The sequence below is a fragment of the Odocoileus virginianus genome, chromosome 33 (assembly GCF_023699985.2).
Source record: "Odocoileus virginianus isolate 20LAN1187 ecotype Illinois chromosome 33, Ovbor_1.2, whole genome shotgun sequence".
Classification (NCBI taxonomy): domain Eukaryota; kingdom Metazoa; phylum Chordata; class Mammalia; order Artiodactyla; family Cervidae; genus Odocoileus; species Odocoileus virginianus.
In genome coordinates this window covers 19911652-20033547 of record NC_069706.1, presented here as the reverse complement: position 1 = coordinate 20033547, position 121896 = coordinate 19911652, and the positions used below count along the sequence as shown (strand labels likewise).

The following is a 121896-nucleotide window of genomic DNA, read 5'->3' as shown; positions in this document are numbered from 1 at the left end:
TGGAACATATTTGGGTTTGAAATGGGTTAAGACTCTACCAAACTCAACGGGGACAACAGAGGATGAGACGGTTGGATGGCAACACCATCCAATCAATGGACATGAATTTGAGCAACTTCGGGAGATAGTGAAGGACAGGGAAATCTGGCCCCTGTTGCAGTCCATGGGGTCACACAGAGTCAGTCACGACTTACTGACTGAACAACAACAACAATCTCAAAGCAACTGAATGGAAGATTGAAGGAGATACTGCACTGCTTAGCACAATGCTTGTAACAGCAGCTACTCTCAGCATCCTCTAGTAAGAGAGCAGGAAGAAACCCTGTTAGCTTCACACATCGTACTTCCAGTGTCTAGCACGGTGCCTGGCATATAGAGCTCAAAGGGGTCTGAGAAGAAAGGTAAGTGGCGCCGGAAGACATGCCTGCCGAAAGGTGTCAGGCTCTGCGATGGCGTTCGAGGGGCACGCAGACGGTCGGGGTCCCTCGGGAGCCGGGCGGGGCTGGCTTGCCCAGGATCTGTCAGGACCACGTCCATCAGCTCTTCCAGGATCTAGTTAAGAAGCGGCATTCTCATTCATGCACTTTCCCAAGGCCTTCACCATCAAAACAGCCAAGACCGAGACCCGCCCCGGGGGTCCACCACCCTGCGCGAGCCGAGAGCTCCCCGGCGGCGCCTGGACCTTGCCCACACTAGACATGGCTTCTCTCGGGCTTCACGCAGCAGGACCTCGCCCGGAGCCGCCAGTCATCGCGTTTGACTGAGGAGGCAGCTACGTTCCCGCAGTCAACATGGCGGCCGCGGCGGCTTCAGCGCAGGGTGGGCAGCGCTGGAGGCGGGTCACGTGAGCGACCCAGCTGGGCGGATCTCGCGCGCACCCGCCCGCCCCGCCAGCCGCGGCTGGCTCGCTAGCTTGCTGGCTCGCTCGGCGGCGCTCTGAGGTGTGGGGCGTCTAGCCCCCCGGCCCGGTGAGGCGCGGCGCGGCGGGATGCGGCGGCGGCCGTGGCGGGGCCGCGGGCCGGGAGGGCGGGCGCGGTGATGAGCGTCGGCGGCCACCGCCATGTCCCAGGTAACGGCACCCGGGCCCGGGCCGCCGCCGGCGGCGGGCGGGAAGGAGAAGCGGTCCTTCAGCAAGCGGCTGTTCCGGAGCGGCCGCGCGGGCGGCAGCGGCGGCGGCGCCGGGGGCCCCGGGCCGGCCGCGCCCTCCTCGCCCTCGTCGGCGCGCTCGGTGGGCAGCTTCATGAGCCGCGTCCTCAAGACGCTGTCCACGCTCTCGCACCTTAGCTCCGAGGGCGCCGCCCCAGACCGCGGCGGCCTCCGCAGCTGCTTCCCGCCCGGGCCGGCCGCCGCGCCCACGCCGCCACCGCCGTGCCCGCCGCCGCCCGCCTCGCCCGCTCCGCCCGCCTGCGCCGCGGAGCCGGTGCCCGGGGTGGCGGGGCTCCGGAACCACGGCAACACGTGCTTCATGAACGCCACGCTGCAGTGTCTCAGCAACACGGAGCTCTTCGCCGAGTACCTGGCGCTCGGCCAGTACCGGGCGGGGCGGCCCGAGCCCTCGCCTGACCCGGAGCAGCCCGCGGGCCGCGGCGCGCAGGGCCAGGGCGAGGTCACCGAGCAGCTGGCCCACCTGGTGCGGGCCCTCTGGACCTTGGAGTACACTCCGCAGCACAGCCGCGACTTCAAGGTGAGCCTTTGGGCAGCCGCCTGCCCAGGGCTTCCTTCCCCGCTTCCGTCGCGGCCCGAAGGACTGATACTCTGGGTGCCTAAAGAGAGGGGAGTGGGCGCCGAGTCCGAGCATATGGTGCAGATTGCAAGGAGAGTCGTTCCCTCATTGATTGATCGCGCGTTAAGGGCTTGCTGAGTGCGGTGGGCACAGGGGAAGGATGGAACAATGGGCAAGACCGTCCGCTTTCCTGGAACTTACATTCTTGGGGATGGGAGTGTTGAGCTTGGGTTCGGATCCTTGTTTTGCCACTTAACAAGTGGTGTGACCTCGGGCAGGTTTCTCAGCCTCTCTGTGCCAGTTTTCTGCTTTGGTACCTACTTCATAGGTGGTCGTGAGCTGCTTACAAGTTGATGTGTTGGGTTGTGAGCTGCTTACAAGTTGATATGTTGGGTTGTGAGCTGCTTACAAGTTGATATGTTGGGTTGTGAGCTGCTTACAAGTTGATATGTTGGGTTGAACCCTATGAAGTTGCCCATTGTTGACCGTTCTGTCTTACACATTGGCAGTTTTATAGGGTTCAACCTGGTACGTAAAGTGTTTCCATTGTGTGTAGTACTATGAGTGTTTGCTGCCGTTATTATTTTTATTATTAAAAACTTCAATAAGTTAACGAGGTAATGTCACGTAGTGGTTTGAAGGAGGTACAAGCTGGCGATGTGACTCATGTGCTGGCGGGGTACATTACATGGGAAGGGGAAAGGATTAGGGCGACTTCTAGGAGGAAGTGACTTTCTGAGACTTGAGTAACCACAGGGAGAGCCCTCCTTGAGGAGCTCCGGGGGGAGTGGTTCCCAGGAGTAAGGAAAGTGCGGACGCCCTGAGATGGGAAAGAACTTGGTGCACTTGATCAGGGTAGCTCTGGGATGGGCGCACTGTTTCTGTAAAGGGCTGCATAGCAAATGTTTTAGGCTCTGCTGGTCAAAATGCAAACTCGGGGATAGAAGGTAGTTAATTATATAACAACAGATAACACAGTTCTTCTCCTTTTTTTTTTACTGCCTAAAATAAAAATGTGATAATTGAATACAGTATTTTGTGATACAGCTCTACCAAGGAGAAGAATGGGACTTTCTTTTTTTTCCGGAGAAGACAATGATTAGCTTAACTGGAGTTCAAAATTAATGTTCCCTGTCATCAAATTGATTGCAAGTATTCATCTCTACAAACTATTCTTCGCTGGTGGGCTGTACAGAAACAGGCAGTGGGCTCCATGTGGCCCTTGGATCCTTGTTGTGGGTGTGTGAGAGGCGAGAGCAGAGTGAGTGGAGGGCTGGGGCCAGATGGTGTAGGATCATTTAGGCTGTAATAGGAAATGGGCTCTTATTCTAATCAAAAGGGAAAGATGATTTGGGATTGTTGGGATGATTTGGGATTCAGGTGGGAAGTGGATATAAATAGAAGGAAAGCACACAGTTAAGAAAGTTAATTCCTTTTCTGTTGTTTCTCTTTTTTGATCATGCCGAAGAGAAAGTCTCAGCTTGGTGATAGCATGTCTTTAACAGTTCTTGCTCACTCCCCCATCATTTTTTTTTTTTAATAACAGAGAGAACAAGCTTCCAGTTTAGAGACTTGAGTAGGCAACAGTAGCTAGAATTTAATATGTTTTCATTGGATTTGTTTTTACATTTGTCTTCTATTTATGGCAGATGGTACTGGCTTTCCGTTGGTCCTATGAAGTGTCTTTCTAAAATACATCTATTTAAGCAAATGATTTGATTAAAATATAAAAGGGTCAGCTATCTAAGGAATCAGTCTTGGATGAGGACCTACTTTCTTGCTTTGGAACAACAGTCTCCTCTTTTAATACATTTTACTTACATTTTATTTACGTTGCTCTACCCTGTTTTTCTTAAAAAGAAAAAAGTGGTCACTATTTAATCTTGGAAATTTGAATGGAAATAGTTGACAGGGATAGGGACTGGAAAAAAAAAAAAGATTCATGTCAGAGATCTCAAAATAAGAGAGTAGGAGAGAATGCCAGCCCACCAACTACTATCAGTCTTTTTGCATGTGCCTGAAAGTAGCCACAGCAGTTGCCAGCTTTGCAAGGTCACAGCCCAGTGTTTTAAATTTAGTTTTCTATTCCAAAATGTGAAAATCAATTTCTACAGCGTTTTTGTATGTGAACATTTTCATTGCTTTTTAAGAGGTTGTGTTCACTTTTTTATCCATTAAAAAGCTGTCACAGAAATGGGTCAATAATTCTAGAAAAGTATGCTTTGGCAAAGTTGAACAGATTCTTAGAGGCCCTGTTTTTAAAAAAAATGTAATCTTCCGAACCCTTAGTAGATTTCACTTTGCATTCGTTCACTCTCCTCCGTCTTTTGCAGGTTTGTTCAGTGAGTTAGGAATGCATTTGGCCTGGAAGGAGCGAACCCCAGTAGGGTTCCTTAAGCATTGTGTGCTGTGCTTAGTTGCCCCGTCCTATTTGATTCTCTGCTGCCCCGTGGACTGTCGCCCGCCAGGCTTCCTGGTCCATCAGCAGCTCCTGGAGCTTGCACAAACTCCTGTCCATGGGGATTCTCCAGACAAGAATACCGGAGTGGGTTGCCATGCCCATGTCTAGGGGATCTTCCCAACCCAGGGATCGAACTCAGGTCTCCTGCATTGCAGGCGAATTCTTCACCATGAGTCACCAGGCAAGCCAGACTACTGGAGTGGGTAGCCTATCCCTTCACAAGGGGATCTTCCCAACCTACAAATCAAACCAGGGTCTCCAGACCATTTCTGTGTTTCCATTCTGTTGTTCTTAGCTATTACTGGCTGTTTTTCCATAATGTTTGTACCTCAGGGCATTCTACCCAGGCAAGGCAGGAAGTCATTAGGGAAATAAAAGTTCCCCCAGAAGCCCCCTCCACAGGCTTCTGCTGACATCTCATTAACTGGAATCCTGTTGCTGGACTGCCCCTGACTGCCATGGAGGCAGGAAGGTGGAATGTGATTTTCTTGCCTTAATAGAAGAGATAGTAAAGGAGGGGGTTGCCTCGTAGGAGGCCCACCAAAGTGCCTCACCTGCCTTGTGCTAGGCACTCACTTGGGGAAGACACTGCGCCTGTGAAAAACAATGCTGAACGGGAAGCCAGTGGATGCTGACACTGGTCACCACACCCCCCTCACCTGTTGGTTGCAGACAGTGCTATTTGAGGCAGATATGTTTCTCTTGAGCTCACATTCAGAATCCTGTTGAATTCTGGGCTCCAGGCAGCCACTACCAGTTGGCAGAGGAGATAAAAAACAATTTATCACCTTAGGGTAATTTGCCTTGCGATCAAAAAAAAAAAAAAAAAGCTTAGTATGTCTTTGAATGTATTTTCATTGACTTATGACTTCTAGTTACTAACAATTTTGTTTGTAAGATTTTCAGTTAGGAGTCTAACTCCATTGATTTCAGCCTTAGGAGCTGGCCAGGAAAACAGATTTTTGGTTTTGGGTAAGCTGGATGGTTGTTAAAGTTGGATTTTCGTTTTCCAGAATAAAAGAAGTTGAGTGGTCCAATCTTGGTAAGCTTTAAGACATTTCTCTAGCGGCCACTTATATCTTTTTCTCTTTTTGCTCAGACAGTTTTCTCCTGCTCTTAGAGTAGTGGTTCTCAACCAGGGCACTTCTGCCTCCCCTATCCCCCCAGTCCTGGGGACATTTGGTGATGTCTGGAGACCCATACTTGGGTGTCACAGCTGGAGTTGGGCTGCTGCTGGCAACTAATGGAGTGATTCCAGGTTTGGGGCTGTCATACTACATGGGTTTCCCAGGTCGCTCAGTGGTAAAGAATCCGCCTGCCAGTACAGGAGACGCGAGAGACACAGGTTCAGTCCACGGGTCAGAAGGAGCCCCTGGAGTAGGAAGCAGCAACCACTCCGGTATTCTTGCTTGAGAAATTCTGTGGATAGAGGAGTCTGGCGGGCTACAGTCCATGGGATGGCAAAAAGTTAGACATGACTAAGCACGCACACACACATCATACAGCATGCAGGACAGCATCCTTCAAAAGGATTGTCCAACTCCAAATGTTAATAGTGCTGAGGTTAAGAAACTGTTGGAGGAATGTTTTGAATTTCCCTAGTGCAAGTTTTCCTTCCTTTCCCAGCCTTTGATGTTGTCTTGTTACTTTTTCTTCTGTTTGCTGCAGCTCTAGAGTAAAAGTTACACTTCACTGGCAGGATCCTTGAATCACTGTCTTATTAGTAAAACTGTGAGGGTAGGTAAATCATTTTGAAATTTAAGTGCTCAGTGTTCTAAGAGAAAATAAGTGTATTGTCCTGACTTTCATAGGATGCTCACTTGAGTGTTCCAGGTTTATACAGATGCTCTCTGATTTCTAGTACTCATTGCCCTTTTGCAGTAAGTGAAAGGCTGATGGTCATCTTTCAAGTAACAAAGATAGGTTTTATAGTAGCAGTTTTCAAACTGTGCTTCCAGAGAACAACTGGAACAGAGTGATCTACTGATAAAAGAACTATGGGGACTCCTTCCAAATCTGCTGTAAAACAAAAAGTAATTGATGAATCGAATTTTCTCTCCTACATTTTTTTCCTTGAACTTTGGTGCCTGGTGGTGCTTATTTATTAGTGAGAGTTCTTGGATTACAAAGGGGGTATATGTGTATAAATGGTTACAAAGGGAGTATATGTGTATAAATGAGTGGTGGCAGACAAGCTAGCAATCAGGCTTCCACTGGCTCAGATTCACAACTTACTTTGTCATGGACTTATACTGGGGAGCTCTGATTTTATGCTACAGCCCCATGGTGGAAGTTTTCCGGGTTTGTATGAAGCGGTTTAGTACCTTGACATCTCACAGTGGTTCCTAAGAAGTAATCTGACTTCAGGGTGTCCCTCAAATTGATTTGAAAAGTAGGAAACAAAATGAAATTGTGTTGATCGCCTTCCGATTTATGACAGTATTAAATAGAAGGACTGTCTCTTCCTGGTCTGTTTCCTTGTCTGTCAAACGTGGTCACTTCTGTTTATAAGTTCCAAACCTTTTGAGGAGAAAGGCAGTGAGAATGTCATCAAATTGTAGACTTGGAAGAAGACTGGGGTGAGCTGTGAGGGATCCTCAGCCTTTCTGGGTGAGGAAACTGAGGTTCACCTGCTGGCTGGAGGCTGAGGGAGGGTTCTGACTGCGTGTTTGTCACCAGCGCCCCCGATGGCAGTGCACACACGGAGCTCTGGTTCTGTGGTCTCCTTATCAGCAGGGCCACTGAAACAACAGGTCTCAACGTAAAATGTATCAACAGGCTGGGTGGACGTGCTGACACATGTAGCATTTTTTCCCTCTCAGTTTGCAGTGCCAAATCATAGTGAAAATAAGGTCAGCTGCAGCTAGCTTCATGCATGTGCTGTTGCTCCTGAGGCTTAGGTACTGCTGGAAGTCTTCCTTAAAAAATCATCCTTTCAGACCTTTTAAATGCATGTAACAGGCACGTCTTCTGCATTGATGGGCTCTACTCCCCATAGAGCCCTGCAACTTGCTTTCCTCTATGTCCCTATCCTGGACTTGAAATTATATCACAGTTAGCATAGCTTTCATTGTTTTTTGTTAATAACGTCCAGGTCCTTGTCATTCTTTTTAACGGTTGTATAGATGCCCTGGTGGCTCAGATAGTAAAAAATCTGCCTGCAGTGCGGGAGACCTGAGTTCAGTCCCTGGGTCAGGAAGATCCCCTGGAGGAGGGCACGGCAATCCACTCCAGTATTCTTGCCTGGAGAATTCCACGGACAGGAGCCTGGCCTGCTACAGTCCATGGGGGTTGAAAAGAGCCGGACATGACTTCGTGGCTGGCACACACAATAGGCACACACCACTCACGGTGTTTTGGTTGTATAGTTTTTAACCGGTCTAGCCAATTCTTCACCATGTATCTAGTCTCCTTTTCTAAGGAGGAAGTCTTGGCTGTGGTGCTGCTGAGTCAGAGGGGACGTGTTTACACTGTTGGTGGGCCTCTCCAGACTGCCCAGCCAGAGCCTGTGTAGGACAAGACCCTGACCCATCCACGCTGCGTGCTAGGGCCTCGCCCCTGACGTGTGCTTCCTCTTACAAGTGGCTGCCCTGTTCATCAGTTTTCAAACTTGTTTTCTTTCACTGGGTCAGGCTTGTTCCTCTCGGTATGCCTGTGCTCCACGCTTCTGCAGCATGTGGCTCTCTGTCCAGTGCATGCCCAGCTGATGTGTGCAGCTTCATGAGAAAGTGCAAGAAAAGCGTAAAGAAGACTAGCTGGGGAACAGAGATACACAGGGCAGTTGTGGAATCGCATGTTTGCTGACTTACACCACGTTTACTGAGCAGTTATTGTGTACAAAGGGACTGGTTTAGGGGAGGGGTTGGAATAGAGGATTAAGGGTGGGGATTCTGGGACAGAGATCTAGCCATCAGAGAACTTACCAGTTTTATAGGGAAATTTTTAAAAAACTGTATTGACTGGTAAAGTTTGGGGCCGGGGGAGGTGGTGGTTCAGAGAATGGTGAAATTGTGATGAGCCGAAGTGTAAGTAGAAGACTCATTCATTCATTGTTGACCGTTAAGCTTCTACAAAGGTATGAATTTATGGAGCTCCTAACTCCATATCACATGCTGTGCTAGTCATTGGGTACATGTGCATGTTCAGTTGTGTCTGACTCTTTGTGACTCCATGGACTATAGCCAGGCTCCTCTGTCCATGGGATTACCCAGGCAAGAATACTGGTGTGGGTTGCCGTTTCTTTCTTCAGGGGATCTTCCTGCCCCAGGGATGGAACCCTCGTATCCTGCATTAGCAGGCAGATTCTTTACCACTGAGCCACCTGGGAGGCCCCGGTCATTGGGTATGTAGGGGTAAACCAGGCGGCATGGTGATGTAAAAAACAGTGCCGGATTCCACGGTCCGTTCCTTCCTGAAACTTTTATTGTTACAGGGGAGGCAGATGTATTCGTCAACACACACTGGTAAATGTGAAATTTAAAATTTATTAGAGGACTTCCCTGGTGGTTCATTGGTTAAGAGTCCGCCTGTCAATGCAGAGGTTACAGGTTTGATCCCTGTTCCAGGAAGATCCCACATGCAGCGGAGCACCTGTGCCTTTTCGGCCTGACTGTTGAGTCTTTGCTCTGGAGCCTGGGAGCCGCAGGTCCAGAAACCTTGTGCTCTAGAGCCTGTGCTCTGCAACGGGAGAGGCAGCCCAGTGAGTGCATCTAGAGGGTGACCCCTGCGCACTGCAGCTAGAGAGAGCTCTCACGCAACAGCATGGACCAAGCACAACCAAAAATAAATACAGAAATAAGATAATTAGAGCGAAGAAGAAAAAGCTAAGGTGTATAAGAGAGAATAATGACCAGGTAGGTAGATTAAAATGTATTCAAAAGGCTCTGCAGGGGCAGGGCTGGGGTACCTTTGAAAGTCTTGACAGGCCTTTTTCATGGCTTAGAGAGCTTGGTGGGGCATCTGATAGATGAAGCTGGAAAAGGGGGCTGGGTGTGCAGAGGTGGGGCCTATAGGACCCCCTTGTAGGCAAGATGAGGGGATGAGATTTGATCCTAAGAGCAGTGGGGAGCTATTGCAGATTTTAAGCAGAGTTCCGGCATGATCTTGAAACATGAAGTGATCGCGTTCTGAGTCTGAATAGCGAACACAGACTGGGAGCAGGGAGGCTAGTTAGGAGGCTTTGCAAAGGTGAAGCTACCTACAGGTGGTGCACGGGATGGAGAAGCAGATGGATTTGAGATATATCTGGAGGTAGACTCGACAGGACTTGCTTAAGGATTGATTCCGGGGAAGGCACTGAGGCAGAGGGGAGCAGTCAGAGTAAGTCCCCGGTGTTTTGAGCAGCAGGGTGATTACTGGTGCTGTGCAGTTGCTTGAGGAGCAGCAGCATTGGAGTTCCGTTTCAGATGTGTTAAATGGGACACTCGAGAGGTGTCTAGTTGGCAGGTGGATAATGGAGTCTGGCGTTCAGAAAATCGGAACTGGCTCGAGTTAAAGATTTGGGACTCATTGGTCTACAGGTGATATTTAAAACTGTGGGAAGTAGCTTAGAAATGGGATTTGAAGATAAATAAGGCTTGGGCCATTAAAGGAGAGAGAGATGCCATTTCAGACTGTTGGGGAATGATCTGAGTAAAGGCACAGCGTCTGGGGTCAGGAGGCCCTGGGCTCTCTGCTGAGGGGGTCTGGGATTTGGAGCAGTTTTTCCAGCCTTGGCCCTTTTGACATACCTGGTGTTATTGGCTGGGCGAGTCTTTGCTGTGGGGGCTGCCCTGGTGGTGTAGGACGCTGAGCAGCGCCCCTGTCCTCTCCCCGCTAGGTGCAGGTGGTACTCTCCTGCCCCCACCCCAGTCATGACAATCTAAACTGTCTCCAGACTTTGCCAGATGTCCCCTGGGGGGCAAAATTGCCCCTGGTTGAGAACCACAGATTTGGTGAGAAGGGGAATTCAATGTAGATGGCTGAGGGGGTGAAAGGGGACAGATTAGGTGTGGCCGTGAAAGCCTGCCACAACTATTTAGCCTTGAGGCAGTAGTCAGCAGTGATTTAGTGGAGGCTGCTTGAGCTGGGCAGACTCTGGTTTGATGAAAAAAGATGTTTCAGAAAAATGGGTCTGATGGTGAGCAAAAACGAGTCTGATGGAGGAGAAGGTAAGGGTTTGGAAAGGGCGGTCACAGGAGTGACAGGAGGAGGAGGAAAGGGTGACTCCAGAGACATTTTGGAGGATGTCGCGACATTATTAAGGAGACTCCATTAGGGCTTCCCTGGGGCTCAAATGGTAAAGAATCCACCTGCGATGCAGCAGACCTGGGTTTGATCCCTGGGTCCAGAAGATCCCCTGGAGGAGGGACTGGCTGCCCTCTCCAGTATTCTTGCCTAGAGAATTCCATGGACAGAGGAGCCTGGCGGGCTCCAGTGCTTGGGAACGCAGAGTCTGACATGACTGAGCGATTAACAGCAGCTCAGAGATGGAGAGGTAAAGGAAACAGCAGGGTCAGCCATGGGTGACGGAGACCGTAAATTAGGGGAGAGCTGACTGAGATGGAGCAGTCCAGAAAGGGGCACTGAGGGCAGAGAAGATCATGGCTGTAATTTGAACATGTGGGATCAGGGGTTATGGGATATCTAAGAAGAAATTTTAATAGCTTGAGTTCAGCTGCATAGAGGTGATAACCAAAGCCAGGAGCATTGAGTGTGTAGTCAGAAGCCCACGGCCAGCCCCTTGGGGGAAACTGAAAATAAGGGGATAGGAGGAGGGGAGGACTTGTTGGACTTGTTCAAGGGGCAGAGAGATAGGCAGAAAACCAAGAAAGCTGAGTCATGAAGCTTGTCTTATTTTGGTTGACTTCCTGTTCTTAGCCCTGAATACAGTGTGGAGCTGCAGAAACATCAGTTTATATCCATTAAGAGTCAAATTCAGGCTGAAGAACTGTGGACATAATTCATTAAGTCTACAGATTTATTGAGCACGTTGCTTGTGCTGGTCCCGTGTTGGGAGGCACCAGGCTGTACGAAGATGAGTGAGATGGTCCCTGCCCGTAAGGAATTCTGGGTCTAGAAGGGAAGGCAGGGGTAAAGAATCAATTGCAGTAGGGTCGGATGTAGCTCAGAGAAGGCAATAGCACCCCACTCCAGTACCCTTGCCTGGAAAATCCCGTGGACGGAGGAGCCTGGTAGGCTGCAGTCCTTGGGGTCGAGAAGAGTCGGACACGACTGAGCGACTTCACTTTCACTTTTCACTTTCATGCATTGGAGAAGGAAATGGCAACCCACTCCAATGTTCTTGGAGCCTGGTGGGCTGCCGTCTCTGGGGTCACACAGAGTCGGACACGACTGAAGTGACTTAGCAGCAGCAGGATGTAGCTCAGACGATAAAGCGTCTGCCTACAATGCGGGAGACCCAGGTTCGATCCCTGGGTCAGGTAGATCCCCTGGAGAAGGAAATGGCAACCCACTCCAGTATTCTTGCCTTGAAAAATCCCATGAACTGAGGTTCCTGGTAGGCTCCAGTCCATGGGGTCGCAAAGACACGACTGAGCGACTTCACTTCACTTTCACTAGGATGAGTGCTGTGTTAGAGGTGTGTACAGAAGTGCCCTGCAAACCTAAAGGGGGAATGGGAGAGTGGTGAGGGACTGGAGACATGCCCCCCCGGGCTGAGTCTGGAAGGATTTGGCAGGAATCCTCTCAGTGGATAAAGGGAGAGGTGGGAAAGGCCTGTTGGAAACAGGGTGGAAAGCCCATCATGTTCACAGGCTTAGAGCCTCAAACAACTTGGTTTATTCAGAAAATTTCAAGGTCTAGTGTGGTTGGAGCAGAAGAGTGGTCTGGTGGATGGGGTGGAGAGCAGGTCACTGAGTAATGCCAAATTTGGGCAAGGTTAGATCTCTGACCTTGATCTAGTTTGGTTCTCTACACATTCCCAGGGACAGAGCTTGAACTTCAACTCAGGGCAGTGTGATGGTAACATTCATGTTCTCACTCTGCTGAACACGTTGCCTTGAAGTGCCATCAGTTTACAGTTTTGTATTTGTCCGCATATATGGTACACATTTTACGTAGTTGCTATTATTCTGGCCAAGCTGCTTTGGATTAATGATTTTTTTTCAGGCAACCTATAAAACCTTTGCCATGTTTCTAAATTATAATTATTATACTGTTTAATGTTTAATGATACATACATTATCATACTGCTAAGTGATAATTTAATCATCCAGTCCTCTTTTATTGGGCTATTTGCCCCGTGAAAGTGAAAGTCCCTCAGCCATGTCTGACTCTGCGACCCCCTTTTTGAGAAACTGTAAAGCTGTTTCCCACAGTGACCACACCTTTGTACATTCCCACCAGCAAAGCATGAGGGTTCCAATTTCTCCACATGCTTGTGAACACTTGTTGTTTTCCATTCTTTTCAAATAGTAACAATGTTAGCATGTGTGAAGTGTTAACTCATTGTGGTTTTGATTTGCATTTCTCTGATGACTAATGATCATTAGTCATTAATGACTTAACTATGGACTTAGATTATCTTATCAAGTGCTTATTGGCATTTGTAGATCTTCTTTGGAGAAATGTCTATCCAAGGACTTTCCTCATTTTTGAACTGGATTTTGTTGTTGAGTTGTAGGAGTTCTTTATATATTATGCATGTTAATCCCTCATGATATATGACTAGCAAGTATTTTCTCCCATTCTGTGGATTGTTTCACTCTCTTAATTGTACAAAGTTTTTAATTGTGATGAAGTCCAATTCATCTTTGTTTTTTCTTTTGTTGCCTTTGCTTTTGGCATCATATCTGAGTAATCATTGCCAAATTTAATGTCATGAAGCTTTCCCTCTGTTTTCTACTAAAAATTTTATATTTTAGCTCTTATATTTAGATCTTTGATGCTTTTGAATTAACCTTTGTATATGGTGTAAGGTTCTTTTGTATGTGGGTATTTAGTTTTCCCAGCACCACTGTGGGAAAGACTACTGTTTTTTGTTGAATGGTCTTGGTGCCCTTGTTAAAAATCAGTTTATATATGAGGGTTTATTTCTGGGCTCTATTCTGTCCCATTGGTCTGTCTGTCTGTCTTTGTTTCCTGTCAGTGTTTCAGCACACTTGTTTACTGTAGCTGTGCAGTAGGTTTTGAAATCAGAGGTTTGAGTCCTTCAGATTTGTTCTTCTTTTTCAAGATTGTTTTGGCTTTGGAGTCCCTGAAGATTCCATGTGAACTTCAGAATAGGTTTTTATTTTTGCAGAAAATGGCAGTGGGATTGTTATAGGGATTGCACTGAAGTCTGTAGGTTGCTTTGTGTAGAATCAATATTGCAACACTATTCTTTCAATCCATGAACTGGAGGGTCTTTTATAAATGTGTTGTCTTTAATTTTTTTTTTGTAAGTTTTATAGGTTTCAATGTATAAGTTTTTCACCTCTTTGGTTAAATTTATTCCTAATTATCCTTTTTGATGTTGTTATATACTTGAAACTGTTTTCATAGTTTCCTTTTTGGATTGTTCATTGCTAGTGTATAGAAATGGAACTGATTTTTTTTGTATGTTGATGTTATATCCTTCACTTTGCTGAATTCATCTATTAGCTGTCTCTATTTTCTGTGAATCCTCAGGGTTTTCTACATACAAGATCATTTTTTTTTTTTGCAAACAAAATTTTATATCACGCTCTCTAGTTAGGATACCTTTTGCCTTTTTTTTTTTTTTTAAATAAAGCTTAGTTGATTTACAATGTTGTGTTAGTTTCTGGTTTACAGCAAAGTGGTTGTTACATATGTATATTCTTTTTCATATTCTTTTCCATTATAGTTTACTATAAGATATTGGACATATCTGTGCTATACAGTAGGGTCTTGTAACTGCTAATCCCAGGCTATTAATTTATTCCCCCTCCCCCTTCCATGTTCTTGCCTAACTGTTCTGGCTAGAAATTCCAATATTCTGTTTCATAGAGGTGGTGAAAGTGGGCATCCTTGTCTTGTTTCTTCATCTTAGGGGAAAGCTTTCAGTATTTCACAATTGAGTGTGATGTTAGCTGTGCACTTTTTAGATACTGCTTTTATCACATTAAATTTTCTTATTAGAGTATCTTTGTCATGGTAGAGTGTTGAATTTTGTCATGTGCTTTCTCTGAATCAGTTGAGGTGATTGTGTGGTAGTTTTCTTTCATTCTGTTGATGTGGCATATTGAAGTGAAGTGAAGTGGCTCAGTAGTGTCCGACTCTTTGCGATCCCATGGACTACAGTGTCCATGGAATTCTCTAGGCCAGAATACTGGAGTGGGTAGCCTTTCCCTTCTCCACGGGATCTTCCCAACTCAGGGATTGAACCCATGTCTCCCACATTGCAGGCAGATTCTTTACCAGCTGAGACATAACGAAAGCCCAAGAATACTGGAGTGAGTAGCCTATCCCTTCTCCAGAGGGTCTTCCTGACCCAGGAATTGAACCAGGGTCTCCTGCATTGCAGGTGGATTCTTTACCAACTGAGCTATTGATGTGGCATATTACATTGATTTTTGTATGTTGAACTCCCCATCATTGCAGAAATAAATCCTACTTTATGGTCATGGTGTCCTTTGGGATTTTGAAGGCTCTTTTCTTTTTGGAAACTTTATACTAGCTCTTTATAGAATAGTGTAGATGTGTGTAAGGCAACACCTTCATAAGCCTTGAGACATTTGATATAGATACTTCTCTCAGTCTATTGCTCTTTTAGTTTTGTTACTTTTGTATATTACAGAAGGTTTTACTGTTTTTGAACCCGTCCCTCTTCCTTATTGTTTTTGTTACTATATAGCTGAAAAGTTACGTTTTCATACAGGATAATTTTTCTATTTTATTTTTTGTTAGTTTTTTCCATTATGTTCTAAAATATTTCTCTTTCCAGTAGTTTGAGTTTGGTTTAGTTTAGTGCATGTGAAAAGTGGGGATTTATTTTAAGGTTTGGGATTTCCCATCTTGTATAGTGAGCTGAGAACCTGAGCTGAGAAGCCAGAGAGCCTGTGTTTCAGCCATGCCTGCACCACTTACTAGCCGAGGGACCTTGAGCACTTAACTCAGCTTAGTTTTTGCATTTGTAAAATGTGGATGAGAATATATCTTACCTCATTTTTTTTTTTCTTTAAACAAGAGAAAAACTTGGCCGAGGGCCTGACATATCATCAGTGCTAGTGAGTGTTAACTGGTATTGTTACCCCAACCTCATTATCACCGTGCTTATTTATGGAAGTCTCCATATTTAGAGTTTTATGGTCTGTTTTTGAATTTTGTATTCTCTTTCATCAGTACTTTTATTGGTTCCACATGGCATTGTTGCTGCGTGTTCTTTTCATGCTATTCTCTTTTTCCTCCCACTGTGAAACATTTATTTTTGTTCTGCAATAATAGACATGATTAAGACTAGTGCAGAGAACTACTGAGTTTATTGGGTAAGAAGTGTTATCTTGCTCTTCTTTACAAGTACTCTGGAAAGAGTTTTGAATCATTTTTGTCAGGTTTCAGAAACTGATCCTGTGTGAATTTTAGGGTTAAATATCTACATTAATTTGGGAAAAATAACCGTCTTTGCTGAGTATCTGCCTGTCATAAAATCCACAACTTTAAACAAAACAAACTAATAATAATGTTACAGTAAGAGAGCCTGGCTGACTGATAACTGATAATTTCTCCCTCAGTTATTAAAAGAACTGCCTGTTCCTCCAGAAGATAACAGAATTGGATGAATTTAGTCATACATTCTTCCAAGGATCAGATAATCCTCATATTACGTAACTGTCAAAAGGGTAGAAAAAGTTCCTCTCAGAGGCAAGAGGATTCTGTTTCCTAAACCTGTTCTCGTCTGTCTCCTCCACGCCACTGCGAGACCCTCTAGGGCAGCGAGTCTGTCTTGCCCAGCACTCTTCTGTTGGAGGTGCTTGGTTAATCTGAACTGAAGGTGCCACAGCAAGGAAGGACAGCTTGCAGACCCGCCTCAGTTGTGAACACTGATGTGCCGGTGATGGCCCCTTCTGTTGTACACAGATGGGCAGACCTCCCTGAGGACTGTGAAGTGACGCTTAGGCTTTAAGCCTTGAGAGAGGAGGGGAGAAATTGAAGGGAGTGGTATGCCTCAGTGTACAGAATTTTTTGAACAAGTTGTCTGAAAATGGAATGAACTGCCTCACCTCAGTGTATTCTTATCATTGGACAAGTTTCGTCAGAGTCCTGGGTGGTCTTGTAAGGGAGAGTTACACACCCCATAATAGACTGGACTGCATTCAGTTTATTTCTTATTCCTTGTCTCCTACTCCTTCCCTCTAACTTTTGAACATATTTAAAAAATGCTTTTAAAGCAGAGTTGACAGTGTTTGGCAGCTTAACATGAAGGGTAGTGAGATAAAGAGATAAAGATAATTTGGATGTTTTGAAATAGGGTGCCTTTAGGATGGCGCTTTTCAAGACTGAAAGCACAGAATGGAAAACAATTCTGCAGCTGGATGGGTAAGTTCAGTTTTAGACAGCTCACGTAGTATGTGAGCATAAGAGCCCTAGGAAAACTTGTGTGGTGGTGTTTTTATGTCTGTTGAACGTCTCTCATCTATCGGACTCTCTGTGACCCCATGGGCTATATATATAGCCCACCAGGTTCCTCCATCCATGGGATTCTCCAGGCAGGAATACTGGAGTGGGGTTGCCATGTCCTTCTCCAGGGGATCTTCCCGACCCAGGGATCAAACCCAGGTCTCCCGCATTGCAGGCAGACGCTTTACCCTCTGAGCCAGCAGGGAGGGAAGCCCCGTCTATAGGGCAGGGACTATAAAATGAATCACCTTAAGTTTTCAGTGACCCATGTAGAAAGGCGCTGATCTGGTCTGAAGTAAATTGATACAGATGTAGTAATGCAGATGCTCTTCCGGAGCTGGTTGTTTTCTCTCTTCCTTTGTGGGGTGTGAAGTTTTTAGGTCGCCTCTGCCACTTTTGTTTTGTTATTGGTGTGTGGTTTGGTGGATTTTTCCTGTTGCCATCTATACGCTTGTCACAGTGAGGGGCTCTAAATGGGGCAGTGTTTTCTGTTTGTGCAGTTCTGCACAGCTGTTTCCTATAGTGAAGACTGGAAAACAATGACCTCATGATTTCCACAAAAAAACCTTTTATATATAGTCATGGAAAAGAAATCATTCAAAACCGAGTAATTTAAAGTTCTGTCCTCTGTAGCTTTTTCCCTCAAAGTTATTCTTGTTTGTTCTGCTAATTAGTCGTTCATTGGCTGTTCCTCAAATGACCTTTTATGTTTCCCAAACAGAATGTTTGCAGTGGAGCACATCACGGTATCTTGTTTTTTGTTTGATTGTGATCTTTCTTTGTTTGGAAACCATTGTTTTATGCCACAAACTGTGGCAGTTCCTAGAGGAACTGGCCAGTCACCCAACATCTGTTGCTTCTTCCCTCCAGTTGTTGAGCTTGGATGGTAGCAGACTGTGTGTCCACACACCGTTCACGCTTCAGAGGACCGCATAGGACCGTCAGGAAATGCCTTTGTTGCTTCTACTGTTAGGAGCCTTTGCAAGCTCCTTACCAGCTTAGTCAATTCTGTTTTTCTTTCTTTTTTAAGGTCTCTCTCTCTCTTTTGGTTTTGTAAATTCTTTGACTTTAAGAGCAAGGCAGAACTGTCTGGTTCTCAGGAATTTAAGAAACGATAATAATCATAATCATGGAAATACCATTTGTGTGGAGCCATATTATTTACAAGGTACCTTCATATACAACCTTTTTTTTTTGGCCACTCCACATGGCATATGGAATCTTCCCCCTGCATTGAAAATGTGATGTGTTAACCACTGGGCCACCAGGGAAGTCTCTGCTCCTTTCCTTTTGAAAAATCTGTGAACCCATGAATTTTGAATTCAGTCAGAAGCTTGGTATGGCTGAGATCTTGGGGTGGTCACTGAGCCTCAGTTTCCTGATTTTCCTTTTTCATTGCCATGTGATAATATCAGCCTCACAGATTGTGTGTTTAATCACTGAACTGGCAGGGAAGTCCCTACAATTTTTTCATTTAATCTTCATGACAGCCCTGGGAAAGGAGCATTGCTATTCCATTTAAAAAATGAGGATACAGGGCTTCAGTGCTAGTAAGTAGCAGAGCCAGGACTCAAGCCTTGGGTGGTTTTTATGAAGTTAAAGGAGAAGATGTAAAGTAAGTATTGTAAGTGTTCCAGAAATAGAAGGTGCTCATTCCAAGTCTATGGACACCCAAATTACCCTTTCCCATTTCTAAATTCTGTCCTATGGACAGTTTTTCTTGCTGCCAGATTAATCTTAAAGGTTATCTTGAATTACATTATTTCTGTTTTCAAAAGTTGCCTTTAGTTTTTCTTTTGTATACAAAATGTGTAAGTTTCTTTTCCAAGAAAAAGGCATACCAGACCCATAAAAAAATGTTACTCCGTAGACATCCAGTTATGCTAATTTGCCCTAAATGTTTCTAATGCTTACTTTGAGTTCTGTACTTACCTCATCTTGGGCTGGTGAAAGAATTTCACAGTGTGAATTCACAGTGTGGTCTGTGGGCCACACTTTGAGGAGCACCGCTGTGCAGCTTATCATGGTCTGATTTGGTTTATTCCTTTAGTTGCAGTGAAAATATTTTTCTGTCTATGCTTTTCCTGTAAAATGGTAGTTAGATCTAGAGGCTTAATGAGATTGAGGGTTGAGTTTTTTTTTTTTAAGCCCTCTTGTTTTTTTCTGGTAAAGCCAGTTTCTGAAAAGTGCTGTCAGCTTCATCAGGAAGTCTGTCCTGTCTGGTTGTATCACTCTCAATGTTAGCAGCCATTGACAGTTAGTCCTTGATGCATTAGTTCATTAAGGGTTGAAAAATGGTGGTTTTAATTTTAGCATGTCTCCTCACTTACTAGCTGGAATACTTCTGTAGAGACTCTTGCCCTTGTCAGTGGTTTGGTTACCGCAAAGTAAATTTTGAGAAGAAAGACAAGATAAATATTTGGTGGGTCCCCCCCACCTTATTTTATAGTTTTCAAAATAATTACTTGATTTCCAAATATAGTTAGTGAGTTTTTTGTTGTAACTCTATGAGCTTACAGATTTAGATGCATGTTTGAAAGGTGTATATAGTCAAAGCTATGGTTTTTCCAGTAGTCATGTACAGATGTGAGAGTTGGACCATAATGAAAGCTGAGTGCCAGAAAAATTAATGCTTTTGAACTCTGGTATTGGAGACTCTTGAGAGTCTCTTGGGCAGCAAGGAGATCAAACCAGTCAGTCCTAAAGGAGATCAGCCCTGAATATTCATTGGAAGGACTGATGCTGAAACTGAAGCTCCAATACTTCGGCCATCTGATGCAAAGGGCTGACTCATTGGAAAAGACTCTGAGGCTGGGAGACTGAAGGCAGGAGGAGAAGGGGATGACAGAGGATAAGATGGTTGGGTGGCATCACTGACTCAATGGACATGAGTTTGAGCAAGCTCCAGGAGTTGTGGATGGATAGGGAAGCTGGCATGCTGCAGTCCATGGGATCACAAAGAGTTGGACACAACTGAGCAACTGAACTGGACTGAGTCAGTTATTAACCTTATTATGCCCAACTTGTCCTATTTTTGGCCATTGGGATAAGTTGGCTACCAGGTCCTTTTGGCACTATACTAGTAGTCTGTGATGTCAGCGCAAAATGCAGGAAGTTAAGATTTTCTAGGCTTATCGCATATGTTTCCTGCTCCAGATGTGGAATCAGTCATTTCTTTAAGGAGACTTAGTTACTTTTGGTAGCAGATGGTTCTGAGAGGCCACAGTCGAGGCCATAGGGGTGTACCTGGTTTCCTGGGTCTCAGTAGACAGAATGAGGAAACGTGTGATTTATAAGTCAAGAATTCATATTGATAATTTCATTTAGGAATTCAGGGTTTTTATTTAACCTCATTGATCTTACATCTATATTTCTCCTATGCTGAAAATCCTATTCTTAACACTAGTGTAAATTCTTGTTTACATTATCTCAAAATGCATTTATAGTCTCATCACAGTAATCTCAATATTAGCACCAACAGGATGAATATTTAAAAGTTTAAGATTAATTTTTGTCTCTAGGATATGTCCTACTAGGACTGTGCAGTCATGTTTTTGTTTTAAAGCCTCTTGGAATAGTTCTCAAGTGTGACTTAGTCACCAGTGTGATATATACATTCATTTGTTCTTTCTGCTTTTGGTTTTGAGGAATTGTTTTTTAGAATTTAGTTTTGTTGTGTAATTATATAAAAAATAAAATTCACTTGCCTGAAGTCAGATATACAAAATAAGATCTGTTCAAAGAACTCTAGTTTCTGATTACTGTATTCTATTCCCTTTCTCCGTAAATTTTATGATTTATTCTTTCATTGTTTTAGTAGAAGCAAATATGTGTGTTCATAATCTCTCTCTGACTTAAATAAATGTTAACACACATACATACATGTGTGTTTTTGTCTTGTTTTTTTCTTGCAGGTAACATGGGTGCTTAGCAGTTGCCCTGCATAGCGGGTTATTTTGTGTATTCTTTGTAACAGTGTAAGGTGGATATACGTATTTTTTTTTCTGTTTTGTGAATGAAGAAACAGGCATTTCACCAGAAACTATAAGACTCCTAGAGGAGAACATAGGCAAAACACTCTCCGACATAAATCACAGCAGGATCCTCTATGACCCACATCCCAGAATTTCAGAAATAAAAGCAAAAATAAACAAATGGGACCTAATGAAACTTAAAAGCTTTTGCACAACAAAGGAAACTATAAGCAAGGTGAAAAGACAGCCCTCAGATTGGGAGAAAATAATAGCAAATGAAGCAACAGACAAAGGATTAATCTCAAAAATATACAAGCAACTCCTCCAGCTCAACTCCAGAAAAATAAATGACCCAATCAAAAAATGGGCCAAAGAACTCAACAGACATTTCTCCAAGGAAGACATACAGATGGCTAACAAACACATGAAAAGATGCTCAACATCACTCATTATCAGAGAAATGCAAATCAAAACCACAATGAGGTACCATTACACGCCAGTCAGGATGGCTGCTATCCAAAAGTCTACAAGCAATAAATGCTGGAGAGGGTGTGGAGAAAAGGGAACCCTCTTACACTGTTGGTGGGAATGCAAATTAGTACAGCCACTATGGAAAACAGTGTGGAGATTTCTTAAAAAGCTGGAAATAGAACTGCCATATGACCCAGCAATCCCACTTCTGGGCATACACACCAAGGAAACCAGATCTGAAAGAGCCACATGCACCCCAATGTTCATCGCAGCACTGTTTATAATAGCCAGGACATGGAAGCAACCCAGATGCCCATCAGCAGACGAATGGATGAGGAAGCTGTGGTACATATACACCATGGAATACTACTCAGCCATTAAAAAGAATTCATTTGAATCAGTTCTAATGAGATGGATGAAACTGGAGCCCATTATACAGAGCGAAGTAAGCCAGAAAGATAAAGACCATTACAGTATACTAACACATATATATGGGCTTTAGAAAGATGGTAACGATAACCCTATATGCAAAGCAGAAAAAGAGACTCAGATGTATGGAACAGACTTGTGGACTCTGGGAGAAGGAGAGGGTGGGATGTTTCAGGAGAACAGCATTGAAACATGTATATTATCTAGGGTGAAACGGATAACCAGCTCAGGTTGGGTACATGAGACAAGTGTTCGGGCCTGGTGCACTGGGAAGACCCAGAGGGATCGGGTGGAGAGGGAGGTGGGAGGGGGGACTGGGATGGGGAATACATGTAAATCCATGGCTAATTCATATCAATGTATAACAAAAACTACTGTAATGATGTAAAGTAATTAGCCTCCAACTAATAAAAATTAAAAAAAAAAAAAAGAAAAGAAACAGGCATTTCTCCAGACCTTCATTCTCGAATTCTTGTTATTCCCATAGTGTCGGGTGCCGTCCTTTATGTGCATATTCGTGAGTGACTGAATGAGCAGGGAACTCACTTTTGTTTTGTTTTTTTCTTGGGGGGGGGGGGGACTCACTTTTGTATCTCCTCTGCTTTGAGCAATGATGGGAGCAGAGGACTGTTTTTAAACTGTAGGAAAGGAAATTCAGCCTTTTCTTTGAGGTCGATAGCTCTCTATAGCTGGATAAGAACACATTGTAGAAAGAACCTTTTTCCTGATCAGAGGTGGTCCCAGCAATTATAATGATACATTTACTTGAAATATTCTTTAATGTTACCCTAAAATATGAGTTCCTTTTTGACAGTGCAGTGAGAGCTTGGTAAATCTCCCTCATTTTAGAGTCTTTTATGAAAGTTAAAATAAAATAGGATAGCTAAAGAAAACGCCTTTAAAAGCAACAGCTCATGGGAAATAGCTACTAGGTAATGACTTCAGGATTTTAATAGTGACAGGAAGGAAGGAGGGTAGCCTCATTTCCCTGCAGGCAGGAGAGAACGAGGCGCTTTGGCAGCTTTTTATCTCATATCCAGCAGGAGGAAGGGGTTAGCTGAGTTAGAGACCTGTTGGTTGCTGCCCTTTGAGCCTTTATTGTGACGTCAGGCAGCTGGTAAGGCTGTAGTTACTGCCCCACCCGCTTTCTGATGCTGCTGAGGTCTCTCTCAGGCCTCTGTGTCCCAGGTCGGTGCTGGGAGGAGGGTGGGGGCAGCCAGGGTACAGGTCAGCTCCTTTCTTTTTTTTTCAATTTTCCAACCAGGGATCAAACCTGTGCTCCCTGCATTGGAAGCATGAAGTCTTAACCACTGGATTGCCAGGGAAGTCCCTACTCCTTTCCTTTTGAAAAATCCGTGAACCCATGAATTTTGAGTTTAGTCAGAATCCTGGTATGGTTGAGGTATTGGGGTAAATCACTGAGCCTCAGCTTCCTTATTTTCCTTTTCGTTGCCATGTGATAGTATCGGCCTCACAGACTGTGGTGTTTAACAACCTTTGGTTCCTTTACACCTGAGTGATGGAAACATTTTAGCAGGAAAACCGCACCAACCCAGCTTGTGAAAGCAAGCCTAGAACATGGGAAAGGGAGCTTGGTAGGAAGATGTTGATGCTTTCCAACTGTGATCTGGGGAAGACTTTTGTAAGTCCCTTGTACAGTAAGGAGATCAAATCAGTCAGTCCTAAAGGAAATCAACTCTGAACATTCAGCTAGAATACTTTGGCCACCTGATGTGAAGAGCCAACTCATTAGAAAAGACCTGTGTGCTGGGAAAGATTGATGGCATGAGGAGAAGGGGATGACAGAGGATGAGATGTTTGGATGGTATCTCTGATTCAGTGGACATGAGTTTGAGCAAACTCCAGGAAATAGTGAAAGACAGGGAAGCCTGGCGTCCTGCAGTGCAGGGGGTTGCAAAGAGTCGGACGCGACTGAGTGACTGAACAGTAACACGGGAGAAGTGGAGACTTCTACAAAAGGCCACTGTAGTTAAGTGCTGAGGAAAAATAAATGTCTTCCGCATAAAATTTTCTCTGGGTCTGACCTTGTGATTCTGATTGTTTTGAGCTCACCTTTGATGAATGTACGCTGACCTCTTAAATTGTGGGTTGTTTTTGAAGGCGTGGTATTTAAATTTCCACTGTAACAATGCTAGATGATTCCCTGATGTGTCTGCTGCAGAGGGAATCTCTCACTGTGATAATATTCTGGGTCATTTTGTTATCACCTTGTGATCTTTTTTGAATAACAGTCATGACCCATTCATCTGGCTTTTCGAGGGAATAAGTCTTTTATATGTTATTTCCTAGATAATTATTTAAATATCAAGACTTTAAAAGCTTGACTTTTTCCCTGTTTGATAGATGGCTTGATAGCATAGTTTACACACTCACTTTTTTCAGGGAGGGGATCCTGGACATAATTTACTCTCTTTGGTGATTTAGAGTATTATGAGCTTCATCTATTGCACTTTTCTTCTGTGCTATGGAGGTATCTTTGGGGACATTGGGACTGTGCAGGACTTAATAAATGGTCCTGAATTACTTAGATTGTTTGAATTCTTTCTTCCGCTTTTGGTAATACTCCTTCTTGCTCTCGCCCATCCATCCTCTGTCATGGCCCTTCCTTAGTTTTTTCTTGCTTTATCCAGTTTTACTTTATCCTGGGCATCTGTACATCCCCCTTCCTCATTCCTGTATCCTGCAGTTTCTAATCTGCTTCTAGTTAACTAACCAGATAAAATAGAATGGACTCAAATAACACTAAATATTCAGCATTAGGGCCTGGGATCTGGCTAAATTAAGAAACTTTAGTATTTCCTTTTTGAAGTCATTAAAAAAAACTTTTTAGTGAAGTATGGCATACACAGAAAAATGCATAACATCATTAGTGTACAACTCAGTGAATATTAAATCCTAAAGTGATATTGAAGGACAGAAATGGTATGGACCTAACAGAAGCAGAAGATATTAAGAGTTGGCAAGAATACATAGAAGAACTATACAAAAAAGATCCTAATACTCGGATAACCACGATGGTGTGATCACTCCCCTAGAGCCAGACATCCTGGAGTACGAAGTCAAGTGGGCCTTAGGAAGCATTACTATGAAAAAAGCTAGTGGAGGTGATGAAATTCCAGGTGAACTATTTCAAATCCTAAAAGATGATGCTGTGACAGTGCTGCACTCAATATGCCAGCAAATTAGGAAAACTCAGCAGTGCCCACAGGACTGGAAAAGGTCAGTTTTCATTCCAGTCCCAAAGAAAGGCAATGCCAAACAATGTTCAAACTATCACACAGTTGGCCTCATTTCACATGCTAGCAAAGTCATGCTGAAAATTCTCCAAGCTAGGCTTTAACAGTATGTGAACCAAGAACTTCCAGATGTTCAAGCTGGATTTAGAAAAAGCAGAGGAACCAGAGATCAAATTGCCAGCATCCATTGGATCATCAAAAAAACAAAAGAGTTCCAGAAAACCATCTGCTTCATTGACTACGCTAAAGCCTTTGACCATGTGGATCACAACAAACTGTGGAAAATTCTTCAAGAGATGGGAATACAAGACCACCTTACCTGCCTCCTGAGAAATCTGTGTGCAGGCCAAGAAGCACCAGTTAGAACAGGACATGGAACAGTGGACTGGTTCCAGATTGGGAAAGGAGGATGTCAAGGTTGTATATTGTTACCTTGCTTATTTAACTTGTATGCAGAATACATCTTTTGAAATGCCAGGCTGGATGAAGCACAGCTGGAATCAAGATTGCCAGGAGAAATATCAATAACCTCAGATATGCAGATGACACCAACCTTATGGCAGAAAGCGAAGAGGAACTAAAGAGCCTCTTGATGAAAGTGAAAGAGGAGAATGAAAAAGTTGACTGAAAACTCAGCATACAAAAAATGAAGATCATGGCACCTGGTTCCATCACTTCGTGGCAAGTAGATGGGGAAACAGTGAGAGACTTTATTTTCTTGGGCTCCAAAATCACTGCAGATGGTGACTGCAGCCATGAAATTAAAAGTCGCTTGCTCCTTGAAAGAAAAGCTATGACCAACCTAGACAGCATATTAAAAAGCAGACACATTACCTTACCGACCAAGGTCCATCTAGTCAAAGCTATGGTTTTTCCAGTAGTCATGTATGGATGTGAGAGTTGGACCATAAGGAAGCTGAGTGCTGAAGAATTGGTGCTTTTGAACTGTGATGTTGGAGAAGACTCTTTGAGAGTCCCTTGGACTGCAAGGAGATAAAACCAGTCAATCCTAAAGGAAATCAGTCCTGAATATTCATTGGAAGGACTAACGTTGAAGCTGAAACTCTAATACTTTGGCCACCTGTTGCGAAGAACTGACTTATTTGAAAAGATCCTGATGCTGGGAAAGACTGAAGGTGGGAGAAGGGGACGACAGAGGATGAGATGGTTGGATGGCATCACCAACTGGATGGACGTGAATTTGAGCAAGTTCTGGAAGTTGGTGATGGACAGGGAAGCCTCATGTGCTGCAGTCTATGGGGTCATAAAGAGTCGGACACGACTGAGCGACTGAACTGACTGAACTGAAAGTGATACTATCAACCAGATCAAGAAATGGGTTGTCACTAGCTCTCCAGAAGCTCCCTTTTTTGGCCCCTCCTAAAACCTGTCCCTTCCCTCTTCCCCAAAGGTAACCACTTTCCTGGCTTCCAACATCATTGATTAGTTTTGCCTGATTTTGAATTTTACTATAAGTGAAATAAAAATATGTTATTTTAAAAGACAGCTTTACTGAGATGTAATTTATATACTGTGTACTTGACCGATAAAGTGTATGTAGAATTCAGTGGTTTTGAATATTTTCACTGAGTTGTGCATCCAACATCTCAATTTTAGGACATTTTTATTATCCCCAAAGAAACCCCATATCAATTAGCAGTCATTGTTCATTGCCCCCAACTTCCCAGTGCTAAATGTTCACTAATCTATTTCTGGTTTCTGTAGATTTTCCTATTCTGAACATTTCATAGAAATGGAATCATTCAACACATGGCCCTTGCATTTGACTTCTTTCACCTAAGCTGATGTTTTTCACAGTTATGTTGTACCATGAATCATAACTTCATTCCCTATGATGGCTGAAAAATACTCTGTTATATGAATACACCATGTTCTGTTTATGACACTTGTTGATTGATATTTGGATTGTCTCTTCTCTGACTTAATGAATAATGAGGCTGTGAACATTCGTCCCATGTGGTGCAGTGGTAAAGAATCCACCTGCCAGTGCAGGAGATACAGAAGATTCAAGTTCGACCCCCAGGCCAGGAAGATCCCCTGGAGGAGGAAATGGCAACCCACTCCAGGATTCTTGCCTGGAGAATCCCATGGACAGAGGAGCCTGGTGGGCTACAGTCCACGGGGTCCCAGAGAGTTGGACACAACTGAGCGACTGAGCACATACACACACTACAAATACTCAACTACAAATTTTTGTGTGGAAATATGTTTTCATTTCTCTTGGATGTATACCTGGGAATAAAATCTCAGGGTCACATGGCAACTCGATGTTTAACTTTTTGAGCAACTACCCAACTGTTTTCACAGCATCTGCACCATTTTACATTTCCACCATCCCTTGTATGAGGGGTCCAACCTCTCTACATCCTTGTCAATATTTGTTATTGCTGTCTTCTATTATAGTTATCTTAGTGGGGGTGAAGTGGTATCTCATGTGACTTTTATTTGCATTAGGGAATCTTTTGTGTCTGGTTTCTTTTGCCAAAATTCATTATGAGTCACATCTCTTCTGGTAAGTGTAATATCTAAAATATTGTAGAAAACTTGGAAAATATGTGACAATTGAAAAAGGAAAATTGCAAATGTATAAAAGTTGTTTAGCATATTTCCCCCCTTTTTTGTGTGTTTTAACATAATTGAGATCAAACTGTTTAATTTTGCATTGTGTGATTGTCTTCATATTGTATTATATGAGTCATTTTTTTAAAACTCTGTAGATGAAGGTTCTAGTACCTATTTTTGGATAGTTTCTGGCTGCAGTGAACTTATTTTTAACATAAATTTTTGTTTTAACTTTTTTCTTCAGGATATTTAGAAGTGAAATTCCTGTCAGAGATTATCTATTTTGAAGGTCCTTAAATCATGTTGTTACTTCATTTTTGGAAGGGTTGTGCCATTAGCAGTGTAAGAATGTCTGTCATACCCCACTTGCAGGAAAGAAATCCTGAAGTTGCTAAGTGAGAAAAAGCATTTTATTGTTTTAATTTGCATTTCTTCATTGATAGTGAAGGCCACACAGCTTCATCTGTTCTTTAAAGTGGGAGGATGCCTGCGTGAGACTGGCATTGAGATAATTTAGGGAATTACCCGGTTTGGATTTCACAGACTTCTTTTTGTTTGCTCTCTGTGTCTTCACATACTCTCTGAGTTAGCTTTCATGTTCTACAGGCAGATAAACAAGTCCTGTACCGACTGTGTGTGCATGCATGTGTGCTAAGTCGCTTCCGTCATGTCTGACTCTCTGCGACCCCATAGACTATAGCCTGCCAGGCTCCTCTGTCCTTGGGCTTCTCCAGGAAAGCATACTGGAGTGGGTTGCCATGCCCTCCTCCAGGGGAATCTTCTCGACCCAGGGATCAACCCTTGTCTCTGGCATCTCCTGCATTGGCAGGCGGGGAAGCCTCCCTGTACTGACTAGCATTGGCTGAAATTGAGGCATGTCAGACCAGGCCTAGACTGGAAAGGTTCTAGCACTTTCCCCGGGGAAGCACAGAGCCCAAATAAGCTGGAGGCTGCCCCTGTGGTGGTTGTGTGCTGCCTGCTCCCTGACGTGAGGGTTGAAGGAACCCACAGAGGCTGGCCAGATTTGGAGACTACAGCCGTGTGTGGCTTACTAGTCAGCTGGCTTAGCTGTCAGGCATGCCCAGTGCTGGGTGTGGAGAAGAGTGATATGGTAAGTCTGTGACTTGAAAGCTGCTTTAGCCAGTTAAAATTTATTTGGAGTGCTCTGGGTTTATGGCAATATGAATGTGTAATTCATAGTGAAATTTACTGGGTCTCTGCTTATGAATAACATCTCTTGATTAATAACATCTCTTGATTACTAGTAATTGATGTTTTAGTTATCAAAATGTAATCACAGAATATTGATTCAAAGCAAGATTATTTCCAGAATAATTTGAATCCCTTTATAAAATTGTCTGTTTGGTCACAAACATTTTAGATCTGATTATCATCAGATACCAACATATTCAAAATCAAGAGGACGTATACTTTGCCAGTGAACACACACACTGATTATAGAAGACATCTGTTTGGCCTTGGAGTAGTTCAGGGCCTCCTGCCTCCCCCACTCTTGTCTTTCCCACACTATTCCACCTCCAATTATGTGTAGGTCCCTCTGTTGTTGTTGAGTCACTAAATCATATCTGATGCTCTCGACCCCATGAACCATATAGCATACCAGGCTATAAGAGTTCTGGAATGTTCTCTGTTCACGGGGATTTCCAGGCAAGAATACTAGAATGGGTCGCCAATTCCTTCTCCAGGGGATCTTCCTGGACCAGGGATCGAACCCACGTCTCCTGCATTGACAGGTGGATTCCTTACCACTGAGCCACTAGGGGAACCCATAGGTCTCTCTACTTCCACCCCGAAGGGGAGTGACCCTCAGCCGAGGACATCACTGGCCTCTCTGGAGGTGAGCAGGGCCATGTGCTGAGTTCAGAAGCCACGCCCCTGTTTGCCCCTTGTCTTCCCACCTCTTCATCAGGAAGCTGAGGCTGCTGCTTTTTTTTTTTCTCTTCCTAGAGCTGAGCTTTCACCTCCCACCTGGCAAGCCTGAGAGGCCTTAAAAGGCCCCTGGTGGGTGGCTGGAGGCATAAACTCGTTTTTCCCTCTCTCTTTCCCTCATTTTTCTTTGATCCTGGTTGCTTTTCCCCCCAGTGGTAAGGTCCAAAGGTTGATTTAGTTTTTGAGTTTATGATTAATAAGGCAGCAAACTTTGATTTAAAACTCCCAAGATCTGTCTAGCGGAGCAAAAAATTCTTAGCATAGTAAAGCCTGCCTCTCAGGGATTTGGGGCCAGAACCTCAGCTAGAAGTAAGGTCTGTGTTTGTTTTGTTTTTGGTGTTTTTTTTTTTTTTTGCCAGCCCTTTCTGTGAATGAGATTTGGTTCCTTGGCCAAAATACTAGGGTGTACTATCATAAAATCACTCTATGTACCACTTGGTTATCATTATCAACAAATTCATTTAGAAAATGTGGAAAACAGTGAAATATGTAAAGGAAAAATCATTCCAAACTTGCCCCTTTAAGGTAACGGTTATTAATGTTTTGGTGTATATTTACAAGGATAAAAACCTAAAAGATATTTTAAAAATGTTTTTTCAAAGTTTGAAATCAAATTCATATGTAGTTTTGTATCTTCTTTTCACTTAATTTTTTTGTATTTTCTAAAACTTTCCAACATTTGTAATGTTCTGTGGTAGGAATATACAGTAACTTCTTGGATATTTAGATGGCTTTTCCAGTTTTTGTTTTGAGTGTGTTTGTTTATTTTTGGTTGTGCTGGGTCTTTGTTGCTGAGGGCTTTCTCTAGTTCTGAGCGGGCACGCCTCTCGTTGTGGTGAGCAGGCTTCTCATTGCTTCTCTTACTGTGGAGCATGGACTCTAGGGCCCGTGAGCTTCCATAGTTGTCGGCACAGGGGCTCAGTAGTTGTGGCTTGCCTGGTGTGGTTGCCCATGGCATATGGAATCTTCCCAGACCAGAGATCAAACCTGTGTCCTCTGCACTGGCAGATGGGCTCGCCTCCACTCTACCACCAGGGAAGAATTTTAACTGTTGAAGATTATTGCACTTCCCATATGATGACCTTTTAGTCACATCAGGGCTTGGGTGTTTCCTTTTTTTGATTGTGTTGATAGTTAGCTAAAATTCTCCCTCTTCCTTCTTTTTTTTTGTTAAGTTTTTTAAAAAGCTCTATTTTACTATAGTTGGAAGAATCTTAGATTGTGTAGGAAAATGTCGAGGAGACTAGAAAGAAGACACTTGAGTTTCTTGAGTTAGTTGACTGGGTGCATAAACATTTTGGTGACCCAAGTTGACTTTGGAGTTGGCTTGGCTTGGCCAGTTAGAGGGTCCTAGGAAGGATGGAATGACGAGATCAGAATCATCTCCACCAGCAGACCAGCCTGAGTGTTATAAGGTGAACGCTCCCTTTTGTATTTGCTATTGACAGACAGATGCAGCTCTCCCAGGGCAGATGGTAGACTCTCTGGTTTGCTTTCTGTAGCAATCGGGGACACTCAGGCAGGGCATATTTCTTCACATGCTGCAAGCTGATCTGCTGACATAGTCCGAATTCTTCCTTACTCTTTGAATAATAACATTTCAATTAGACTGCATTTTTGTTTCTGGGCCATATTTCAGTCATAGGAAAAAATGCTAATTAGAACAAAACAGACACTTTATTAACAGAGATTTATTTAAAAGCAAAGAAGCTCCCAGAAGCCTCAGGCTTGGTGCAACTGTAGCTCAGTCTCCAGCACATGTTTTGTGTCTGCATTGAGACTGGCGCTCAGAAAGAACCACAAGCCCTACGTGATCCTGAGTTGTATAAGGGAAAAAAAAACCATTCATTGAAAAAAATTATTATGGGAAAAAATGTTTCAAGGCCATTTTAATCAGATGAGGGCTTCCCTGGTGGCTCAGCTAGTAAAGAATCCGCCTGCAATGCAGGAGACCTGGGTTTAGTCTCTGGGTTGGGAAGATCTGCTGAAGAAGGGAAAGATTACCCACTCCAGTATTCTGGCCTGGAGAATTCCATGGACTGTATAGTCCATGGGGTTGCAAAGAGTTGGACACAACTGAGCGGCTTTTCACTTTCACTTGAATCAGATGAGGTTGGAAAATAGTGATAACAATGGACAAGTTACTTCACTTTACTGAGCCCAAGGTTTTTTCTCTGTAAATAATGATGTTAATACATCATTATTATTGTACTTAACAGCCTAGGGGATTTCTGGGGATTAACTTCTATAGGAAATAACACCTATAAAACAATTAGTACAAAGCCTGATAGACTCTAATAAAGACACTCTAATATTAACTTGTTATTATTATTCTTTGTGTCACGTACTGTATTTGCTAGGTTTCTAGGAAATAATATTGAATAAGACATCCCTGATCAGTCTAGTGATAGAGACAGATATGAGATTATGTATCCTGGTGATTGAATAAAATGTAGTAATTGATATAATGCAGTTATGACAAAAGAGCCTCCCTCAAGTTTTTAATGTTTTTGGAACTGAAAATATAGTGTTTTTTTTAGCACGGCATGCTTTTTCTCAGTCTTGGCTTCACATTAGAAATAGAATTGTTAAATCACATTTGAAAAACAAAACTGTTGATGAACTGGCCCCACCATAGACCTAATTAAGTCAGTGTCCCATGGCTGCTGCCACTTACGGTTTTTATTTGTAAAATAAAATTTCCCAGGTGATTCTATTGTACCACCATGGGTCGAGAGCCAGTGCCTTAGATATTTTCTGCTCGTTTTCTTTGGCATTTTCCAGGATTATACTGTACCATAGGCTAATTCCTTGCTTCTTTCTTGACTTTTGTAACTTACATAATGACAGGTATTTAGAGTTTAAAATGCTTTGTGATTTCATGAAAGCCTCACAATGATAAAATTTAAAAAGTATTATCATCCCCATTTTGCAGAAAAGATAGCCAAGGCTCAGAAAAACTACACGTTAAGTAACAGTTGGGCTTAAACCCAGGAATTTAGAATCCAGTCTTTCTGTTTCTACTGCATTTCTACAAGAACTGTTTATCCAGTGTTTAAATACTTGGAGGTCTTCTCTTGTTGCTGTGTTTTCTGCTGATACAGCTTTATGACCTGTTGAAAAATCTTGCTCATTGTTCATCTAGCTGAACCACTTGTGGTCTATTTCTTTTATTCTGGCTCTAATGCTGTTGGCCATACTTCCACCCTTAGCTATAACTTCTTGAAATGCACTAGCCATTTCTCAGTCCTTCTATTACAACTTTTTCTTTTATAAAGAGCCTCTTGATGGAAGTGAAAGAGGAGAGTGAAAAAGTTGGCTTAAAGCTCAACATTCAGAAAACTAAGATCATGGCATCTGGTCCCATCAACTTCATGGCAAATAGATGGGGAAACAGTGGCTGACTTTATTTTTCTGGGCTCCAAAAGCACTGTGGATGGTGATTGCAGCCATGAAATTAAAAGACGCTTACTCCTTGGAAGGAAAGTTATGACCAACCTGGACAGCATATTGAAAAGCAAAGACATTACTTTGCCAACAAAGGTCTGTCTAGTCAAGGCTATGGTTTTTCCAGTGGTCATGTATGGATGTGAGAGTTGGACTGTAAAGAAAACTGAGTGCAGAAGAATTGATGCTTTTGAACTGTGGTGTTGGAGAAGACTCTTGAGAGTCCCTTGGACTGCAAGGAGATCCACCCGGTCCGTCCTAAAGGAAGTCAGTCCTGAATATTCACTGGAAGGACTGATGTTGAAGCTGAAACTCCAGTACTTTGGCCACCTCATACAAAGAGCTGACTCATTTGAAAAGACCCTGATGCTGAGAAAGATTGAGGGCAGGAGGAGAAGGGGATGACAGGATGAGATGGTTGGATGGCATCACCGACTCAATGGACATGGGTTTGGGTGGACTCTGGGAGTTGGTGTTGGACAGGGAGGCCTGGCATGCTGCAGTTCACGGGGTTGCAAAGAGTCGGACACAACTGAGCTACTGAACTGAACTGATGCCCTTTCCTATTTTTATTTCATCAGTAAGTCCCTGCCACCAAGTTGTTCTGGTATTATATTAATTTAATATTGAAAACTAGTAACAATAAATATCCCTTGCTGTCCAAGTCTGTTTTAGTTTCTAAATTTGGAACTTGAGAACTTGGACATAGGGGACACCTGTGCTTGAGCTACCCTTTGTTTGGCTGTCAGTCCAGAAGGATCAAGGAGCTCTGAACCAGAATAACTCACTCTTCCTTGTGGCCAAACGTGAACACATGAACAGTGGTGTGTGGCAGTCTCTATAGTTCTCCCTGAATTGTCTTTCCATCCTAGAAGGAAGCGCCTTTCCTGTTGCCTCCTTCCTCCTGTCTTGTTCCTCTCCCCCTAGGGTCCCAGCTCCATCTTTCTGAGGAAGGAGAGGGGGCAGAGAACTTGGGGAATGGGAGTGGAGGGCATTCCAGGCGTAGGGTCCATGGAAGCCATCCATTCTCTATCAAGGGCGGTAGTTGCCATGGCTGGCTTAGTCCTGAGGGCCTCTCTGCCTCGTTTGTGCTGTTGTGTGAATTGACCTTCCCACCACAGGTGGGGATACAAGGAGGAAGTGCTGGATGAAGGTCACAGAGAGCGCTGTTGAGAGTGATTGTGTCCTGTACCCTGACGTGGAATTCTGTTTTACACTTTCTCTGTCACTGTTTTATGGGTCGTATCTGCTTTTAGGGTTTTCATCGATTTGTACTAATTGCATCCCCTATGTTTTTAGTTAATTATTCTTCATCAGCTTAAGTGTCCAGAAGGTCAGATATAAGAGATGAAACTTTTCTCAGGACAAATGCTTATCATTCTTTTCTTTCCAGCACAGCCCAAAAACCAAGTTTCAGTTTTAGATCTTTCTCTTAAAATGTAAATATATTGTCCTCCCAAGTTCTTCTGTTCTTTTCCAGAATCACTGAAAGTAAATTCTACATTCCTTCTGGCATAGAACCAAGGAAAGTGAGTGGTGATTTGGTTTGATGAGTTTTGGCAAGCTACCTTTTCTCCAAAAGAGTAAGCCAACTCCTGATCATTCATGTCAGATATTGCCACATCCATTCCCCATGGAAGGAAATCACCAATAGTCATTGCTTTGTCATCTTTTTGGAGTCAGGTAAAGGATGTCTTGAACCAGTTACTGTCCTTTCTCTGGAGCCCAAGATTCTGCTGCTTTGGGCTCTATGGAATGAAAGAACCTCATGTCTAATTTTTATTTTTTTAACTCCAGTTGGATAGACTTCATTCTTTTTCTTTTCTGGGCCATGCTTCCAACTCTCTCTCTCTCTTTTTTTCCCCCCTTTAAGGGAGAAAAAACATTCTCTGTAGTTCTTGACCTTAAGGTTTTATTTGAAGGGTGAAGAGAAATTTTAAGAGGCTTGAAGCCCCTAAAAATGTGTTTTGACTTTTACTCACTGTTTAGTAACTAGATGTTAGGGATCATCTTGAATGAAAAATTGGAGTGATGGTTAGATTTATTTATAGTAGTATTTAAAGTATTTAAAACAGCAGTTTCCAGTTTAATGTTTTTACAAATCAGCCTCATACCCAGACTCTGCAAAGTAGACACAGATGTGTAAGGTTAATTTTAAGAAGGTTTATGCTCTGTCATAGAAGTGACAAATTTGTATGATTTCTCAGATGGTAGAAATATTTACAGATGACATGTCCTAGTGATAATCAGCTTTTAAAAAAACCTGCAAAACTAGAGAAGGATTAATTTTACAACATCAAATAAACTAAGATTTAATTAGGAAAAAAATGATAAAAGGCAAACCAAAAGAGTGTCCGATGAGGCCCCAAAGAAAAACCAAATCACTTGCTGGTATTCTAGGGGCAGAGTTTGGGTAAAGCTGTGAGATGCCAGGGTCTCTGTGATGGTCCAGCTCAACTGCTTCATTGTGTGACCACCAGTCAGGTTCAGTGAGTCCCCCGAGATAACCAGCGGTGTGGGGCAGAGCCACGCTGGAGGCCAGACTTCTTGACTCCTGTGATGTTTCCTCTTCTGTAACACACATTAAAGGATGGTTACCAGATTATTCTGTGTTTTGGTTTGTCTGGGGAAGAAGTGAAATGGTCCCGTAGTCCCTTGGGTCTCTGCAGTGGGAAGAAGTCACCACTTTGAAGGGGGAAAGGAGCTTTTGTGTTGTGTTTGTTCAGTGAGGTTTCCTGTAACATCTTTAATTTGAGATGCAGTGATTTAGGATGGGCTTGGCCCTAGAGCAGTTTTGGCTGTAGTTACAGAGGGCTGTGGAAGTCCTGTTGCTTGTCCAGTCGTGCCCAACAAGAATCTTGCTGAGCAGCTTCAGCACAGCACCTTTTATGCAGCGATTGGAGGAGAAATGCTGGATGAGTTGAAGTGATAATGGCAGGAAGTGTAAATCAAGTTTCATGCAACCTTGATAAAGAATTGAATGTTGTCCCCACCCTGAATTTGATGGCCACTGTGCATAAAATATCTGTTTTGACACATAGAGAATCATTTTATTTCAGCTAGTTTGTTTCTTAGGATGCATATGCTGAGAACTACCCCTCCTCTACTTTGGAAGTAAATAAAGGAGAGGTTCTTGAGCAGAAGCTGGTTATGCTTCCAGCATTTTGTGTGCCTCATCTGTATGCCAGGAGGCTTGTCTTTGTCCCTGCTGAACCTAAAAGTCCCTCTTGGCGGTTGGCCTCTGCTCCCTCCACAAACAGAAACGACGTTCCCTGCCCCCTGAATCCCTGCCCCCTGAATCTGTAACTACCCTTAACCTCCCCTGCTGTCTTTCCCCGCTCCTGCTTAAGGCGGTCCCTCTGCCTCTTTGCTGAACCCTTCCTTCTCCCCTTACTGGAGGAGCCTTTCTTCTGCTATGTCCTTTCTGTTGGCTTCTTCCCTCACCACTGAAGTCCCTCTGGCCTGTAAGTGCCGCCTCTGCAGAAGGAGAGCATCTTTCTTCCTTCCTTTTGTAACGAAGCTTCTGGGATATGAAGAGTGGTATTCTTGATCCCATTCAGTTGCCTTACCTTTTCTTCTCCTTCACCCTCGCTGATCTGTGTCACTGAAATGGAGCAGGAATCAGTCTCTTAATTTGCTGTTCTGAAGTATCCACCTCTATGCTTGTCATACTTGACTTTCTTGTGGTGGTTTGAGTCATCGTTTCCGTCTCCTTTAAGGTTTCTTCTCCCTCAGCTTGTGTGGTGCCACTCTCTTTGGGCTGCTCCCTCTGATCATCTTCTTGGGCTTCTTTTCTGGGACTTGTCCGTTCTATAAGATTCGGTCCCAGCTGCCCACCTTTTCTCATTAAATGTTCCCTGGGTTATTTCCTCCATGCTCATAGGATAGGGTGTCTTCCCTGTGGCTCAGATGGTAAAGAATACACCTGCAACATGGGAGACCCAGGTTCGATCCCTGGGTTAGGAAGATCCCCCTGGAGAAGGGAATAGCAGCCCACTCCAGTATTCTTGCCTGGAGAATCCCATGGATAGAGGAGCCTGGTGGGCTACAGTTCATGGGGTCACAAAGAGTCGGACACAACTGAGTGACTGACACTTTCACAGGATAGGTGTACGTGCTCTGATTGAACTTGCCAGTTCAGATCTTTTCCCTGAGCACCAGGCCCCTCTCACTTGGGATCCTGTGAGTCCCTCAGACTTTACCTGTTCAAAGTTCTGCAGCCCCCCGTCTCTTCCTCTGTTCCCAATTTCTTTATCCACCGAAGTCAGAAACTAAGAACTTCGGTGTCATCCAGATTTTTTCTGTATGTCACTCAGTATAGCGTCATCACTCATCGGTTTCTCTTCCAGCCTGAATCAGCTGCAGGTTCACCTGCTTGTGCTGCTGATTTCTTTTCTTTCTTTCTTTTGTTTTTTTTTTTTTTACTGATTCATTTTTCTTTGCTAGGAGGTCTTTTTCTTCTGTGGGTCACATTCTTCCACTGTCCATCACAATGGCTCTAGTTTTGATTGTCCTAAATGAGAAAATAATTATGGCCACAAACCAGACCATTTCAAAATGGAGTTTAGATGTCAAGTATATGAAATAGGGGGATTGAGGAAAATGAAGACTGAGAAGGAAGGAATTAGATTCGGTGATTGGGTGGTGTCAGACCTCTGGGTGAGTTCTGTAGTGCAGTGATCTCTTTACACACACCCACTCCCCCTTTTTTATACCTGCTTCTGAGGCGGTGTCCGCATGGTATCCTTCAGGTCACCCAGATTCTTGTTTGTTACCAGGGTCCTTCCTCTTCCTTGTTCACGTTATTCAGTTAGTGAGTTTTACCAATGACACCTCCATATTTTCTCTCATTTGTGTCCCTTAACTTTTTTCCTCCTTAAATTTGAATTTTGTAAGTCATCTTTTTGTTACTCACATTGAATTTGATCATCAGTTTGTGATGGTTCTTCTCCTAATTAAAGATTTATCCCTTTTCATCTCTGTTATCATTATCTTAATTGGAAAATATAGTGGACAGTTGTTAGTTCTTTGGCTTACTTTGTCATTCAACTTGTAACACTGATGATCACACTCTCCTTAGCTGTTTGCTCTTGACTCTTGGGACTTCATCATCTTGATTTTCTTGCCACATCTTTGATGGCCTTTTCTTGGTCATCTTTAAGGCCCTCCTAAATAGAGCAGTCCTCTGGATTCTGTCCTCTGGTGGATCTCTCATGATCTTGTCTGGACAGAGCTAGTCATACTGATGATTTCAAGGACCACTCATCCCTTCACCCCGAAATCCTTGTCCTGAGCACAGACTCTTTCATTGAGTGCAAGACCTGTTTTTTTCAGTTGCTTACCAGGTATGTCCATTTGGAGGGTCTACAGAACTTCAGATACAGTGAATTCTAATAGGAGCGCATCACTCTCTTTTCCAGACTTCTTCCTTTTTTTTTTTTTTTTTTTTTTTAAATCTTGTCTTGATGAAGGGAACCAGCAGTGGCCCGTCATCCAGATAAAGACACATGAATGACGCTAATGCCTTCCTCACTTTCCACATTTGTTAGATCATGTGCATGTGTGTGCTAAGTCGCTTCAGTCATGTCCAACTCTTTGTGACCCTGTGGACTATAGATTTCCAGGCTTCTCTGTCCATGAGGATTCTCCAGGCAAGAATACTGGAGTGGGTTGCTATGCTCCCCTCCAGGGGATCTTACTGACCCAGGGATCAAAGCCCACGACTCTTATGTCTCCTTCATTGGCAGGTGGGTTCTTTACCACTTGCACCACCTGGGAAACCCTCGTTAGGTCACAAATCTTATCAATTCTGCTGCCCCAATTTTGAAATCTCTCTCAAATTCGCCCTCACAGACTTAGCTTAGACCCTATTCTCATCTCATCGTTTCATTTGTCTCCTAACTGTGCTTCCTTTGTGCAGTTGTCTCCCCTTCTTTCTTCCTGCTTTCAAATCCGTTGCTGATAGCTCAAATTTGAGTGCTTATTATATGTCACTTATATGTGAAATGTTTTGCATGCATTTACACTTAACCATCACGCTAAACATTTTTTATCCTTTTTACTTTGGAGCAGAGTAGGCCAGGCCTCACCAATAGTAAGCAGCAGGGCAGAGATTTGAATTCAGGCTATATGCTTCAGAGCCTGTGATCTTAATTTTAATTCATCGCTTCACCTGCAGCCTTTCACTGGCTGCTCCTCTTTGCAAAGACTAGAATCTTTGGAAGCAAGTCACTGTCACAGTCCATATTCAAGGTGGTAGGGTTGGGGTTGTGGGGGTTAAGGTCCAGCTCCTGGAGGAGAGATTCTTGACACATTAATTAGAATTCTTCTTTAAGGGAAATTTGTCTCTTCCTACTTATTTACTTTATGCGGACTTATTTTATACTTTGGCTTATCATCCAGCACTGTAATACTTACTTTTACCAATTCTCATTTTTTCTTTTACTTTTTAAAAAATTGAAGTTATAATTGGCATATAACATATTAGTTGCAGGTTAACATAATGATTTGGTATTTGTAACAGTTCTTATATTTAAGATGTTCAAGTTATTACCAGTTTTCTTTTTCTGTTAGTGAATTAGAAGTGAATTTTTTTTTCTATTAGAAGTCTTGGCATGCTGTTTTGATGGTTTCCTTTAGATCCATATTCCTAAAAGTAGGATTGTTGGGTTGGTGCATTTAAAAGTTTTTGGTGCACGGGTGGGGCTTTTATGAGCATCTGGTTTCATACTTGCTGTCTTTCCAGGAAGTACTCACTAACACCCTTGAGATCTTGCATTCCTCTTTGGGATTATGGATGGTTTATCTTTAAAGCCAGAAACTCACTATTCATGCTGATTTATCTACCCGTGTAGAGTATTGTGTCAAAGAATGCACTGCAGTATCGGGGAAATTCCCAGCACGATGCCCAGGAGTTTCTGCTGTGGCTTTTGGACCGAGTTCACGAAGACCTCAATCATGCTGTGAAGCAGAGTGGCCAGCCTCCTCTGAAGGTAAGGGCACGCCCCTAGGGCAGTCAGGGAGTGCTGAGCTGAATGGAGGAAGGAGTGAGAGTAGATTCTTCCAAACCTCCTCTGAGTAGTTGTTGCAGTTTGCAGTTAGTTAATACTGTGAAATTGACTCAGTGAGTTTCGTGGATACTTAGAGGCTGTCTCCCCCTGCGCTGCCGCCACCACAGTTGGCAGGAACAAGAGTCGCTAACTCCAAGGAGCTTACACTCATGAGAGGGGGCGCATGTGCCTGTATTCCTTTAGACTGCCATTAGACTCCGTAAACTGTCTTTAAAGCAAAAATCCGCCTTCTATTCCAATGAGACAGAGTCTGTAGATCACTGGAATGTGATCTGCACACAATCAGAGAGGAAATGTATGGATGTCTCTGCTGTCAGGATTCGATTTGAGTGTAGGAACTGAACCCTTAGAATACTTTTACTGAAAATCAGTGATTCATTATCAGTTTTTTTTTTAATGTAGTCTTACTATGACAGACAAAATGACTTATGTAATGGAAATAAAGTGTTGTTCTCCTCTCATAGCTTTAAAAAATTTTGATAATTCTATTCTGTACCTCAAATTTTTAATTTCTAGTTTTGGTAAGTTGTTGAATTATTCTGATTCAAGGTTCTTTGTCCCTGAACATTCTGTAATGTCATATGACTGTACGCTTGTGGCTGACTCTCCCTCCAGATTGAGATGCACTCAAGATCAGGCACTGGGTCTTACCTCTCTTTGTATCTTTATGCCTTTTGCAGCGCTCTCTGCACGTGGTACCTGATGCTCAGTAACTAACTGGTGGGGGTGCAGCGGGGATGAAAAGGTTAGGCAAAATGTGAGTAGAATGATTAGGCCCAAGTAGGCAGCAGAGCTAATAGGTGCTAGAGAGTAAATTCCCTTTAGGCAGGAATTGGTACTTTTGAATGGTTGAGATTATTCCCTGGAAGAGGTTGGAGGGAGCCTGTTGAGAGCCGGAGGAGGATTGCAGTGCTCAGGGGAAGGACTGCCCAAGGGCCTGGGCGGTGTGGAGAGACGGACAGGCGCTGTGCCTAGGAGAGCCGGTGAGGCCATGAGTCCATGTGACCCACGTCCTGGCAGCTGTGCCCTGGTTCCTTTAGCAGATGCCTTTCCCCAAAACATCTGGGTCTGATGCAGATCTGGTAAAGGAGGTCTGGGACATTTATGACATCTTTAGGCTCATCATCAGTCAAGACCTGGCACTTCTAGTTTGTGAAGTTGTACTTTGCCTTTTTTTTAGCCACCATCAGAAACTGATATGATGCCTGAGGGACCATCTTTTCCTGTCTGTAGCACTTTTGTACAAGAACTTTTTCAAGCCCAATACAGGTATGAGCAAATTAAATTTCCCTTACGTTGTCTGCTTATATAGTTCTAGGTGATCTTAATGTGAGTGTCTTACATTCTTATTTTTGAAGATCTTCTTTGACATGTCCTCATTGTCAGAAGCAGAGCAACACTTTTGATCCTTTCCTCTGCATCTCTTTGCCAATTCCTCTACCCCATACAAGGTAAGAACAGAGTTAATCAAATTAAAACTGTGTTCCTATATGTTCCTTTTCTTCTGTAGGCTCCTCTACTGGGGCTTCTTACATATTTAGACAAGTAATAGGATTACTGATAAATTGAATACAGGCGTAAGGCCTTGCAGAAATGTATAAATGCCAGTCTGAGCCTGTAGGGTCAGCAGGTACATGGGGCGGGCAAGTCTTTTTTGGTTGGTCTGGTTGTATTCTGTTCAGCTGGTCGTCCACCTGTAGTATGGGAGCTGGAGAAGGTTGTCGAGTGCCTACTAGAGCCTCTAGAGACCTTGCATTGCACTTTTAAATTAGCTATTTTATTTGAACTGTTCCTCAAAATTTCTAGGAGTTACACTGTTTCAAGGAAAACACAAGCATGGGACCAAGCACTGGTACGCTGTGTGTTTGTTTTATAAATGCCGCCCTGTCCAAAGCGTTCTTCGGTACTCTCACCGGAGTCCGTGAGCACACGTCCGTCTCCTCTGCCATCTTGAGCTAGTCCTCTCGAAAGACTTACTGATTATTGCTTGATAGTTCTGCATAGGTCCAAATGAAGATGTGGGTTTGCTTCAGTGTTGTTGACTTCGTGTCAGAGTTGTTTGCTCATTCATTTTAGTTGAAGTGAGTGACTAATGAGAAGATCTGACTTTGATCTGCACAGGCCCCTCTATGTCACCGTAGTGTATCAGGGAAAGTGCTCTCACTGCATGCGGGTTGGCGTGGCCGTGCCTCTGTCTGGGACTGTCGCCAGACTTCGGGAAGCAGTGTCCGTGGAAACAAAGATCCCCACTGATCAGGTAATGAGCTTGCTAAGACCGATGACACATGAGCCACAAAAATGTTGCTTTCTCTTCTTCTGGATTTTTTTTTTTTTAACAGTTCTCAGTCAAACATGGTTGGATAGAAATTTAAAACTAGTTGCGTCTACTGTTAAAGGAAAGATAAAAACATCAAGATCCAAAGGAGAAAAATATACACAAAAACTTTTCATGCTTCATTTAATTGTGTATATATATATATTTAAGAGGAAAAGCTGTGACTTTACACCAAGACCTTCTTTCAGCTTTGTTTATAGGTATAATTAATTAAACCACCACCACCTTAAATCATTCTATGGATGCTCATGTGGGCCACAGGAAGAGCATCCTGTGGTATTTCAAGGTCAGGGAGGCTTAGAAAACTCGACCAGTTGTTCTTGAAAATTCCTTCCCATTATGGTGAAAAGAATGAGCATATTGCTAGTACTGTACATACAGGGGCTCAGTGTGGTTTATTTTCTTATTAGAGTGTTTTACCTTGTTTAGATGAGAGAAAGGAAAGTTGTAACCCCCTCGACCCCCCCACCTTTCTTTTTTGGGTAAATGTTTGATACACAGTTGTATTGACCCAGAATAATTTTGGCCTGTTTGTGACTTGGCATACTTTTACACACCTCTTTTACTCAATTCACTGTTAAGAGTTTTGTTTGGGAAAAAATTCCCTATTTAAAATTTACCAAGGAAAGATAATTCAGTATCTGAATGACTTATCCCTAGATAACTGCTAAATGCTGCTATGTAATCATGTAAATAATGAAGGTGTTTTGTACTTTGACCTCCTGTGACCTCATCTGGGAAGTATTGCAGTAAAACAAATACCACCATCAGTGTTGCCCTGATGCAGCAAGTATTTCATATTTTCATAGGCCAAGTACTTGCAGAATGATAAAATGTTCGTGATTCTCCTTACTTCGCTCATTCATTCTTTCTTTTTTTGTAAATTCAAGATGAGGGGAAAGGTAGAGAGAGGGAGGCTTCGGTGTGTGTCTGAGGCTAATCTGGTTGTATCTTTAAAGCCTCCAGTGCTGTCTGGCTCTTTTTGCATTAAGTGAGTGATATAATTACAGGTTTGTTTTTTAACCTCAGATTGCTGGAGAAAGTGACGTATACTTACATGTTCACCTGCAGGAAGACAATGTGTTCATTAAAATCATTAGGAGAAAAATGTGAGAGGACTGTTATTCTTGGATTGTTTGTGGACTGTGCCACCAAGCCCCTTTCACCTCATTGACTCATAGTATATTTGTGATAGTAGAGGGGACCTTAGGAGCCCAGTCCAACCTCCTCATCTGAAGGAGGCCCAGAGAAACTATGTGACTTGTTCAGGGTCACGGGGCTGGTTGGTGGCAGGCCGGAACTGGAACCTCTTCAGGGTCCAGTACTTTTTCACTGGACGGTGCTGCTGAGCATGTAATGAGGTCTCTACATGTCTCCATTGTCTTTTTCCCCATCTTTTATTTTTCTTTCTTTATAAAGTAGTCAACCATTTCAGAAACTTAATAAAAGTTAGTAAAAGTGAAAGTACCTTGTATATAAGTATCTTAGAACTAAGGCTTATTAACTTTAATACTGTGTTGTATACTCATTTGTATTTTGTCTGGTGCATATACTTTATTTACTATTTTATGAAAATGGAACAGTGTACTCATTCTTTTCTTTTCTGACTTTTAATATTTACTTGGGAGATCTTTCCATGTTAGTGCAAATATGTGTAGCTTACTCTTTGCAAGACCTTTGTAATTCCAGTAGAACTATAGTATAGTTAACTAGTTCCTATTGTTGGGCATTTGAGTCAGTTTACTTTTTTTTCCAGTACAGATCTCCATGGTTATTTGACATTTTTTAATCTGAAAAGAAAATTTAATGGTAGAAAATCTCAGAATCAGATGTAGACTCTTACCATTGCTATGAGGCTGGATAGTTGTACAACCTTAGGCAAGTCACTCCATCTCTCTTTAGTTTCTTCTCCCTGTGAATCAAGGGCTTTAGACTTTGTAAGTGCTGACTATCTTCACCAAAGCTTAAAGGAACTCTGGATTTAGTGCCCCAGCACTCTGAAATCAGAGGTTGTTGTTATAAACCAGAGAGGATATTGTGCTTCCAAGACTCTCTTATTAAAGGCAGATTCCCCGGGCGTGATGAGGTGTTTCCAAGCCCTCAACTTCCCTGCAGGCCTGCTGATCTGGAGAAGTTCACAGCTGGATTAGGAGATCAATTCTTACTGACTTTCCAGTTACCCAACTATTTGCATTTTTCCCATTTTTAGATTGTGTTAACTGAAATGTACTATGATGGGTTCCATCGTTCCTTTTGTGACACAGACGACCTGGAAACAGTCCATGAAAGTGACTGCATTTTTGCCTTTGAGACTCCAGAAATATTTAGGCCTGAAGGAATTCTCAGTCAAAGAGGTAAATGAGCGTCTGTTTCCGTAATACCACCTGGGTTTGCAGGTTTAACAACTGTCTACTCTTTTAGCTTATTGTATGATGGTATAATTTTTTGAAATTGTGGTGAAATACACTTAACATATCTTTTTATGCTGGTATCCATTTTAGGTAACATATTGCCCTGGAAGAAGGTAATTCTTGAAAAGAACTTTGTTCCTGGCCTTAGGTTCTTCAGCTCATAGGGCTTCTGTTCTTTTTACTCCACTCTAGTGGTTGTCAAGGCATCAGTGTCACCTGGGACCTGATGAGAAATATAAATTCCTAGGTGCCCCTCCAGACCTACTGAGTGAGAAATTTTGGGGTCAGAGCCCAACAGTCAATTGACAGGTGATTCTGATGCAGGTGAAAGTTTGAGAACGCTGCTCTACCCAGTCTTACCGGTTTTTTGCACTGGTAATTTTTAGAACTAAACTCTCCTCTAGCCCCTACTTTTCTTCTGGTTGCATACCCTGACTCTCAGCGGCCCACTGGAATCTCTGCTTAGAGCCCCACAGCCATCTCACACTGAGTATTTCTTTCTTGCTCCTGTGTTTCTTCTGTGGAGCATCACTATCCTTCTTCTCACCCAAGCTTGGCCCAAGCACTTTTCTCGTGGGTTTTGACTTAAATTCACAACTGATCAAACATTCTGTTGTTTCCCTCTTCATTCTACTGCTGCTGACACGGTGCAGATCAGTCTCAACTGGGCTTTTCTAGTAATTTCTTTACCCTTGGGCTTTCTCCTGTTCAGTTATTTCTTCACAGTGCTACCAGGCTTATTCTTACATAGAGTTCTGATCATGTTACATGCTTATTGATGTCCCAGTGGTTCCCTTTTGTCTGCAGTTAAATCTAAATACCTTGGAAGAATGCCTGGCCCCTTTTGTCTGCATTTAAATCTAAATACCTTGGATGAATGCCTTGCTTTTTTTCTAGCCTCTCTACTATTAGGTTGGTGCAACAGTAATCACAGTTTTTGCATTGTTGAAATTGGCCATCTGATAAATTGGAATACATTCTAAATAAATGTGGTGGGTACTTGATACATCATTTTAATGTGCATTTCTTGCTTTGTGTTTTTTTGTTTGCTGTTTATATTTATTTTAGACTATGGAAATGATGTTAGACAAAAAGCAAATTCAAGTGATTTTCTTATTTGAGTTCAAAATGGGTTGTAAAGCAGTGGAGACAATTTGCAACACCAGCAACACATTTGGCCCAGGAACTGCTAACAAATGTACAGTGCAGTAGTGGTTCAAGATGTTTTGCAAAGAAGATGAAAGCCTAGAAGATGAGCCTACTGGTCAGCCATCGGAAGTTGACAGTGACAACTGAGAGCCATCATCAAAGCAGATCTTCTTACGACTACATGAGAAGTTGCTGAAGAGCTCAGTGTCGACCATTCTGTGGTCGTTCAGCATGTGAAGCAAATTGGAAAGGTGGAAAAGTGTGATAAGTGGGTAGCTCAGGAGCTGGCTAGAAATCAGAAATGGCATTTTGAAGTGTTGTCTTCTCTTATTCTACACAGCAGCAGCGAGCCACTTCTTGATCAGATTGTGACATACGGTGACAAGTGGATTGTAAACGACAGCTGGTGACGACCAGCCAGCTTGGTGGTTGGACTGAGCAGACGCTCCAAAGCACTTCCCAAGGCCAAACTTGCTCCAAAAAAGGTCACGGTCACTGTTTGGTAGTCTGCTGCCCATCTGAGCCACTTGAGCTTTCTGAATCCCAGCGAAACCATTACATCTGAGAAGTATGCCCAGCAAGTTGATGAAAACTACAATGCCTGCAGCCAGTATGGGTCAACAGAAAGGGCCCAGTTCTTCTCCACAACACCTGACCACACTTGGCACAACCAATACTTCAAAAGTTGAACTAGTTGGTCTATGATCTTTTGCCTCATCCACCATATTCACCTGACCTCTCGCCAACCAGCTACCAGCTGACAAGCATCTTGACATCTGTTTGCAGGGAAAATGTTTCCACAACCAACAGGATGCAGAAAATGCCTTCCAAGAGTTTGTTGAATCCTGAAGCACTGATTTTTATGCTATAGGAATAAACTTATTTCTTGTTGGCAAAAATGTGTTGATTATAATGGTTCTTATTTTGATTAATAAAGGTGTGTTTGAGCCTAGTTATGATGAGTTAAAATTCATGCTCCAAACCCTTAATTATGTTTGCACCAACCTAATGTATTCCATCTTCTTTCCCATGTACCCTATTCAGATTTACTCTTTATTTCTTGAATATGCCACATTCTTTTATAATTTCCCTCCTGTTTGCTCTGCTGAAAATTCATTTCTCCAGGTCTCATTAACACCTACTCTGTCTCCCCTAAGCACACCTTCCAGTCTCCTCATCCCACTCATCCTAAGCAGCCACTATTCTGCTTTCTGTCTCTGTAGATTTTCCTAGGCTAGATGTTCATGTGAGTGGAACCATATAGTACGTGGCCTTTTGTGACTTGTTTCTTTCACTTAGCATAATGTTTCCAGGTTCATCCATTATAGCATATATCAGTCCTTCAGTTCTTTTTATGGCTGAATATTATTCTGTTATATGAATATACCACATTTTCTTTATCCATTTGTCTGTTGATGGGCATTTGAATTTCCATCTTTTGTCTATTATGAAATAGTGCTGCTGTGACCATTCATGTACAAGTATTTGTTTGAATACCTATTTTCAGTTTTTTTTGGAGTATATACCTAGAAGTGTAAATGCTGGGTCATATGATAATTCTATGTTTAACTTTCTGAGAAATTGCCAGACTGTTTTTAATAGAAACTGTGTCATTTTTTCATTCCCACCAGCAATATATGAAGGTTACAGTTTCTCCACATTCTTGCCAATAGTTGTTATTTTAGCCATCCTAGTGAGTGTGAAGTGATATGTCATTGTGATTCTTATTTGCATTTTCCTAATGATAAATGATGTTGGTCATCTTTTCATGCAGTTTTAGGCCATTTCTTCTTTAGAGAAATGTCTATTCAAGACCTTTCCCTCCTTTAAACTTGGGTTGCTTATCTTTTTGTTTTTGAGTTATGTGTTCTTTATGTTTGCTGGGTACTAGACCCTTGTCAGATATATGATGCAGTTATTTCCTCCCATTCTGTGGGTTATCTTTTCGCTTCCTTGATACTGTCTTTTGATGCATAAAAGTCCTTATTTTTGATGAAGTCTAGTTTATCTTTTCCTTCTTTTGTTGCTTTTGCTTTTGATGTCATTTCCAAGAATCTATCACTAAAGTCAAGACCATGACGATTTATCTTGTTTTCTTCTAAGAAAGCTGTAAGTTTTAACTCCTAGATTTAGGTCTTAGATTCTTTTGAAGTTAATCTTTGTGTGTGGTGTGAAGCACCATTCTTTTGCATGTGAGTGTTCAGTAGTCCCAGGACCTTTTTTGTTGAAGAGATTTTTTCTTTCCCCCTTGAATGGCCTTGGTGCCCCTGTTGACAGTTCTTCTCTTGCTCCTCTTTTCCTTCACCTCTGCTTCCACGGGCCTCTGGTGCTTTTAGTCTCTGAACCTGTGGTAGTTCTGTACTGTGGGTTGGTCAGCTTCCCCCACGGCTTCCTTAGGATTCAGTTTTCTTTCTTTGTTTTCAGGCATATGCTTTTGTTTTTTTCAAAAGTTGTTTTCTAATTTTAATTGCATTATAATAAAAGGCCAGAAGCCTGTCCTCATTTCCCCAACCCCAGACTGGCTGGCTGACTCCTGCTCTTGCATGTTCCAGTGTGGCTTCTGCTGATCTCTGACACTGGCATGTTGTGAGGAAATGTTGGTTTCTTCTCTGTCCTTCCTACCACACTGAAATTCTTTGTAGCTGGGACTCCATTTTGTTTCATCTTTCTATACCCAGAAAGATGAGTATAATTCCTAATACATGGTCAGAGCCTTTCCTCAAATACCCCTTCATATCCCAGTTGCTTAGGGTTAACACTGTGTTTCTATTTATAAGTGAATTTGGTGAGGTCCATGGTTATATAAGTGCTTTTGTTGGAAGAATATACCACTTAGCGAATATGTGTAAGCCTCTGCTCTTTACAAAGGCCTCATCAGTATTTCGTTGATGCCTGCGAGGGTATTCTTTTCTCCGTTTTACAGGGGAGGGAGCTGAGACTTAGAGAGGTTAGGTCAGGGGCCCAGGTCACACAGCTGGTAATGGTGGGCCGAGACTTTGAATGTGGAGCTTGATTTTTGAGCAACTGAGTGTATCCTCTCATCTCGTTAGGAATCCTGATAACTTTTAGCAGAACAGGTCTTTCCAGCCTTACCTCTGCTAAGAACCTAGGAAATGAGCCTATTAATTGTCTCAAATTCAGTATTTTCTCATACCAAAGTTTAAAATGGTTATAAAGTGAAACCTGCTGATCTTTTGTGATTTCTTTATGGTATTTAAGCTTAAAAAGTTTTCTTTCCTCTACTAGCTTGGTGAAGATTCAATTCTTCCTTATTTCTAGTTTCTGTGTTCTCATTTTTAGACTCTAATTAATTTGGATTTTATTTTGGTATTAACTAGATTCAACAGATGCATAGTTAATACCAAAATAAATTTGTTGAATACCTGTTGCTGGGTATTTCACTTATTGCTGGAGTTTTGCTATGAATACTTTTGTGTAAACCAGCTTTTATTTTCTTCTTCTTCTGGTAATACTGTTGTTATTTCTTTGGTGTGGTGGTGGTGGAGGGCTTTTATCCAGTCGGCGTATCATTTCCTTAGGCTATCCTTCCAAAGGATTAAGGAAATGAGCAGTTATTTGGTCAAGCACTTATAGACCTTGCACTAGATGCTGAATTCCTTAGTGCCTCTGATTGACAGATAGCTCTGCTTTGGGGCATGTTCAGAGACCTGGATTTTAGCCGCCAGCACTGTGCCTGTCAGACATACATTTTTGTTCACTTTATTGTAGATCAGTCCAGTCTAGTTGATTAAAATTCTGTAATGGCTGTGAGCATCTTAGACACCTGGGTCTAAATCAGAGAAAAGGAGCTGCCTTTGGAATATTGAAGATTGTTCCACATATACTGGTCTTTATTGTTTATTTAAAAAATTTGGTTGCTGGTTGTATGTACTCGCTTTAAGTCTGTCCTGGAGGGTCATCCTGCAGACTTGCCATTCTAAAACCAATATTCATTGGAGTGAATCATTTTAATTTTCAGTTTTTAAGGTAGGTAAGGCTAGTTTAAATAATATAGCGGATGCCAAGAATTTTTTTAAGGGCTGGATGAGTAATCTCAAAGTCGATCATTTGTTCCTCATTCAGTTGCAGTGTAAATAACATAATGACAACTTAACTTCTCTGATGGGTATATTTTTTATAATGAAAGAATAAAGACATTTGAAGAGATAAAGCAGGTTTTCATTTTATTTTAGGAATTCACTTAAACAACAACCTAAACCACTTGAAGTTTGGCTTGGATCATTATAGACTGTCTTCTCCTACACAAGCAGCCGCAAAGCAGGGGAAGGCGGACTTGCCGCCGTCACGAGCAGGAAGCGACAAGATCGTTCTGTTGGTGTGTAACCGAGCCTGCATTGGGCAGCAAGGGAGAAGGTGACAAGCAGCTTACTTTCCAATAAGTATTGAGACTTCACAAGTCTAACGCTTCCAATTGTTGTACAAAGCAGGGATTAAAAAATCCTTACTCCTGAGTACTGAATTTTTGATTCTGATATCTAGAAAGAGCATGTGTGTAAGTTGACCTGATTTGACGGGTTGACACGGGGAGAATATAAAATTAGGATGATAGGGTCTGAGTTAGGATGGCTCTCAAGCTCATGTAGTTTTCAGAGGCACATTTCTTATCTGTATTTTCAGCTCAGGATCCTCCTGGAGCTCTAGACTTCTAGACCTGTATCCAGCTACTTTCTTTACAGCTTTAAAAAAAAAAAAATCTTAACAAAGCTGCTTGGATGGCATGTGCACCTCAATCTTGTGTTCCAAACTGAACTCATTGTCTTTCCCTATAAACCTGACCCTCCCATCATTTCCTGACTTGGCAAATGGCACCACTCTTCATTCAGCTGTATTTAGTCAGACATTTGGGACTTAGAAATCTCTCTTAAATCTGTTTCCCTCTCTTAAGAATTAATGGGAGTTTTAGACTATCTTTTAAAGTAACTTTATCACACTAGTAATGTTACTTGAGTAATAACAACATATGGATGTATTTCAGGGAGGAAGGATACAGTGTTTCTAATATTAGAGTAGCATTTATATTAACCTTTTAAAAGGTGGCTTTGAAATAAGTTTCTTATTTAAGAGTGGTAAATAACATAAATGCAACATGTGTTGATTTGTATATTTATGATATTCATTAGCTAGTGTTTATAGTGTGTTGGGCACTGTTCTAAACACTAGGGGTACAGCAGGATCTGTGTTCTCTTGGTGCTTGCAACCTAGTTAGGACAGAGCCACTGAAGACAAGTAAACATTTAATTTCAGACAGTCATTGTTACTTTGAAGATATTAAAACATGCTGTTATGATAGAATGCACTGGTGGGGGTCTGGCAAAGCTACATTAACGAGGAAGGTGAGGGAGGGCCTCCCTGAGGAGGTGGTAGCCAGGCCAAGCCAAATGAGAAGTTGTGAGCTGTGTGAGCCTCTGGGGAAAGGATCCCATGAAGAGGGGACATCAAGTACAAAGGTGCTGAGGTTATGGCCGAGTAATATTCCATTGTATGCATACACTACATCTTCGTCCAGTCCCCTGTCCATGGACGTTGAGGTTGCTTCCATTCTTGGCTGTTGTAAATGTGCTGCAGTGAATATTGGGGTGCATGCATCTTTTTGGATTAGGTTTTCTCCAGGTGTTACTGGCTGAAAGGGAAGGGGAGGGATAAATTGGGAGATCAGGCTTGACATACACATACCACTATCAGTATGAATATAACATAGATAGCTGGTAAGGACCTGCTGTACAACACACACGACTCTGTAGCCTATGTGGGAAAAGAATCCAGAAACGAGTGGATATATGTATATGTAGAACTGATTCACTTTGCTATACACCTGAAACTAACACAACATTGTTAATTAACTATACTAGAATAAAAAAATTTTTTAAAAAGATTCTGAGATTAGAAGGAGCTTGGCATGTTTAAGGACAGAAGGAAAGGCAGCTCATCAGATTTCTATAAAATAAAGAACTTATGGAATCCCTTTCATGATGCTGATCTCTTAAAAGTAAAGACATCATCACATGAAAAAATATGGCCACTGATTTACACATCATGCTTGTAACGTATTTCACATCACAGTCATTTTTAGGTGGGCAGGCTTACTGTTGAATACTACTGTGAGTAAACTGGTACTTGTTAGGAGCAGGTTTCTTGGTAACATTAGCACCTCTGCTTTGGCCTGAGTCATGGTTGGTTTGTGTATTCATTTGTTCATTCATTCATTCATTCATTCAGCATCTGCCGTTTTCTCGGCATTGGCTCTTTGGACTAGTAAGATAGTCAGTCATAGTGCCTGCTGTCAGATAACGCAGTCTGTTGGTGGAGGCAGAATAAGCAGGTGGTATGTGCAGTGCAGTAGTGCTTGGTCCACCAAGCTCAGGGAACGCATCCCCTGGGTGCCACTGGGTCCTTATATGGTCGGGTAGGAAATAGCTTAAGAGTGACAAGGCTTTTCCAGGCTGAGGGAATTGGCTGCCTGTTGAGGGTGTGAATTGGATGCATTCAGGGCAACAGCAAGTAGGTCTGGATGGCTGGGGCTTGGGTGAGCATTAAGGCTAGACCAGTGCTCCCTACTGTGGCTGCATCTTAGAACCACCTGGAGGGCTCTTAAAACAGTCTCAGTGCTCAAACCACAGACCAGAGTGATTACAGCAGAATCTCATGCGCATCACTGTATTTTAAAGCTCCCTTGCTGGTATCAACCTGTATCCATGGCTGAGAACCACAGCTCTGTCTCTCATGCTCTAACATCTGTGAGCTCAGCATGGGATAGGAAACCTGGCAGGGGCCACATGGCTTCTCCGTTTGACTAGAGCTGACTTTTAGTGTCACTTGCTTGCCATTGTCTTCCTCGTCAGACCACCAGGATATGGCTGCCTCCCTGCTAGACCTCCCAGCCCTCTCTGTCTATTCCTCTGGCCCCTAACCCCTTATGTGTTTGATCCATGTCATTTGCTAGACTCATGCCCACTCCCACCTGCTTTCCTCATTGTCTCCACTAATTCTATGATCTTACACCTAATATCATGGTACCATACTTTATTGGGAGCCATTTTGGTGTATAAGTTGTTAAATTTCATTTATAAATCTCAGTTTCTCTTCTGACTCTTTTCATCCACTTAAGAGTATTAAATTTCCTATTTGCTTTCTTTTGAAAACTGCCCTAAAACTAATTGTATTGTGATTCTATTTAAAAAGATTGTGAAAAAAGGAGTTACAGTATTGAAGAAACTATCATACTTTTTAAGGTGATGACAGTTATTTATGTATGTTAGATTTGGACTACCTTTTGTGCTGCACTTAGAGAAGACAATAGCATGGGACCTTCTGCAGAAGGAAATCTTGGAGAAGATGAAGTACTTCTTGAGGCCCACAGTTTGCATTCAGGTGTGTAAGCCTTCTGATACTCCAGAATAGCACGTGTGTACCCCATGCAGAAACAGTCACCACAGTGAGATGGGAAGTTCAGACCTTTGACCTTAGGGAAGACTAGACACTGTGCTGGAGTGTTGGGGAGCCCCAGAGAAAGGCTCCTTAGAAGATGCATTCAGGTTTTCTAGACTGAGAACTTACCCCTTACTTTATGAAGGGAGCTGGCTCTTGCAGGGTTTTCTGTGAACTGCCGGGTATTCCTTTATGTTTGTCTAATAAAGTTGAGCATATGATCAGCTTTTGTAGAGAGAGATTTTGTGGACAAACTATACATTTTTCAAAATTCTGACTACTTTGTTAAGGTATCCATGGAAAACTTAATGTTAAGCTAAAGCAACATGTTACTTGTCTTGCATAACATATTTGATATGTAAATTGCATTTGGGTCAGTCATATTTAAAGTGTGTTATAGTGGCTTGGCAACCTCACTGAAGATTGCAGAGAAGCATTTTGTAGAACTATTTGCTTTCCCACTAACTCGGTTGGGAAATGCCCCTGTGAGCCACATGCCCTGGAAGAGGAACCGAACCTGATTTGACTTTGCCATTTGATGCAGGTGTGTCCATTCAGTTTGCGTGTGGTCAGTGTTGTGGGAATAACATACTTGCTGCCCCAGGAGGAGCAGCCTCTGTGCCACCCGACAGTAGAAAGGTAAAAAAAAAAAATCACCTTCTAGGATTTCATGTATGCCTGTGTGTAATTTCTAGTGCTGTCTGATGTAATTTCCATATGAGTGGTAGGTTCTTCAGGCTCATTTAGAAAGTAAACCCTTACTTTACTTTTGATTCATATTGGAGTGGGATATGTTTTATGATCATTTTTGGAATCAGGAGTTCTAGAGTACTTATGTTAGGAAACTAAATTCGTCTATGTCTCAGGATGATAGATGAATTACACTTGCATATTCACCAAGATTGAAGTTTTCCAAAGTAGAATTCTAATCATAACACTTTACTTCTTGAAATCCTTAAATGATAAGCCCAGTTTCTCTACAGTTTCAACCCCGACTACTTCTTTTCTGTCAGGCCTCATATCTTCTCCCCGCTGTCTCAGACCTTCAGCAGCATCAAAGTTCTGAGGGTTGTTTGAACATAACAGCAAGGGTTTACATGCGCCTTCCCATGTGCAGCTTCCTCTGTTGATAATTCCTTCCCTTTGAGCCTCTCTTCACACTGTCCCCTCCCCCACCTGCCCCCAGAATTAGTCTCTCCCCTATGCTACTTCTGTGCTTTCTACACACTTCTGTTCTCTTACAACACTCTACTGTATTGATAAAATAATAGACATATGTGTACATAGACACACTACACATATATGGACACATATAAAACACTATATTGCCTCTATTATAATGCCTTTTCCAATAAATATTGAAGTGCCTGCATTTCAGGATTCCAGAGAATTATACAACATAGTTCTGTTCGAAAGGAATTCACTGTTTGGCTTTAGAAATTAAAGTTAATAGATTAGATCATTATCTAAAACATTGCAAAAAGTAAAAAGTATTTGGTAAGTAATATTGACTATTAATGCTGAGTGTTTCAGAAGATGCCCAAGGGCCCAAGGAGCTCAGGGTCAATAAATGAGGTAAAGCTTGAGGGTCCCTTGCAGGAAGGCACAGGTTACGTTGGTGTGGGCACAGTCCACGGACCAGGCGTGGTTTATGGAGGGAGGTGCAGAGAGGCAGACTTCGTTCTCAAAGAGATTGTCGTCTGGTCTCTGGTTTGGTGAGAAATTAGACAAAAATTGGAAAGTTATACCCTCTAAGAGTTACATGGATAGCCTTATAGTGTGGTACTAAATTTCTTCCTGTATCTTTATTTCCTTGTTGAATATTTTAAGGATTTTTCAGTCCAGTTGTAATCAAATCATTAAACATGAGGTTATAATGGTCAGAAACCTTTTCTGATGGGGACCAATGATGAAGGTTTTCAGCAATCACACTGTGATTTCAGATGGTTCGCATATTTAAGTAAAATCATTTATTTAGAAAGTAATATGTGACTCTTCTCTATCCCACAGGGCACTGAAATCTTGTGGACCAGGCGGTACTGCTCATGTGAAGTTAGTAGTAGAATGGGACAAGGAAACAAAAGATTTGTAAGTATTTTCTTACTTAGTGTTTATATAGTCAATTGTCTTGATGGTTATTTTAATAGCATACCTTTGATCTTTCAAATTAGCTGAAACACAAACCTCTCTTTTCTTTAGCTAACTATCCAAGTGTGTTGCTAGTCCTTTATTTAAGCAATGTATTATTTCTCTCCTGTACATTCTGTTGTCTGGATCCCAAAATCTTAGAACATTTGTTTGCTGCTAATGAGACAGAAGCTATATATTCAAATTATTTTGATTATCATTACAGGTCCATTAACTCTCCCAAGTTATGCCCAAAGCATGCCCTTTAATACCAAAGGATAAGAATGTATGAATTAATCAGCATAGTGTGTGGCCAGTCCCGGAAAAAATCAACTCCAAATTTTTTCTTGAAAGTGATTTTTTTAGATTGAGAACTTTTCAAGATCAATTTGGATCCTAGAAAAGTTGGTTTGCCCCTTTTGCTCTCTTACATATTGATCTTTTCAGTTATGAATTTATAGTCATGTTGTGAAACCGTTAATTTTATTCCTGTGTCAGTTTTGCAAGACTGTCTCTGATACATGCTTTTCTGCCCCTCATTGCAGCTTGTTTGTAAATACTGAAGATGAGTATATCCCTGATGCAGAAAGTGTCCGGCTGCAGAGGGAGCGTCACCATCAGCCTCAAACTTGCACTTTATCCCAGTGTTTCCAACTCTACACCAAAGAGGAGCGGGTAAGGGTGGGCAGTGTTTGTTGGCTGGTGAGGGTAGTAGGGAGGCACCAGGGTGGGATGACCATGGAGAAGAGCAGATTATGCCCCAGAAGAACCCAAGGATTGGTTGCATTTATGTAGGTTCTGCACGTGATGTGCGTCTTAGTGTTAACCCTTTTAGGACTTTAACAAAAAGCAGTTTAAATTTCTGGAATTTCTGAAAAAAAATGCTCTAGACACCAATCTTGAATAGTTCTTTTTTTCCCTCCTTTTTAATTGTTAATGATTAAGTTATTTGTTTGTTTTAACTTAAAGATTAAATTATTTTCCCTTGTAACTAGGTCATTGATTCTTAACTTTTTGGTAGTGAGAACATAGATGCCAGGACTTACTAAAATTAATTAAAATTGAAAATTCAGTTCCTTAGTTGCATTAGCCACATTTCAAGGGCTCAGGAGACACTGTGGCTGGTTGCTCCTGTTATGGACAGTGTAGATATAGATGTAAATCTGGACTGTGTAGGACAACCTGGTTTAGACCACTTAGCATGGTGCTTTGCAGGTTGTAAGGATTCGGTAATTAAGATGGTGGTTGGGACCCTTGCCTGTGTGTGTTTTTTCAATAGGAATATTTAATAGCAAGGTAGATAACATATGCTTACCTAACATTTTTATATAGCTAAGCTAAAGCAAAACATCCTGTTCATTGGATAAATATAGCCTGCTGTATGTGTGTATAATTCAGAGCAGTTTAAAATACACTGTAATTTCAAAACTTCAGAATTTGAATAGGTGCCAGTGTTGTCTCATTTTTTCATACGAGAAAAGAAAATTCCTTTGAAAATCGTTTGAGGTTTGGATCAAAATTCCATACCTGTAGTCTTAGGATCACTCTGTAGAGTCTTCATGATTCAGATGATACAAGGGAAGCTTCAATTCAACTTTCCTTTTAGAGGAGACATCCCAGCTCTCGTAAACTCATCAACCAGGAGAATGGTGGTGGCAGTTACAGTGCAGGAGTGATGAAGCTGATTCTTTACATAGTGGTCATCTCGTATGCCTTCCATTGGCTCACCTGCGTTCAAGTCCATACCCACAAGCTGACCTGATTCTAAATATTCTGCTTGAAGTTAAACTGGTGTTTCCTGAAGGTCAAAACCCAAGTTCTGAGCAGGAACCTCGTGAATAGTGAGCAATTCATTAGCAATACTTGGACTCCCAAGTTGGGCCCTGCCCCTTAGACACTGGACTTGTATACAATCAAGGCTGTCATTGCCAAGCCCACTGCACCAGCACTGGGGATGACACAGCCATCATCAATACGTTTGTACCAGCCTTCAAGCCATCTTTTATTGCCTCTCTGATTTGCATGAGTGTGTACTTATTTTGTCCTTTGACCAGTAATGTCACAGATGTTGCATTTCTCAATAAAGGCGAACTTCTCTTCTCCCAGTGTGTACTCATGGACAAGTTCAGCATGTCCCAAACAGTCAGAATTCAGGTCAGCAAAAGAATTTAGAGCTACCCCACTATAGGCCAGAGTCAGCTTTTCCACCTTGCTCTTAGTGCTGTGCAGAGCTACTAGGCCTTCTTTTGCAAGAGCATTTAAGGCAAAGGAGTCAATTCCCTTTTGATTAACAGTAGCACATCCTTTAAGTCACAGTCACACTTTATTTTGTAAAGTTTTATTATTTTTAAAACTCCATCTTTAGTGAATTTTCTTTCAGCCTTTACTAATTTCTCTCTGTCTCTCCCCTGCACTCTTATTTTAAAAAAGCCAGAATTCACTTCTGGTTTTTTTTGTATTCTAATGGCACATTGCATATAAGGATATATGCATATATTGCTTTTTTTTTTTTCCACGTCAGGATGGCATGTCCCATCATCCAAAACAAGACCTATGATTAACCTTACAGTTTCAGGTTTATGTTTCATCTCCATGATCTCAACCATGAAGGGGTCATATGTTTATCTTTTTTGTTAATGACTGAGAGAACCTACTGCCACTTCTGTTAAAACATCAGCAAGTTTAGCATGAATTTTAGTATGTAGAGATGTTTTAGCCATGTCAGTAAGTGTTTTCCTATCCATCTCTTTGCGTATTTTGATTCGTTGACAAAGCTAAAGTGCCTTTTCCTTTGCAGTTTTGTAAAAATCCTTCTGTTATTATTCTGAGATGAAAACCATGTATTAAACACACATTTAGAAAACTACCACTAACTTGGAGATCTTTAGTTAGATGTGACTGTAGTTTGTGATAAAGCAAATTTATGGAGGGATATTCTGAGTCATTCATACCCTTTCATGCAGCTAATATAATGTGCTGACTTTCTCAGCACTTTTAAAAGGATAAATCCATAGCCGTTTCGGTATAGAGGAAAAGAACAGACGTTACAGTATCACAGTCAGAACCACGGAACTGAAGCACTCTTGGTGCTCACTGTGCAGTAGGCCTGTGTGGTTTCTAAGCCTCTTCAGGTTTAGACACCTTGAGAAACCATGATGAGAGCACTTAGAGTTCATCTGATTTTGAATTGATGTTTAGAATCATAATTCCAACTACTGATTGTTACTACTCATTCTTGCATGTAGGAAATCATGGAATTTCAGAGTTGGAGGGGACTTTAAAGCTTTTTTCTAATGATTGAGTTCTTCTACCTAATTTCACATAGATATTGTCCAGCCGCTGTTTGTCAGAGACACCATTTCCTCTTTGGATACCTCTGATGGTGACTGATGTTACCCTGAAATACGTCCTCAGTTGCTACAACCCACAGGCAAACTCTCAGGTCATTAAGAACAATTGAGAACAGGTCTTTGTTTTCTTCTACTTGTTTATCCTTCAAAAGTTTGAAAATAGCTTTCATCTTCTCACTAAGCCTTTTCTCCTCCACTCAGTTAATAGATAGTTCTTTTACTAGTTTTTCATTCGACATATTTTTCTAATCTTGGGCTTATATAAAACAATTGACATTAAACCTGACTGATGATTACATGCTCTGTGTAACCCCTTATCCTATTTAGCTTTTTTTTTTTTGATTTGGGAGATGTTCAAAGCTTAAAGTTGGGCAGATCCACTAGAGGACAACAAATCGAACTGGGGTCTCCTGCATTGCAGGCAGATTCTTTACCAACTGAGCTATCAGGGAAGCCCAGATGACAACATTGGTATTCTACAAAACATCTCACTGATCTTGTAATCGGGATTTGTTCATTCAGTACCTGTTTGTTGAGTACATACTACATGCTAGGTACTGTGCTTGGCCTGGGGTTATAGCAGGGGCCAAGACAGACAGCATCTTTGCCCTCAGGCTCTTATAGTGTAGTGGGAATAAACAAGTAAATAAAGAAGCAAAGGTCCTGGGGTAGGAGAAAGGTTGAGAAACAGAAATGAGGCCGATGTGGTGGGGCACGGCAGGTGAGAGACTTTGTCCTGGTCATAAAATAATCCTAGCAAGTACTGCAGTGTCCAGCCCTTCCATAGAGGGCTTTCAGTAAATATATCCTGCAATGAATGAGTGAGTGTTCCTTGGGAAGCTCAGTCATTAGGTCCAGAAAAAACAATTCAGATAGGAAAAAGGAGAAGGCCAAACTTAGGCTATGTGGTGATAATTTTGGGGTCAAGCTGTCTGCAAACTCCATGATGGTCAGCAGTGTTGTGCGACCGTCAGTGCAGTTGGCTGTCTAAGGATGCTTCAGAAACAGTGTCCAGATCTCAGGTGGTGACAGCCCTGCTCTCCTCATCACCTTGGATGTTCACTATTAAGAGACTGACATCCCAGGGCACAGGCAGAGAGTGTGGGTCATGGATGGTGCGTCTGGAAGTCCTGGCGCGGCTGAATGTGTTTTGACAAAGGAGACCTTAGGTGAAGATCTGATAGGTATTTTCATCCATTTCATCTTGTGGATGAGGGCTTGGACGTCTTTTCACTGAAAAGCAGAATTAGAGACTGGACATGGTGGGGAGGGTAATTTCACCTTAATATAGGAAGAACTCTGTAGCAGACTGAGGAGGGGGCAGCTGCCTCCCGAGCCAGCGCCTTCACCGCCAGGCGGTCGCGAGGCCGGCTATGCCGCAGGTCTGCTCTGCAGGCCCGGCAGCTCTGCGGCAGTTCCTGCTGAGCTCGTTGTTGGAGAAACTGTCAGACTACCGGACATTGTCATCATGAAGTTCTTACTGTATCTTATAAAAGAGTGTCTGTTCATGATGTGTTGAAAATGAAAAAACAAACGGTCTGCTTCTTTACCAGAAGTGCTGGGCTGGGTGGCCACGTACTTAGGTGGACAGTTGGTATGTTGCCAATATGTGGACCCGCCAGATGACAGTGTAGGTCGCTCCCGTCTGACATTCTCACTCGTTCCATCCACCCAGACCCCTGTCCCTCCCCATCTTTCCTGCACACACACGTGGGTCTTCCTGTCATGAAAAAAAATTCCCTCAGTTCTGCTTCCCTTTCAAGCTGTCATGCCAGTCTTTCTCTTCCTTTCTGCCTAACTTGATCATTAGTGGTTTCAGCGTATTCTCCTTCCTCCCTCCCAGACCTCTCGTCATCTGTCTGACTTGGGTTTCTGACAGCTGTCCAGAGCTCTCGGGGCCCCTCCTGGGCTCAGGTCGGTGGTCTTTGCTCAGCCTGCGTTCGCCCTCTCCATGGGATGTGGTTCTGATAAACCAGCCTGCTCTTGCCACTCTTTTCTTGATCTGCATGAAAGGAATGCTTCTGACCTGCCTGTTTCTGACTCTGCATCCTCAGCTTCGGGTGGTCTCTCAATCTTTGTTTCCCTTAAGAATCTGCATCCCCCCAGGTTCTTCCCTTGGCTTCTCTAACATCTCAGAGGGCATGGCTATCCGTTCGGTTCCCATGGCCTCCCTCACTTCATCATGTTAATGGTCCCAGATCTGATGCATCTCCTGAAATCCAGAATGAATTTTAAAAACCTCTTTCACCAGACATGTCCTGTGAGTACCTCTATGTCCCCTTCGTGAAACCCTTGCCTGCAGAGGGGACGCCCAGGGATTTGAGGCCTCAGACTGGTGTTGAGAAAGGTCTTGGTGGTAGCAGGAGGGGGAGGATTGTCTGGAGCAGTTTGATGTTTGGGGAAGAAGAGCAATTACGAGACTGGAGGAAGTAGAGGTCGGAGTGAGTGAGGACTTTGAATTAAGCTGGGTTGAGGGGATGGAGAGGGAAGGAGACAGGTGTGAGGAATGTTAGAGGGGTGTTATCTTGGATGGATGTGGAGTGGAGGAAGAGGGAAGGATTTGAGGCTTTGGGATGACCCCTGTGTTGTGCTCTTAACAGGTAGTAGTGATATTTGCTGGGATAGGACATACCGGAGGAGGAGAAAGGGGAGCCATATTGACAGAAAGGCGATGAGTTGAGTTTGGGAGTATGATGAGCTGCTGTGACATTTATCTTTATACAGTATTTGTTTACCTCATTGGTCATTCCTTTTTGAGAGAGAGTATTCAGCAATCATTGGAAAAGACCCTGATGATGGGAAAGATTGAAGGCAAAAGAAGAGGGCTGCAGACGATGAGATGGTTAAATAGCATCACTGACTCAACGGACATGAGTTTGAGCAAACTCTGGGAGCTAGTGAAGGACAGGGAACCCTGGCGTGCTGCAGTCCGTGGGGTCGCAGAGTCGGACACAGCTTGGCGAGTGAACAACAACAGCTATTCAGCCAGTGTTTGGGTGCCAACCCTAGCCCTTTGATTGTGTTTTTCCATTGACTCACGTTAAACGTAGTTTGTGGAGGGATTCAGAGTTGAGCCATGCCTTGGCCCAGAAGTGAGGACACAAGGCTGTCTCCTGTAGGGGGCCTGTCTTAAGCGGCGCTAACAGCGTCGTGCTCCTTATTTCCAGCTCGCCCCTGACGACGCCTGGCGGTGCCCGCACTGTAAGCAGCTGCAGCAGGGCAGCATTACATTGAGCCTCTGGACTCTGCCTGACGTGCTGATCATACATCTGAAGAGGTTTCGACAGGTAAGATCCTCTGTCCCAGGGAAGAGCGCTGTGACCAGGTGTCTTACACCCCCTCTGGGCGGGCTGTTGGGGGTGGTTCTTTGGTGTGCCCGTGTGAGCCCACGATTTTGTTTTGTTACAGACATTTTCCCCTGTGTTTGGGGCCGTGTTTTGTTCTTTCCCAAAGCAAAGTTCAAGTGTCCTGTGATCCTAACCATTTTAGTTCATACGGCAGATATTTTACTTTGTTCCTGAGGATTTGCTTTAGATATGTAAATGTTATGCTCAAGTAAGTGTGCTTTGGGATTAAAAAAAAAACCTGAGCTCTTTTCTGGGGGCGAGAAGAATTCTGTTTCTACCTAAATTAATAACGGGTGTTGTCCTGCTTCCAAGGAGCTGTTGTACAGTTGGGGAGATGAGTCATATATGTATACGAAGAAAATCTGCTTTGCATTGTCTGGCTTTGTGAGTCAGTTTTCCCAAAAAGGCTGTCTGTTCCTGAGGTTAGAGCTATCCTGGGCGGCCCCCTTGTAAGGGAGGTAAATGAGACGTAAACGCTGGAGGAGTCTCTGAGCCTGGCTGCAAGAAGGTGTGGATCTGAAAGATTAGGAGGAGGCCTGCAGCAAGTGAGGGAGGGGCACGCGTATTGTGCCCAGGGCAGGAGGCTGAGAGCTGAGGCCGGTGTGGCTGGAGGTCTGGGGGGTCGGGGAGAAAGGCGTGAGTCAAGTAGAAGAGGCCGGCGGTGGCTGGTCATCCAGCCCTTGTAGGCAGAGTGGGATTCTGAACCAGTGAGGCAACATGACCAAAGGCGTGATTTGAAGAGACTGTTCAGGCTGCTGTGTGGAGAACTAGAGGCTACGAGGATGCAGACGGGGAGGTCTGAAGGAGGCCGTTTATCCAGGGCAGGCCCGGCTGATGGCTGGCATTGGAGTTGAGGCAGTGGAGGTGGAGAGACCTGGATAGATCTGGGAGATGTCTAGGACTCGCTGATGGAGTGACGATGTTGGGGGCGCACACGTGGTCGCTGGGGCGGGGCTTGCACATGGAGGTTTGGAGTCCAGCCCCTGTGCTAGTGAGGGGTGAGCATTTGCCTTGAGTGTCCCAGCTGCACGCCTCCATTGGGATCTGTGGGTGGCCGGCCCATTGGGGGTTTGCCCAGCCCTCTGTCTCTTTCCACACACACAGACTGATGTCCTTTGCTTTCTGTTTCTTTCGAAGACAAATAGCCACCCCTCCAGCGCCCTAGCTCAAAACTGTAGTGTCATCTTTGTTTCTTGTCCCTGACACCTAGACTTGGTTGTTCCTCCCCGCTTCCTCCTGTATGTGTCCCCTTCTCCGTGTTCTTGCTGTCATCCTGCCACTTCAACCTTCCGCTCCTTCCCAGCAGGTTGCAGTTGCAGTGTCTTTTTTCTTGGTTTTGTAACCTACACTGCTCTTCCCTCTCGAGCACGTTTTGGGCACTACTCGTGACAGCTCTGATGACATCACCTCCTGCCTCAGAGCCTCAGTGCTTCCCCCTTGACTACAGAGCAGGATCCAGGTTCTTTAGCCTGAGCATGCAGGACCCACCTGCCTTTCTCTTAGGAACTTTTTTTTCCCCCTTAGAATGGGCATTATCTGTACCTGATTCATTTTTTTAAAGCCCCATAGATACAGGACAGCATCCCTTGTGGCTCAGCTGGTAAAGAATCCACCTGCAATGCGGGAGACCTGGGTTCAATCCCTGGGTTGGGAAGATCCTGTGGAGAAGGGAAAGGCTACCCACTCCAGTATTCTGGCCTGGAGAATTCCATGGACTGTGTAGTCCATGAGGTTGCAAAGAATCGGACATGACTGAGTGACTTTCACTATAGACACAGAAAACATTCAGTACATATCTGTTCAACTGATGGCAAGATTTCCAGATTGCCTAAGGTTGTCAGCTCAGTGAATGTAGTCAGCTTTGAGTGTGCTTGCTGGAGGAGGTGGGGCAGGAAGAGGCCCTGATCCGTGAGTTCGGTGCCAGCACCATGCTTCGCCTTGACACATGTTGTTACTCCATTCCTTTTCACTCCTCTGGATCAACCACTGGAAATTGTCATTTTGCAAGTTAAAAACCTTTATTAGATAAGGACCAGAAGGCTCATTATCCCCTTAGTTAATCGCTGGTTCCATTTTTGGTGATATTGAAACCTGTTCCTCCAGGTATTGGAAGAACAAGTTTGTTAGTCCTGGAAAAGTTCGTTCAGGTTTCTATAGCATCTTATGGAAAAATGTGAATGAACTTTTTGGCCAACCCCAGTAGTTAACAGTGTTAACCTGTTTCCTGTGTTTTATGTCTTTGGAAACATCAGATAGGAAACTTAAGCCTACTTCAGCTGATAGAGTCTGCCTTTCACGCTGAACTGACCTACCCTCTGCTCGCATGAACATACCATCAGGACTTGTTTTTCTTCTTGCAACAGGAAGGAGACAAGCGTATGAAACTTCAGAACATGGTCAAGTTCCCTTTGACCGGCCTGGACATGACACCTCACGTGGTTAAGCGAAGCCAGAGCAGCTGGAGTCTGCCATCCCACTGGTCTCCGTGGAGACGGCCCTATGGACTCGGGCGGGACCCTGAGGACTACATCTATGACCTGTATGCCGTGTGCAATCATCATGGCACCATGCAAGGGGGGCACTACACAGGTCTGCAGCGCGAGAGGCCGGGCGCCTGTGCTGACGGTCCCCCGACGTGTTGTGCTTGCGACAGGGTGGCTGTGCTTTTAGAACCCTGCTTTCTCTTCCAGCGGGACGTGTGCCGACCAGGAGGGCAGCTTTCACCTTCCGGTTCTCTGTCCCCTGGCCTCATCTGGCCAGGCTCTGATCCGAGCGGGGAGTGGTGGCCTGTGCAGAGGGGTGATCTCATTTGGCTCACCCAGGACTTGCCTTGTTGACCTCACCTGCACAGCCCCATTTGAGGTTCTACTCTGCTTCCTTGAGGGCCTAGCATCTCCCTGATTTGGAGTGGTTGTGGACCACTTTTTTTAATGGTGTCTTTAAAGTGACTTGTGAGGGTTTTTTTGCTTTGTGTTCAAATTTATTTTTTTTTATTTGTCAAAGCAGTAGCACTTATCATGAAATTTAGAGACTAGAAAGAGGCAGAAAGAATAGCGCCATCAACCCATGAGGATATCACTCCAAAATAATCTGTGAGATTATTACTCAGAAAATGGTGGGAATTCCCTGGAGTCCAGTGACTAAGACTTTGCACTTCCACTTTAGGGGGTGAGGGTTCAGTCCCTGGTCGGGGAACTCAGAGCCCACATGCTGTGTGGCATGGCTGAAAACTTTAAAAGAAGAAAAAGTAGTAGTTTTTAGAAACTGTCATAAATAACACACAACAGAATTTTCCTTTTTAACTATTTTTAAGCATATGGTTCGGTGTCATCAAGTTCATTTATATCTTCGTGCAGTCGTGACCACTGTCCATCTCGAGTTTCATCTTCCCAAATTGAAATTCCGCATCCATTAAGCAGTAGCTCCCTGTTGACCCCCCCCCCCCATCCGTGGCAGCCACCCTTCTTTCTATGAAACTGATTACTCTGGGTACCTCGTGTCAGTGAATCATACAGTATGCGTCCTTTTGTGTCTGGCTTTTCACTTAGCGTGATGTATTCAAGATTCACCCATGTTGTACCGTGTGTAACAATTTCCTTCTTCTTTAAGGCTGAATAATATCCCATTGTAAGTAGGTCACATTTTGATAAGTGGTGTTTACTTCCAATGTTTTCCTGTGAGTTTTGGCCATTACTTTATACTCTTGTGATTTGTGCTGATGTGCTCTGTTCAGGTGAGCCTCTGTGGAGCACCTCCTCTGTCTCTTGCTTGCCATAGGCCACAACATATCAGAGACATGTTGGAAACGAAGAACAGTCTCAGCCTCTGTTGTCCAAGAGTGTAAGCAAGTGGTTGGGACAGCATAGGCACACATAGTATGAAAGAGCGGAAGTGTGTATTAGATACTGTGACTGAAGTGTGGACTGTGGGTAGGACAGGGACCAGGAGGAGAGGGTGGCCGGAGCACCCCTTCCTGGAGGATCAGGGGAAGCTGTGATTAGTAACCTGCTACCTGCATGTGAAATCCTTCCAGACTAATGGGGCAGATGCTTACTTTTTGTAAACATTATTTTTAATGACTGCAGGATATTCTGATGATGAAACTCTAATGTGATATATAACCATTTCCTGTTGTTGAACACATACATTATTTCTGGTTTTTAACTTTGAAGATGATACAGGTGAACATCTTTGTGCATAGTCCCCTTTTCTGTGTATTAATTCTGTATCTCTTTGAGATTGAGTCTCAGAAATGGAGTGCTGTGGTTCAGGGCATGCATGCATGCTGGGGAGGCACGTATATTGGGGGCTTCTTGCCTGGACATCTGTGTGTGGGGAAACTTGATGTGTGGGTGGCCAGGACTCGGGTTTCTGCGTCCTTCCCACTCAGCTCGTTTGGCAGAAACACTTCTCTGGGACTTTCTTGTGTCCTCAATTCAATGGTTTCTACCCCAGGGCCCCAGGGCACTATTGGTTCATAAACGTGGGGGCAGATAGAGGAGGGTTGGCCTGCCGGTTGGTCTTTCAGGCTTTCTGAGACTCTTCCCTGGCAGTTAGCCCCGTAACATGGTGAACGAGCCTCGGGCCCCAGAACCCCTCCTTGGCCTTGCATACGTCCTCTCTTAACTTGCTGTTCCTCCAGGAGGCAAGAGCTTGAGTGTGATTGGACACAACCTTTTGTTCTTAGAATCCATTAAGTTCAAATTCTTTCAATATTTAGATGCTTTAAGCTGCAGTCACTTGTGAAAGGAATAATCCAACTTGGGGTGTATGTCATAGAGTGTATCTCATAGTGGAGCGCTTTGGATGGCCTCTAACTTGCCCTCAGAAGCACTTTCTAGGAGAAAAAGGAGATAGAGGATCTACTGAAATATCTATTAAAGACAAATTTTAATACTAGATTTTGTATCTTATATATTTTATATTTATATTCTGTGGGAACAACTTTGTGTATCTAGTTGGATTTTTCCTCTTGTGGCTTTCCTGGTCATATCTCCATTCTTTGATACTAAGTCACAGAGTTATATACTCAGGGATCCTGAGAATTGAAAGGGACTTAGAGGGAATTTAATTTCACTCATTAGCCGGTGAAGTAACACCTTCTGCAGCATCCCTGGTGGTGTTTGTGTAGCTTCAGCTTTGGTAAGGAGTCTTCCACGTGGAACACTGTGTCTCAGGAAAATATGGACAAGCATGTTGTGTGGTTTCTAGCTAGAAACTGTTGGGGAAAATAGGACAGTGCTAGCCTATCATGTTGCTCTTTTTATAGAATAGACTGGAGAATGCCTGGAAACCCATAACTACCTTGGAGGCAGTACAATTAGTTAGAGGAATGTGGGCTAGAAGCTAGACACATCTTCCTAGCTCTGTGACGTAAGGTGAATAACCTTATTTTAACCTGGTGGCCATACAAGGGAGCTGAAGGTGTTCATGTCTGCTTCTTGGGGCCTGTTACCTAGGAGTGACGCAGATATATTCTGCATTTATTTCCCCTTTCCCATGCTTAGACCATACCATTGCTTCTCTCATAAGAACATTTAAGTACTTGAGCATTGTTAAGTTAAAGGTACCTTATTTCTAAGCTTTCACTTGGGATGTTTAATGTGTTCTTTATTTTGCACTGGTTCTACCTATAGTTACATGGTATATGTATGGCTGACTTGTAATGATTCTAGAGCAGTGCTTCTCAAACCATCTGTGATGAAGAACCTTTTAAAAGATTTCGTAAACCTTTTAAAAAATTTCCAATCCTTCGCAAGCCAGAACTTATGCAAAAACACAATAAAAATATCAGACTACTAAGAATGTTTTTAAAGGCTTACCCCATTTTGGTGCTTCTCTTGTGGACTGGCCCCAGTCTGTGAAACCCAATTTGCATAGCACTGGTCTAGAAAACAATTTAGAAAATGGTGCTGGGAAGGAAAGCACACAGACTTATCTTATAAATACATCATTAGCCCATTGACGAGCCCCTGAGAGTTTCGATGCTGTGGCTGAGGACAGCATCCCAAGTGGAAGCAGACTGGAGCTCATACACGGTTGCTCTGCCACCTTCTCTTGGGCACATTCCTCTTTAACGGTTTTCCTCCCACCCCTTCTCCCGCTCCCAAATAGCACCCCCTCTCCAGCTGGGCCGTAGTGCAAGCCTGACCACGCCACTGACCAGACAGTTGCTGTTTTACCGCCTCCACTGGCCCTTTCCCCTCTGGTTCCAGTGAGTCCACAGCTGCAGACGACTTCTTGCCCTGCAGTCATAGATTCTTTGCCTGCTCCTCTTTGTCGCCACCTCTCTGGTGTAGCCCTGCCACGCCTGGTCCCTTTCATCTCGGAATCCATACTTACCCAGTGGTTGTGGCCTGTCAAGCCTGTCACTCCTGGTGCTACTCGGGGACCTTATGTGTCCTGCCCCCGGGGCCCTACTGAGTCTGCCCTGGCATTCAGCCAAACATTGTAGCACTCATTTATGTTCACCCCAATAAATGGATCTTTTTAGAAAGTAATGGTACGCATGTCGCTTTCTGGATCAAGCTTATCACACTCCCTGATCGATTCACAGCACATTAAGCTGTGTCTGTCTATTCTTGCTGGTGCTTCAACACTCTTTATTCTTATCGCAGGCTTAGAATTCGATCTGGAGAGAAGGCCACATGCATTCATGAGCCCCTGTTCTAAATTTGCCGGGGGACTTCCATGAGGCACCGTTTGTGCTGCCTCTGAGTGAGACAGGGTGGGGGGGGGGTTTAAAAACAAGCTCGAGGACTAGATAATTCTGGAACGAACTGGACCCTGTGCTGTACCAGCTGCATGGCCTTGGGCAAGCTGATTAATCATTTTGAGCCTCTGTAAAATGGGAGTAATAATAGAACAAATTTCATAGGCTCAAATGAGATATATATAACAAGTGTTAAACAAATGTTAGCTGCTGTTGTTATTAATATCATTATTTCTAGTTCTCAAAACACTAAAATGTTACAGCATCCTTAAGACAGGGCTTCTCAGTTCTGGCACATTAGCATGTTTCCTGGTAACTCTTCGTTGTGGGGGCCATCCTGTGCACGGTAGCATGTTTAGCAGCAGCCCTGGTCTCTACCCTCCAGTCATCACTAGTATCCTACCTGCCCCACCGCCCCCCAAGTTTTGACAGTCAAAAATGTCTCCGTTCATTACCAGATGTCCCCTGGGGCAAAATCATCCCTGGTTGAAAGCCACTGTTTTAACTAAATACTCATTTTCTAAGATTAAGTAGAAATTTATCCGTTTGGAATAGGTTGGAATTTCTTGAAGCATCTTGCCTGTGTATGATTTGGAATTTCCCTTTTTATGTTGTTGTTACCCTTTCTCTGCGTTACTACCTGTGACCTTAAAAAGTTCTTGAATTATGTGAGGCAGGGAAACGGTGTCTGTGGGTGGAACGGCGCAGCCAGGGTGGCCACCCCGGTGCTCACGGCTCGTGGGCTCTCTTTGGCAGCGTTCTGCAAGAACTCCGTGGACGGCCTCTGGTACTGCTTCGATGACAGCGACGTGCAGCAGCTCTCGGAAGATGAGGTCTGCACGCAGACGGCGTACATCCTCTTCTACCAGAGGCGGACGGCTATCCCATCATGGTCGGCCAACAGCTCGGTGGCAGGTAAGGCCATTCCACTCCAGGGGCGGTTTTTCTGAGAACAGAAGGTGGTACTTGATGACCCAGAGGACTTCTCCAGAAGGTCCCCTGATTCTGCTGGTTGGATCAGGTGAATTGTCACACTGGCATTTAATTTGGAAGGCAGAATGGTTGCAGTCAGGGAAATGGGGCTGGAATGTGCAAGCCTCTGTGAACCAGTAGTCCCCATGGAGGTGGAGTGGAGCCCAGCTCAGGGCAGGCTCGTGTACTTACTTGTCGAGTCAGTGAGGGAGGGAGCTGAGAAGGAACACCACCAGGTGCTCTCAGAGTCAAGGGACTGAGCGATTTGGAAGTAGAACCAGATGTGGCTTTGCCACCCTTTGCTCAGCTTATCTTGGAGCATGTCCCATCTAAGCCACCTTATTTGTCATCCATAACATGAGTGTAATAATACTACCTACCTCATGGGGTCGTTGTGTGCAGCAGATCAGGTAAACTTGCATTAAAGCCTTTTGTAAAGGGTAAAGCACTGTTAGAAATTATTCTTTTTCTTCCAGTAAGATTGGCCTGTTCTGTTAGGGGAAGGATTGAAGGCTGTAATAATATTAGAGGGCTTGGGTTTAGTTTGATGAGATCTAGTCTGTAGTGTTTTAACAAACACAAGAACCAGGATCCACACTTGATGTTGATGCAGCCACACACAATCCAAACGGGCAGAATGCATCTTAATGCCAAGTTGGAGGTGAGAGGATAGGACCGAGGACTGGGACGTGGCAGTGTGTGACCAGTTTTTCATCCCTGTGCCCCTCGAAGCTTGTGAGGGATAAGCTGGAAGCCGCTCAGAGGAAGAAGCGCTGCAGCAGAGAGACCCCTGGGGCCTCACGCCCCACGCAGGGCAGCTCTCAGTCTGTAGCTGCCCTCTCAGTTCACAGAAGGTGGGAACCCCGGGACTCCAGTGCCGGCCTTCCGTGCTTTCCAGAGTCTGAGATGAGCTCGGACCTGACACCCCCTTGAGGTCTCCTCGAGATGCTCATGCTGCTGCACGTTCTCCGTCTCAGGAGTGGTTTCTGTTGTTCTCACTCATATTTAAGGGCCTTCCTCGAACAGACAAGACAGAACGGCACGTGGCCCTGTGTGTGTGCTTGTGGTATTAATACTGTGGTTTAAATGATTTAAAAATTTCATCAAATAGGCCAAGAAGGTAACAGCACACCGCTGCTTGCTTTCGTCTCTCTGTCTGGAGTATTACTGCAGGTGCTTAGAACAGTGCCTGGGGTGTAGTGCTCGGTAAACATTTGTAGGGGAGATGGAAGGTGTGAACCGTTGTGTCTGTTCCATTCTGTTGCCGGCACCTAAGACTCTGCTTTATGAAGTGTCCGTCCCTGTACTTGGATTTTACGGCTGCAGGCGTGTGTGGGAGTCTGCCCTCTCTTGCTCCTCACAGGGGGCATTCGAGGAGGCACGGTGTGGGGTCTGGGAGTTAGCACTGGCCTGGCAGTGAGGTCCCTGGGCTTCTGGCCTGACCTTGGTGCCCACTTCGTTTCCTGCAGGCTCCACGAGTTCCTCCTTGTGTGAACACTGGGTGAGCCGACTCCCAGGGAGCAAGCAAGCCAGTGTGACCTCTGCGGCTTCCTCCAGACGCACTTCCCTGGCCTCGCTGTCCGAGTCCGTGGAGATGGCCGGGGAGAGGAGTGAAGATGACGGTGGGTCTGGGTTTGGTGATAGATTTCCAAAATGGCCACTTGTGGACGCGCTCAGGCTCCCTCATTTTGAGGAGCCAAGTCCCAAGGAGGAGGTGGGAGAACATAAAAGGGGGTGACAGTGAGGGAGCTGCGTGACTGTGGTCAGCATCGTACGTAACCTTTTATATCACAGGGCCTTTTGCTTTTCCTCTGGGATTCAGGACTTTTTCCTTCCACTTTGTCGTTTTCCACTTTTAAAGTCTAAATGTGGAGGTTAGAGCTTTAACTCTGTACCGTAACGGGTACAGTTTAATCAAACTGCTTTTTAAACTCTTCAGAGTTAGCTGTGAGGGGACTCAGCGAGCTTGTGATTGGCCGAGGGCTTTGCGGGAGGCCGCCTGGGGACGAGCTGCTATGCGGGGCCTGGTGTGGAGGCTCCCAATTTGCTCAGCTTCTCACCTTCCCACCACGCTGTCTCCCTGGAGGGACTTGTGGTACGTGCTTGGGGAGTACAGAAGCAGCTAGAACAAAAGCCTTTGCCTTTGCATAAAGCTCTTTGGGGGAATTTTGAAAACAGTCTGAGTATACAAGCTTGGAAACGCTGATAAAAATTGAGCTTTGGTGTGTTTGCCTTCAGCTCCCCCTGGACTAGTGGCAACAGCCCTCCACTCCACCCAGGACCCCAGGCTGGGGGGAGGCGATCAGGCAGCTGGAGTCCTGAGCGTTGGGAGGGGGAGAGAGTGCGCTCAGCCTCTATGGAATACCATGAGCTCGGTGACACCCCCAGCAGGTCTCAGTCTGCAGCCTGCATTTCCATCGCTTCCAGTAAACCGCTGCTTGCTAGTGGCGATGGGTAAATCTGAGAACAAGAACTGCAGGAAGAAAGCAGGAGTCTGTAGAAGGCCCAACGTGGAGAACTCCGACCCACCTCCAGCTCTGCCCCTTCTCCTCACTGTTGCTTCTTCATTTGTAGCCTAAGAGTCTTGGGCTGTAACCACCAAGCTCCCGGCCGGCGCTCCTGACACTTTATAGAAAACTGACTGTGCCCCTTGGCTTGTTTCTTATTTCGAGGTGGTTTTCAGCACAGCCTTTAAACTTCGAGTTCACTGTTGTTTCAACAGTGAGCCTAGTATGGTTTGCCCCATCTGTTTTAAAAGGCAGAGTTGGGAAAATTGGTGTCCTCTTTAGGGTCATCATACAGTCGTGTTGGGGGGTGCCCATGGATCAGGGCCTAGATCTCAGTGTCTCATCCAGACGGAGTTGTTTTAATACCACAGCTGCAGTAGCAAGTGTGTGGAGAATTTCATTTAGGATATTTTCTTTGAAAGTTCAAAATCACTTACTGCTCTAATTACGAATATTTTTCTTGAAGATTTTAAGGCACTCAGGGTAGAAGCATGTTGTCTCTAGTTCTTTCCACTGATGGCTTTCACAGTCAGCGATCACAGGCCTGCCTGCCTGTGATGTTGAGTTGGGGGAAGGGGTTGTGGTTCTGGTGTTGGCTCTACCTCTATTTACCTGTGTGGTCATGGCCACGGACCTCACTGCTGTGGGCCCCAGTGTCCTTAGTAAGATGAAGAAGCCGTAAATGAAGTAGCTCACATTTACTGAGTAGTATGCAATGTCAGGTGCCTTGCCGGGCGCAGGACTTTGAAGATTTTATTTAATTCTCCTAGTAGCTCTGTGAGTTACAAGGGTCAGGAAGTTACGGCCCACAGGCCAAATATGGTCCTTGTCTTTATTTGTTAACAAAAAAAGTTTTGTTGGAACACAGCCTGCCTGTGCATCTGTGTGTCACCTGTGGCTGCTTTTGCACTAGGGTGGCAGAGTTGAACAGTTGCTCCACAAATCCTAAAATATTTACTGTCTTAGCCATTAGAGGAAAAGTCTGCTGAGTCCTGATGTCGAGCAAGAAGATGGTCTGCTGATCCCCAAGTTAGAATGCCCCTATTTTATAGGTAAAGGCTCAGAGAAGTTAAACTCACATGATGACTCACTGACCCCAGACGCACTGGCTCTGAAGGTCACGCTCCTATCGTCCCCTGAGGCTGGCCTTCCTTTGGTGTATAGATGTTACTAGCACGTCTTGTTGGCTTGGCTTAATGGTAATCTCTTTGCTGCATTCAGGAGGCTTCTCAACTCGTCCGTTTGTGAGAAGTGTCCAGCGCCAGAGCTTGTCATCCAGACCGTCTGTCACCAGCCCCTTGGCCGTCAATGAAAGTTGCATCCGGCCTTCCTGGTCCCTGTCTGCCAAGCTGCAAATGCGCTCCAGTTCCCCTTCCCGCTTCTCAGGGGACTCTCCAATTCACACCTCTGCATCCACCCTGGAGAAGATCGGGGAGGCTGTGGATGACAAGGTCTCCATCTCCTGCTTCGGTAGCTTGAGGAACCTGTCCAGCAGCCACCAGGACTCGAGCGACAGTCACAGTCGGCGGGAGCACAAGGCTGTGGGTCGGGCCCCTCTGGCCGTCATGGAAGGTGTGTTCAGAGACGAGTCGGATGCCCGCAAGTTGAACTCCAGTGTGGCGGACGCCCAGAGCAGAAGCTCGGCACATGGGGACCACTTGCCCCCCGTCTCTGATCCGTTTGATAACAATAACCAGATTGCTTACGTGGACCAGAGTGATTCTGTAGACAGCTCTCCAGTCAAAGAGGTGAAACCCCCAAGCCACCCAGGCTCCCTCGCAAAGAAACCAGAGAGCACAACCAAGAGATCCCCCAGCACCAGAGGTGCTCCTGAGCCGGACAGAAGCTTGCGGAAGGGGAGACCAGCCTTGGCCAGCCAGGAGTCCTCTCTTTCCAGTACATCCCCTTCTTCTCCCGTTCCCTTGAAAGTGTCTGGAAAGCCCTCCCGCTCCCGAAGCAAAGCCGATTCTTCCTCCAGGGCCAGCGGACGGCATTCCTCCCCTGCCCCCGCCCCAAAGAAGGAGTCCTCCCCCAAGTCCCACGAGTCCGTGTCATCCCCTTCGCTCCAGAAGCAGAAGTCGGCCTCTTCCCTCGCTTACACTGCTTCTTCCACATCTGCCAAGAAAGCCTCAGGCCCCGCCCCAAGGGGCCCCTTCCCTCCTGGGAAGAGCAGGACTTCAGACAGGAGCTTAAGCCGAGAGGGTTCCAGACACAGCCTGGTTTCTGACAGGGCCAGCGTCACCTCCAGCTCCAAACCCAACTCCCCGCGCGTGAGCCAGGCCAGGGCCGGGGACAGCCGGGCGGACAGCAAGCACGTGCGGAGCTCCTCCATGGCCAGCCTGCGCTCCCCCAGCATGAGCGTGAAGGCCGGTCTGAAGAGGGACAGCAAGTCCGAGGACAAGGGGCTGTCCTTCTTCAAGTCGGCCTTGAGACAGAAGGAGACCCGGCGGTCGACGGATCTGGGCAAGACCACCTTGCTGTCCAAGAAGCCTGGCGGGGGCTCCGTCAAGTCGGTGTGTAAGAGCACAGTGGATGACAAGGCAGAGAAGGGCTCCCAGGTGCCAGGTGCCCAGCAGCCAAATGCCAGTGCGGTTGGGAAAGAGCCGCTTGCCTCCAAGGACCCCACTTCTGCTAAACATTCCCTGCTGTCCACTCGCAAGTCCAAGACTTCCCAGCTCGATTCCATGGCACCCTCGTCTCCTGGGTGCAGGCAGTCTGCTGAGAAATCCTCCAAAAAGTTACCTTCTAGCATGCAAACCTCTGCACGGCCTTCTCAGAAACCTCAGTGATACTCCTGCAGTCCAGGTGTTTTATCTGTAAAGATGGTAATTTATTTAGAACCCCTTCCCTCCCACCAAAGCCCTTTATGCTTCTGTTTTGTATTTTTTGGGGGTCACGTGCCTGCCGTGTGTGTGTGTGTGTGTGTCTGTGTCTCTGTGTGTGTGTGTGTGTGTGTGTGTGTCTGTGCGCGCGCGCGTGTGTATGTCAAGAATTCAATTGCAAATTGTTAAAAGCGTCGCCTTATTCTGCCATTGAACCAAATAACAGCCATAGGCAAAGCATTGACACCAAGCTAACTGAAATAATTATAGACGATACCCTGGACGGTCCCTTTAGCAACTGTACATACTTCTTTCTAGAGAACTCAGTGACTCTCATTGGACACTAGGGACTTGAAACCTGTGAAACCAGTTAAGCTATCACTAGTGTGCTCTGTAGAAGGATAAATTACTTGACTTGGGTTTCATCTGAGCGGAATTTGTCGTCGACTGTGGATTGTCATGTGGCACCAGGAACTCTTATAAACTGTGACGCTAACAGTGAAACAGACTGAGGGAAGAACTGTCGCTTTCTGCACTTTGGCCCCATCTTACCCGTCTTTGTCAAGGGCGATATTTTAACACTAATGTTTCTCAGGTATATTCTCAGTGAGTGGAGGACGGTTGCGCATCTGTGAAAGGATCAAAGAAGAAGGTGGCCTGTGGGTGGCTCTCATTTCTCCTCCTGCCACAGAGAGAAGTTTTTAGAGGTAGAAATGAAGTCTTTCACCACCTTCCTATCTGCAAAGACGTGCGTTGCCAGAAGCTGTCTTGACCTGTGGGATGTGTCCTAAGAGATGGCAGGTCGGATAGCCAGAAAGCCAGTCACTAGTAGTTAAATTATTTTTTTTTTCCCTTGTAAATTTGCTCACTAAGGTCATTAGGGTTTTGAAATGGACTGGAGAAGATTCCTGGAAAAAAAGAAATGGATTCTAGACTGGATGCATAAATCTGTGCCATTTCCTTCTCTGGTGTTGCTTTTTTTTCTATGTTAGAAATTGAAAGCTCCATGCTGCCCCGAGTACACACACCCATGTTTCCTCATCTTGTAACTTGGAGAGGAAAGAAGTTGCCTGATGCCAGCAGCCAGTGATGGTATTTTCGAGCGATGTGTGACAGTGTCATGTGCACACTCGGGTCCTGCCTGTCAGGCTTCGTTGTGATTGTTTTTCAGGAATGCATTTATTTCTTCTTTGTGCTGAAGATTTAATCCCTTACCCAGAAACTCACAAGCAGGATGGAGCCTGTTTCATCTGGCATTGTCAGTGAAAATTGTGTTTCTTGTTTCGAGTAAAAGGGAACCTCAAGAAATTCACAGATAAGCAAGATATGTATATAGATTATTTCAAGCTTTTAGGAGGTGTTCTGGGATTTTTAGTTTTTTTTTTTTTCCATTTTTTAAAATGTCAAAGAGAGTCATGGTTCTGATTCTCTTTGAATAGCATTTGTCACTTTGCTGTGAAATATAGCATGCTAAGTTTATATGCTTTTACATATTAACTTTTTTTTTTAAGTCATGGACTCTTCAGGTGCTTCCTGAACACCTTGTACACAGATCCATTTATATAGTCTCCCTTTTCAGTATTGCTGGGTGTGACGTAACTAGAACATACATTACATGCATAGCTATGAATTCTGAGCTGCCCTGTTTTTCTTTTTTTCCCCTTTCTTTTCTATGAATACCTCTAGGGAACTGCCTCTAGTAGGTTACTTTATTTTGCTGCTAATTTGAGCACTAGCAGGTTAACTTGCAAGTCTGGAGGCCATGTGTGTTGAGGGTAAGCTGGAATTTTAGACCCCTGCAACGTTTAAGACAACACACCTGGCCTTGTGAGAGTTATGCTAGTGCTCCGTGAAATCCACTTACTCTGAGCCTGTTGTGCTTGATCCTGACTCTCCCACTCTGCCAGGAGTCATCTCAGCGTGCAGGCGTCTGGCTCCCCAGAGCGGCCTCGCTCTCCCCTTTCCGTCTTGATCTTGTTGCTCCGAGCAGCACATTGACAGCTCCATCAATGTTTAGCCACCGTGAGTTTTCCTGTATCACTTCTATTTCCTTAAAAGATTGCACCAGATGTGGGGTTGTCAATATCTGGAATTGATGTCTAATTTGAACCTCTCATCTTTCTTTAATAGGTAAATCTCATTTGAAATCTTTTTATCTGAAGCTCTGAAACAGTCTTAGAATCATAGTTGGACTACTCACTGTTTTAATAACACTTTTTTTGCAGGTGGGGAATATAAACAGTTAAGCATTAATAGAATGTAATTTTATTTTCCCAGTGGTAAATATTTTTATTCCAGAGTTCTCCAAGAATGGATTTTCTGTTGTGTTTAGTGTCTTTATAATAATAATAAATAAAAAAACACCCAAATCTATGAAAACTATTAAAGTTCCATGGGATCTAGAAATAAACTTTGCATATCTATAAACTATATGTCTATGGAATTTAGTTCCTGCTTCAGATTTAAATGGTAAAAAAATCAGGAAGTATTATGGCACTGTCTAGGCATCTTGGTAAGCAATGAAAATTTCATCCTTAATTACTAGGTTGCAACCTTTAAGCCACAGAAAAAGGATATTTTGCCCAAAAGTTTGGAGATGCTCTTTTTGGTGTGGAGTATCTTACAGAAAAATTATACTTGGTTCAGTTTGGTTCTTTGGTAGAGTTAGGGACTTGGTGTTCTGTTTTCTCTCTTAGTGATGTTTGGCACGATGAGCTTATATGTGTTTTGGGGATAAAAGTCATCTGCTGAAGATGGTAGACCTGGGTTCCTAGTTGACAACCAGGTGGGCCTGATTAGAGCAGTCTTATTTCCTGATAGACACAAAATAATCACCAATAGTAGCATTGCATCTGTAATGTTTGTTTGCTTTTTAAAACCTTTATTCTTGATTTCTTGTCCTGTCAACATCGAGTGCACTGAGTCTTCATCATTCCTTCCGAAAGTCCTGCAGCTTGCCTTTGTAACCCCTAATGTAATGTGGAAGCACAAAGAAACTCTTAAGCTCGTGACACCTCAAGGCCGTCTCCCACCTTTTTTGTGTATTTTCTCATCCTAAAAGCAGCCTAACTGAAAGTAAGTAATGCTCCACTGGACCAATAGAAATGGCTGTGGGAGTGGTTGTGGTATAGCAAAATACTCTTATTGTCTGTGAGGCTGCCCTGACCTCTTCTGTAATCCTTCTTTCATCATTCACTCTGCAAACATTTGTTGAGGGCCTGCTTTGCTTGTAAAGGCAAGCTGAGAGCGTCGGGAGTTTGCTGTAGCTGAGGAGCCCTGGGAGCACAACTGATGAATCAGGGGTGCCAGTGATGTCCTAGACGGGGCGACAGTCCTCCCAAGCAGAAAGATCAAGTGGATCCTGGTGATCAGCTGAGGCTTGTGGGCCTCTTGAGCAAGTCTGTTCTGTTCTGGAAACCAAAAGTGCCCTTCTTCATCTTTGGAGACATTTACTGTCACATCCTCTGTTTCAGACTGTGCTGTCTCTACTGCTTAGAGGTTGGAAATCCGATCCGAAGTCACTCTTCATTAGAATTTGGTCATCTGCATTTGTGTGAGGTGGATGTGGGGATTTCTGTGGGTGGGTGGGGAGAAAAATGGTCATCCCTCTAAAATAACCTATCATGAAGAAACCAGGACAGAAACAGGTGACAGCCTTTACGAAAAAAGGAACAGAAGAGGTGTGAACAAGGCTCATTTATGTCAAATAAAGATGTTTTAAAAAGTAGATTGACATCCGACATTAAATTTCATTCTGACAAATTTCTGAGCAGCTGGAGATGCTGCTTTCCTGTGTAGGTTATAATAATTATTGGATGCAAAGATTATTAGTGTTTCTGGGTTGGATTTCTGAGATAGTATGTAAATCACAAGCACAGTTTCAATAAAAACATGTTTTCTGTGAGGTGCACTGAACTTTGTATTACTTGGAATTGAGAAGAGCAAAAGTTGCTGACAAACCAGTGCCTATATCATAAACATAAACACAAAAAATAGCTGTGACTGTGCAGGCTGTATGTCTTCAATTTCTTAAAAGTAATGTTATTGCTAACTCCATATTTTGGGTGGGGGGGGATCCCATGCTTTTATTTAAATGAACAGTCAGTCCATACTGCCTTTTGATCAACTCTCAAAGTGTTTTTGCATCTGCACTTTGAGCATGACCAAGTCATTTTTTCCCCCCAAGTGATGGAAATAATTTTGCATGGCCTCCATCTAACCCAGAAAGCATGCTCTTCCTACCTATGCAAGCAACTAAGAAAAAATACAGACTACTTACACTCAATGTAAGTTTGGAAAAAAAAAAGACATCTCTTAGATTATGGAGCTCTATTTTTGAATTTGTAATTCTATAATCAGTATTGAAAAGCATGAATGTGATATTTTGTTTTGCTTTGCATGTGTTTCTCTGCTGATTTTTTTTTAAAAATCATTGGCAAGATTGTGTGTAAAATAGGTATTTTACAAGCAGGAGTGGAAATGGGTGTGTTGAACACACAGTGGTTTATATACTGTATTTAGCCAGAAGACTTTCCTAAAGTATTTTGTTCTAAAAATAACCTGCCATTTTCTATAGATGTTAATTTTTTATATCTTCTAGGGTTCTATCGTGGTCACAAGGAAAGAATGTGACTTCTAACAGTGCTAACAATTTTCAGACACTTTTGTAGAGACTTAGAGCTGTTCTGGAAAGCTTTGGCGCTTCCCCACCACTGGTCACAATGAGACTGAGGTGTGAGGTGTACAGTAGCGTCCGCAGTGGGTTAGGTTCTAGAGCTGCTCACAGTCCTCTAAGACTGGTGTTTCCCAGTTGAGGGAGAAGGGAGATCCAGACTTGGGAGGCTCTTTTCAGATCTCACACATTCTCCCGGATTCCATCAAGCCTCTTGTGAAGAACTTGTCTGAGGTTCGGATACCCAGTGCTCAATAGAATCGTCTGGGGAACTTTTAAAAATGCCTCGGTCCCACTCCTCGGCTTTTGATCTAATTAGTTTAGCGGCAGGTCCCAGGAACTACCTTCAATATATTTAAAGCTCTGCAGTGTTTCTGATTTGCAGAATTGAGAAGCACTGTGATACGCCTTCCCTTTGCTGAGAACTGTGGCGAGAATCACTGCCGTGAGGTGCTCACAAATGACTCAGAGTCCTCTGCTGCTTTGGAGAGACAAGGAAAAAATAAGAGGTCCTGATCAACCTCCTGTTTATAATACGGGGGGCCTTTCTGATGTGAGGAGCTCGGAGCACCGTGTGCCTCAGCACTTGCCTGTCTGGTGGGAGCCGGGGGTCTTTAGTTCGCTGGAGCAGTTGGTGTCCCGTGGGGCTTGCCTCCTTCCCACAGCCTCTCCACCAGAGGCCCCATTGGGGTCAGACCCTGGCGGGGAGCAGGGCGGTCACTCCGAGTTAGAAAATGCTAAAGTAAAACCTCCAGTGGCTTTGAGAAAACTGTCCCTGATTCTGATAGACCGTGGTCACCTTGCAATAATTATAGTAGCAAACCCTAGGCTGCCGCCCGGTTTCATGTTTAGGAAAACTCAGCTCACTCTCTACTATCCCGGACGTACTTTCAGGATTGTTTTTCCCCTTTTTTTAAGTTTAAAAATGAATGTGAAGCATTTTATTTGGTTTTTTTTTTTTTGGGGGGGGGTGGGTACCCTCAGTATTTTTTTCATGTAACTAAAAAATGAATATTCATCCAAAAATTTGGCAGTACATGTTACCTGTGGAGGTGAATGAAATTTAGTTTTAATCTGTGGTGAGCTGAATGCACTCCAGATATATTCAAAATAAGCTGCTGTGCTTCTCAGGTGGTTTCTTCCTGTTAAGCATGATGCTGCCTACAGAAAAAGAAAACACAATTTACCAGAGTCTTTCAACACTTCAAGGAATAAGTTAGAAGTAAAAACCCAAGTTGGAAATGCTCCTTTAGAAAGGCTGCCCTGAGCAGTGATACCTGTTGTAATGGTGAGAATGCAATATGAAATCCCCTAGGTGCTATTCTAAATGGTGAGGTGTCATTATACCAAATGGGGAGGCAGTTACCGTGTTTCTGGAGCTGAAGTTCTTTTTGTCAGCCTTTCAAATATGCATTTATGTTCCCTTCGGTTTTGCTCACCAACTGTGCCTCTCACCACTGGTTAAAATTGAATTCAAGCCCCATTACAAAAGTAGTTTCTTGATTGAACTCTTTTAAGTTTTTACAGTGGAATTTCTATAGTCGTCTTAAAAGCTGCATGTCATATCACTGTATAACAGAATGCTTTGGTGGTGGTCATGCACCATTCATAGTGATTTGTGTATAATTTTCTTTTTTAGTTGTACAGTAATATGGAAGGCAGGATGTCTTTCCTTGAGGCTGGAAACAAAGTGTATCATACATTTTAAATTATTTTAGAACAAGTGCATGAGATGTCTCACTGACTTCTGTTATTTATTTGTATGTTTTATTATTCAAAGTGTATGCACTTTTAAGAAGCAGAATTTATATTTTTATGTTTAAAATGTTTTATTTCTGGAACAGCAGTTGATTATATAGTATACAGTTGGAATTTAAGAGAAAAGTGGAAAAATGTAATAAAATATAATAAATTTATTACATGATGCCCTCTTCAAGCCATATTCCTCTTTCTCCCCTTGCCAATCGCCATATTTTTGGTGTTAACTAACATTGGAAATTAAACAGGTACTTGTACTACACTGATGTATACAAAATGCTTTAAAGTTGTAGTGTTAAGTGAAAAGTTGCAGAAGGATACATACATTTTGTAAGTAACATTTTAAAGCAAAAAAAAAAAAATCACATCCATGCTTATTTAATTTTCATAATGAAGAATAAGTGCGGCCATTTTCTTCAAGAGGCGATTTTTCCTGGGCCGTGGAAGTAGACAAAAATTCACATTCTAACTCAATTCTAGTGGGCTTTCAAACTTTTGTATTGTTTCTCTATTCTACCAAGATTTTATGACTGGAGGCAACAGCGGTATAAAAGGAACCATCTTTTCTGGACCCTCTTTTGCCCCTGATATCTTCGTTTTCAGCCATCCCGTTGTGATAAAAATTTCCAGGTGGCAAAGATTTTGCCACCTCTCAGGATGACTCCCTATTGAGGATGTCACATCACTTACGACCACTTGAGGGCACTAGAGATCACCATTATCAAAGGTGTCTTACAAGTCCGTCCTTCCAAGTTCTTAACCTATGTGGGAATGCTTATTTGATATGAGTTGAGGAGCATTATAAGTGGACAGGGGTTTCAGTTTACATAAGTACAACCAACCATCATTCTTCCTAAGAATTGTTGGATACAGATCACAGGACAGATCTTATTCTCCTACGGCACAGCATTATGGTTTAGGGGTAGGGCCGGGAGGCCATTCTTAACCAAGGATGAGTGAACTATAAAACCTAAAGTACAGCACCATAAACCTAATTTTCACTGGTAAGAATGTGCTTTAGGTTGTATGAGAGAATGTAACCATGTAGTACACTGATCATTTGAGAGGTGTCTTTATGTCTGAAAATGTTCACGTGTTGTGAAATACATAGATACTGTAGTCATTTTAATAATAAGTTGAGTATTGAAAGATCACTGTCTCCTTAGAATTTGGAAGATGATTTTCAAATGTTTGAATGATCAGTATCTCCCCACACATGTTTCCCTTCTGTATCAGTCTGCCTGGAAGAAGCAAAGGCCTGATAAATCCCCTCTCCCTGGAGCACGTATTCCTGTGGGTCCTGTGACTGATTCCAGGTCACTGTCACTCCACAGGGTGTGGCTTGAAGCCACCCTTGGCCCCCAGGATGCCCTTTCTCCTTCCCTGGCACCTCCTGAATTCTCCCACGTCTTGGGTTTTCTTTTTGTGGCTCTGTTCTGTCTGAGACGGGCCATCTGGTAGGTGTGCCCTCTCTGGGTGGGTTGGGTCTGCCTCATTTAGAACCCTCTGCAGTCCAGTCCTGACTGGGTCTGGCCTCGGCCATGTTTCTCACCCCCTCCCCACATTTCTGCACAGAGACCCAGAACTCTTCTCTCCCAGACAGGTTTTTGCCTGATGCTGCATAACCCATCAGCTTGGTACCCCGTTTCTTAGCGTGTGCAGTAGGCTGACATTAATTTGACTTGCTCTTTGGATTTATAACAGCTCAGTTTTTCTTTAAGAAAATGGGAAGACAACGTGAGTGAAACCAGTGTTGCGGTCAGAATCGGGCCTCCCTGCTGCTGGCAGTCTGTCCTGTAGCTTTCCTTGGTTTAGGAAGATTTCACGGAGGCCTGCAGTGTACAGATCCAGTTCCTAGGACACAGGGGCGTTGTGTCAGAGTCCTCACCTCTCCAGAGAGCAGGGAAGGGAAGGCACGGGGTGGGCAGTGATGCCTTGTGGTCAGAGCCAGCCTCAGGGTTCCAAATCCATAAAAGGGTGTGTTGGGGGAGGTGCCCCTTTAATTGTCTGATTCAAAATTAAAGCCCAGGCTTCCCTGGTGGCTCAGATGGTAGAGTCTGCCTGCAGTGTGGGAGACTCAGGTTCAATTCCTGGGTTGGGAAGATCCCCTGGAGAAAGAAACGGCAAACCGGTCCAGTATTCTTGCCTGGAAAATCCCATGGACGGAGGAGCCTGGCAGTCTATGGCACATGGAGTCCCAAAGGGTCGGACAGGACTGAGCGACTTCACTTTCCCTTTTCTTTGCTTAGCAACGCCTCCTGTCTGTCTGGAGATAGGGCCATTCTCTGAGGAGCTCGCTGTCTAGTTGGGATCAGGTTGGTGGATAGATAATGAAGATTTCAGCATGTGCTTTCTGCTTTTCTCCCTCAAGGCACCCCCACATTCCCACCCCACCTCCAGCCACTTCCAGCTGTTGTGCTCAGAAGCCTTTTCTCTTGAGGTGCCCCACGGCTCACTCCCTTGTCTCCTAATGTCTTTGATCAGATGTCAGCCTCTCAGCTAGACCTGCCCTGGCCACCTTTTAAAACACTGCAGCCAGCTTCACATTCTCTCCCTCCTCCCCGCTTTGCTTCGTGTCACTCTGTACAGTATGTATGTGACATACTGTCGTGTGTGTGTGCCGGGTCGCTCCAGTCGTGTCCGACTCTGTGGCCCCATGCACGGTAGCCCACCAGCTTTTCTGTCCACGTGGATTCTCCTGGCAAGAATACTGGAGTGGGTTGCCATGCCCTCCTCCAGGGGATCTTCCTCACCCAGGCATTGAACCTGGCATCTCCTGTGTTGGCAGGCGGGTTCTTTACCACTAGAGCTATGTGTGGGATACAGTGTGTATACCTAAAATGGTTTGTGTGCTCACAGGAGGGCAGGGCTGTTTGTTCTGTTCTTCCCCCACCCCCCCCCACCCCACCACCCCCCCCCACTCCCCCCCCCACCCCCCCTACCCCCCCCCCCCCAGGAGAGTGTGAGGCACAAGTAAGTAACTACTAAGTAGTTACTAAGTAAATATTTACCAACTGGATGAGTGGATTTGCTTGGGTAATCCACTTAGCCTTTCTGCATTTGGCTTTCTATCTAGAAGATGAAGAGTGATGGTACTTCATGGAGTTAAATGGAAAGATGCCCTAAGCATTCAGCACAGGGCGTGGCACAGAGAAAGGGCTCAGGGGATGGGGAGGCGGGGCTGACCCTGACCTTCATGGGACCTCTACAGAGGAGCGGGCATCAGAGCATAACTTGCGCATCCGTGGCTGGGGAAACTGCTTGCACTTTCTGGAAATCCGAGAAGTCCTGTCTTCCTGGAATGTAGGACAGGAAGGCGGGAAGCAGTAGATGAATGGGAAGGGAGGTTGCTAGAGGCTTCATTGGGAAGGACCTGTTATGACCATACACATTTGTCCTGAAGTAAATGAGAATCCAGGAAGAGATTTTAATTTGGAAGAGAGATGAGATCCAGTTTGTGACTTAGCGTGGTCACCATGGCAACGATGTGGCACCAGCAAGCCCTGGATAGGAACTTGTTGCAGGAATCTGGGTAGAGTCTTGTGGAAGGGCTGACCTAAAACAGTGTTGGGTGAACGGAGAGGAGGTGGCATGCTCAGGCCTCAGGGGCAGGCTGCTAGGTTTGAACCCTGGTACCATGACTTCCTAGCTGGACAGTCTTGGGCAGCTCACTTCTCTGTGCCTCAAATTCTTTACCTGTAGCTGTGGCTAACAGTATCTATATGATGGTTGGGTGACTTAATTGGTTTGCTTGGTTTATTTACATTTAATATGCTCACTAATGTATTTAGTTTTACCCCATCTGTTTTGTATTTCTTTTTCTCTTCTTTTAGATCAATCAACCATTTTTTAAATTCCAGTTTTTCACTTCTGTTATTCATTCTTTTGCCCTTCTTTCAGTGGTTATCCTTGTGATTTCAGTATGCATTCTTGATTTTTAAGAGTGTAAGAAAAACTAGTAATTTTTACCCCTTCAGAGTTTTAGAACACGTTAATTCCATTTTACCCTTTCTGCCACTTGCTGTTTGTTGTGTATTCAGATTCAAAGTGTATTCAGCATATATATGCAGTCAGCCCTCCCTTCTGTGGGTTCTACCCCGTGATTGGTTGACTCCACAGCTGGGGCGACCTGTGAATATGGAGGACTGACAGTACTATGCCATCCTGGGACTTGAGCATCCTCGGATTTTGGTATTCACGAGGTGGGAGTAGGGGTCCTGGAACCAATCTCCCATGATACTGAGGGATGGCTGTACATACCACTTATACAACTAACGTTACTATTATTTTATTTTGTTCTATCCTGTTTTTGCATTCATTTATTTTTGGCTGTGCTGGGTCTTTGTTGCTTTCGAGTGGAATTTTCTCCAGTAGCAGGGGGTAGGGGCTACTCTCTAGTTGCAGGTTCAGTAGTTGCGGCACCCCGGACTCTAGAGCACAGGCTTAGCAGATCCCTTGGCACGTGGGATCTTCCCAGATCAGGGATCGAAACTGTGTTCCTTGCAGTGGCAGGTGGATTGTCATCCACTGTGCCACCAAGGAAGTCCTAACCGACATGATCATAATTGATATTAGGAGCCAGTATTCACGTAGACTTACCAAGATATTTACTGTCCGTCACTCCTCCTTCCTTCCTGTATTTCAGTGTTCCTTCTGTGGTCAGTTCCCTTCTTCCTGAAGAATTCCGTTCGTGTTTCTTTTTTAAGCCCACGCTAATGATGCATTCTCTTAGTTTTTACGTGATTGGAAATGTCTTTATTTTGCCTTTGCTTTTGAAGGGTATTTTCAGTGGGAATAGAATTCTGTGTTGGAAGTTATTTTCTTTCATTTTCTTTCCATGGTCTTTTGCTTTTTATTATTTCTGTAGATAAGTCAGTTCCTTTGAAGGTGTGTATTTATTTTCTAAATGCTTTGAAGATGCCTCTCTTTGTTTTTCTTCAGTTTCATCATGATGGGCCTGGTGTGGGATTACTTTTTGGTTTGTTTTTATCCTGCACTTCATGAATCAGACTTGGGAAAGTTTTTCAGCCATTATCTCTTTAAATATTGCTTCTGACCCATTTTTCCATCTGCTTCTAGGGCTCAGTAAATGTCATCACCATCCACTCCAGGTGATCTGTCCAGAAACCAGGGATCCATCCTTTACTCTGCTTTTCCACTGGGACCCTATCTTTACATTTAATCCACCTGCAAGCCCTGTCTAAGCCTTGTTGTTGTTTTCAGTTGCTAAGTTGTGTCTGATTCTTTGCGACCCCATGGACTGCAGCATGTCAGGCTTCCCTGTCCTTCACCATCTCCCAAAGTTTGCTCAAACTCATGTTCATTGAGTCAGTGATGCCATCCAACCATCTTATCCTCTGTCTCCCCCTTCTCCGGTCCTCAGTCTTTCCTAGCATCAGGCTATTCTCCAATGAGGTGTCTCTTTGCATCACGCAGCCAGAGTATTGGAACTCCAGCTTCAGCATCAGTCCTTCCAATGAATATCCAGAGTTGATTTCCTTTAGGATTAACTGGTTCGATCTCCTTGCTGTCCAAGGGACTCTCAAGCGTCTTCTCCAACACCACAGTTCGAAAGTGTCAATTCTTTGGTGCTTAGTCTTCTTTATGGTCCAACTCTCACATCCATACATGACTACGGGAAAAACCATAGCTTTGACTATGCAGATCTTTGTTGCCAAAGTGATGTCTCTACTTTTTAACATGCTGTCTAGGTTTGACATAGCTTTTCTTCCAAGGAGCAAGCGTCTTTTGATCTCATGGCTGCAGTCACCATCTACGGTGATCCCACAGTTATGTACTGAATCTGCCCACCTTTCTTTCCACTGATGACACCTGCCTGCAGGTCACTATAGTCTCCTGACTGAGCTTCTGCATCAGCCTCTTAAATAAATCTGTCCACTTCTCCAGCCCTGTTTTATGTCACTCTCCTTCACTGCAGTCATAGAAGCCACGTGAGTGTCCTGACCACAAGGCCTGGGCACTGGCTGCTTCCTCTGCCAGGAATGCTCTTCCCTTGCATGGCCGTGTGGCAAGTTCTTTCTCATCCCAGATGGAGTCCCGTATCCAGAGTCATTGTCACCTGACTCTGCAGTCATTTTTTTAAATGAATACCTCTATATTCAATTCTTTAATTCTTTTCACTCTTTATTTTATTACCCTGTTGTATTTTCATAGCACATCCCAGCCTCTGATATTCTTATTTCTTCACTGGCATTAATTTATCATGAATCTTCCCCACCAGAATGTGGTTTACCACATTCTGAAATGAATTGAAAGCTGAGTCTTTGTCTTTGCTTTGTTACTTATGTCATTTTGTATGTTTTCAGCTCTAAGGAACAAAATGTACAACCACATTAGTCTCTGCTATTTCAGTGTTATATGCATGTATGCTGAGGTGCAGAGAGAGTAAATAAATTACCTAACAATCACACCAGTCTAAGTGGTACTTCTTGGAAACAGACCTAGGCCCACTACTTCAAAACTTGTCTTTTTTTTTTTTAATTATTACTCCAATACCCTATACTGTTATTAAATAAGTAAATTTAATAATCAACCTATACATCTGCATTTAGTAATGCAGTTACTAGAAGAGGAATCCTACACTGTATAAAGTCCTCTTGTGCATGGAGTCTCTGAGTAAATTTTTACTACAGCAAATTCCAGAAGTGAGGAAATTGCTACTTTTTGGAAACACAATTTAGAAGAGTGTTCTTGGCTTGATTTTTTGAAACTTAAAACTTAATTTTACACTCATAGAAAACTTGCAAAAATAGCTCAGAGGATTCCCATGTATTCCTCCCTAGCTTCCCCTAACGTCAGCATACTGTGGAACCATAATACTTATTAAAACTCAAAATTAATATTGGTTTAATATTATCAACTAAACTACAGACTTTATCTTAATTTTACCAGTTTTTCCACTAATGTATTTTTTTTTTCTGTTCCAGAAACCAATTCCAGACCCCGTGTTATGTTAAAGTGACATGTCTCCTCCAAACTGACAGACCTCAACTCTTTCACAAGGGGTTTCCCTGATAGCTCAGTTGGTAAAGAATCCGCCTGCAATGCAGGAGACCCCAGTTCTATTCCTGGGTCAGGAGGATCCACTGGAGAAGGGATAGGCTACCCACTCCAGTATTCTTGGGCTTCCCTTGTGGCTCAGCTGGTAAAGAATCCACCTGCAATGTGGGAGACCTGGGTTCAATCCCTGGGTTGGGAAGATCCCCTGGAGAAGGGAAAGGCTACCCACTCCAGTTTTCTGGCCTAGAGAATTCCATGGGCTGTATAGTCTATGGGGTCGCAAAGAGTTGGATGCAACTGAGAGACTTTCACTTTCACTCTTTCACAACCTTAACAGTTTTGAAGAGCATTAACCAGTTATTATATAGCATGTGTCTCAGTTTGGATTCATTTCATGCTTTCTCATGGTCAGATTGAGATTTTGCATTGTTTGGCAAGAATATTCCAAAAGCAACATATCAGAGGGAGAAGGTGACTGATATGTCCTTTTACTGGTGGTGTTAAAACCTTGGCCATTTGGTTAAGGTGATATCTTCTGGGTTTCTTCACTGTAAAGGTGCTGTTTTTCCCTATGGACTTAATAAATGTCTTGAGGAGGTAACGTTAGATCATGCAACTGTCCCATCTCTCCTCCTGTTGCCCACTAATTTCAGCATCCACCACTGGATTTTGCCTGCAACAGATTTTTTTATTGCAGAGGTATTCTTTTTCGTAAGGAAGTTTTTTTTTTTTTAACTTTTTAATTTTTTGGCTGTACTGGGTCTTCCCTGCTGTGTGGGCTTTTTTCTGGGTGCAGTGAGCAGGGGCTACTCTCCCGGTGTGGTGCACAGGCTTCTTACTGCGGTGGCTTCTCTTGTTGTGGAGCAAGGCTGTGGGGCGTGCAGGCTTCAGTAGTTGTGGCTCCTGGTCTCTAGAGCACAGGTTCAGTCGTCATGGCACACAGGTTTAGTTGCTCCATAACCTGTGGGATCTTCCCAGACCAGGGACGGCACCCGCATCTCCTGTGTTGGCAGGTGGAATCTTCACCACTGAGCTCCCAGCGAGGTCCCTGGGGGTATTCTAGTGGTGGAAGAAAGACGTGGTAAAAACCTCACTTAATAAGAAGGTCAGAAGCAGGGAAGTGCAGGGCTGGCTCAGTGCCTCAGCCTGGACCAAGGCTCTTCTCTCTGCCATTCTCAGCAGGTCCTGAGGTTTGGCCTTCAGTGATGACATCCAGCTGAGAAAGATGGGGCCTTTCTCTACCAGAGTGTCTTGACCAGGGAGGGGAATGTTTCTCAGATCCGCCCCCCACCCCTCACCATGTTCTGAAACCCTCCCCTCGGATCCATTGACCAGGGTCTTGGTTACCTGCCCCTGGCCAAGCTACAAGGAAAGTGAAGGAAGTGACTAGCCACCATTTCTAGCCAGTGTTGGGAGGAGGTGTGGGAGGGCGGGTTCCAGCAGAGAAGAAGCTTCGGGGAGGCGGTGAGCGCTGTGGAAAGAGCCGCATGTCAGCCACACTGCACTGTCCCCGGCATCTAAGGCAGCGCCCCACACCTGCAGGCACTCGGTCAATCCTTGTGGAGCCTATAAGTTCTTTGTCTCACGGCTGGAGACAAAATCTGCCATGACCTGGAAGCATTAGAGCTTGGGACGGGGGCCCCAGACAGAAGAGAGTGACGTGGGGAGTGGATCAGGGGATTGGGGAATTCAGCATGGCAAGGATGGCAGAATGGCAAGGGGGGCCCGGTGGGAGTCCCCGGCTAAGAGCGCCTTAGCTTGCTCATGCATCGGTCTCCAGCAGGGTCACGCACCTCCAGTCCCGTCCAGGCAAGCCTGGGGAGAACCTACAAAGGCATTCATGCAAGAAGGCAGAGAAACCTGTCTGCCAGACCCAATGGCCTCTACTAGAAGGTTCTCCAGAGGAAAAGGGGTATTGGAGTGGGGGGGAGCCCTGCTCTGAACACGCAGGAGCCAAGCCCTGGGGACCTCGGACACAGCCTGGTAGCTTGTTTGGTAAATAATGACATTGTTATAAATATTTAATAAGTCAAGGGACTGCAGCACATGAAAAATGGATGAGGTCCCTGTGTGGGAAAATGCAGTCTTTCTCTCCTCGTCTGCTCTGGAGGAGGCAGTTAGAAGCTGACGTCTGTTTGGGCTGACACCTGTATTTGTGGTGGGGCTGATGAATGGCCGGAGAAATAGTCGCCATGTTTAGGAAGCATCAATCCATCAAGCTGGAGTTTAGGCTGAGGGAGGAATTCACAGTCATCAATATTCCCGTGTTTATTAAGCAGCGCGGGTTTCAGGAGGCAGCGAGCCTCGAGTTGGTCCTGGGAGCAGCGCCTCCAGAAAGGGCACAGTGGCTCCTTGATGAATGACTTTAATAAGAAGCAGCTTAGAAGTACCTTCAAGTAAGAAACTAATAACAATAATTAGATGTTTCTTAATCATTTATTTATTTTATAATTTATGCCCTGCCTGCTTCCAGAAAAAGAATGGAAGTGGCTTGCAATTAAAACACATCTACCCTAGATGGTTCAAATGAAGATAAACATGCGATCAGAAGCCGTATTGAGGGAGTGAATTTTTCTTAATCAACTTGCCTGCTACCCACTGAGAGTGTTGTGTGCCCTCACCTTGCCAGTCACCTTTGGCTCCTCGGTGCCACTGGGATGTGGCAGATGCAAAGTGGCGGCTGCGGGTGTCATGGGACAGGTGGGTGAGGCCGGAGCAGGATGTGACCCGTGGTCTCCGCATCTCAGCCCTGGGCTCCCAGCCACATTTGCATTTCGTTTGTCATCACTCCAAACAAATCTGTGTGTCTGTGGCAGAGTGGCATGAAAAATTAATGCCCCTGTGTCAGAGCTTGTCAGAGGGACAGTGCAGAAAGGGAATAATGGGGGCAACACACGTGGTGCTTTCTACTTAACAACCACTCTCGTGTTCCCTGACCGCCTACTCCTGAGCCTGCATGTCTGGGCTAATGGGGTTTCAGCAGCCAGACCCTCCCTACGGGCTGAAGCCAGAGAGCCTGCCTTCACACAGTAGTTCAGGCCATGTCTCTTATCTATGCTGACCCTCCTCCCAGCCCAGCGGAACAAAGCTGGGTGACCAGTTGACCAGTCTTGGCTGAAGCATCCTAGGCTTAGAGAAGGAGGAGGAAGGTGGTCAGAGGATGGGTAGAGAGCAGGCTGAGGCAGAGATGTTCTAGCAAGGCTCTGGTGTGGGAGAAGCTGGGAAACAGGTGGGCAGAGGCAGAGACGGGAGTGGGGAAGGCTTAAGTGTCTGTTGCTTCAGAAACTCCACGAGTGGCAGAGTGAAAGTTTCCCTGCACATTTAGACATTCAACAAATGTTTGTTCACTCTGAATCTGAGGTTGGCTTCTTTCTGACCTCAGGTCATGGGGATGGGGGTGGTCGCATCCTCTCTGCAGCAGGTGTGCTCTCATGTAGCAGATTAAAATCATGGATTCTGGAGCTTGACCACCTGGGTTCACATCTCAGGTTTACCATGCCCTAAATTTGTGAGTTAAAGTTGCTCAGTTGTATCCGACTCTTTGTGATCCCATGGACTATATAGTCCATAGAATTCTTCAGGCCAGAATGTTGGAACAGGTAGCCTTTCCCTTCTCCAGAGGATCTTCCCAACCCAGGGATCGAACCCAGGTTTCCCACACTGCAGGCAGATTCTTTACCAGCTAAGCCACAAAGGAAGTCCTAGGTCCCAAATTTGTGGCCCTAGGCAAATTGTTTAACGTATTTTTTTTAGTGCCTCAATGTCTTGTGTGTAAAGTACTTAGAAGAACGCCCAGTGCTTGGTGTTAAATGGATTAGCAATTGGATTTCCCTGATCTTCACCCAAGGTGAGTGGATGAGGAAGGTCCCTGGAGCTCAGTGACATGGCCTTGAGCTGTGTGGGGAAGGTCGTGGGGTTGGAGCTTGGAGGAGGGAGTTAGGAGACTGTTGACCTGCTGAATGGCCTTGGGAAGATACACATCCTGTTCTGTCCACTTGGCCCATTGATCCAAAGAAATCCCCTTTGCCTCCCTTATCTATCTAGATAAGTGTGAACACAATGTTAGGGTTAATTTAGATGAACTACCCTCATCCAAGCCAGGGCCCAGCCGGGTTCCCTGCTCTGGCCCATAAAACTTCTGTCAACACACAAGCAAGTGCTAAGAGGCATTGAAGAAGTGAATTGATTTCTCTGGGTTAATGATCTCCTTCTCTGCAGTAGATACTGGCAACTGTTCTGCATTAGCCCTTCTTTATGCTACCAGAGGCTGCATATCGCAGCCTCCCTACAAGTAGGTATGGTCGTATGACTAACTTCTGGCTGAAAGAGTGTAAGAAGTGGTATGTACAATGTCCAGATCACATCTTCTTTTTTTTTTTTTTTGGCTGCAGTAAGTCTTTGTTGGGGCTTCCCTGATGTCTCAGACAGTAAACTCATAGCTCAGTTGGTAAAGAATCCGCCTGCAATGCAGAAGACCCTCGTTCAATTTCTGGGTTGGGAAGATCCACTGGAGAAGGGATAGGCTACCCACTCCAGTATTCTTGGGCTTCTTTTGTGGCTTAGCTGGTAAAGAATCCACCTGCTATGCAGGAGACCTGGGTTCAATCCCTGGGTTGGGAAGATCCTCTGGAGGAAGGCATGGCAACCCACTCCAGTATTCTTGCCTGGAGAATCCCCATGGACAGAGGAGCCTGGCGGGCTACAGTCCCTGGAGTTGCAAAGAGTCGACACAACTGAGCAACTAAGCACCAGCACCAGGTCTTTGTTGTGTCACGAGGGCTTTGCTGTGGGATCTTAATTCCCCAACCAGAGATCAGACCCACGTCTCCTGCATTGGAAGGTAGATTCTTAACCACTGGACCACCAGGGAAGTCCCCAGGTCACATCTTTTAAAAGGAAGCAGGTTGCTCTCCACTTCCTCTCTTTCCCCCTTCCTGCACCTGGAGCAGACATGGAAGCCACATGTCAGAGTGGGCAGTGCAATCCTGCGCTTCCAGACTATTGTATGAGGGAAAATAAAGGCCTATTGATTTATTTAAGGTATCACATTGTTAGGTCTTTGTTTCAGCAGCAGAACCTGTTCCCTAACTGACGTAAGCTTCCTTTAGAACAACTTTGGCACACTCAGAATTCTAGGACAAGGACTGGAAGAGTAGAAAGAGGAGGGAGAAGAAAAATGAAGAAGGAAAGAATAGGATGTCTCCCTCTCTTTGTCACCTAGTTGATCCATATTAATATCTTCTCAAGTACCAGAAAAGTTTCCCCTGACTTCTACCCTCCTCCAACATCACTATCAAATGCCTCTTTGGTTCCATGTAACCCTAACGCAGCATTTATCACAATTGCTACACACACTCCTTCGGCTCCTGTTTCATCTCCGTGTTTGCTCTCAACTGACTCAGATTCTAGGTCTGTTGTCTAAAGCCTGCCAGGCAGGAGTACATTAGTCCTTGACCCCTGGTCCCACTGGCATTAGGAAGCAATGATCTACAGCCAGGCTCTGTGCCTCTCTTGGGGTCAAAAGATGGAACTGCAGGACCAACTGAAGTCCTCCATTTTCATTATCGATTCCACATGGTTGCCCAGTGATTGCTGAAGATTTGATCATTCTTTCAACAAATACTTAATGAAATGCCTTCTATATGTCAGCCACAGTATACTAGACTCTGCTGTTGTTCAGTTGCTAAGCTGTGTCTGACTCTTTGCGACACTGTGGACTGTAGCATGCCAAGTTCCTTTGTCTTCCACTATCTCCCAGAGTTTGCTTAAGTTCATGGCCATTCAGTTGGTGATACTATCTAATCACCTCATCTTCTGTCACCCCCTTCTCCTTTCCCAGCATCTTTCCCAGCATCAGGGTCTTTTCCAACAAGTTGGCTCTTTGCATCAGGTGGCCAAAGTATTAGAGTTTCAGCTTCAGCATCAGTCCTTTCAATGAATATTCAAAGTTGGTTTCCTCTAGGATTAACTGGCTTGATCTCCTTGAAGTCCAAGGGGCTTCTTCAGCACCACAATTCAAAAGCATCAATTCTTCAGTGCTCAGCCTTCTTTATTGTCCAACTCTCACATCCATACATGACTACTGGAAAAACCATACCTTTGACTGTATGGATTTTTGTTGACAAAGTGAGGTCTTTCCTTTTTTATATGGTGTCTAGGTTTGTCATAGTTCTGCTTCCAAAAAAACAAGCATCTTTTATTTTCATGGCTGCAGTCATTGTCCATAGTGATTATGGAGCCCCAGAAAATAAAATCTGTCACTGCTTCCACTTTTCCCCCTTCTATTTGCCATGAAGTGATGGGACCAGATGCCCCATGATCTTAGTTTTTTGAATGTTGAGTTTTAAGCCAGCTTTTCATTCACTTCTTTCACCTTCATTAAGAGGCTCCTTAGTTCCTCTTCACTTTCTGCCATAAGATGGTGTCATCTGCATGTCTGAGGTTATTGATATTTCTACTGGCAATCTCGATTCCAGCTTGTGATTCATCCAGCCCAGTGTTTCACATGATGTACTCTGCATATAAATTAAATAAGCAGGGTGACAATATACAGCCTTAACATACTCCTTTCCCAGTTTTGATACAGTCTATTGTTCCCTGTAAGTTTCTAACTGTTGCTTCTTGACTCACATACAGGTTTCTCAGGAGACACATAAGGTGGTCTAGTATTCCCATCTCTTTAAGAATTTTCCATGGTTTTTGTGATCCACAGACTCAAAGGCACTTGCGTAGTCAATGAAGCAGAAGTAGATGGTTTTCTGGAATTCCTTGCTTTCGTTATGATCCAATGACTGTTGACAATTTGATCTCTGGTTCCTCTGCCTTTTCTGAACTCAACTTGTACATCTGGAAGTTCTTGGTTCAGATACTGCTGAAGCCTACTTTGAAGGATTTTGAGGATAACCTCACTAGCATGTGAAATGAGAACAATTGTTTGGTAGTTTGAACATTCTTTGGCACTGCCCTTCTTTGGATTGGGATGAAAACTGACATTTTCCAGTCCTGTGGCCACTGCTGAGTTTTCCAAATTTACATGTTGAGTACAGCACTTTATAGGCATCATCTTTTAGGATTTGAAATAGCTCAGCTGGAATTCTATCACCTCCACTGGCTTTGTTTGTAGTAATGCTTCCTAAGGCCCACTTGACTTCACACTCCAGGATGTCTGGTCTCTAGGTGAGTGACCACACCATCATGGTTATCCAAGTCATTAAGACCTTTTTTGTGTAGTTCTTATGTGTAATCTTGCCATCTCTTCTTAATGTCTTCTGCTTCTGTTGGGTCTTTACTGTCCTTTATTGTGCCCATCCTTGCATGAAATGTTCCTTTGATACCTCCAATTTTCTTGAGAGATCTCTAGTCTTTCCCATTCTATTGTTTTCCTCCACTTCTTCGCATTGTTCATTGAAGAAGGCTTTCTCTTATTTCTCCTTGCTATTCTCTGGAACTCTACATTTGGTTGGATATATCTTTCTCTCTTGCTTTTTGCTTGTCGTCTTTCCTCAGCTATTTATGAGACCTTCTTAGACAACCACTTTGCCTTCTTGCATTTCTTTTCTTGGGGATAGTTATGGCCATTGCCTCCTGTATAATGTTATGAACCTCTGTCCATAGTTCTTCAGGCACTCTATTTACATATATATATATATATATATATATATGCATACATAAAATAAGAGAAGAAGGATTTTCATGGCCTGAAGGTGGTTATATGCCATAAATGAGAAGTATATTTATCTCAAGTTTCTGTAACTGAGGTCAATTAGATAAACAGTCTAATGTCGAATTTCCTTTTCCTTTGGTCTCACAATTCATCAATGTGAGGAATTATTAATGAAACTCCCTCAGCTACTGGCATTAAGCTATCTTCACCTTATTTCCGAGAAAGCTCTCTAGACACGTGAAAAAATTCATCAGAGTGAGCCATGCTGTGAAGCCATATTGCAGCAGTGAGACTGGGGAGGATACGGCAGTGATGTAAGTAAAAGCAGGCTACTTGGAAAAGGTATTATCAGAGAAGCAAAAGGAATTTTTGGAGCTATAAAACATGATTGAAAAAATAGACTAGCACAATTAAAGTAATTAAAAAGCTCTATTTAAGAAGCTCCTCTAGCACTTGGTTAAAAAGGACAAAGAAACAACAATCTTGAAAGACAAAATAAGATATCAAACTAGATATAATGATTCAATAGTTATGTAAAAGGAATTTGAAAAATATATAGTGAAAAGCAGAGGAGAAAAAATAATCGAAGAAAAATGAAAATTTACTTGACCTGAAAATTTATTTATTTTTTTGACCTGAATATTTAAATCTTTATGCCAAGAGGGTTTCCTGATTTATCCTCAGAATTAATTGGAAAAAAAGTCTGTACATGAATGTATTTTGTGGATTTTTATAAATCCTCAGTGTTAACATATTAAGAGCAGTTCAATAGGTTAAAATGTGATTAAAGAGGAAAGAAAGATGCATTAGATTGTTCCCCTTCAACAGTGAGTATTAGAAGGCAATGGCAAAATGTTTACAGAGTTCTGAGGAAAAATGATTGCGACTCTAGAATTCTATACCCTTCCAAACTATTGTTTGTGCATAAGAACAAAAGACGGATTTTTCAGTTTTTCAAAAACTCAGAAAAGGTATTATCCACATATAGCCATAAGAAATTTACTGGAAGCAGCTCTCCAGCAAAATGAAAAAAATTCAAAGTGAGGAACTGAACAAAAGGAAGACTTGGTATTCAGAAAACAGTGGTTCCAACTTATATACATAATAACATTAAGTGTGAATGAGTTAAACAATCTAATCAAAAGGCAGAAATTGTCAGACTGGATTTAAAAACAAGATATAACTATCTGCTATTCATAGAAGATACACTTTAGACTCAAAGATAGAAGTGGGTTAGAAATAAAATTATGTAAGAGAAATAACATGCAAATAACAACCATAAAAAAGCTGAATGGTTATACTAATACCAGAAAAAAATAGACTTTTAAACAAACAAACAAAAAAGATACTAAACTAGGGCATTTGATAATGATGAAAGGATTGATACATCAGGAAGATGTGGCAAGTATATATATTCACCTAACAACGGTGCCCCCAAATACATAAAACAGAAATGGACAAAATTGGGAGAAAATAAATAATTCAACAGTAACAGTTGGAGACTTCATTAGCCCATTTTCAGGGACAGGGATGGATATAACTAAACAGAAGATCAACAAGGAAATAGAAGACTTCACAAATGAATTAGACTTAACAAATACCTATAAAACACTCCATCCAACACTAGCAGAATATACATTTGTCTCAAGTTCACAAGTGGGACATTCTCCAAGGTGGGTTATGTAATACACCATGAAACAAGTCACAATAAACTTAATAGGATCAAAATCATACAAAGACTGTTCTCTTTATATAACGGAGTAAAAGCAACAGAAAAAAGTTCTATTTTTCACAAATATGTGGAAATTAGAAACACACTCCTCAATAACCAATGTGTAAAAAAGAAAAAAAATCACAGGGAATTAGAAAACACTTTGAAATGAAAGGAAAAGAAGATACAACATGCCAAAACTTATGGGAAGCAGCTAAAACAGTTAAAAATGAATAGTTGTAAATACCTACATTTAAAAAAGAAATACCTCAAATCAACAACATAACTTTCTACATTAAGAAATGGGGGAAGGGGCTTCCCTGGTGGTCTGGTGATTAAGAATCTGCCTGCCAGTGCAGGGTAGGCAAGTTCAATCCTTGGTGTGGGAAAAAATCCCACAAGTGCCTAGGTAACTAAACCCATGCACCCTAACTATTGAGTCTCTACTCTAGAGCTGGGCTGCGACTACTGAAGCCCGCATGCCCTAGAGTTCATACTCCACAAGAGAAACCTGAGCACTGCAACTAAAGAAGCCCATGGGCAGCAAGGAAGACTCAGTGCAGCCAAAAATAAGTAAATAAAAATTAAAAAAAAAAAAGAAAAGAAATGGGGGAAAAGAACACACTAAACCCAAAGAAAGCAGAAGGAAACAATAATGTGTACAGTAGAAATTAATAAATAAAGCTTAGAGAAACAATAGAGAAAAAACGAAAAGTTGGTACTTTGAATAGGTCAACAAAAGTGGCAAATCTTTAATTAGACTAATCAAAAACAGGACTCAAATTATTAAAATCAAGAATGAAAAAGAGGACTTTGTGATTTATAATAAAGAAATACGTACTTGGTCTTCATCAGGTTACTGACAACAGAACTTTTAGAACCTTCGGAATTTCCTAAGTGATGAGAGTGGTAACGATGAAAGGAGTGTCGTGTCTTTTTTAGTCCTAACACTCCCCTTTCAATCACACCTGAGTTTATGATGATGTGATAACTGGGAAACCTCCTAAGGGTTGGGGAAGGGAAGAACTGGTTGCCAGGGGAACCAGCTACTTGTTTAGAGGGTTGAAACTTTCAATCCCACCCCACAACTTTCTGAGAGGAGTTGGAGCAGGCTGGAAGTTGTGTTAATCACCAGTGGCCAATGATGTAATCAGTCATGCCTACATAAAAATCTTTAAAGTGCAGAGTTTGGAGAGCTTCCCTGTTGGTGAACACAGATTGCTGGCTCTGTGGCTTGCTGGAGAGGGCATGGAAGTCCCTTGCCCCTTCCCACATAGCTTGCCCTGTGCATCTCTTCCATGTGGCCATCCTGAGTTGTATTCTTTTATAATAAACTGGTAACCTAGTAAATCATTTGCTGAGTTCTGTGAGCCATTCTAGCAAGTTATCAGAAGGAGAGGGTATAATGGGAATCTGTGATTTATAGTCAGTTGGCCAGAAGCACAGGTAACAAGCTGGACTTGCAATTGGCGTCTAAAGGGTGGGTGTGTGTGCAGTCCTGGGGTACTGAGTCCTTTGTGGGATATGTGCTAACCCCAGTAGACAGTGTCAGGGCTATTGCACTGTAGGGCATCCAGTTGGTTTCTACAGAAGATTGGAGAATTGCTTGGTGTTGGAAAAACCCTTCCACATTTGGGTGTCAGACGTTAAGTATTGAGAAAAGGCATAGAGTAAAGATTTGAGAGAAGAAGCTCTTTTTTTTCCCTCCTCTTTTTACAACATAACTATTGACCTTACAGAAATAAAAAGGATTATAAGAGAATACTCTGAAAACTGTAGCCAACAAATTAGATAACTTAGACAAAATGGACAAATTCTTAGGAAGATATAAACTACCAAAACTGACTCAGGAAATAGTAGAACATCTGAATAGACTTTTAACAAGTAAAAATATTGAGTTAGTAAAACAAAACAAAATTACCCATAAAAAAAATCCTAGAGCCAGAGGGTTTCATTGGTGAATTCTACCAAACATTTAAAGGACCGATACTAAACTCTTCCAAAAAACTGAAGAGAAGGGAACACTTTGCAACTCATTCTTTGAGACTAGTATTATGCTGATACCCCAATAAGGCAAGGCTTTCACTAGAAAAGGAAACTATGAATATGAATGCAAAAATCTGCAACAAAACCTAGTAGGCTGAGTCTAGCAATATATAAAAATGATTATACCCCATGACTAAATGGGATCTGTCCCTGCAATAGGAGGTCCCAAAGTCAATTATTTTAAAAGACCACATGAATAGAATAAAGGACAAAGTCACATGATTATCTCAGTAGCTGAGGAAAGGGACTTGACACTATTCAACACTCCTTCATTATAAAAATGCTTAACTAGGAATGGAAGCAAACATCCTAACCTGATAAAGAACATCTATTGAAAACCCACAGCTAACATCATACTAAGTGGAAAAAGACTGAATGTTTCTTCCTAAGACTGGGAACAAGAAGGATATATGTTCTCATTTTTTTTTAAAATTTCATTTTGACTTTTAATTGTAATATTCTCCTTAATAGCCATAGCAGATGTCACCATTACTGATGTTAGTGTTTCTTTAGGTAGGAGAAGATGCAAGAACTGAGACTCATAAAATTTTCTCCTGAAATTGTCTAACGTTTTGAGGACCTGTTGTGCCAGTTTTGCCCAGAGCACAGAGTGCCGCATTCCTGATCTCCACCCCAAACTTCTTTCAGGGGATGTTGAAGGTCAGCAGCTTCAGTGGTCAGGATTTAATCCTTGTAGAGGTAGGTGACAAGGTCCAGTTTCCAGTTGGCAGGAAATCTGACCGTGGTTTGTGGGGCATTTCATGACCATTTTATCCCATGGTGCTAGGAATGCTTATTCCCAGGTCTGGCAAAGATTTCACTGATAGTGTGCCGTTGTTATTGGAGCAGACCTCATTCACAGTGCCAAGAGGCTCAGACCACCTCCAGCCCACTTGCCTCTTATGGTCCAGGAAAGTATTCCCTCTTGTTGCTTCTTCCCATATGTAGAGTTACACTATTACAATCGTTGATCTCATATGTTCTCACCACTTTTACTAAACATTGTACTGGAGGTTCTAGTCAGGGAAATTAGGCTAGAAAATGAAATAAAAGACTCAGATTGGAAACAATGAAGTCAGATTACCTCTACTTGCAGATAACATGGTCTTATATAGAGAGAATTCTGAAAGAATCCACTAAAAAAGCAATTAGAACTAATAAATTATGTTTGCAAAATACAAGATCAATATACAAAAACTAATTGTAGTTTCATACACTAGTGATGAGCAGCCTGGAAATGAAGTTAAAAAAACAATTCCATTTACAACACCATCAAAAAATAAAATACTCAGGAATAAACTTAAGAAAATGCAAGGTTTGTATGTTGAAACTACAAAACAGTATTGAAAGAAATTAAAGAAGATTTAAATAAATCAAAAGACCTCCCATACTCATGGATTGGAAGACAATATTGTTAAGTTGGCAGTATTTCTCAAGTTGATTTACAGGGTCAATGAAATCCCTACCAAAACCACAACTGTCTTCTTTGCCAAAATTGACAAGCTGATACAAAAATTCATATGGAAATTTAAGGGATCCAGAATAAACCAAAAGAAATCTTGAAAAAGAAGTTGGAGAACTCTTATGTCCTAACTTCAAAACTTACTAGAAATCTATGGTAGTCAAGACAGTATAGTATTGGAATAAGGACAGATATCCAGGTCAATAGAATAGAACTGAAAATCCAGAAATAGACCCTCATATTAATAAAAGTCAACTGACTTTCAACAAGAGTGTGAAGACAACCCAGTGAGACAAAAAACAAATACTGTAAAGACAAGTGGATATCACATGCAAAAGAATGAAGTTAAATCTCTTATCTCACACCATGTGTGTGTGGTCAGTTGCTTCAGTTGCATCTGACTCGGTGCAACTCTATGGACTGTGGCCAGCTAGGCCTCTCTGTCCATGGGATTCTCCAAAGCAAGAATACTGGAGTGGGTTGCCATGTCCTCCTCCTAGGGATCTTCCCAACCCAGGGATCGAAACTGCGGTGTCTCCTGTGTCTTCTGCATTGTGGGAGGATTCTTTCCTGCTGAGTCACCTGGGAAGCCCATCTCACACCATAAACAAAAATTAATTCAAAATGAGTCAAAGACTAAAATTAAGTGATAGGGACTTCCCATGGTTGTCCAGGGGGTAAGAGTCCACAATCCCAATGCAGGGAACCTGGGTTCAGTCCCTGGTCTGGGAACTAGATCCCACATGCATGGTGCAATTAAGAAGCCCACACACTGCAACCATGAGACCTGCATGTTGCAATGAAGTCTGAGGATCCTGTATGCCACAACCGAGACCCAGCACAGCCAATAATTAAGTGAAGTGATAAAACTATTATATCCTTGAAGAAAATGTTGATGTAAACCTTTGTAAAGTTGACACCAAAAGCACAAGCAGAAGGAAAAAAATAGAAATTGGCATCATCAGTTTTAAAAACTGTTGTGCTTTGAAAGTCACTATCAAAAAGTGAAAAGACAACCTATAGAATGGAAAATAATTTTTGAAAATCATATTCCCAATAAGAAAGTTGTACTAATATATATAAAGGACTCTCAAAGCTCAACGATACAAAGACAATCCAACTTAAAAGTAGGCAAAGAATTTAAATAGACAGTTTCCCAAAGAAGATACACATATGCCCAATAAACATATGAGATGTCAATATCATTAGCTGCCAAAGAAATGCAAATCAAGCCCACAATGAGTTATTACACTCCCACCAAGAGCTAAAATAAAAAAGAAGGTAATAACAAGGGTTGGAGAAGATATGGAGAAATTGGAATCCTCATAACTGTTGGTAGGAATGCAAAACAGTGCAGCCATTTTAGGGAACAGTTTGGAAGTTTCTCAAAAAGTTAAACATTGAGTCAACATACAACTCAGCAATTCCGCTCCCAGATATATATCCAGAATAACTGAAAGCAAGTCTTTAAATAAATACTTGTATAGGAATAGTCACTGCAACATTATTTATAATAGCAAAGAAAATGGAAACAAATCAAATGTCCTTCTGCTGCTGCTGCTAAGTCAAAAACAAATCAAATGTCCTTCTGCTGCTGCTGCTAAGTCACTTCAGTTGTGTCCGACTCTGTGTGACCCCATAGACGGCAGCCCACCAGGCTCCGCCATCCCTGGGATTCTCCAGGTAAGAACACTGGAGTGGGTTGCCATTTCCTTCTCCAATGCATGAAAGTGAAAAGTGAAAGTAAAGTCGTTCAGCCATGTCCGACTCTTCGTGACCCTGTGGACTGCAAGAGTACTGGAGTGCGGTGCCATTGCCTTCTCCGCAAATGTCCTTCTACCAACAAATAAATGAAAATGTGGTATATTCATACAATAGAATAATATTTAAGAATAAAAAGAAATGAAGTGCTGATACATGCTAACACATGAATGAGCTATAAGTGGAAGAAGCTAGTCTAAAAGACCACATAATGTATCACTCCATTTACATGAAATGTCCAGAACAAGCAAATCCATAGAGACAGAAAACATATTAGTATTTGTCTAGGGCTGTGGGTGGGACTGGAGTGAAGGAGGCAGGCTGGGGTGAAATAGGAGGCACTTCTGGTGGGTACAGAGTTTCTTGTTGGGGTGATGAAAATATCCTAAAATAGATTGTGGTGATGGCTCCACAACTCTGTGAAGACACTAAAATCCATTGACTTACACTTTAAACAGGTTAATTATGTTGTTTATGTATTGTATCTCAACAAAGCTGTTACTGCAAATAAGAACAGTGAAGTCTAAGTAATTGTTAGTATGGTCGTTAAGCCTATTACGTGTGTGTGTTAGTCATTCAGTCGTGTTGACTGTTTTCAACCCTATAGTCTGTAGCCCGCCAGGTCCCTTTGTCCATGGAATTCTCCAGGCAAGAATACTGGAGTGGGTTGCCATTCCCTTCTTCAGGGGCTCTTCCCGACCCAGGGATCGAAAGTGGGTCACCTGCACTTTGGGCAGATTCTTTACCATCTTTACCATGTGGGAAGCCCAAGCCTATTATAACTGATAAAAAAGAGAGGGAAAATAGTTTCTTTGTACTACAATCAGCAACATTTTGCAAATCTTATTTCACAGCGTATTTTTATTATTTATTATCTATTTTTACTGTTTTTATTTTTGCCTGCACTGGCTTCTTCATTGCTGCTCATGGGCTTTCTCTAGTTGCAGGGAGCAGGGCCTGCTCTTTGTTGTGGTCTGTGGGCTTCTCAATGCAGTGGCTTCTCTTGTTGCAGAGCAAGGCTCTGGGGTGCACAGGCTTCACTAGTTGGGGTGCACAGGCTTAGTTGTTCCTTGGCATGTGGAATCTTCCCCGAGCAGGGATTGAACTCATGTCCCCTGCATTGGCAAGCGGATTTTTAACCCCTGGACCACCAGGCAAGTCCTCACAGCGTATTTTTAAGCATAAAGATTTTGTGACACTTGGAATCACATAAACTCTTTTGCATATTTAGAAAGCACTCAGCATTGTGTTTGGCTGTCTATAGACAAACAGGAAAAAGTCACCCCCTGGTGTCTTTCATCCTTAACTCTCACTACTACCACTATCGCACTTACAACACTTCCGGCAGAGAAACTTCTGTCCCAGGGGAGCTGGGGTGAGTCCCCTTTCTAATACATGGGTGTGTTCAACCTGGATGTTCTCTAACCCCTATACTATTGGGTTCCTTAAATGGAGGCTTCCTCTCTGGAGAATTGGGAGTAGGGCTGAAAATTCCAAGCTTCTAATTATGTCTTGGTCTTTCTGGTGACCTGCCCCTCATCCAGGAGTACACCAAGAGTTTCCTCATGAGAACAAAAGGCACTGCTGTCGCTGAGGGAATTTCATGGGATTTAGGAACTCTGGTCAGGAACTGAGATCAAATACCAAATATTAGAACAAAAGATGCTCCAAGTGCTCTTATCATTCTGCAAATCACCAGAGTTTTAGGAGCTCTGTTCAGAAACCAGGTCAGAAAAAAAAAAAATATATATATATATATATATATGTATAAATGTATATATATATATATATATATATATATATATATATATATATATATATATGTTAGTTGCTTAATCGTGTCCGACTCTTTACAATCCCATGGACCTTAGCCTGCCAGGCTCCTCTGTCCATGGGATTTCCCAGGTAAGAATGAAATAGATGACCAGTCCAAGTTCAATGCACGAAATAGGGGACACTCAAAGCCAGTGCTCTGGGACAACCCAGAGGGATGGGATGGGGAGGGAGGTGGGAGGGGTTTTCAGGATGGGGAACACATGTCCACTCATGGCTGATTCATGTCAATGTATGGCAAAAACCACCATGGTATTGTAAAGTAATTAGCTTCCAATTAAAATTTTAAAAAAAAAGAATACTGGAGTGGGTTGCCATTTCCTTCTCCAGAGGATCTCCCCAACCCAGGGATAAAACCCAGGTCTCCTGCACTGCAGGCAGATTCTTTACCATCTGAGCTACCAGGGAAGCCATAAAAATATGCATATATTCTATATATATTCTATATTCCATTATCTCACAACAGAATACTTTCAAAGGATTGTCATTCACTGAAGATGGAAATTGTCGATCTTGTTTATATGCTGAGTTATTATGTGGATCAGAAGTGCATTCAACAGGAAGCCAGCTTGGTGCTCTGTAACGACCTAGAGGGGTGGGGTGGGGCTGGGGCGGGAGGGAGGCCCAAGAGGGAGGACACGTGAATGCATACGACCGATCCACTTCATTGTACAGCAGAAACTTATGCGACGTTGTAAAGCAACTATACTGCAGTAAAATAAGTAGATAAATAAAATAAAGATTTTTTTTTAAAATGTCCTCAGATGCAGGTAACAAGAAACACAACCACAGTGGCTTAGACAAACACGAATCTATTTTTTCTTCATGTGAGAAATCTGAAGGTAGGCTGCAGCTGGTTTTGGTTCAGATGCTCAACAACATCAAGCATCTGGGATTCTTCTGGCCTTTCTCACATTAGCAGTCAAGACAGAGAGAAGGAGGAAGACATGGCAGCACCAATATCAGAAAAGCAAAATCTTTCCCAGGAACCGCATCAACTTCCATTTATATCTGGGTCACATGGCCACCTCTAGCTGGAAAATGGATGGGAAAAGGAAGCAGGACTTGAGTTAAAAGTTGTCCCAATGTCTATAATAATCTTTGATATGTGGTAGGTGGTATCACCATAGTCTTTTATAAATATCTGTTGAATGCTCATGCTAGAATGCTTATTCATAAATACTCACCACTCCTCTCTTTAGAGGATAAGACATCCATGCTCCATATGTAAAATAAATAGCCAACAGGAATTTGCTGTATGGCTCAGGAAACTCAAGCAGGGGCTCTGTGTCAATCTAGAGGGGTGGGATGGGGAGGGAGGGTCAGAAGGGAGGGGATATATGTATACCTGTGGCTGATTCATGTGAGGTTTGACAGAAAACAACAAAATTCTGTAAAGCAATTATCCTTCAATAAAAAAAAAAAAAAAGACATCCATGCTCTGTTGAACTCAGGAATCTGAGTTTTCTTTAGCTGATGAAATGGGCACAGAAATGGTTTAAAGAGCCAGGCTCTATTATACGAGTGAACTAAGTCAGAAAGAGAAAGGCAAATACTATATGTTAGTGCATATATATGGAATTTAGAAAGATGGTAACGATGATCCTACATGCAGGGCAGCAAAGGAGACACAGACGTAAAGAAGAGACTTTTGGACTCGGGGAGGAGAAGGTGAGAGTGGGATGGTTGGAGAGAAGAGCATTGAATGTGTAAAATAGATGATCAATGCAAGTTCGATGCATGAAGCAGGGCACTCAAAGCTGGTGGTCTGGAGCAACTCAGAGGGATAGAGTGGGGAGGGAGGTGGGAGTGGGGTTCAGGATGGGGGGAGGACCCGTGTCTATCTGTGGCCAGTCAGTGTTGATGTATGGCAAAAACCATCACGATATTGTAAAGTAATTATCCTCCAGTTAAAATAAATAATTAAAAAAATAAAGAGCCAGACTGTTTTCTCTGCCTCTGTGATCATGGAAGCATGTGTCAAAATGAAGATACCATCATACTGGGCCCTTGAATGACTGTGCTGAGAAGAACTCTCAATTTACCCAAGCTATTTAAACCACTGATGTCTTGGGTGGGGTGTTTGGACTGCAGCTTAATCTAACTTATCCTGACTGATATACAGTACATATATCTGGTGAAGAAATCCACAACAAATCTCCAAATTAAAACTTTACAAACTATATTTCCTGGTCACATTAATAGCAAGAGTATGCCTACATTAAGATAAATGATATTCAGAAATTAAACAAAATAAAAAATAACTCTTCTGTCAAAATGGAAATCAATACTGAAAAGACAGACTATTTAGACATTTAAGATGGTGAGAGCACTGTATAAAAGTACATATGGGAATCTGACTAAAGTTATTCTCAGTAAAATCCATAATCTAAAGCTGTTATTACTAAAATAAATATGCTTAAATGTTGAAAGATTGAGAATAATTGGCTTAAGATTTCAAAATCAGAAGCTGGAAAGCAAATAGCAAAATAACAGTGAGAGGAAGAAATTAATAAAGATAAGAACCTACATTAATCACAAAGCAAAAATTCAAGGAATTGATTAGTCAAATCAAGAACCAGAACTTTTAAAAGATAAATCAAATAGACAAATCTCTGGGAAGTTTGACTCCCTTCAAAGAAGATGAAAACATGATAGATACTCAATGTAAGGTATGAGAAAAGGACAGTATAAATTGGTCCATTTCCAGTGGGACATTTGACATAACTGTCCAAAATGTAAAATTTGCAAACCTTGAAAATTCGATGAATAAATAAATGTTAGACTAAACTGAATGAGTTTCTCAAATGTGAAGTCTCATGAAAAAATACTCTTTTATAAGAAGTTTGTACCCCCATACCTGGTGAATAGGGGATAAAGTGAAGTGCCCTCTCCAGGAGACTTTAGAGAAGACATGTCTCAATGATTTTGGTCCTGGAAACGGGCCACCTGGAGGCTGACCCCATGATCCTATGTGTCCTGTACAGATAGAGTGCTCCTGGCTATACCACCTACGTTCCCTTTCCCCTCAAGAAAGTTTTCTTTGATTGACCTGGTTCTCAAACAGAGAAGGTCATCCCCAGGCTCCCAGAGCACCCACAGACTTTATGGGTATTCACAGCAATGCCTCATTTTTCTCTGAGCTGTCCTCACCTCTGATACCTCTGGGAAAGTCCTTGAGTCAACTTGTCCCTTCTCGTGCCGTGAACCAGAGCCTCTTTTAAACTCAGGTTCAAGCTCCCTCTCCTTTCTCCATTTTGCCCCCCAATTAAATAAACACAGCTAGAAGGTTAGGGCTTATTCTAAGCTCTGGAGCTCGCTCTGAAGATGCTCACTGGATGTTGCCCCTAGCGCCTGCATCCCCCATGGGAAGATTTCTTTGATACCAAGCATGCTGGGATGGAAAACGCAAATGCATCCAGGCTCCTGGCCTAGAGTTTTTGTTGTTCAGTCACTAAGTCATGTCCAACTCTTTGTGACTCATGGACTGCATCACACCAGGCTTCACTATCTCCCAGAGTTTGCTCAAACTCATGTCCATTGAGTCCGTGATGCCATCCAACCATCTTATCCTCTGTCATCTCCTTCTCTTCCTGCCTTCAATCTTTCCCAGCATCAGGGTCTTTTCCAATGAGTTGGCTCTTTGCATTAGATGGGCAAAGTGTTGGAGTTTCTGCTTCAGCCTCAGTTCTTCCAAAGAATATTCAGGGTTGATTTCCTTTAGGATTGACTAGTTTGATCTCCTTGCAGTCCAAGGGACTCTCAAGAGTCTTTTCCAACACCATAGTTCAAAAGCATCAATTCTTCGGTGCTCAGCCTTCTTTATGCTCTAATTCTCACATCTCTGCATGACTACTAGAAAAACCATCGCTTTGACTATGTGGACTTTTGTCAGCAAAGTGACGCCTCTGCTTTTTAATGCACTGTCTAGAATTGTTATAGCTTTTCTTCCAAGGAGCAAACATCTTTTAATTTCATGGCTGCAGTCACTGTCTGCAGTGATTTTGGAGCCCAAGAGAAGAAAATCTGTCACTGTTTCCATTGTTTCCCCATTTATTTGCCATGAAGTGATGGGAACAATGCCATAATCTTAGTTTTTTGAATGTTGAGTTTTAAGCTAGCCTTTTCACTCTCCTCTTTCACCCTCATCAAGAGGCTCTTTGGTCCCTCTTCACTTTCTGCCATTATAGTGGTATCATCTGCATATCTGAGGTTGTTGATATTTCTCCCTAGAGTAGACCCTTGCCATTGTATTATTCATTCATTCATATATATTTATTCCATTCACTCAAAAAATATTTCACACCTACTTAGGGTCAGGCATTTTAGTAAGCACTGGGGATTCAACAGTAAAAAAAGCAGAGAATAATCCTTGTCCTCCCGAAGTTAACATTCTAGGAGGGCAGGTAGACAATAAACAGAATAAATGGATGAACTAAAAAGGTATGTCAGCAGTAAAATCTATGGAGAAAAATAAAACTAAGTGGGAGGATAGGGAGTGTGGGGTAGTGGGAATTTTAAATGGGAGGATCAGAGCCCCCCACCCCCACCCAACTAGAGGTGACATTTGAATGAAGATGTGAAGGAGTAATGGAGCGAGCCTGCAGATTTCAGGGAGAGACAAATTCCAGGAAAAGGGAGTGGTAAATGAAAAGCCCGGAGGAGGAAGCCCGTGAAGAGTGTCCAAGGAGGTAGATAGGAGGTAAGTGAGGCTGGAGCTGAATGAGCAGAGGGGAATTAGGAGACAAAGTCAATAGGAGCCGCAGGGTGGAGGCCACTGTCGGAACCCTGGCTTTCTTCTGAGTGAGCTGGGGGCCGCTGCAGGGTCCTGGGATCAGGAGTGGGGAATGGAGGGACTCCAGCTGCTCTGGTGGGAACAGATGGTGGCGAGACTGGGATAAATGGAAGAGGCCAAGAAAGAGGTTTCTGCAGTAATCTGGGCAAAAGGTGAATGTGGCTTAGACCTGGATGATGGCCTGGAGGTGATGAGAAGTGGCTGGATTTTGGTGACACTAAAGGTAATGCTGCCGAGAAGGGTTGTGGGAGAAACGGGCCAGCAATGGCTCCAACATCAGCTTTTAAAACCACGAGCCAGCTCTTCCTATAGGAAACCCTACAAGGTAACGTGAGTGGTCATAGATCATCATTTAACCACCCAGGTCATCTCCAAGGACTGGCATGAGATTATCTCTGAAAGCTCTTCCTGAGAACTCAGCAATTCTCCCTCCAGAGGGCTCTGCTTCCTGTTGTTGGACAAAAAATGAATAGGATGTGAGCAGGGAGGGAGCCCGGGCTCATCTGAATTCTGCCTCGCTTCCCGTGCTCGCTTCACTGATGGGGAGAAAAACACCAATATGTAAGCTGCTCAGTGAAAAACAATATTTAATTAGGACTGAGAGAGTTAGACAAGCAAACAATTAAATGTTCTATTACAATCAGTCTTGAGCCATTTAAGCTTCAGTTCAATAAGAAATCATTATAAAAGTCTAATAGAAATGAAAATATAAATAGTGTCGTTTTCTGTTGCATTTCGACTGTCTCCTCCGCCTTGAAGATCTAAGAGTGGGTTTGGCCATGGTGGGTGAAGTCTCTCAGCCACAAGGGGATTTAGCACAAACAGGAAGGTGAGCGTGGCTGGGGAGCCGGCAGGAGCCAGTCAGCTAAGCTGGTTCGGACCTGAATGACAGGGGCTTTCTCATCTTATTTTTAATGTCTGAGAAGCAGCATGAGGATTCTCCCTGGGAGGGAGGGGAGGCAGCTTAAAGGAAATCCCTGGATGTCTTGTGAGACGCTGAGTTACAGAACAAATACGTCTAATAAAGTCCCCGTGGCTACACAGCTTGGAGGATTTGGAAATAACTTCAGACTGTTTCATGAAGGAATTGCTTTGCAGTGGCAGGAAAAATGCCTGCAAAGGGCACCACCATCACAGCAGAGGGCTTTGGGATAAAGATACTCTCCACCTCTGAGATCTGAGTCTCTGCACTAGGATTCTTGCCCTTGCCTCTGGGGATGTAGAGGTGCAAACCCAGGTCCCCACTTCCCTGTATCCTTTCAGCATCTCCAGCCTCTTTTCTAGGAGTCCCAGTCTCCTTTCTGGAATACCCAGTATGTCAGGAGGATATGGTCTGGATGTAGTCCTACTACCAATCAAGTTAGGTCTTTTAAAAAAATATTTATTTTTTTTATTTTTGGTTGCACTGGGTGTTCATTGTTTCTTGCAGGCTTTCTGTAGTTGTAGCAAGTGGGGGCTACTCTTCGCTGTGGTGCACAGGTTTCTCATTGCGGTTGCTTCTCTTTTTGCAGAGCACAGGTTCCAGGGTGTGTGGGTTTCTGTAGTTGTGGGGCACAGGCTCAGTTGCTCTGTGTCATGTGGAATCTGCATGGATCAAGGATCAGACCCATGCCCCCCGCAATGGCAGATGGATTCCTATCCACTCTGCCACCAGGGAAGTCCTCAAGTCAGGTCTTTGGGGTCGCAAGTGATAGAAAATCCCACTAAAACTAGTTTAAGCAAAATGCAGAACCTTATGGCTTATGTAACTGAGAACTCCATGGCTGGATCTAGCTCCAGGCATGGCTAAACCCAGGTGCTGAAATGACATCCACAGGAATCCATCCCCCTCACCCTGACTCTGCTTTCTCAGATGTTGGCATCACTCTCAGACAAGCTCTCCCTAAGCAGTGGCAGGATGGCTCCCTTAAGTGCCAGGGTTATGCATCAGTCTTTCAGCAATGAGAACAGGGAAACCTCTTTTCCTAATAGCTCTAGTCAAAGACCAGCAGGACCTCTGTGCAATGCAATTACTCAGTCATGTCCAACTTTTGGTGACCCTGTGGACTATAGCTCGCCAGACTCCTCTGTCCATGGAATTCTCTAGGCGAGAATACTGGAGTGGGTTGCCATGCCCTCCTCCAAGGCATCTTCCCAACCCAGGCTGTCCCCCCTTCCCCAATTCAGTTACAGTGTCCAGAGGAATGGAACATTCAGATTGGCCAGGCTAAGGTTTCATGTTCATCCTTGGATCCAGAAGTGACATTAGCGTCTACAGAAACCACATGATTTTGAACGGGAGGGAGGTTGTTTCCCCAAGGAAAATCAGAGTGCTGTTCCCCATAGCGGTAGAAGTGTGATGGGTAACAGTAATAGGTTACACCACATCCTTGTCTCTTGATTTTCAGAGTCATGGTCAAAAGCTTGCAAGCCCCTTTAAGCCCAGACACACACACGGCAATGGCAGGGTGGATTTGTAGCTTCATCAGGAAGGCAGTGGCCGGTGGACAGAGCCAGTCCGAACATGGCGAGATGACACAGATCCTCCTTGACCTTCCAATATCTTTCAGGCTCTGAATTCTGTACTTGTAGTTCCTTATCTACTTCAAGATCTTGTTTGAGATCGGTTATGAGTCAGGGAGAAACACACATAAGATGAGGCACAGAGTGGGTGTCTCAGGCTCACGGGTCTAGGCTTTGGGAAGAGACCCTCATTTTTCATGGCATTAGTCTGTGATTGCCCTCAGAACTGTCATATCTAGAGCAGAGGTTGTTTTTTCATTTCAAAATATGAAATATTTTAGGCTTTGTAGGTTTCTGTAACAACTGCTCAGCTCAGCCACTGTAGTGCGAAAGCAACCAGAGACAGTAAGTAAACATACAGTTGTCTGTGTTCCAATAGAACTTGATTTACAAAACAGGCCACAGGCCAGGATTGGGCCGCGGGCCACAATTTGCTGACCTCTCATCTAGAGCACGGCAGGAGGCTGGGATCCTCACGATGTTGGAATGGACTAAAAACCAAAACCTCTTCCTAGGAAAAACTCCTGTGTAAAGAAAATGGGAGAAGGCAGGATGGGCCAGAGGAGCTGTGAGACCACACCGCAGACCTTGTAAGGCCTCTGCCAGCCCAGGGGGTGCTCCAGAGCACAGGTTTGCCCGTTAGCGGGGTGTGGCATTGGGCAGCAATGGCCAGGCCGGAGTACACTGCCTGGCTCAGTCATTGGCCAGGGGCCAGCCCAGGAGGAGTGGTGAAGGCCCTGATGGAGGCTGCCAGTCAGGAACACTCCTAGATGCAGGGCAGTGTGCGTCTCTTGATGGGGGCCTCTTCCACGAGCCCCAAGATCAAGCAGTAAACTCAGGGGGAGGGGCCTGGGAGGGAGGCTGGCTTGCGTTGGAGGAGGACTTTGGTCTGCTTCTAGAATGGGCCAAAAGCTTTAGATTCGGGCCAAAAGCCTTTCTGTGCAAAGAGTGCTTTGGCCTGGAGCATACCTTCTCTTGAGAGCCTGTGGTGGCCTCCAGCCACCAAATGAGAAGTCAGAGGCCCTGGGTCCTGGCTGAACTTGCCATTGCCACCACATCTGAGGTCAGCCAAACTTGTTTTGTTCCTTTTTATTTATTCCTTTATATGGTTTCTTTAGTTTTTGATTTTTACAGTGTTGTGTTGGTTTGTGCCATACAACAATGCGAATCAGCCATGATTATATATATATGCCTTCTGTCTCGAGCCTCTCTCCTCCTCCCCATCCCACCCCTCTAGGTCATCCCAGAGCACCAGGCCGGGCTCCCAAACTTTTGAATGTAATTTGGCTTCCCATGCAGCCTCCTCTATAGCAAAGAACACTCAGGTCACTAGGCTTGAGTGAATAATTGTATTGCTCATTGTAAGTGAATGTGTGTGTGTTAGTCACGTGTGACTTTTTGTGACCCCATAGACTGTAGCCTGCCAGGCTCCTCCATCCGTGGGATTTTCCAGGCAAGAATACTGGAGTGGGTTGTTATTTCCTTCTCCAAGTAAATGAACACTTCGTAAGTGAATACTTTGGAATTAAGGCAGATATTCCAATCTCAGTTTCACGGGAGTCCACCGCAGAGAAGGCGGTTCGCTGTCAGAGCCCGGGCAACATTTCAGCCTAATAAACTGAGAACTGGACTGTGAACCTTTGAAAGGCAGTGCCACCCCATAAGGCTTTGTGGGACACAGGATGTCTGCCTCCTGTAGACACCCGCCTGCCTTGTCCAGCTCATCTCTGGATTGTCCACATTGCAGACATTTGAGAAGGTCGTTTGGGTGGACGGAGGCTTCTCTGATGGCTCAGATAGTAAAGAATTTGCCTTCAATGTGGACACCTGGGTTGGATCCCTGATCCCCTGGAGAAGGTAATGGCTACTCACTCCAGTATTCTTGCCTGGAAAAAAATCCATGGACAGAGGAGCCTGGTGGGCTGCAGTCCATGGAGTAGTAAACAACTGGACATGACTGAGCAACTAACACTTTCACTTTGGGTAGATGACAACCACCAAACCTTGCGAGATGTGGAAGGACTCATCACTCACAAACGTCTGCAACACCATGAGGGTAGCACGGGAGGCCGATAACCACAAGCATATTTCAAGCTTCAGACCTCCTGTGGAGAGTCTGAAGGCACAGGTTCCCAGCCAGAGGTTACATTTTCCTGACTCCTGACCTGGAACCCCAGGTGGTCAGGGTCCGTATACCATTAGGGAGAGCAGAGATGTGCTTGTAAAACTATGAACTGAGACAGGGACCACACAGGACCACAGTGGGGTGGCGCCTTCCCGAGGAATAGAGAGACACCACTGGAGCTGCAGAATCTCCATCATCTTGTTAGGCATGGAGAGCTGGCCGCTGGTATCTGGTGCAGCTCTGGAGTGGGTGAGGAATGACTGTGTGTGGAGGGGCTGCTGTGTGTGGAGGCACCCTCCCTGGGAGGTCCCTGGGTGAGTGGGGTGCAGGCAGAGAGAGGAATTTTGCATCTGATTGGCATCAGGGTGAATACAGGCACCATGTCTGCCTGGACGTGATGGATGAGGAGCCTGTGCCTTGAACAGAGGGTGTGAGATGTGTGTGCTGCATCTGAATGAATGTGCTTAATTTTTATCATCGCTCAGCTCTTTTATCAGCATACTATTTCAGTTTAATTGATAGTAGCTCTCCCTCCTCCAGGATAATTCATTCAAGTTTATCATTAAAAGCAGAACTAAGGTCTATCCATCCTGGTTTCACAGGATGTTGCAGGCTTATCTCCTGGTTTGCCTGTCTGTTTAACTGGTTAGCTAGCTGGCTGAGCAGTCAGACTTTAGATCACCTCTGTGGCTTTCCTCTCTTGTCTGAGCCACATTTTTGGCTTGTTCTGTGGAGTCATCAAACTCCTGTTTCCTCTGCAGCTCATCATTGCTGCGGAATTCTTTTTTTAAATTTAAATGAGTTTAAATCACTTAGAATATATTAGATTACCCTCTCCCTTGGGCTGGATCTTTGTAGGGATGGAAGTAAACTGAACATTTAGCAGTCATCTTTTCTTCATCTCTTAATTGAGCAGAGGCTGGCTGCTGGGCAGATGGGTATTTTGCCCAAAGACGTCCCCCAGCATCTATAGCTGGGCTCCTTTTGTGTCTGTAAACACACAAGGCCAGGCTAGAGTGAAGATGTGTTAGGATTTAGAGCCAGAACCTCACTAAACAAAGCCCCATTTGAGGCCGTACTGAATTTATGATGGCCGGTCCCTTCTTAATTGGCAGCCATCTGCCTCACATGGTAATTCACAGAGACCTGTGTCAGTGTTTAGGCAGTGTCCTCTTTTGCAAATGATTTATGATTCATAATGAGCAAAAGAGCGTTCTTCAGATGACCCATCAGGGTTAGCTGACCCAGCACTTGGGGCCACAGGAGAGGAAGCTCTTCTCCAGGTTCTGGGTGGGAGAAGAGGAGGGGCTGCGATAAGCAGGCGTGCTGCAGATCAGGGCTGCTGTCAGCCTACACGACGCCTTTGTGTGCATTTGCAAAGTTGCCTTCTCTGGGGAGACACAGCCCCACGGCCATATGGTTTGAAGGGGAGGACTCCTTCTAGGAAGAAACGTGACTCTCTCTGGGCACCCTCAGCCCTGTGCCAGGGAGCGTGCCGTGGAGAGGAGAGTGACAACCATATCTCAGGCCCTTTAGTGCACAGCCCTGAAAAGATGCTGCTGCTTCTTCTGTGGCCCCTGGACCGGCTGCTTCTGGTGTTGGTTCTTCCCACCTTTAGGGCAAGAATAATCTACCGTCTTTTCTTCCCCATGTCCTTCTCACGCCTTAACCATTCTGCTTGGTTCAGGAATAATTGGCTCCATTGTAGAGATGAGAACACTGAGGATCAAAACAGTTTTCCAAGGCTATGCAGCGTGTAAGTAATTGGACTTGGTTGATTAGAACTCAAATCTGTCCAACACCCATAGTCTTTCAACTACATTTCCTTGTAAAATCATTGGATGGATACTAATGTGTAATCAGAATGCAATCATCCTTCAGTACCCATAGGAGATTGATTCTAGGAGCCCCCATGGAACCAAAATCTGCAGACACTCAAGTCCTTTATATGAAATGGTTTAGTTCAATGAAGACAATAGGCCCTCCAAACCCATGGATTCAATCAACTGACATTGAAATTCAAGAGTCGGACTGTAGTGCGGTGTTGGGTCTCTCCCTTCTCAATCCTGTGATGATGACTTTAGTCAGCACTAGCTACCAACTCTTTGGGATATACACTGGGTTTAAAGAAGTAAATGGTGAGAGTGGGCACCCTTGTCTTGTTCCTGACTTTAGGGAAATGCTTACAATTGTTCACCATTGAGGATAATGTTTGCTGAGGGTTTGTCATATATAGCTTTAATTATGTTGTGGTGTGGTCCTTCTATTCCTGCTTTCTGGAGGGTTTTTATCATAAATGGATGTTGAATTTTGTCAAAGGCTTTCTCTGCATCTATTGAGATAATCATATGATTTTTCTTTTTCAATTTGTTAATGTGGTATATTACATTGATTGATTTGTGGATATTGAAGAATCCTTGCATCCCTGGGATAAAGCCCACTTGGTCATGATGTATGATCTTTTTAATATGTTGTTGGATTCTGCTTGCTAATTTTGTTAAGGATTTTTGCATCTATGTTCATCAGTGATATTGGCCTATAGTTTTCTTTTTTTGTGGCATCTTTGTCAGGTTTTGGTATTAAGGTGATGGTGGCCTCATAGAATGAGTTTGGAAGTTTACCTTCCACTGCAATTTTCTGGAAGAGTTTGAATAGGATAGGTGTTAGTTCTTCTCTAAATTTTTGGTAGAATTCAGCTGTGAAGCTGTCTGTTCCTGGGCTTTTGTTTGTTGGAAGATTTCTGATTACACTTTCAATTTCCATGCTCGTGATGGGTCTGTTGAGATTTTCTATTTCTTCCTGGTTCAATTTTGGAAAGTTATACTTTTCTAAGAATTTGTCCAATTCTTCCAAGTTGCCCATTTTATTTGCATATAGATGCTGATAATAGTCTCTTATGATCCTTTGTATTTCTGTATTGTCTGTTGTGATCTCTCCATTTTCATTTCTAATTTTGTTGATTTGATTTTTCTCCCTTTGTTTCTTGATGATTCTGGCTAATAGTTTGTCAATTTTATTTACCTTCTCAATCCTGCTGCTGGGCATATACACTGAGGAAACCAGAATTGAAAGAGACACGTGTACCTCAATGTTCATCGCAGCACTGTTTATAATAGCCAGGACATGGAAGCAACCTAGATGCCCATCAGCGGGCGAATGGATAAGAAAGCTGTGGTACATATACACAATGGAATATTACTCAGCCATTAAAAAGAATACATTTGAATCAGTTCTAATGAGGTGGATGAAACTGGAGCCTATTATACAGAGTGAAGTAAGCCAGAAAGAAAAACACCAATACAGTATACTAACACATATATATGGAATTTAGAAAGACGGTAACGATAACCCTGTATGTGAGACAGCAAGAGAGACACAGATGTATTGAAGTCTTTTGGACTCTGTGGGAGAGGGCGAGGGCAGGATGATATGGGAGAATGGCATTAAAACATGTAAATTATTATATGTGAAACAAATCGCCAGTTCAGGTTCGATGCATGATACAGGATGCTCAGGGCTGGTCCACTGGGATGACCCGGAGGGATGGGATGCAGAGGAAGTTGGGAGGGGGGTTCAGAAGGGGGAACACATGTACACCCATGGTGGATTCAAGTCAATGTATGGCAAAACCAATACAATGTTGTAAAGTAAAATAAATAAATAATTTAAATTTAAAAAAAAAGAAGCAAATGAGCAAAAGGGGCTTCCTGTCTAGTTGGGTAAGACTGAGAAATCTTGCCACTCAGCATTCCCATGTCCATTTCTGCTTCTCCATAAAGACAAGAAGGGGCCCTGGACTGGGGATCAGAGGTCTGGGAGTCTCCCCTAAGCCTGGCTGCTGATTTGCTGTGTGATGCCCTGAGCAAATCACCCAACTAGGTGATTGACTTACTCTGGTTTACTTGGGACTTCCCCATTTTTAGCATTAGAAATCCTATATCCTGGCAACCTCCATCCCCACCTCTGCAAAATGTTGCACAGTTAGCTGGCCACCCTACATTCAGCCCTAAAATGTCCATCTGGCTCCTTTATGGACTGTAAAGGACTTTGCAGAAAGGAAGGGGCCAGCATTTTTCTTTTCTTTCTTTCTTTAACTATATAAGTCATGCATGATGATTGCTGAAAATAGAGACAACCAAAAAAGTACTATGCTAAAATGGCTAATAAACATAAGAAAAGATGCTCAATTTCACTCTTAAAGAAATGCAAATCAGAACAAGATATCATTTTCACCTCTCAGATTGGAAAAGAAAATGAAAACAGTGAGAACACTTAGTTGAAGCTGGAAAGACTGTGGAGGACATGTGCCCTTTCATTTTCTGTGGTGGGAATGCAAATTGGTGAATTGAGAAGTCCATTTGGCATATCTAACAGTGTTTGAATGTGTGTACATCCTTCATGCTAGTAAATCCATTTTTAAGAATGTGCCCTACAGAAATACTAGTATGAGTCCATGAAGATGTATATTTGAGAGGATGTCTGATACAGACTTTTTGTTGTTGTAAGAAAAAATTGGAATTAATCCAGGAGTCCACCAGCTGGGGGGAACAATAGAGCAATCGCACATCATTTGAATTTGAGGCAGCTTCTTCTTTTGGTGCCTGTTGACGAGGGTTCTCAAATGCCAGTGTGCAGCCGAACCCTCTGGAGGGTTTGCTCAAGCAGATTGCTGGACCTTTGTCCCCAGAGCGTTTGTGGGTCTGGGGTGGAGCTGTAGGATTTGCATTTAAAATGGCTCCCAGGTAATGCTGCAGGTGCCAAAGTGTGGTCACACTTTAAGAACCACTGATATGGAGAGAAATGAGAAAACCTTCTTCAAGTATGACCTAATCCAAATCAGGGAGCAACATGGGGACAGAGAAGCCTGGGCAAGTGTCCAGGAGCGGGATGAGGGGTCCCCTCTGATTTCCTCTCCACTGGCCCGAAGCCCCCACCTGATCACTCAGAGCATGGGCCAGGTAAAAGGCAGCTGGATTCCTTGGCGCATATGAAGGCCAGGACTTCCTACAGAGTGGGTCTTAGCTGTGGGCGGAGGGAGGGAGCAGCTTGTGGGTTGGCCTTGCCAGCAAAGTTACAGGGCTGGGACGAGGAAGGAGGCCAGCTGGGTGACTTCTGCCAGCTGTGTTTGTTGGTGTCTCTGCTCCTCCCTGGGAAGCTGGCATTCTGATTTCAAGGACAACATCAGATGCTGGGGGAATAGAGGAGCAGGTGTTCTCAGGAACCAAACCTTGCAAATGAATTAACAGGTGTTGATTGCTGCCAGGCAGAGGTGTATTATGTGTGGATATTGTTTTCTGCCTTCTTCTCTCTTCAATCTCAGGCTAACACCATGACCTCACCATCAGCTGGAGCTGCTCTTGAACTCTCCCCATATTCACACTGTGACAATTTGGGGTTTTCCCTTAGGTACACAGCTTTGCTCTGTCTTCTTTATCCAGGGCAATGGTTTGTGAAGGGAGTGGGGAAACACCCCCTTCTTTTGCTCTTGAACTTCTTGCCTCCCTCTTGCAAACCCCTCACATTTCCCATCACCACCACCTTTGCTAGGAACCACCCCTACGGAAGGCCCTAGGTCCTAGGAAAGGTCAATGGAAGGATGGAGAAGGACAATAAATCACTGCTTCTGCATTGCTCCTCACCCCCCAATCGGGCAGTGCTCCATTTCTAGTTTTTGCTTCCCCAGTGGGTGCTCTGTCTTTTGCTGACCCAGCTCCTTTGACATGGATATTCTCCTGCATATTCTATGCATCACTTTGAAAGAGAATTCTGGTGCCCACTAGCTATTCATAGTCTTATTATTGAACCACTTTGATCCATGCATTGCACCTTGCTTTGTTGTGAACTTAAGTCTTCTGGGTATTGAATTTGCTGTATATTCTCCCATTTGTTTCTCTTCCTCTTCTTTCAGATTCATACCAACTTGGCTCTTCTAAAAAAAGAAAAGTTCATAGTTCTCTACCCAAGCTACACTGTCCTGGATTATCAAGGGTAATTCCCATTCCTAGTTCCCCCAAGTAACCTTTGTCTCACCTTTCCCATTCCAGAAGCCCACACCTGCAGGCAGAGCAGTTCCTTTCAAAGACTGGGAATTTCTTCTAGAGAAATCCCTGCCCTGAACTAGAGGACAGAAATACGAACTGGGAAGCAAATGTTTTCCACTGATGAGAGCCAGAACCACAAGACTCCAGGCCAACACCAAGTCAACAGTACAGCTCACAGGAAGTCTTCGAGCCCTGAGCTGATGAGAGGGGGCCAAAGGGCCAGCCAGCCAATGAACTCCGTGATAACCAGGCAAAAAGCACCTCCGCTGTCCGTGGTGCTGAAACCCCTCTATTTGCCTCTGGGAGAGAAATAGGTTCAAGAAACCCACATGAAGAAAACGAAAACTGTGCTGAAACCTAAACCCCCATCAGGAAGGTGAATACCACTAAATTAAGATCTAAGGACTTACCTGGCAGTCTAGTCCCAAGACACCTCGCTTCCACTGCCAGGGGCATGGGTTCAATCCCTGGTTGGGAAGCTAAGATCCCGCCTGTTGCCTGGCCAAAAAAATAGGAAAAAAAAAAAAAAAATCTAGTTAAACTGTTGTTGTTTAAGGTCATCTGGTTGGGCTTCAGGTCCACTGATCAAGAAGAAAGGAAATAAGATTGAACATCTGAACAAGCAATGTGCTTGACACCTTAGGGGCATTATTTATCTTAATCTTTAAAATAAACAGCAGGGGTAGGCCTTGTTATCTTCATTTTACTGATGAGGAACTAGGGACACAGAGAAGTTGCTCACACTTCGGCTAAGCTCATATAGCTATTAAGCGGTGGAGCCAGGACCCAAGCACAGAGGTGCTTATTCCCAAAGCTGAAACTGATGGCATTGGACCCTCATGGCCCTAAGGCTAGTGCTGATGGCTCTTTGTTAGGCAGCCGCTGACATTTGGGCAGGTCACCAGTTTGCATGTTTTCTCCCGGGGGCATTTCAAACTTCAAATCTTCAAGACTTGGAAACCATTTCAAAAACCTTCATTGTCCTCGAAAAAAGAATACATACCACATCCACACAAATGAACAGGCTTCATTTACTTTCTCATTTATGGGAAGAGGATGTGAACATAAGCAAGACATTCAAATTAAAATTGACTGTTTCATTTTAATTGACCTTTGATTCCCAGCTCACTATCTCCCTCGGTCCTGGCTCTGGCCCCTTCCATCCCTCGCTGTGTTCTGTGATTCATCAGGGCCTGAGGCTCAGCAGCCGTAATTGCTTTGTAACTTCCTGGAATGTCAAAGCCAAGATGGAAATTTTACGTATCACTCTACCAATTCCATCCTGGCTTTAATAATAAGTTGGCAGAGGGGAAGGCAGATTTACAGCAGGAGAGAAATGTAATCAAATTTGGAGGTGAAATGCAATAAGTACAAATGCTAGTTTTCATTTGGAAGCTTCTTAGATA

General features: G+C 43.6%; 1 protein-coding gene and 1 pseudogene across 1 annotated transcript; one reads left to right on the top strand and one right to left on the bottom strand.

Annotated features, from left to right (window-relative positions):
* Nucleotides 1–861: 861 nt before the first annotated feature.
* Nucleotides 862–79011, top strand: USP31 (ubiquitin specific peptidase 31). The gene is made up of 16 exons (XM_020874094.2): nucleotides 862–1684; nucleotides 39708–39845; nucleotides 41104–41192; nucleotides 41282–41374; nucleotides 42045–42180; nucleotides 44468–44612; nucleotides 50012–50192; nucleotides 53096–53207; nucleotides 53809–53903; nucleotides 55275–55352; nucleotides 55937–56066; nucleotides 61909–62028; nucleotides 64452–64677; nucleotides 69557–69715; nucleotides 71242–71394; nucleotides 73501–79011. Exons 1-16 carry the CDS (start codon nucleotides 1061–1063, stop codon nucleotides 75066–75068), a joined length of 4047 nt encoding a protein of 1348 aa, XP_020729753.2. The 5' UTR covers nucleotides 862–1060; the 3' UTR covers nucleotides 75069–79011.
* Nucleotides 56977–60922, bottom strand: LOC110125201 (T-complex protein 1 subunit zeta-like; annotated as a pseudogene).
* Nucleotides 79012–121896: the final 42885 nt, after the last annotated feature.

Excerpts from the sequence above, each read along its gene's own strand:
- USP31 (XM_020874094.2), top strand. The coding sequence starts at position 1,061 with ATGTCCCAGGTAACGGCACCCGGGCCCGGGCCGCCGCCGGCGGCGGGC. Across the intron at positions 50,193-53,095 it reads ATTGGGCAGCAAGGGAGAAG|ATTTGGACTACCTTTTGTGC; the intron begins GTGACAAGCAGC and ends TATGTATGTTAG. Across the intron at positions 69,716-71,241 it reads GGCCAACAGCTCGGTGGCAG|GCTCCACGAGTTCCTCCTTG; the intron begins GTAAGGCCATTC and ends CGTTTCCTGCAG.